This window comes from Hemitrygon akajei, chromosome 3 (genome assembly GCF_048418815.1).
Source record: "Hemitrygon akajei chromosome 3, sHemAka1.3, whole genome shotgun sequence".
Classification (NCBI taxonomy): domain Eukaryota; kingdom Metazoa; phylum Chordata; class Chondrichthyes; order Myliobatiformes; family Dasyatidae; genus Hemitrygon; species Hemitrygon akajei.
The window spans coordinates 141165535-141286142 of record NC_133126.1 but is presented as its reverse complement, the minus strand read 5'-3'; the positions used below and the strand labels follow the sequence as shown (position 1 = coordinate 141286142).

At 39.2% G+C, this 120608-nt stretch overlaps 2 protein-coding genes across 8 annotated transcripts; one reads left to right on the top strand and one right to left on the bottom strand.

Moving 5' to 3' along the window:
- The first annotated feature begins 13078 nt into the window (after positions 1-13078).
- Positions 13079-69143, top strand: farsb (phenylalanyl-tRNA synthetase subunit beta). Of its 2 annotated transcripts, XM_073040942.1 has the most exons (17): positions 13079-13196; positions 19572-19627; positions 20471-20625; positions 20782-20854; positions 24383-24498; positions 24936-25086; positions 27279-27387; positions 29183-29253; positions 29355-29416; positions 29673-29724; positions 30713-30774; positions 30862-31069; positions 35182-35262; positions 42854-42946; positions 46795-46912; positions 51542-51694; positions 67761-69143. In XM_073040942.1, the coding sequence occupies exons 1-17, from the start codon at positions 13139-13141 to the stop codon at positions 67910-67912; spliced, it is 1770 nt and encodes a 589-aa protein (XP_072897043.1). In that variant the 5' UTR covers positions 13079-13138; the 3' UTR covers positions 67913-69143. The 2 variants fall into 2 exon arrangements, with proteins under 2 accessions (XP_072897043.1, XP_072897044.1); XM_073040943.1 differs by lacking the exon at positions 19572-19627 and having other exon boundaries at positions 13088-13196.
- Positions 69144-78798: 9655 nt separating this feature from the next.
- On the bottom strand, positions 78799-120363 carry sgpp2 (sphingosine-1-phosphate phosphatase 2). Of its 6 annotated transcripts, none has more exons than XM_073040945.1 (5): positions 119849-120363; positions 104399-104482; positions 91507-91686; positions 85294-85383; positions 78799-80656 (listed from the first exon to the last, which is right to left on the bottom strand). In XM_073040945.1, the coding sequence occupies exons 1-5, from the start codon at positions 120128-120130 to the stop codon at positions 80111-80113; spliced, it is 1182 nt and encodes a 393-aa protein (XP_072897046.1). In that variant the 5' UTR covers positions 120131-120363; the 3' UTR covers positions 78799-80110. The 6 variants fall into 6 exon arrangements, with proteins under 6 accessions (XP_072897046.1, XP_072897045.1, XP_072897050.1 ...); XM_073040944.1 differs by having other exon boundaries at positions 104399-104554; positions 119849-120362; XM_073040949.1 differs by lacking the exon at positions 104399-104482 and adding an exon at positions 103160-103222 and having other exon boundaries at positions 119849-119870.
- Positions 120364-120608: the final 245 nt, after the last annotated feature.

Genomic DNA, 120608 nt, shown 5'->3' with positions numbered 1-120608 from the left:
AAACCCAACTCTGTACATACACAGAAAGTTGATCAAAACAGCTGCGACCGACACATTTTCAAAACAATGTGTTCGCGTTTTCTTTGAGGTAGTGTTGCAACCGCACCTGTGATGAACAGGCTCGTTTTAATTCTCTTTAAAATATATTTCTCCCACTATCACTTTTTTCATCCTTAACATTATAGACCATAAACGTTGTGAAGGGTTGTGATCAGAATGGGAGAATGTTACAGCTTACCGTAATTAGATAATCTTGAGAAGATATAATGAAGACTAACCAACCAACTCAACAACAGTAATGTTTAAGGAAAATGAAGACTTATTTCAAAGTTCAAAGTAAACTTTATTATCAAAGTACATATATGTCACCGTAAACAACCCCAAGGTTCATTTTCCTGTGAGCAATCTATAGAATGTAACTATAACAGGATTAATGGGAGATCAGCCAGAGTGCAGAAGACAACAGACTGTGCAAATGCAAATATAAATAAATAGTAAAAAATAACGAGAAATTGAGTTATTGGTTTTGAGAACATCTCAATGGATGGGCAAGTGAATGTAGCTGTTCCCTTTGTTCACGAGCCTGATAATTATGTATCTTTCCTTGGTAATTCTGGAGAAAGATGGTTACAAGTCAAATGGGGAAGATTCATACAGTGTTAATGCACTGTATGCTGCCATTTTAGATTAGTTAATTTCTACTTTTTCTTTATAATTAGATTCTATGAGTTTTTAATTTGATCTACTCCAAAATACAGAATTCCCATAAATATTGATGTAGCCAGCACACTTCCTGCTTTTGCAAAGCCTAAGACCATTCAACCATAAGACATAGAAGCTGAATTAGGCTATTTGACCCATTGAACCTGCTCCACCATCACAGCAAGGCTAATTTATTATCCTTCTCAAACTCATTCTCCTGCCTTCTCTCTGTAACTCTTGATGGCCTAACTAATCAAGGACCTATCAACCTCTGTTTTAAATATAACCAATGACTTTGCCTCCAGAGCCATCTGTAGCATTGAATTCCACAGATAGACATTGCTCTGACTAAAGAAATACCTCCTCATACCTCTTCTAAAGGGATGAATCTCTATTCTGAGGCTGTACTGTCTGGTCCAAGTGTTACAAGGATCAGCCCTCAAGTATTAATGATCAGTTAGACACTGAGAGGATCTCTATTCACTGACAAGTACCTTTATTGGCCCTGTTCATATGCATGTGAATTTACAAACTAAATGCCTGTACATTTAATTGCACCAGTTCAGAAATTGCACCATCTCGGATCGCAAGACTCTGCAGCGGATAGTGAGGTCAGCTGAGAAGATCATCGAGGTCTCTTTTCCTGCCATTACGACATTTACACTACACACTACATCCACAAAGCAAACAGCATTATGAAGGACCCACGCACCCCTCATACAAACTCTTCTCCCTCCGGCCGTCTGGGAAAAGGCACCGAAGCATTCGGGCTCTCACAACCAGACTATGTAACAGTTTCTTCCCCCAAGCTATCAGACTCCTCAATACCCAGAGCCTGGACTGACACCTTACTGCCCTATTGTCCTGTTTATTATTTATTGTAATGCCTGCACTGTTTTGTGCACTTTATGCAGTCCTGGGTAGGTCTGTAGTCTAGTATAGTTTTTTTTCTGTGTTTTTTTTTATGTAGTTCAGTCTAGTTTTTGTACTGTGTCATGTAACACCATGGTCCTGAAAAAACATTGTCTCATTTTTACTATGTACTGTACCAGCAGTTATGGTCGAAATGAGAATAAGAGTGACTTGACTTGACTGTGTGCACACCTAAAAGGTTTCCCTGATCCTCCATGAAGAGTCAAAGAAAAGGCAATACCTGGAAAAGGAGTCTACACTAGACATTCTTTTTGATCCTGATATAATTACCACATTTCCAATGTGAGGTCATTCACTTTTGCGATTGTTGGTCTCTACAGAGCTGTTGCTGCCAGTGCTCCCAAAATTCTCCATTCTTATTCTTTCCCTCATCAGATCAATCTATGATATTTCAATGTTGTTGGAAATGATCGCCTGAATGACCTGAATCAGTTTCTCATTGGATGAGGTGCAAGACTACAAGGAGTATTGTTTTATGGCTCTCCCTTCAGCTTTGCACATGAGGTAATTTGTTTTGTTTTGTCCAACTCAGACTGGTTCAAATCAGTCCAACCTGGTCAGTGAAACACTGGAGCCAGATAACCAGTTCATAGCTGTTCCTTTTGCAAACCTGCCATTTTATGTAATATACAGCTTCTTATCTGAGTATGTCTCAGATTTAGCAGATGACTAGGAGAAACTCATTGTGCGTACATTCCATTGCTCTAATTAAGTTATAGAAGCGCAAGAAGCATTTCCCAAAACCAGTTCACAAAATGGCGGCTGCAAGGGCAGTCTCACAAAATGGCCACCTCAATTCCTGTCACCACATGGCAAGAACAAATTATTCTGTCTGTTTCCACTGCCCTTGCCTCATTCCTATTTACTGATTTGTGATTGTAGTTCTTTCTAGGCAACACCTCCCTTCTCTTGCTCCAAAGATATTTATATTAGGATCATTATCCTCCTCTCATTCTGCTGACTGCCATGGACCCCCCCCCCCCCCCCAAACATTATGTAAAGGTAAAAATAACTTTTACTTACTGAATTCACACATTTTTATACCAGAATCATCTCTTTTATTTTATAAGAGTGCCATCCTCTAACTTTCACATAATTTCAGCCCTCCTCCTTTGAACTTAATGTACATTGAGCATTACAATTATCCATACATAAAATTAGTATTACAGTAACTTGCAAAACTATTCTCATCCATGATGTATTTGAACATTTGGTCCCCAATTCCAATACTTACTCAAAAATCTGAGTCATTCAATACTCTGTTTGCCTTTCTCAGCATGTGTTTTAATTACATTAGTATGTTTAGTCCTTTGATATATTGCCTTCTCCACAACTTGTGTCCAGTTTGCAGTCAAGTGAGGGAATCAGTGCAACTCAGTAACAATATAGTCCCTGATGCACCATCAATAACTCACTCTGAGACGTAAAAGCGAGGTATCGGCTTTTATTGACTGGAAGAAGGAACAAGTAGTGAGTGACCACTATATTACATCCTGGAGACAGAGAGGCCGGGCTCAGACCTCCATCACCTTTATACAGGCGTCTGTGGGAGGAGCCACAGGAGCAGTCATCAGGGGGTGTGTCCAGACAGGTATATGTAGTTCACCACAGTCCCCCAAATATCAATCTATATTGGTGCGTCAAATCATGAGGGTTTTGTACGTTATCATATCTACTGCTGGCTGAGGCAAATTTCATCCTCCAATAGCCAGACCTAAAGTCATGTTTCCAATGGTAAAATCATGACTATCCAAATGACACTGTTTCCATCCCTTGGTATAACTTTGCCGCTGTTGCTGCAGGATAAAATATAAAATATGTCTGTCACAACAGTGCATATTGAGAGAAAGTCTGATTATTCACAGGCAAAATAGACAATGAACAATTTTCACCAGTAATGAAACCACAAGTGTTCTCATGATACTTGCTCACATTGTTCAAAGATCAACATAAATTCATTATCGAGTAGACATATGTCACCATATATAACACCGAGATTCATTTACTTGTGGACATACTCAATAAAACTATAGAATAATAACATTAACACAATCAATCAAAGACACCCAACTTCAGCATTCAACCAGAGCACAGTAGACAACAAACTGTGCAAATACACAAAGAAAAAAGTAATGATAATAAATTAGCAGTAAATATCATGAACATGAGATGAGTCCTTGAAAATGAATCCAATGGTTGTGGGAAAATGTAATGATGGGGCAAGTGAAGTTGAGTGAAGTTATCCACTTTGGTTCAAGAACCAGATGGTTGAGGGTAGAAATTGTTCCTGAACCTGGTGGTGTGAGTCCTGAAGCTCCTGTACTTCCTTCTTGATGGGAGTAGTGAGAAGAGAGCATGACCTGAGTGGTGGAGGTACCTGATGATGGATGCTGCTTTCCTGCAACAGCATTTCATATAAATGTGCTCAATGGTGGAGAGGGCTTTACTTGTGATGGACTGGGCCATATCCACTACTTTTTGTAGGATTTTCCATTCAAGGGCATCGCTGTTTCTATACCAGCCTGTGATGTAGCCTGTCAATATACTCTCCACTACATATACTGTATATAGAAGTTTGTCAAAGTTTTAGATGTCATGCTGAATCTCCATAAACTCCAAAGGAAGTAGAGGCACTGTTGTGCATCCTTCATAATTGGACTTAAGTTCTGGGCCAAGGACAGGTCCTCAGAAATAGTTGCTGCCTCTCTCCACCTCTGATCCTTTAATGAAGTCTGGCTCATGGACCTCTGGTTTCCTTCTCCTGAAGTCAATTATCGGCTCGTTGGTCTTGCTAACATTGAGGAAGATGTTGTTGTTTCGCACCACTCAGCCTAATTTTCAATCTCCATCCAATATGCTGATTCATCACCACCTTTGATTCGACTTGTGGAGAACTTGTGGAGAAGATGTTGCTGCCAATCCGAACTGACTGGGGTCAAGTGAGGAAATTGAGGATCCAAATGCTCAAGGAGGTATTGAGGCCAAGGTCTTGGAGTTTATTGATTAGTTTTGCGGGATGATGACATTGAATTCTTAGCTGTAAAGAGCATCCTCATGCATGCATCTTTGTTGTCTAGATATTCCAGGATTGAGTGAGCAGCCAATGAGATGGCATCTCCTGTGGATCTGTTGCACCAGTAGGCAAGCTGGAGCAGATCTAAGTCACTTCTCAGGCAGGAGTTGATATGTTTCATCAGCAACCTCTCAAAACACTTCATCACTCTAGATGTAAGTGTTATTGGATGATAGTCACTGAGGCAGAACACCACACTCTTCTTGGGCATCAGTATAATTGAAGCAGGTGGGTATCTTAGACTGTTGATGTGAGAGGTTAAGAATCTCAGTGAACACTCCAGCTAGCTGATCAGAACAGATCTTTAGTACCTGGCTAGGTACCTCATCTGGTCTGGATGCTTTTCATGGGTTAGCCCTCCTGACAGATGCTTGCACGTTAGCCTAAGAGAATGAAATCACAGGATCATCGGAGGATGCGGGAATTCGTGATGGTTCCTCAATGTTTTGATGGTCAAAGCAAGCATAGAAGGCATTGATCTAATCTGGAAGTGAAGCTCTGTGATCCTTTTCACTACTTCCTCAATGTGCAATGGCTCCTTGTGTACAGTTAATAACCATCAAAGCAACCCTTGGAAAATGCTTGATTGTAACTACCCCAATAGATATATCTCTTGTGTGAATTACTGCCCCACTCAATATTCACACGAGTGTGATCCCACAGAACTATAATCTTACCAAGGCCATCATTACCTGCAGGCTGCTCAGTAAATGGACCTGACTAATTATTGATAATGTTACCTCTGGAATTTTATGTAAGAACTGTGCATTTGTACCCTTTGGGATACTTATAATTTTATCCATGCATCTAAAACCACCCACCCTGGCATAATAAAAATTTGAATCCTCTGTTCCTCCTTTATTAGCCCTGTATTACTCAAATCCATTGAGAAAAGTTATTCTAGGAAGTCAATCCTAAAATCAATGTCAAAAGTCACTAGCAATATATTTTATGTTCTGTAAATAACAAAGCGGTCTTGTTAATAAAAACAACTTTTAGGATTGCCTCTCAAATCTTCTAAACTTCCAAAATATTACTTCCAAATTCCCAATTGTCCAGCAATGATCAATTTCCCCAAATGCCTTTTTCTGTCTGAAAATCTCATATCTAGGCATCTCATATCTAGAAAAGAGATGCACAGATTTCCATCACCTTAACCTGGTACCTACTTTATAGTCAAATGCTTCTACATGCATCATAGGGACAAAATTAGATAGAAATGTGAATGGAGCAAAAGAAAAAGACGCTGCTACAGATAACCAAATGCTTGGTCTTAAGACATGAAAACAATTATCATTAAGATACATATTAGAAATAACTAAGATATGCTTAGTGTGAGATCCAGAACATTTAGGACATGGGCAGCATAAGATATGGTGTCAGTGATGAAACCCAGACACTCATATCCAAACCTGGAGATCTTAAAGGATTGTGGGGGGGGGGGGGGCGGGTTGCTGTGAGAGGTCACAGCAAAAAGGAGAGATGCAAATAAAGAAAACTGAACACAATATAAGGCTTTGTTAACATTTAAATTTCAATGTTCTAAAACTTAAGCCAGTGTGCCAGTGTTGGCCAGTGATGAGAGAGTAATGACTTGGTGAAGTTAAGAAAGAGCAACAGAGTTTCAAATGAACGTATCTTTATAAAGGGTGAAAATTGGAATGGAAGTTCATCAGAATATTAACGGAATATTTGATTCCAGGGGTTAGAAAAGAGCATAAGCTTTAGAAATCCAGTAGCAAATAGTCTCAGTGAAAGAAGGGCCAGAAGCTTACTTCAGATTTAATATGTACTGAGGTTGTGATCAGTCTATTTCTTGCTGGGATGGAAGGTCACAAGAAAGTTGAAAAGATGAAATATGAATGTAAACTAGCCAATAATATAAAAGAGGATACCAAAAGATTTTTCAGATATATAAGGAGTGAAAGAGAGATGAGAGTAGATATCAAACCGCTGGAAAATGATGCTGGAAAGATAGTAATGGGAGACAAGGAATTAGCAGATGAACGGAATAATAATTTTGCATCTGAATTCACTGTGGAAGACACGAGCAGTATTCTGGAAATTTGTGAGTGTCAGGGAGCAGAAGTGAGTGTAGTTGCTATTACTACAGAGAAGGTGCCTGGGAAGCTGAAAGATCTGAAGGTGGATAATTCACCTGGACCAGATGGACTACACATGTGAGTTCAGAAGGAAGTAGCTGAAGAGATTGTGGAGGTATTAGTAATAATCTTCCAAGAATCAATAGATTCTGGTGTAGTTCTGGAGGACTGGAAATTTGTAAATGTCCTTTCCTCAAGAAGGAAAGGAGGCAGAAGAAAGGTAGGCCTGATAGCCTGACCTCAGTGGTTGGGAAGAAATTGAATTTGATCGTTAAGGATGAGATTTCAGGGTACTTGAAGGCATATGATAAAATAGACCAAAGTCAGGATGGTTTCTTTAAGGGGAAATAAGACCATAAGACATAAGAGCACTATTAGATTGTTCAGCCCATTGAGTCTGTTTCACCATTCCATCATGGCTGATACTGGATCCCACTCGTGGCCTGTAACTCACCTTCTGACTCCACAAAGCCTGTCCACCATCTATAAGGCTCAGGAGTGTAATGGAATACTTACCACTTGCCTGGATGAGTGCAGCTCTATCAACACTCAAGGAGCTTGACACCATCCAATTTCTCTGACTTTAATTGTTCCTTTGAAACCTTTGAAAAGTAGCAGTCCCTACACTGGCCCCTGAGGAACAGCACTGGTCTCTGGCAATGAACCAGAGAAGGCCCCCTTTATTCCCACTCACTGCTTCCTGTCTGACAGCCATTCCATTATCCAAGTCAGTATCTTTCCCGTAATGCCGTAGGAGTTTATCTTGTTAAGCAGCCTCATGTGTGGCACCTTACCAGATACCGACTGAAAATCCAAGTTATTGACATCCACTGATACATTGCCTGACAAATCTGTTGGAACCCTTTGAGGAAATAACAAGCAGGACAGACAAAGGAGAATTGGTAGATATTGCATATTCGATTTTCAAAAGGCCTTTGACAAGATACTGCACATGACGCTGCCTAGCAAGAGCCCGTGGTATTACAGGAAAGATACTTGCATGGATAGAGCATTGGCTGATTGGCAGGAGGCAAAGAGTGGGAATAAAGGGAGCCTTTTCTAGTTGGCTGCTGGTGACTACTGGTACTCTGCAGGGGCCTTTTTTCTTTACTTTGTATGCCAATGATTTGGATGATGGAATTGATGGCTATGTTGGCCAGAATTGTGGATGATACAACAACTGGTGGTGGCAGGTTTTTTAGAAGATTATTTTCTAAACAGGGAGAAAATTCAAAATTCCGAGGTGTAAAGGGATTTGAGAGTCATAGTGCTAAAGTTTAGTTTTCAGGTTGAATCCATTCTGAGGAAGGCAAATGTAAAGTTAGCACTTATCTCAAGAGGACTAGAACGTGAAAAACAAGGATGAAATGTGAAGGCTTTATAAGGCACTGGTGAGGCCTCATTTGGAGTATTGTGAGCAGTTTTGGCATCTTATCTTAGAAAGGATGTGCTGACATTGATGAAGGCTCAAAGCAGGTTCACGAAAATGATTGCGAGATTGAAAGGCTTATTACATGAGGAGCATTTGAAGGCTCTGAGTCTGTACTCGCTGGAATTTAGAAGAATGAAGAGTAGCTCATTGAAACCTATCAAATGTTGAAAGCCTTATATAGAGTGAATTTGGAGAGGATATTTCCTGTACTGGGGGAGCTTAGGACCAGAGGGCAAAACCTCAGATGAGAGGGATGTCTATTTAGAATGGAGATGAGAGGGAATTTCATTAGCCAGAGGATGGTGAATGTGTGGAATTTGTGGAGGCCATGTCACTGAGTGGATTTAAGGCAGAGGTTGGTAGATTCTTGATAAGTGAGGGCATGAAAGGTTATGGGGAGAAGGCAGAAGTAAGGGGTTGAGAGGGAAATGGACCAGCCATGATCAAATGGTGAAGCAAGCTGAATGGCCTAATTCTGTTCCAATGTCTTATGGTCTGATGATCTAAATGGAACATGCTTTCTCAGTGAGGCCATTAATAATGACTTCATTATGTAAGTGAAAGAATTTCTTATGCGTTGAGGACAAGCATTTGGGCAGGTTAGAAAAAGTTGATAAGATAAATACAGCAGTTACATTTTTTAAATATATTTTAAATATATTTCAAATGGGTCCCTTAGGGTACATGAGATGCAGTTCAGTGTTTGAATAAAGTAATTTGTTTTACACCTCGACTTTTTTTAATATAAAGAACACACCTTTACTCAGGAAATGTGCTGACCATAAACGGAAAGAAACAGTATTCAATTACTGCAGTATATTTACAATTTGGCCAGATTTGAAAATAAAAACCTGTTGTTCTACTAATAGGGATACAGAATTAGAAGTAGCAACATATTTACCACCAACTATATTATACTGTAGCAAACAACCCAGCTGTGAACATATAAAATGTGACAACATGCCATTTGGTAATATATTGTAACTATTATCTCCAAACATGATGGGATGTATTATCTAAGGTCATGCATGTGCTCATAATTAACAAATTGGGGCTATTTATCTAAATATATTTTGCTTCCCTAATTGGATTACATGAAGGTGATCAAAATTAAACTGAAACAACTTGCATTTGTATACAGTGCAGACTTTTAGAACCCTGGAATATCTTGAATAGTTAGCAGATAATGATTTACATTTTAAATATTGTTACTGTTGTAATTTAGAAAATTAGATAACTAGACATAAGATCACTTGAGTTAGCACATAGCAAAAAGAAATTATAATTATAGATCAGATCTGGATCAGTTCCTGATATTTCAGTGTTATTCCATGTTGAGTGGAAGAGTTTTTTAAAGTGAAATTTGTGGTTATTATGTGGGTTATTAATTTAGGCAAATGATACACTTGCTAATTATTACTATCAGCATTATAAGTCTAGGCATAAAAACTATAGAAACTGGAATATGCATAGCCCCTGTGGCTCCTTAAACCTTCTTCACATTTAAAAAGATATTGGTGATTTGAACTTTAGCATCAATTCCACATTTCTCCTAGATCAAAATAAACCATAATCCTTCCTAACTTTTACTTTAGATTGAATATATTTTATGACAGAAGGTGTCACAAACAATTCGGTCTAAGGCGTACGATTTATTATCTGCACACATCATCCAATGTTGACTCTCAATAGACCTTACTACCTCCTTCATCTAAACAAGTACTATAGAGCTGAATTCCAGAGGTGAGTGGTGGTTACTTACACTTGACATCCAAGCTGCATTTGAAATGTATCATCAAACTGAAGACAATGGGCGTAAAAAATCCAGCAGCTATAATCATACATAGTATAATGAAAGATGATTATAGTTATTGGAGGTCCATCATTTCAATCCTGAGAACACCACTGCCAGAGTTTTTAAGGGCAACCTAATCATTTGCAGTTGCTTCATCAATAATCTTCCTCATATGGGATGTTTTTGTTTGATGAGCGTAATGAGTAATCCATTATCAATATTACAGCAAATACAAGAAGATCTATACAACATTCTCATATGACCTAACACGTGGCAAATAACACACATATCACAGATGTGCCAGGCAATGACCATCTCCAAAAGGAAAGTTTAATTATTTTTGTTTGCTATTCTGTGCGATTACAATAGTTAATCCAACACTTTGAAGACACTAGGAACCATCATTGAACAGAAACTTAAATAGACCAGTAGCATAAATAACTATTGTTATAAACGACAATTGTTGACAGAATTTCAGATGGTAATGAGGAAGCATACTGAAGCAAGATAGATGTCCTTGGTGTCAACATCTCTGAGGATCTATCCGGGGAAGGTTTATAAGATTATGAGAGTCATCGATAGAGTAGACAGCCAGTATAATTTTCTTAGGATTAAATTATCGAATACAGAGGGCATGCATTTAAGGTGAGAGGGGGTAAACTGAAAAAAGATAGGCAGAGTTTATTTTTACACAGGGAGTGGTGAGTGCCTGGAGTGCACTGCCTGAGGTAGTGGTGGAGGTAAATATGACAGAAGCATTCAAGAGGCTCTTAGATAGGATCATGAATGTAGATGAAAGGGAAGGATATGGAGAAGGGATTAATTTAGTTGGACACTTGATTGTTAACTTCTTTGGTCCTGCACATTAGGGCCTGTTTCTGTGCCGTACTGTTTACTTTCTAAGTTCTATAAAGTTAACCCCACTCCACCCAATCTTATTTGTAGAGTAATTCCTTCATTACCAAGAATCAAATGAAACTTCAGCACATCATCACTAAGCTTGTCGTTCCTTAATAAAAGGGGACCAAACCAGATGCAAGGTGTGGTTTCACCAAACTCTTGAAGAGTCATATTAAGACATTCTTACATTTATACTCGATATTCCATGTAATTAAGGAGAATATTTCATTTGCCTTCCAGTTTACTCTTGAATGTGCTTGTTAATTTTCAAATGCCTTGCAGTCTGTGAAGTTCATCCTCTTTTCCAAGTCATATTTTATTCATAAAATGTGGAACTATAGATTAGGGAACATTGATTGTCTGCATACCATTACACTGATATTTAACGTTGACATTCTATCCATGCCATAATTTTTTTTCCATCCCAAATAATTTGTCAGCAATAAGCCTGATATTTATTACACAGGCCCAGCTGCTCAGTGTCCAGTGGTGGGAGGACCCATTCTTCAAAGAGCCCTTGCAGCCAGCTGCAGCACATTAGCTTGATCCTCGAACGCTCCAGCCTGCAGCTGTCACTTGCCGTCAACTCACCAACACATTTCACAAGGACCAAGCACTGCCTTTCACTGATGTGATCTCCCAGCAGCAGTTGATGTTTGTCTCAGTTTGCGCTGTAGAGCTCTCTTATGCAAATACTTAAGTGGATCTTGAGGAGGACCAAATTTCTTTCTGGATTTTCTTGGCAACAGTGTTATAAGCAGGTGGATGACAGTCTCATTCACACAGCCGCCACCTTGAGGAGAGTACACAGAGGGACACAGACACTGGGTGTCTGTGAAGAAGCTGACAGATGGCTTATCTCACCACTGCCCATGGAAAGTCTTGAAGCTGCGTTGAAAGTTTGTGACACATATGCAAAATGACTAAGAGATTGCTTGGGAAACCACCTCACAGATTCCACCATCTCCTTCCTCCATGGGACTAGAAGGCTTTCTGCACAGACAGGCTGATTGACTTGTTTTCAAAAGGTGTTTATTTGCAGAAACTTATGAGACACAGGGGATATGGCAGAATCCAACCGAATAGGTTATATGGTTGGAAGACCAGGCCACCCCTTTGCAACGCTAGGAACATGTGGGACTTCAGTGTGTCGTGACGTGCGTAGTTTCCTATAGTGGCAGACTCTAGTAGCATAGGGCAGTCTCAGAATAGAGGCATATCCATTTATTAGAGAGATGAGGAGGAATTTCTTTAGCCAGACGGTAGTTCATTGCCACAGATAGCCCTGGAGGCCAAGTCATTAGGTATATTTAAAGCAGAGGTTGACAGGTTCTTGATTAGACAGGGGTCAAAGGTTATGGGGAAAGGCATCTGTTGAGAGGGAATAAATCAGCCATGATTGAATGATAGAACAGATTTGACGCAATGACTGGCCTCATTCTGCCTTATGGTATTTGAGTACCAGGATCGATGCAAAGATGGTTATCAGGATGAGGATTAAATTACACTTTCTATGGAACTTGCATATAAATATGTTCCCTGGAACTCATCCTGAATGACTGCTGCAACACAGAAATGGTGTATGGACCTAACCTGTGCCATATACCATAACACAGAGCACAATATGATCAGGTTCTTTGCTGGCATTAAGAGGGAGCTGGCTTCTTTCCCTCGAGTATTCAGAGCAGTCGGGTCTTGGTACGTGCTCCGGCTCGTCAGCACTCGCATGTGCGCATTAACAATGCATCGGAGCTCTTCCATGTACACTACAACTGACGTCTGCAACTCTGTCCAATACGAATATTTACGGACATGCCACAGTCGTATTTGTAGTTCGCACGCATGCAACTTTTCGCTTTTACAAACCACATACTGACAGCTCATAACTCAAACCCTCGCCTACTTTTTCTCTCGGGATCCGCCCAGAAATTACATCAGCGCCTCCGGGGTCCTGGTGCAGTACAAGTTCTTAATTTTACTCGAGTAGGTAACTACATTACCCGCCTGAAGGTTATTGCAAACGAATGCATATTTTAACTATTTCAATAAGATTTAATAAACAAACAAGGTATATTTCTAATAGATTATTTAAAAAAAATCAAAATAGCAGGAGACCGCAGGAACGGGAAAGACAACTAGTAGGAGGTAGAGGTCAACTTCGGTGCGCATGCGCTCTGTCTTAATTTCCTCCGGTTCTGACCATGCCGACCATCGGTGTGAAACGGGATTTGTTATTCCGGGCTTTAGGGCAAACGTACAGTGAGTTTATTGATTGATTCACTCATTCTTTGTAGCCGTGTCGGTGGCTTGAGGGTCTCGGTGAACGAGGATGGGGGAAAAGGAAAAGATCACACACGGGTCAGGGACAGACAGATTGAGGGAGGGGATGGTGAGGAAGCTGAAGGGTGGGCTATATAGTGTGAAATGTGCAGCATCAGACTGCCTCCGCTAGAACCACAGAACAATACAGCGTGGATACAGGCCCTTCGAGGGTTCTGCATTCATTCATTTGAATACCCTTCCGTCCCACGATTGCATCATGCAGCCGGCGTTTGCATTCCCGTGGTTGCAGCGTGCAATGGGCGTTCTCTTCCTTTCCGATAAGTATATTTTATTCATCAAACAGCGTCAAATAGTGCAGATGCGGGCCATTCGGCCTACTACACATATGCTGTCCCCTTTGTCCATTTACGAGGAATGGCGTACATTTCGGGTGGAGACCATCTCATTTGTCAGTGCATTCTTTGGAGGGGGGGGGGGAGCGGGGAGAGGGTGGAAAGTAAACTTTCGCCCTTTGAAATATCTTCTCATTTGTGTCTGTTACCCCCTTCGTTGGAAAATATTTTGACTGTCTACCCTTATCGCCCTTGAAGATTATGGAATTGAAAAACTTACTAATTTAATCAATGACATGAGACTGGAATAATACCAGAAGAGATGAAAAAAATCAGTATTTATCACTCTTCCTAAGAAACCTCCAGCAATAGAATGTGAATTACATAGGACCATAAGTTTAATGAGTCATATCACCAAGATACTTCTAAGAATTTTGAAGACAAGAGCTAAAAGTAAGATACAAGCTGATGAACAATGTGGGTTTCTGAAAGACAAAGGTACAACAAATGCGATATTGATATTAAGAATACTATCAGAATGAGCTATTCAAGTGCAAAACGGTTTGTTTGTTTTATCGACTACACAAAAGCATTTGATAAAGAGAAGCACAATAAGTTATTTGAAATATTACAGGAAACTAGGTCTAGATTTGAAAGACCTCCGCCTAATCAGAAATCTGTACTGGGAACAAACTGCCGCTGTAAGAATAGATGGAGAAGTGAGTCCGTTTACGAAAATCAAGAGAGGTGTTAAACAAGGGTGTGTTTTCTCCCCTGATTTGTTTAATATGTACAGTGAAACAATATTACAAAAAAGAAGAGACATCTTGGGAATCAAAATTAGCGGTGAAAACATCAATAATTTCAAATATGCGGATGACACTGTTAATTGCAAGTATGGAGGAAGAAGTACAAAACTTAATTGATATAGTTGTTGAAGAAAGTACAAAAATGGGTCTGACTATCAATTGCAAAAAGACAGAAAGTATGGTGATATCCAAAAAGGAGAATCCTATCTGCAGGCGGAGAATAAATGGGGAAGACAAAACAAGTACAGTACAGAACTTTTGCCTCTTAGGAAGCTGGGTGTCATCAGACGGCAGGTGTGACATGGACATCAAGAGGAGAATAGGGATGGCAAAAGACACCTTTACTGACCAGCACTAAACTAGGCATTAAAACCCACCTCAGAGTACTGAAATGTTACATTTATCCAGTTATGTTATATGGTTCAGAATGTTGGACAATATCTAGTAATATGAGGAAACTAATTGAAGCAGCAGAGATGTGGTTTTTAAGGAGGATGCAAAGAATATCATGGACGAAATGAATATTTAATGAGGATGTCTTGAACAGAGCAATCACAATAAGAGAAATAATTATGAGATCATGAAAAGGCAATGTGGCTTCATTGGACATGTGATTAGGAAAGAGGAGTTAGAATGCACGGTAATTATGGGAAAGATTGAAGGGAAGAAAGCAAGAGGAAGGCAAAGACAAATGATGATGGAGACAGTAGCCAGAGAACTGGAGATGAATACCAATGAATTGATCCACTTGACCCGAAACAGGAGTGTGTGGGCCATGGCAGTCAGAGCTCAAACTGGGCATGGCACCTGATGACGATGATGATGACCCTATCTGTGCTGCTTATTTTTACAGTTACAAGAAAATGTTTATGAACCCTTTGCAATTACCTGTTTTTTTGCATTAATTACTCATAAAATTTGGTCTGATCTTCATCTATGTCACAATAATAGACAAACACAATCTGCCTAAACTATTAACACACAAACAGTTGTATTTTTCATGCCTTTATTGAACAGTGTTTAATCACTATCAGTCAAGGCTGAAAAAGTATGTAAACCCTTGTATTTAATAACTGGTAGACCCTCCTTTAGCAGCAGTAACCTCCAAATGTTTCCTGATCAGACTCTCACAATGGCAATGAGGAATTTTAGACCATTCCTCCATATAAAACTGTTTCAGTTCATCAATATTTCTCAGATACCTTGTATGAACAGCCCTCTTCAAGTCATGCCACAGCATCTCAGATGGGTTAAGGTCTGGATTCTGAGTTGTCCATTCCAAAACACGAATTTCCTTCCTTTTAAACCATTTGTTGTTGATTTTCTCTTGTATTTTGGATCATTATCTTACTGCATCATCCAACTTCTATTAAGCTTCAGGTGACGGACTGCTATCCTGACATTCTCCTGTAACACTTCTTAATACAATTTTGAATTAATTGTTCCCTCAACAATTGCAAGCTGTCCAGGCCCTGAGGCAGCAAAGCAGCCCCAAACCTTGATGCTCTTTCCACTGTGCTTCACAGTTGGGATGAGGTTTTGGTGTTGATGTGAAGCGCCCTTTTTCCTCCAAATGTAGTGGTGCGCATCTCTACAAAAAGTTCAACATTTGTCTCATCTGTCCACAGAACATTGTCCCAGAAGCATTGTGGAACATCCAGGTGGTGTTTGCAAACTTTTATTCATGCAGTAGTGTTTGTTTTTGGAGGGCAGTGGCTTACTCCATGTTGTCCTTCCACGAACACCATTCTTGTTCAGTCTTTTTCTTATAGTGGACACATGAACAGAGAGTTTAGCAAGTTCTAGAGATTTCTGTAGGTCTTTTGCTGTTATCCTTAGGTTCTTTTTCACCTCCTCCAGGATTTCATGTTGTGCTCTTGGTGCAATCTTTGCAGGACGCTCACTCCTGGCAAGAGTGGCAACAGTACTGAATTTCCTCCATTTGTATTCAGTTTCTCTTGTGTGGACTGATGAACACTCAGGTCATTAGAAATGCGTTTGTAGCCTTTTCCAGCTTCATGCATCTCTACAATTCTTCTAAGATCCTCTGAAAGTTGTTTTGATCAGGGCATGGTGCACATAAACGGATCTTTCTTGAGAAGAACCGGCTCTGTCAGTAACCTGACTTTGTGTGTCCTTTTTATAGGGCAGGGCCCGTCCACAACCAGCACCTCTAATCTCATCTCATTGATTGGAACACCTGACTCCAAATAGTTTTTGTAGAAGGCATTATTTCAGAGGTTCACGTACTTTTTTGAACCTAGACTATGATTGTTTAAATGGTGTACTCAGTGTTGATGAGAAGGTGTACAATTGTTTATGTGTTATTAGTTTAGCCAGATTGTGCTTATCTATTATTGTTACTTAGGTGAAGATTAGACCACATTTTATGAGTAATTAATGCAGAAAACCAGGAAATTGCAAAGGGTTCACAAACTTTTTCTTGCAACTGTAGATACTTCAGTCAGGTATCCTCTCAGGTTCTTTCGCTCCTGGAAGATAAATCCAACCTATCTGATCTATCCTCACAACTAAAGTCATTCAATCCACCCAACATCTCAGTGAGGTGAATCTTCTCTCTGCAGCACAACTGTGTCCTCTTATAGTGTGGTGACCATAACTTAGACAGGGAGATTTAGACAACCATAACTCCAACTAATTTTCTCTGTGTTTACAAACTTAGCAATCATACAGTACTTGCAACATAACACATAAATCATTAATATACAGAGAATGGGTTGTCCTTGGGTTACGAACAGATTTTGTTGTTATAGATGTCCATTAGTTAGAAAGTGCACAGAATTACACATAACGATAAACATAACTTCCACAGTATTGAAATGAAAGGTGTTGATGAAGGCCAGTAAATGTGAACATTCATTTATTGTCTACCCCCTAACTAGTTAGAATGGTACAGAATCTGAATTATCTCGTGCCTGGTTTTGATGTGCTTGAAGTAGCAGTGCATGTTGGATTACAAATAAAGTGTCACTGCGCAAGTATCAATAGAAGTGATTCCAAAAACATGGTGAAACGGAAGGCTTATGTTATTCGGAGACAATGATTTGTGATTACTGTGGGAGGTTACATACAAACAAGGCCGTTTTTTATGTGAATTTAATAATATTTGTATGAACTTGTATGCATATGTGATCTGGATCACATACAAGGATCTGTGCACCGCACTTACCCCTGTGGTACACCACTACTTCTAATAAGAAAAATGTATTTCAACCATTGCCCTCTGCCTCTTATCATCAAGCCAAATTTAGATTCTGAATAGTTAAGTGTAGGTCTTTAGACTCCTCTACCTGCTCCCCGATTAGTAACAAGAAGAGGGTAAGTCTTAGATGGTGAGAGTCCTTAATGATGGCTGACACCTTTTTGAGACACTGCTGCATAAAGATGCTGTCGATAGTGGGGAGCTCATGATGGATGGGTTAAGTCTATGACCCTCCGCAATGGCGTTTGGTCCAATGCATTAGATTAATTTGTAGATCTGGGGAAATTTGCAAGAGTCTTTGGTAACATGCAAAATCATCTCAAACTCCTGAGGAAATAGAGCCACAGGTGTTCCTTCTTCATGATTGCATCAATACGTTGGGAGCCAAGGTAGATCCCTTGAGATGCTGACACTAAGAAACTTGAAGCTGCTCTGGCTTTCCGTTGCTGACACTTCAATGTTTACTGGTGTATGTTCATAGAGTCATAGAGCACTACAGCTCAGAAATAGGCTCTTTAGCCCATCTGGTGCTTCCCAAACTATTATTCTACCCAGTCCCGTCAACTTGCACCTGCAATATAGTGCTCCATGCACCTCCCATCCATGTACTTATCCAAATTTCTCTAAAATGTTGAAATTTAACCACATATCCACTGGCAGCTCAATCCTCACTCTCAACTGCCTCCAAGTGAAGAAGTTTCCCCTCATGTTTCCCTTTCACCTTTCATCTTTAACCCATGACTTCTAATCTCACCCAACCACAGTGGAAAAAGCCTGCTTACATTTGCTCTATCTATATTCCTCATATTTCTGTATACCATTCACTGCCCCTCATAATTTTGTGTTGTCCCAACTTCCCCTTCCTGAGGTCCACAATCAAATCCTTAGTCTTTCTGACATTAAGTGCAAAGTTGTTGAAGTGACACCATTTAACCAGTTGACCTATCTCACTGCTATACGTCTCTTCACCATATGAGTCATTCTCCAGTCAACTTCTAAACTTGTATAATTAAAGAGAAGGACATTCCCAACCTCTGTAATAAATGCTAAAAGGCCTGACATTTTGAACCTTGTCTTTCTGATATTAGGCTGTCTTGGGCACTAAAGTTTGCCTTTCTTTTGTGTGTGAGGGAGGGGTCAATGTCATCTTGCCATCTGGGTAATGTTACTCTTGCTGGAGAGCATTCTCATGTTCTCACCAGTAAGATCTCAACATTTGTCTTGTTGCAAATTTCTTTACAATTGGAAAGCCTGACAGTGTCTACTTTCTGGATTGAAGTCAAAAAGTTATCAGTTTAGGGGAAATGTACAGTTGCACCCTTGGAAGAACAGAGAATTATCTTAGGAGAGGAGAAAAAACAGAAGTAATTAAAGGATTTTCCTAAGGAAGAAAGTACTAGAGAAATCTCAGTTGACGAGGCAAGGGAAAAAAAACTTGGAGCTTTTTTGTTCTATTAACTGACAGGATGTTTAACTGAACATGGCTTGCATTATGTTTAGCTTTTGTTTGAGCTGTTATTAGATTCTTTCTATTATGAATTGACATAAATTAATCACAGAATTAGAGGATAGTAGAAAGTTAACAAAAACTTAGTTCCTTTATCTTATTCAGGTTAGATTTTTGAAGAATACAGAATTTTCTGTCCTTCAAATTGATTGAAACTAATTCCTTTAAGTGTTAGTCTATGACAGTGCTGTGAAATGCAATTTGTGATGAACCTAGCATTCCATCAGTATTAGAACTTGCATTCACTGAATAGAAATCTTTGAAGTGTATGGTGTGGTCAGTTGAAAATTGACTTTCAAACAGTAATTTGATGTTTTCCTAAGTTTTCAATGCAATGAGGATTAAAACAGGATACTTAAAGTAGACTTAATGTATCTTGCAAATAGTTTCTCTTAACTCTGTGACATTCTAGGATTATTTCAGGCATTTAGTTCAGTTTTTGGTTTCTGCAATGTCCAACTTGATTATTTTGTTTTACAGCTGATGAAGAATTTGATGAATTATGTTTTGAATTTGGCCTGGAATTGGATGAAGTGGTACAGTATCAAATTATTGTTTCTAAATGCCATATAAATAGCTTGTAAATATGACATCTAGATGTCAAGATCTGTCTTGCAAGGAAACAGATGTTCTAGTTGAAAGAAAAGTAGGGGAGGATTTGTCCTTCCAGGTGTTCTTTGCTGACTGTGTAGAGTTCTATAGGTGTATTTACTCCGCTTGGCTTTATCCCATGTTCATGATCATTCTTTGTAAATAATATAGGGTGCTGTATTTGAACTTGCCCTAATGTAAGAATGTATGTTGTAGCAGTTACTTAAAAACAAACCAAAATCACTGAGAGACAGAGGGAGGGATTGGCATTTGCAAATAACTGAATTCCAAGTTGAGAAAAGTACATTCGATCCTTTATTACAAAAGCAGCAAAGATGAGTGATCAAAATTAGCAACAGCGCAATTAGCAGAATAAGTGAAATAATGAAGCAGGTAAAGTTAATGATTGACAGAAAAAATTTGTCCCTGGCTCACCCTCTCTCAACTAACTAAACTTAACTAAACAGCACAAAGCGTGGATACATGACTATACTCAATTGCTTCCACCAGCCTGCAAACCATGTGGAGAATTAGACTTCATTTCACTTTAGTTAGTAGTGATGGAGAACTATTAACATCAGTCTGGGATCAAATCTTAGTCAGTGGTCCTTATCATTCTACTACATTCTGTTTAGCTTCTTTGCTTGATGGCATGGTCACATTATGGAATACTTCTAATCCAAATAGAATAATGCCCAACGGTTATAAAATTGGTATGTGTAAATATAAATATTTAATATATGGTATATATGTATGTAGTATATATATATATATTTCGTTATCTTCAGACATCTGAAAAGGATATTATAACCAGAGAACAAGGAGATGGAAAAGCCGATGGTGCATCAGAGATGGTGCTGTATAAAATTGACGTGCCTGCGAATCGCTATGACCTCTTATGCTTGGAAGGATTAACCCGTGGATTGCAGGTCTTCAAGAACAAGTAATATTTCTGAAAAAATTATGTTATTCCTTTACTCTGTTCAGAATTTGTTGCTTAGATTCTGTTTTGTTTGTTATGAAATCATTAATGTTCCAAATATCCATTACTTCAGCAGTGTAGTGATGGTTATAGTCTAATTTTCATGTTCCAAAACAGAATTGAAGGCCCTAGATACACGAGAGTGGGACCACTAAATGGAGACATGCAGAAGTTAGTGATCACCAAAGAGGTATGAAATAATTTGCCTTGTAAATGGATGTAAAAAATAGTGAACTGAAGTGTAAGATGCAGAATTGTGAACAGCACCCGTTACTATTTTGTCAAATCTGTGAACCATCTGAGTATTTATTTATAATTACATTTGCTGAAGATGAAGAGGGTCAGTCATGCATTATTTCTTTGTTTAATTGTGTTTGTATTCAATAAAACAGTTAAATGTGTGGGTGTTATTGTTGGTACTCCATCCAACAATATTTCTAACCAATAGTTTGATACACTAGTTCTGTTGGCTACAGAATTCCAAAGGTTGATGACCTCTAAGTAAACACAAAATCTTACATCCTATTGTAGTAAGATGATTCCAGGTGAACAGTATCCACTTAATCGACTCTATGAATCTTGTAATTCAATGAGATTAGGTCTTATTCTTGGAAACCCTTGAAACCATGTGCCAGGCTAATGAATTATAGGACAAACCTATCACTCATTTCAAAGAACCTTTCTACATTGCCTGAAAACTAGGAAAATGTGGAGAACAAAACTGTACATTATTCCGATGTGGTCTCTAAAGCTCTACATATTTGCAGCAAGACTTTATCTGATATGTCCTTGTATTAAAAGTCAGCAACTACTTGCCTTCACAGTAGCTTGTTTTACTGTGGTATTAAATTGTTTTGTGTATAACAAGCCATTGGATTACTGAAGGTTTTTGCCCCTCAGGTGAATGAGTGGTTTCTTTTAGGGTACAATTGTTATTCTACACTAATTTTGCATGCAGAAGTGCAATGCTGCTTTTTCCAATAGTTCATTAGTGTAAGTGTATGCATATCCAGAGGTGACAGCACCTCTAGTTGTAGTCTCACCTAACCTCAGTTCCTCAGTGGAAAAAGCCTGCTTGCTTTACAGACATCCCACCCTGCAAAAACTCATTTCAGGGAGGTAGCACCATCAATTTGCGGTAGTTCACCGGGTACTGGGAGTGCCCGTATTTCTCCAGATACTGGGAGTGCCAGTATTTCACCAGGGGCCAAGGGATCCTGAGCATGGTGGCACTGCTACACAGTTAATTCTAACACTATATCTTTAGGAGGGGTAGGAGGTGTTGCAAATGGGACTGACTTCAATGGTCTGCAATAGAGTAGCTCTTTGTCAGCTAGCCAGCTAGTTTAAATAATGTTAGCTATGCTAATGAACGAATGAAGCCTGTTAAACTCACCTCAACATGTCTTTTACGTTTTAACCCACCATGGGGTATAGAAAAGTCACTGTTGCAAACAGTGCAGTGAGCAACACTGTCATTATTTTTGACTCCTATTAGGCAGGGATACACTTTAGTGTAGTCTAGGGTGAAGTGCGTTTTATATTTTCTTTTTTTGGAACACTCTGCCATGGCACGTGCGCACGCTCTCTCTCCCTCCCTCTCTCTCCCTCTCCCTTTCCCTCTCTCTCCCTCTCCCTCTCTCTCTCTTCCCCCCCCCTCCCTCTCCCTCTCTCTCTCCCCCCCCCCCCCCCTTATCGATTACTGGGATATTGTATATAATTTGCGGGTGTCAGGGAGCCGCTACCAATATGCGGGAGACTCCCAGAACTTCCGGGAGAGGTGGGATGTCTGCTTTTACTCTATCTATGCCACTCCTCATTTTATGTACCTCTATAACAGATCTCCCCTCATTCTCCCACGTTCCAATGAAGTCCTAACCTATTCAACCTTTCCCTATAACACATATCCTTACGTCCTGCAACTTTATTTTAAATTCTCTATAGTCTTTCAATTTTATTAATACCTTTCCAGTAGGTAGCTAATCAGTACTGTGCATGATACTCCACACCAATATTGTATACAATTTCAACATCATAACTCAACTCCTGTACTTAGTATTTTGATTTATGAAGGCTAATGTGCCAGAGGTTCTCTCTACAATCCTATCTACCTGTGACATCAAGGAATTATGGATCTGTATTCCCAGATCCCTCTGTTCTACCACACTCCCCACATTATCGTCTAGATCATTGATATAGAGGGCAAAAAACAAGGGACCCAGTAGCGATTCTTCCCTATGTTGTGAAATTTGTCGTTTAATGGCAGCCGTACAGTCCAAAAAATATTTTTTGTACATAACAATTTGTGTAAGTTGGAATAATAATATATAAAACAAAAATAAATAGTGCAAAAAGAGAACAAAATAGTAAGGTAGCATTCAGAAATATGATGCTGGAGGGGTAGAAGCTGTTCCTAAAACATTGAATGTGCATCTTAAGGCTCCCATATCACTTACTTGATGGAAGTGTTGAGAAGAGGGCATGTGCTGGGTGGTGAGGCTCCATCATGGTGGATCCCATCTTCCTGAGGCATTGCCTTTTAAAGGTGTCCTTGATGCTTGGGATGCTGGTACCCATGATGGAACTAGCTGAGACTACAGCACTCTGAAGTTTTTCTAATCCTGTGCAGTGTCACCTCTATACCAGACAGTGATGCAACCTGTCAGAATGCTGTCCATGGTACCTCTGTAGAAATTTTTCAAAGCCTTTGGTGATGTACCAAAATTTTCTCCAACTCCTAAAGAAATATAGCAACAGGCATGCCTTCTATGTAATTGCATCAGTATGTTGGCCCCCCCCAGGGTAGATCTTCAGAGATCTCCAGAAACTTGAAGTTTCCAATGCTGACTCCTCAGTGAAGACTGGTGTGTGTTCTCATGACTGCCCCTTCCTGAAGTTCACAGTCAATTCCTTGTTCCTAATGATGATGAACCAACCTTTCTGTCTCGCTGCTGTATGTCTCCTCGTCACCATCTGAGATTCTGCCAACAACAAGTGTGTCATTGCCAAATTTATAGATGGTGTTTGAGCTGTGCCTAGAATGTAGAGACAGTAGAGTGGTAGTCTAGGCTTGCACCCTTGAAGTATTGATTGTCAGCGAGGAGGAGGTGTTATTTCTGATCTGCACTGACTGTGGTCTGCTGGTGAGGAAGCCAAGAATCCAGTTGCGGAAGGAGGTATAGAGGCCCAGGTTTCGTAACTTGTTGCTTATCTGTCATCTATTATTCTTTGATTTTCCCCTTTCCGTTATTGGCTGCCTCATGGTACCTCATAGATCCTTCTTGTAACTATGATGTCACCAAGCTTCCTGCTGGCTGCGGGGCTAAGAATATTGAAAAAACTTACAACGACAGGAAACAGAATGTGTAATGTTTAGCTATATTTTAACTCTAGGGTTTATCAAATGGCTCGTTTCCCTTGATTATAGTGTATAAGGATGCAGAGGAAAGCAGTGTGAAGAGGAGCACTGAATCACTGACAGCACTACTGGATTCCTATATTCAAGTGCGCACACGCGCGCACACACACACACACACACACACACACACACACACACACACACAAACTCTGAAGATGCTGGCAGTTTTAGTGAAATTTAGCAGTCTTTGATGTTATAGTTGCAAGGTCTGGGCCCTTCACAGCTGTGTAACAGTGTTATTCTGTATCCTTAATATTACTTTGCATAAGTGTCATTGTTGTGAAGATTTTCCTTTTGTAGACGTCACAGGTTCGACCACATGCTGTAGCAGCCGTTCTTCGCAATATAACTTTTACCAAGGATTGCTATGATAGTTTCATTGAGCTGCAGGAAAAACTACATCAGAACATCTGCAGGTGAGACCTCTCATTCTCTGACTTTCTGACCATCTAAGACTAAAATAAAATCTAAATTTTATAAGTGTAGTTTTGAAACGTGCCAGAAGTATAACTAATCTCTGAGTTCCTGGAAATATAAAAACAGAAATGCTCGAAAGGTTTGGCAGTTTAATGATGGAGAAGCAGTTAATATTTGACGTTGGTGGCCTTTCATCAACTTGACATTTGCTTGAAAGAGGAACAGGTTGACAATGTTTCTTTCTCCACTGATGCTGCTTGATATGCTGAGTAATCTTAGTGTTTTCTGCTCATATCATATGTGCAGTTAACTGCCTGCAGTCCTTTCAATTTTTGTATGTTTCACTTTATGTTTCTTGTGGTGTTTTTATTGCAATACTGAATGATTAGGGCAGAAATAAATTTTGAGATTAATGTGCATGTACATACTTCTCTAGGAAGCGAGCTCTTGTTGCTATTGGAACGCATGATCTGGATACAATATCAGGACCCTTCACTTATACAGCACAACCACCATCTGAAATTAAGTTCAAACCGTTAAACCAGTCAAAAGAATACACTGCACTGGAACTTATGGATCTTTATAGGGTAAGAGAAACTTGCAATTGTGGTATTTTATATACATATTATAAATGTCCATTTCTGACTCCTCCCTCCCCTTTCTCGACATCTGACATGTTTTATAAACGTACCAATTCACACGGTTATCATGACTATACCTCTTCCCACCTATCTCCTGTAAAAATTCTATTCCCTTTCTCAGTTCTTTCTCTGCCACATCTGTTTCCAGTTTACAGCTTTCCTTTCCAGGACATCAGTGGTGTCATTGTTCTTTACTCCCTCCACTATTAAAGCTGCCCTCACCTGCAACTCCATTTCTGGCATATCCAGGTTCGCCTATCTTCCCACCTCCTTAACAGTGCCACAGTTACTCCTGTCCTTACCTACCACCCCATGAATCTCTGCATCCTCCGTAACTCCCGCCATCTCCAAAGGGATCCTACCACTTAATGTATCTTTACCTCTCCCTCCACCACTCCCCTACCCACTTGCCACAAGGGTCGCACCCCCCACGATTCCCTGTCCATTCATCTCTCCCCATGTTTCCCTCCTGGCATTGATCCCTGCAGGGGGCCTAAGTGCTACATCTGCCCGTTCACCTCCTCCCTCACCTCCATGCAGAGCAGTCCTTTCATGTGAGGTAACACTTCACTCGCGAGCCTTCTGTGGTCGTCTGTTGGGTCCGGTGCTCCTGATATGGCATCCTCTACATTGGTGAGACCCCTAATAAATTTGGGACTGCTTCATTGAGCCCCTCCGCTCCATTGCCACAAGCAGGACTTCCTGCTGGCTAAACATTTTAATTCCGATTCCATTCCCATTCTGACATGTCCGTCCATGGCCTCCTCTTGTACCAGGATGAGGTCACCCTTAGGGTGCAGGCGCAACACTTTATATTCTGTCTGGGTAGCCCCCACCCTGATGGTATAAGTATTGATTTCTTTTTCTGGTTAAAAAAAAGGTCCCTACCCCTATCCTTTTCTTCTATTCCCCAGTTTGGCCTTTTACCTCTTCTCACTTACTTATCACTCCCCCCTGGGTTCCCCCACCCCCATTTCTCCTCTGGTCCACTCTCCTCTCCTATCAGATTCCTTCTTCTCCAGCTCTTTACCTTTACCCACCTGGCTTCACCTTTCACCTTTCACCTTCCAGCAAGTCTCCTCCCCCTCCCCCAAACCTTTTGCACTGGTTTCTTCCCCATTCCTTTTCAGTCTAGAAGGGTCTCAACCAGAGCATCGACATTTCTTTAGATGCCGCCTGTCCTGAGTTCCTTCAGTATTTTGTGTATTGCTTTAGCTTAATGTAGCTGATGGGCTCATGAAGCAGTGAAGAGTCAGCCAGAGTAATGTGGTTATGGAATCACACTAAGATCATACTAGACAAAACATGGCACATTTCCTTCACTGGATATTTTAAATCTGATTACTATTTTCATAGACAACATTAAACACAATCCATCTCATGGTAACTCGAATTTACCAAACGCCACAGTGAGAGGCTGTGGAAGAATGTGTTTTTTAATAGAGTCATTGTGTCATAGAGAAGTACAGCATAGAAGCAGGCTCTTTGGCCCATCTAATCTCTGCCAAAACTGTTTAAACTGCCTATTCCCATCGACCTGCACTGGAATAATAGCCTTCCGTATCCCTACCATACATATACTTATCCAAACTTCTCTTCAATGTTGAAATATAGCTCATACGCACCAGTTGTGCTAGCAGCTCATTCCACACTCTGACGATCCTCTGGATGAAGAAGTTTCCCCTCATGTTCTCGTTAAACTTTTCACTTTTCACCTTTAACGCATGGTTGTAGTCCCACCTAACCTCGGTGGAAAATGCCTGCTTGTATTAACCCTATCTATACCCCTCATAATTTTGTATACCTATGTCAAATCTTCTCTCAATCATCTGTGTTCTAAAGAATACAATCCTAACCTATTCAGTCTTTCCTTATAACTCAGGTCCTCCAGACCCGGCAAAATCCTTGTAAATTTTCTCTGTACTCTGTATGATGAATAGTGCCTGTAGTATATATACAAAGTTGAAACTTGGTGAGTTTGTGGACAGTGAATTATTGAGGACTTAATGCACTCTATTGTCAATTGTGCTTAATGTTGTGATAAATCAGAGAAAGAAGCAGGCATATAATGACATCTATCTGACAATAATTTGTTCTGATACTAGTTTTGAAAATGATTATTTTGGTTTGATTTCTAGACAGATAGTCACCTTCGCCATTATTTACACATTATTGAAGACAAACCAGTTTACCCTGTTATCTACGATAGCAACGGCATAGTTCTTTCTATGCCCCCTATCATAAATGGTGAGTACAGTAATATGGAAAGTGTGTTCTAATTTATGCTTTTGCTGGGGCAGCTTTCTATTTCAGCTCATGCCTGCTGATGATACCTCTTTAAATGTTTTCCATATTTTCCTTACAAAATGTTACTATATTTTAAAAATTTTAATTTTTTTGCTGATTCCACCATTCAGGATTGATTTTCACAACTGTTTGTGTGAGAAGACTGCTCTCACTTCTAACTGGTCTCTGTAGGTTGTCTCTCCTCCTTTTGGAATCAGCACCAGTGAAATGATTTCTGTTTCCACCCATTGATTCTCTATCATTTTAAACAATTTGATATTTCACTGTTCAGCTGATTCAGAACTCATGGGCTTTTACAGAACTTTGTCATGGCATTGGTTTGCTGTTCCAATAAGAATTAAACAGTTCTTTTGCTATTAGAAGGAATTGTGCAGTTGTCCACCATTGTGCTTGTGCATTGTATTTGCTAAAGACAAAATTGGAATAACTGCAATATGAAATAGCATTCCTAGATTTCTTCCATCATAGACTATGAATTACAGAGTCATATTATGATATATCATTTTGTATCATATTCATGTTAGTTTATTCATACATAGTTACATTGGTCTTACACCTTCTCCCCTCTTTCTCAGTTGTGAAGGAAGGTCTTGGCCTGAAACACTGACTGCTGATTCATTTCTATAAATGCTGCCCAATCAGCTGAGTTCCTCCAGCATTTTGTGTGTGTGTGTGTTGCTTTGAACTTCCAGCATCTGCAGACTGTCTTGTGTTTTACATTTGTCTCATATTTAGTGATTTTTAATAATAAATTTGAAGAATGTGTTGTATTTTTTGAGGAGGTATCAGCTTTCTGAAAAGTTAGCCACTGAGCCATGTTATTTTTCTGTATTTTAAACATTGTGCACACTTTCCAATCATTTATTTTGTTCCTTTTGAAAATCTGTTAAGTTCTGTCCCATTATTTTCTGTTTGGGTATTTGATGTCTGAATAACAATTTACATTTAAAGTAAGTCCTTTTAAATTTTACCTGTGTTCTTTTGCTAATGGTCTTAATTATTTGCCCTTCTTGCTACTCAATTACAGACTGAATGGAATATCTTCTGTTTATCTTATTAAAACTTTCAAATTAATTTGAACACTCATTGGGTTTCCTCTAAATCTTTTTATTATAGTTAAAGCCAAGCATTTCCAGTGCAATCCAGTGAATTCTTTTTTTCACAAACAAGAGAAAATCTGCAGATGCTGGAAATCTAAGCAACACATACAAAATGGTGGAGGAACTCTGCAGGCCAGGCAGCATCTATGGGAAAGAGTACAGTCAATGAGACCCTTCAGCAGGACTGGAAAAAGATGAGTTAGAATGAGAAGGTGGATGGAGGGAAGGAAAAACTACAAGGTGATAGGTGAAACTCGGGTGGTGGGGTGAAGTAAACAGCTGGGAAATCGATTGGCGAAAGAGACTTGGGTCTGGAAAAGGGGGATATCTGATGACTCCTCTAACCTGAGTGTGGCCTCATTACAGTAGAGGAGGTCATGGACTGACATGTTGGAGTGAGACATGCTTCTTTTTTCTTGGCATCCTTCCTTAAGCAGAATATTGAAATCTGGGAATGAGTATAGTATTCTGTCCACTAACAGACAATTGATAAAGGAAACAGTGAGGCGACAGTGCCAAAAGCAAACATAAACACAATGTAAATGTTTTTTTCCCAGAATTAATGCTGTGTTTTATCATAGGTTGTGCAAAAATAGTTACTGTAAACATGTTTTTTAATATTTTTTATTTGCCAGGAGACCACAGTAAAATAACACTCAACACACGGAATGTTTTTATTGAATGTACAGCAACTGATCGCACTAAAGTAAGTAGATCAGTGTAAGCTAGGGTTTTATACCATCTTAGATCAACATTTTCAGTGCTTGTAAATCTTGAATTAATTGCTTTATTATTTCATCATAACAGGCAAAAATTGTGCTTGATACAATTGTCACAATGTTTAGTGAATACTGTGAAAAACCATTTACGTAAGTACAGTATTCTGTTTCTTAGCAAATGGGTATATATTCTTGTTTGATACGCAGTTAAGTTTGAAAAAGGGAAGTAATGTTCACACATTAGAAATTGTATTGAAGGCTATTAAGATATGTGTGGAGTTCCAACAAAATAAATGATGTGTCTTCGACTCTTCTTGGAGTGGCGTACTTATAATATGATATACTTTTTAAGTGCAGTTTCTTACCGGAATTTAATTTTTATGTAAAATCTGTATTTATCTTATAGAGTTGAGGCAGCTCAAGTGATTTATCCTAATGAAGAAATGTACGTTTATCCAGTGAGTATAATCAGATATATTTTATCATTATGTAAATAGGAAATGTCAAATACGGCATAAGCTTAAGGCAAGAGGGGAAAGCTTAAAGAAGGTGTGTGAGCAATGTTTTTCTAACACAGAATGGCAGGTGCTGGAATGTGCTGCTAAGGAAAATGGTGTAGGCTGAGACGATGGCAGCATTTAAGAGCCATTTAGATAGGTGCATGAACAGGCAGATGAAGTTATTTAGACTGTCATGATGATCAGCACAGACATGTTGGACCTAAGGGCCTGTTGCTGTGCTGTACTGTTCTATGTCCTCTGTGCCCTTGATGGCTGAATATTATCAAGTCAAGAAGTAACCACCTGGAGAATATTTACAGTCTTATAAATGTCAAGTAAGTTATGAGTATCTTGTTACAGTTTTCTGTTGAATTTGTATCAGATTTAATCTCCATGTAATTTTAAAACTTGAAAAATAACCATTAAAAAATTTTGAGAAATGGTTGTACACAATGTTGAACGAGTAGTATGCCTCTATTTATGTGAATTATCCTCAGTGCATTTTTAATGAATATGTGATCTAGGATGTTTTCTTTTAAATATGAGAATCATACAAGTCATTGAAATAGAATGTTACAATTTTATATCCAAGACAGCTAATGAACAGATTTATTTGCTAATATTTGGATATGAAAGAGACTGTTTATTCTAGTTATGTTGCTGCATGAGATGTTAGACATAACATTACTTAATATATATTTTTTTTGTTGCAACGTTGTCTTGAACAATGTTGATGTACCTCTTATAAGTTGATAGTATTGGGTTAGACTCAACACTAGAGTTTTTAACACAATCATTACTGGTAAATGCCAGTCAAAACCTGTAAAACTATTTCCAAAAATCAATGATTTCAGGAGAAGTGACTCAAAAAAAAATTGAAGGGTGTTTATTTTTAAAGTTGGTTTAAAATATTTGTTATGTATCACAACATATGTTTCTTTTGCAGGAGATGCGGTACAGAAAAGAAATTCTGAGTACAGAATTTATTAATAAAAGAGTTGGAATCAAGTAAGTTATTAAAATTAATACATTGATGTAATTGTCTTGATTAAATTTGGGAGAAAAATAACTTTGTATTTTTACTTTATCTTTTAGTGAAACGCCAGATTCTCTTGCTAAGTTGCTGACTCGCATGTATTTAACGTCCAAGGTGATAGGGAATGGTGCACAATTAGAAATTGAAATCCCCCCTACTAGAGCAGACATCATCCATCCATGTGACATTGTAGAAGATGCAGCAATAGCCTATGGTTACAACAATATCAAGATGACAGTTCCCAAAGCCTATACTGTGGCTAATCAGGTGGGAATACAGTATCATATTTCTGAGGTTTGCATTATATTATTAGCAGATCGGTAATAATTGTTGAAATGATGCCCGTTTTGGTATGTAAAAGATAGCAACCAATTGATAGACGGTAAAGTCTCTGCAATAGCAATGAATAACAGAGCATTTAATCTTTTATAATTGTTGTTTGAGAAGTGCATGTTGGCCATTTTCTGTTTTTCAAATACTTCCTGGAGATCATTTATATCATCTGAGTAGGCTGGTGAGTCACGATTTTATTTTTAAAATGAAGAGGGCACTTCTGATAATGTTGCTTGTGTAAATTAAGTACTGATAGTTGGAGTAGGGTGTCTTTAATGCAATAAATTTAGATGAGCAAGGCTACTTTCGACTCAGGCCGAAGATACTTATGCAGTTTATTCGAATGGTATAGATAAGAGAAGGATTAATGTAATTGTCTGATCACTAATGTACAGTAAAACTTAGGTAACCTGTTGTTTAGTGTTTAGAAATGCTGATATGTTGAGCATTCCTGATTAGTGCGATCCCTTTAACACAGTGCGGCCTCTGTTTCTGTGTTCCTGCTAACACAGCAGACCCCTCTTCCTGTGCTCTCTCTGACACATGGGGTCATACTTCCTGTGATCTCACTAACACAGCAGTGCCCTGTTTACTGTTCTCCATCTAACACACAGGTGCCCCAGTCTCCACACTCCCTTTCAACTCACTGGGGTGCTGGTTCCCTTGCTTCTTTTTGCATACTATACTCCCTTTAAGCTCACAGGGCCCTGATGTGCACACTCCCTTTAAACTCAACATTGCCCTGGTTTCTTGTTTTCATGTGTACCATATATATATATATATTTTTTTTTAAAGTGAATTTAGTTTTTTTGGAGTATTAGTTGGAAAAACATTTAAGTAAAAAATCTGCCAATCCACCAAGTCCCATGTTATGTCAGAGTAACAGAATTTTACTGTATTTTCAAACATCAGCCATCATCCTTCATCACTCCTTCATTTCCTTTCAATGACTATATTTACTTTATTTGGACACTCTGAGGAATTCTTGGTAAAGAATGTTTCAAAATGCCTTCTGGTGAAGTACGTTTCAGATTTCCAATGCCCTAGTGTGATAACTAATTAAATGATATAGTACCATTTTTGTTGGACCTGATAACAGGATGGACTATTTTATAGATTCAGTAGTCTGTGGAAGTTGAGGAGCAGTGTGTTGAGAAATTGTTTGTCGTTGTGAGAAGAGTAGGGTAGTGATAGTGGGAGATTTCAGTTTTCCTGGTTTTGAATGCTCCACCCAGAGTGCAGAGCCTGGATGGGGTGGAATCTGCGCGCTATGTTCGACAGTTTCCTCATGTAATATATAGAGGAGTCTACTCTGGAACAAGTAATACTGGAACTCCTTTTAGGGAACAATGTGGGCCGTATAACTGAAGTGCTAGCTGGGGAGCACTTTGGGACCACTGACTGCAATTCTATTAGTTTTTAAATGGATAGGGAAAAAGAGAGTGGGTCCATAGCAACCTGAACTGGAGCAGGGCCAATTCTGAGGGCATTAGGCAGGGTCTAGCTGGAGTCGACTGGGTGAAGGTAAGGGAGCGGTTGGTAAGTGGGAGGCTGTTAAGGGGGCCATATCAAGATGTTGCTCCATTGTTCAAGAGGCAAGAACAGGCCATGAAACTACAAGCTGGTGAGCCTGACTTCAGTTGAAGGGAAGTTGCTCTAGGAAATACTGAGGGACCAGATCTACCATTACTATCATTCAAGGTCTGATCTGGAATAATCAGCATGGTTATAGGTGTGGAAGGTGATGCCTGACAAATCCTTTTGGAGTTTTTCTAAGAAGTAACTCGGGATAGATGAAAGTAGGGTAGTAGATGTTGTCTTATGTACCTTAGTAAGGCCTTTGACAAAGTCCCACATGATAGACTGATCTGGAAGGTTAGGATTCAGGAAGCTAGTGATGTAGATTCAGAATTGGCTCGATAGCAAGTAGAGGGTGATGGCTGAAGGTTGATTTTATTACTGGAGGCCTGCGACGATGGGGTGTCCCAGAAGTTAGTGTTGGGATCTTTGTTATTCATTACTTATGTAAATAATTTGGATATGAATGAATATAAATCAGACGATAAGACACAGGAGCAGACTTAGGCCATTTGGCCCATCGAGTGTGCTCAGCTGTTCATCATGGCTGATTTATTACCCCTCTCAACCCCATTCTCTTGCCTTCTCCCCACAGCCTTTTATATTTTTACTAATCAAGAATCTAACCAGCTCTGCTTTAAACACACCCAATAACTTGGCCTCCATGGCCATCGGTGGCAGTGAATTCCACAGATGCCCCACCCTCTGGCTAGAGAAATTCATCCTCGTCTCTTCTGAAGAGAAGTACTTCTGATCTGAGGCTCTGGTCCCAGACATCACCTCTCCATAGAAAACATTCCATGTCCACTCTGTCTAGGGCTTTCAATATTTGATGTTTCAATTGGATTCCCCCATGGTTCTTCTAAGCTCCAACAAGTGTAGACCCAGAGCCATTGAACTCTCCAAATACATTAAACCTTTCATTCATGTGAACGTCCTTTGGACCCTCTGCAATGCTGATGTATCCTTTCATAGATAAGGTGCCCAAAACTGCTCAGAGTATTCCAAGAGAGACCTTACCAGTCCCTTGTAAAGCCTCAATTTTGCTTTTGCATTCTAGTCCTCTCAAAATGAATGCTAGCATTGCAGTTCCTCCTCACCATCAACTCAGCCTATCAGATAACCTTTAGGGAATCTTGCACAAACACTTCCACGTCCCTTTGCAGGTCTGATTTCTTAATTTTCTTCCCATTTAGAAAATAGTTCATGCCTTTACTCCTACCAAGGTGTATGACTATACACTTCCCTGCACTATATCTTCTGCAGGCTCGTTGCTTCCTCAACTCAGTAACTCTGTCTGTTCCACAAAGCCATCAAGTTTGTTGATGATACTAAACTAGAGGTCTTTATTCCCTGGAACGTAGGAAAATAATGGGAAACCTTGCAAAAGTTTTTAAAATGTTGAGGGTTCTGGAAAAGTGGACAGTCCTAGGCTTCCCCGGGGTTTGGGAAGGTAGAGGACATGTATACAGGATAACGATAAAGAGATTAGCTTATAAAGCTTAGCGATAAAGAGATCACAGATACATCAAAGCATAGTGATGTAAGAGCAACGGAAACATTCTGAGGGTGTGCTGGAAGCAGCCCACAAGTGTTGCCATTCTTCTGGCGTCGGTATAGCATGCCCCCAACTGTACATTTTTGAAATGTGCAAGGAAACCACGGACTCCAGAGGAAACACATGCAGCCACAGGGAGAATAGACAACCTCCTTTCAGACAGCTGTGGGAATTGAACCCCAACCTGATCGCTGGCGGTGAAAAGCATTACGCTAACCACTATGCTTCCGTGCTGTCCTTCTGAATTTACAAGGTAGAATCTGCATTGTTGCATGATGGTCAATAGAATGGGTCAGTTAGTTCTCATCTCCTTATGACCTAGGAATTCATTTGGGTCATCAAGTCCACATTTCTCTTCGGACAATTCTAGCAATTCCATTTCCTCACTTCAGTGGGAGCAGCAAAAATTAAGACTTAAAAATATTTAGCCTGAAGAGAGCTTGGTCCTTTTGCATACAGAGAATTAAGATCATAACAATCAGAAAATCAGTAGGTTTATCTATTGGCTGCAAGAACCTGAAGTCACTTGGGTAGGGAATAAATGCCAGATTGCACTCCATATTATCTACTTGCCCTTTGTGAGGGAAAACAACAGCTTATTTGACAACATGATTAGATATTAGCATGAACAATATCCAGCTTAGTCACTCAACACACACAAAATGCTGGTGGAATGCAGCAGGCCAGGCAGCATCTATAGGAAGAAGCACTGTCGACGTTTCAGGCTGAGACCCTTAGTCCTGACGAAGGGTCGCGGCCCGAAACGTCAACAGTGCTTCTTCCTATAGATGCTGCCTGGCTTGCTGTGTTCCACTAGCATTTTGTGTGTGTTGTTTGAATTTCCAGTATCTGTGGATTTCCTCATGTTTGCAGCTTAGTCATTGCCATGTTTTTTTTTTGTCTTCATTAGTTTCCATTGAACAAATTATCTGAGTTGCTGAGGCAGGACATGGCAGCTGGGGGCTTCACAGAGGCCTTGACCTTTGCTCTGGTAAGTTTTTAATGTTACAATAAACTTAAGATCTACTCCATTCATTTTGTTTCAGAATGGTTTGCAAAGATAAACATGCTCATGATCTCCTTTTTGTTCATGATCATGTTCAAAGGAAGGGTCCTGGATCTGAAACACTCTTTGTTCCTCATTCCACAAATGCTGTCCAACTTGTTGAGTTTTCTAGCATTTTCTGTTTTTTGGATTTCCAGCATGTGTAGTTTATTTTTTTTGAATCTTGTATACAAGTTCTCTCAACAGGGAGGAGCACGCATTTTCTGTTAACTGGCTTAAATCGGGTGATTTGATTTTAATAAGGGAAATGCAATTTCTGGAATATTTTTCAGCAGGGTCATTCATCAAGGATTAGGAATTGGGTTCTAAGCATTATCTCCCCCTTCCCTTATCCAGTACCTCATCTCATTGGTACAGTGCTCAACTTTGCTGAGTCTAATGAATTGGCTTGATTTTTATTAAGCAGCTCTAATGAAGGGAATGAGTCTCTGTGCACCTTCCCTGTAGAGAAAAATGGAACTTTACAGAAAAGCTAGAGAGTAACAAGCATCCTTTGAAGCCAAGGAGGCAGGAAGGTGGACTGTCACAGACATGGGTAGAACCAGATCTCCCAGGAATAAAAAAAATTGTACGGGAATCTAGGTGACAAATTTCTGATGTGGTAGAATTTGTAAACTTTATGCAGTAAGTGTAACACTCCAAAAGAAAACACTCTGAATACCTTCACACTTCTTGTTTAAATTGGCTAACTTGATTGCTTTATACAATAGGTTATTAATTAAAGGTGCTGTTTTCATCTTATTACAAAGCTCTTGGGTCTAAAGCTTAGTGCAAGATTTTTTGGTCTTATGAATCAATTCTTAACTAAAACTATAAATTTATCTTAGGCTGTCAACTAATGTACAGGTTCCAAAGGACGTAAAAGACTTTAAATTTTGATGTTTTATTGTTAATGATGTTGCCAATTGCTAAACAATTACTTCACCCACTTTAAAAATTGCAGTTCCTTGCTCTGCAAAACTATCTAACTGTGCCTTAAATATGTCAAATGAGGTCATCTTCACTGCTTTCCTGGGTAGAAAATTCCACAGCTTCAATACTCTCTGGGAAAAGCAATTTCTCCCCATCACCATCGTGAATCTATTCCCCTGATCTTGAGGCAATGTCCCCTGGTTCTAGTCTCACTTCTCAGTGGAAACAACTTTCCTACCTCTATCTTATCTATCCCTTTCATATTTTTTTAATATTTCTATAAGATCCCCACTCATTCTTCTAAATTCCAGTGGATTCAATCTTTACTCATAGGCTAACCCACTCATCTGCAGAATCAACTTGGTAATCTTCCTCTGCGCTGCCTCCAAAGCCAGTATATCTTTCCTCAAGTAAGAGACCAGAACTCCACATGCAGTACACCACATATAATCTCACCAGTACCCTCTGCTGTTGCTGCATAACATCCTGCTCTTAAATTCATACCCTCTAGCAGTGAACGTTAACATTGCCTTTGCCTTCTTGATAACCTGTTGCACTTGCACGCAGTTCATGTGCAAGCACTCCCATGTTTCTTTGTCCAATAGCATGCTGCAATCTTTTACCATTTAAATAATAATCTGATCTTCTAATATTCCTTCCAAAATGGGTTCACCAACATTGTACTCCATCTACTGGACCCTTGCCAACTCACTTAACCTATCCATACCTCCCTGTAGACTCACTGCATCTGCACAATTTTGCTTTTCCACTAAATTTAGTATCATCAGCAAACTTAGAAAGATTATACTCAGTCCCCCTTCCAGATTATTAATGCATGTCATGAACAGTTGTGGGCCCGTCACCAACCCCTGTGGAATGCCACTCATCACTGAGTGTCAGTTGGAGAAACAGAACTCTCTATAGTCTGTTGGTTAAACAATCCTCTATCCTCTAGAACCAGGGCACATTGGGGGCTGATACATTACCCTCCAATTTCATGCAGCATCTTATTCAGTGCCATAAAACTACAGCACAGAAACAGGACATTTGGCCCACCTAGTACATACCAAACTATTAATCTGCATATTCCCAGACCATAACCCTCGTTACCCCTGCTGTTCATGTATCTATCTAAATTTCTCTTTGGTGCTGAAATCGAACCCACATCGCTCACTTCAGTTGGCAGCTCATTCCACACTCTCACCACCTTTTGAGTGAAGAATTTCCCCCTCATGTTCCCCTTAAATATTGAACATTTCACTCTTAACCCATGACCCTTAGATCTAGACTCACTCATCCTTAGTGGAAAAAAGCCTGCTTGTATTTACCCTAACCATACCCCTCTATGCGATCTCCCCCTTATTCTCCTATGCTGTAGGGAATGAAGTCCTAACCTATTCAATCTTTTCCAATAATTCAGGTCCTCAAGTCCTAGCAAAATCCTTGTAAATTTTCGCTGCACTCTTTCAATTTTATGGACAATAGACAATAGGTGCAGGAGCAGGCCTTTTGGCCCTTCGAGCCAGTACCGCCATTCAATGTGATCATGACTGATCATCCACAATCGGGGATTAATCCATTCCTGCCTTCTCCCCATATCCCTTGACTCTGCTATCTTTAAGAGCTCTACCTAACTTTCTCTTGAAAACATCCAGAGAATTGGCCACCACTGCCTTCTGAGGCAGAGCATTCCATAGATCCACAGCTCTCTGGGTGAAAAAGTTTTTCCTGAACTCCGTTCTAAATGGCCTACCCCGTATTCTTAAACTGTGGCCTCTGGTTCTGGACTCCCCCAACATCGGAAACATGTTTCCTGCCTCTAGCGTGTCCAATCCCTTACTAATCTTATATGTTTCAATCAGATCCCCTCTCATCCTTCTAAATTCCAGTGTATACAAGCCCAGTCGCTCCAATCTTTCAACATATGACAGTCCCACCATCCCGGAAATCAACCTCGTGAACCTACGCTGCACTCCCTCAATAGCAAGAATGTCCTTCCTCAAATTTGGAGACCAAAACTGAACACAATACTCCAGGTGTGGTCTCACTAGGGCCCTGTACAGCTGCAGAAGGACCTCTTTACTCCCATACGCAATTTCTCTTGTTATAAAAGCCAGCATGCCATTAGCTTTCTTCACTGCCTGCTGTACCTGCATGCTTGCTTTCATTGACTGATGTACAAGAACACCTAGATCTCATTGTACTTCCCCTTTTCCTAACTTGACTCCATTTAGATAGTAAACTGCCTTCTTGTTCTTGCCACCAAAGTGGATAACCTCACATTTATCCACATTAAACTGCATCTGCCTACTCACTCAACCTGTCCAAGTCACCCTGCATTCTCCTAACATCCTCCTCATATTTCACACTGTCACCCAGCTTTGTGTCATCTGCAAATTTGCTAATGTTACTTTTAATCCCTTCATCCAAATCATTAATGTATACTGTATTGTAAATAGCTGCGGTCCCAGCACCGAGCCTTACGGTACCCCACTAGTCACTGCCTGCCATTCTGAAAAGGACCTGTTAATCCCTACTCTTTGTTTCCTGTCTGCCAACCAATTTTCTATCCGTGTTAGTACCCTACCCCCAATACCATGTGCTCTAATTTTGCCCACTAATCTCCTATGTGGGACCTTATCAAAGGCTTTCTGAAAGTCTAGGTACACTACATCCATTGGCTCTCCCTTGTCCATTTTCATAGTTACATCCTCAAAAAATTCCGGAAGATTAGTCAAGCATGATTTCCCCTTCGTAAATCCATGCTGACTCGGACCAATCCTGTTACTGCTATCCAAATGTGCCTCTATTTCATCTTTTATAATTGACTCCCCACAACTGATGTCAGGCTAACTGGTCTATAATTCCCTGTTTTCTCTCTCCCTCCTTTCTTAAAAAGTGGGATAACATTAGCTACCCTCCAATCCTCAGGAACTGATCCTGAATCTATAGAACATTGGAAAATGATTACCAATGCATCCATGATTTCTAGAGCCACCTCCTTAAGTACCCTGGGATGCAGACCGTCAGGCCCTGGGGATTTATCAACCTTCAGTCCCATCAGTCTACCCAACACCATTTTCTGCCTAATGTGAATTTCCTTCAGTTCCTCCGTTACCCTAGGTCCTCTGGCCACTATTGCATCTGGGAGATTGTTTTTGTCTTCCCTAGTAAAGACAGATCCATAGTACCTGTTCAACTCGTCTGCCATTTCCTTGTTCCCAATAACAAGTTCACCCATTTCTGCCTTCAAGGACCTAACTTTGGTCTTAACTAATTTTTTTCCTCTTCACATACCTAAAGAAGCTTTTACTATCCTCCTTTATACTCTTGGCTAGCTTACCTTCGTACCTCATCTTTTCTCCCTGTATTGCCTTTTTACTTACCTTCTGTTGCTCTTTAAAAGTTTCCCAATCCTCTGGCTTCCTGCTCATCTTTGCTATGTTATACTTCTTCTCTTTTATTTTTATACTGTCCTTGACTTCACTTGTCAGCCACGACTCCCCTCAGAATTTTTCTTCCTCTTTGGAATGAACTGATCCTGCACCTTCTGTATTATTCCCAGAAATACCTACCATTGTTGTTCCACTGTCATCCCTGCTAGGGTATCCTTCCAGTCAACTTTGGCCATTTCCTCCCTCATGGCTTCATAGTCCCCTTTGTTCAACTGTAATACTGACACCTCTGATTTTCCCTTCTCCCTCTCAGATTGTGGATTAAAACTTACCATATTATGGTCGCTACCTCTTAATGGCTCCTTTACCTCGAGTTCCCTTATCAAATCTGGTTCATTACACAACACTAGATCCAGAATTGCCTTCTCCCTGGTAGGCTGCAGTACAAGCTGCTCTAAGAATCCATCTCGGAGGCACTCCACAAACTCCCTTTCTTGGGGTCCAGTACCAACCTGATTTTCCCAGTCTACCTGCATGTCGAAATCCCCCATTACAACTGTATCATTACCTTTGCGACTTGCTAATTTTAGCTCTTGATTCAACTTGGACCCTACATCCAGGCTACTATTTGGGGGCCTGTAGATAACACCCATTAGGGTCTTTTTGCCCTTACAATTTCTCAGTTCTATCCATACTGACTCTACATCTCCTGATTCTGTGTCACCCCTCACAAGGGACTGAATTTCATTCCTCACCATGAGAGCCACCCCACCCCCTCTGCCCACTGGTCTGTCCTTTCGATAGGATGTATACCCTTGAATATTCATTTCCCAGCCCTGGTCCTTTTGCAGCCATGTCTCTGCTATTCCTACAACATCATACTTACCAATTTCCAACTAAGTTTATTACTACCCTTCCTGTAGGAAGGTGACCAGAATTGCATGCAATACTTCAAATTTAGCCACCAGTATCTCATACTACTTCAATATCACATCCCAACTCCTGTACTCAATACTTTGACTTATGAAGTTCAATATGCTAAAAGCTCTCTTTTACAGCACTATCTTCCCGTGATGCCCCACTTTTAACGAATTATGGATCTGTGTTCCCAGATCCCAAGTCTACATCATCTATCTGTTCCTCTTTATCCACTGCAATCAAATATCCTCAAAGAATTTCAGTAAGTTTGTTTGTTCTTCATAAACCCATTCTGTGTCTGCCTGATAGAACTTTTTCTATCTTGATGTCTCAGTATTTCTTCTTCAAGCATTTTCTCATCTACTGGCATTAACCTAATTGGCCTATGTCTTTCAGTCCACTGAGGCACGCTCAGAGTCCAGTGAAGTATTGGTCAATTATCACAAACATGGCAACTATAATTTCCCCCATTTCTATCAGTACCCTGGTATGCAAGCCATCAGGGACCAGGAGACTAGTTTATACCGTTAAGCCACTTAGTTTGTTCATCACTACCTCTTCAGTGACAACGACTGTATCGAGGTCCTCAACTCTCATTGCATTCATAACATCTTTCTTTGAAGACTGACACAAAATAGTTGATCAAGGCCTCGGCTGTTTCCACATTAATTCTTCCTTCTTATCTTTCAATGGACCTACATTAACTTTAGGCACCCTTTTCTGCTTTATATAATTAAAAACTTAAACTAATAGTTTTTATATTTTGTGCTGTTTACTTTCATAATCTTCCTTCCCTTTTCTTTATTATGTGCTCAGTGTATTTTTTTGTTGCTTTTTAAAATCTTTCCAATTTTCTAGTTTCCCACTACTCTTGGCGACTTTGTATGCACAAAGATTTAATTTGATGCCTTCTTTTATTTCCTTAGTTATCCAAGGCTGGCTCACCCCACCTTTACAGTCCTTGCTTTTAACTTGTGCTCCATGAAAAATTCAGTTAAATGTCTTCCAATGTTTCTCAACTATAGCCTGTTCCACCTATAGTCTGTGTTCCCAGGCAGCTCCTCCCTTACCCCATTTTAGTTTCCCTTGTTTGGGCATGATACACTAGTTTTAGATTAAACAGTTGCTTCATCCATTTGCTGGAGAAATTCAGCCATACTCTTGATCGCTCTGTACAGGAGAATCCCTAACTACAAGGTTATTAATGTTATTTATCTCCTTGTACAGGGCTAGATCTAAGGCCACATTTTCACTTTGGGTTTGCTGACATGCTGTTCTTGAAAGCTGTCACAGATGCATTCAGTGAAGTCCTCCTAAAGACTACCAACTTGATTTGCCCAATCTATGTGCGAGTTAAAATCCACCATGACCACTGCCGTTCCATTCTTACATGCATCAGATTTTTTTAGCTTATTGCTCATGTACTGTATTGTTATGATTTCTGGCTTATAGACAACTCCCACCAGTGATATTTTATCCCTTTACTATTCCTTATCTCTATGCAGATGAACTCTACATTCTGCTCCTTAGATCTTCTTTCACTATCGCCCTGATTAATTTATCTCAAGATACCTCCATTGCCTGCTTAATCTTCTGTAAAATCATGTAAACAATCTTTTAAGGACAAAGTAATTTTAGAACTCTTGATTTACTAAAGAGTTATGTTCCTGAAGGCATAATTATTTAGTAAATTGTGAGTCAGGATATGTATTCTGAAGTGATAGGTATAGCACATATTCATATATTTGTAAATTGAGAAATATGTGTAATGATTGTGAGGTAATCTCTCTCAAAATGAGAGCATTAGAAGTGAAGAATTTTGTTTTTGCAATTAACAAATTGTCACTAGAGACTATTAAATATCACATTTATATTATGTATTTTTAATCTTCCTTTCTCTTAATAATTTCTCATTCTATATTGATTTGACATTAACTTCATCTACACATGTTCACCATCCTTTTTAGACTTATTTATGCTTTTTTATACATTAATGAAATCTTAGTAGTTTGGGAGATATATTGTTGGTCTGGTCATCTGGTTGGTCTGTTGTCATCACCATACTACACTCAGCCTGGACATCCAGCAATCTTGTGGGCAAACATACTTTAACCAATAAAAGACCTAACAGAGTTTCCTTTGAAGCACTGACAATTTGTTTGATCTGTTTGAACACCTTGCAAGGCATCATGGATTTAAGAAGGAACAGGAGAAAGATCAATTGAATTTGGTTGATGCTCTGATGACTTCCATTGCCTTCTTTTCTCAGTATTTTTTTCCAATTACCTCAGTGTTCTCAGGAAGATATTGCTGACAGGCTGGGCAAGGATCTGGCAAAGACGAGAGCAGTACATATCGCCAATCCCAAAACAGCTGAATTTCAGGTAAGAACCAAAGATAGACTTTTGTTCAGGTAATTAATAGAGTTGCATGTCTGTGTCAACCATATTTGAGGAAGATTTGTGTCTAAAGAAGCTTAGCTAGGTTTATATAATAGATTAAAGTACAGCTGTCCTGCAACTTCACTAATTTGGAATTTTCTGATAAGTTCCTTAGCAAGATTGCCATTAGATTTAGTATTTTTCTTTCAGATAAAGGATGTATCTGGAATGTTATTTATTATTTAGTGAATACATTGAACTAACTTGTAGTTTCATTAGATTTACATCTTAATTGTGATTACAAATCTGATTTCATGGATCTTTGAGTATCTAGAGTTCCATGGGCAGTACAGGGAAGGATTTTCATTGTACAGTATTAGCAGCAAGATCATGAATTAACCATTAAGAAAATTAATTATTTTGCAACAAAGAATGTACCCATCTTCCAAACCCCATCTTTTCCCACTTCATTATCTGACTAATCTGCCTGTCTCCATTTCTTGTGTTGATCCTGTCTTCCCTTTTCTGCTCCCCATTTTCATTCCTCATGTGTTTTGCATTTGACAGCTGCACACAAGAAAGTAAATGGGAAGGCTGCAGCAGAAACAACCTGGCTAATTATTTAATTTCCTTTGCACACTATTTAGTGTGCTTTGGATCACATTTTTTGGCTTCAACACAGCCCATAGCCAATTACAAATAAAATCTTGGAAAACCAAGTAACAGAAATCTAAGGCAAAGATCCAAACAATTCTTCTTCCTAAACACTCATAATTTTGTTGCTAGTTTAGAACCTTCTATAGTTTTGGAGCTGTTTTAATTCATATGATCCAATATGCATCCATTTGTGGCATTTTGGAGTTCAGAATACAAAAATGATTTGCTGAATTAGGAAAGAAAAACTGTTTTCTCTTGGCAGAATTAAGGATTGGGGATATATTTTTAAAATTAGGCCTAGAGCATGAGGAACCAAAATCTAGAAACTTCTTCATTGAATAGGATTAGAAATCAAGAATACTTTCCTACTCATCCTTCCAAAAAACCTAGGAATTTGAGTTTTTAGGATTGATAAATATTGGATCCAGGCATCAAGAGCATTGGCGAAAGGATGAGAAAAAGCAAGTTTAGATATGTCCGTCATCTTTTGAATACTGGATAACCTATTCTTGACTCTATGGTTCCTAAAATGCTTAGAATTATATTTAAGTCAAATGATTGGGTGAAGCTTTGGGAGTGGGGGAGGGGTGTGGTAAATAAACAGACTATGAGAAACTTCCTCTGCAGTTGAGCCTCCATGCTTGATCAGAGGGGTAATGAGGTGGAAATGCAGAAAGCTCAAGAGAGTGATTTCCTGAGCTCGGGTGCAGCTGCCCCATTGCACTGGGGTAATTGAATTGCTGTCTCGCAATTCCAGTGACTTGCGTTCAATCATCACCTTTCCTGCTGCCTTTGTGATGTTTGTACATTTTCCCTGCGACTGGCTTCTCGTCGAAGCTGTGATTTCCTTCGACGTCTTAAAGGCGTGCAGGTTGGGAGTGTAATTGGCAACCGTAAATGGGGTTCGTGTAAATAGGTATTTGTAAGGGGTTGGTGGACTGCGTGCCTCAAGGAGCGGACAAGCCTGTTTCTAAACTGTGTGGCTGACTCTGTGGAACAATTAGAGTTAACTTAAACTCAGATCAGAGGAATACAGAGATCCTGGAGATCTATAGGGTTGGAGGTTACCTCCTATAAAGCCGGATCAAACAAGTCGGGCTGTGTCGAAATGTAGAGTGCAGGATGGTTAGCAGGTATTTAGAGATTTCAAGCTGATAGTGCACTTTTGTTTCAAAGCTGACATTCCTGCGATATTTAAATTGACTTCATCAATTTATGCTTATTCTTATCACCAATGGATTGCAATATAAATTTTTAACAGAGATGACATTTCAGTTTAATATCAGTCATTGATGCGGTATTATAATTCAGAAGGCCACAAGGTGGCGATGTTATTCCAGTTTCTCTTAATTGTTTCTCTACTGGTGAGAATTCAGTTTCTAAACTGTTGCTTCATTTTTGATTCTTAAGCTGAATTTATATTTCCCTGAATTGCTATATAATATCTAATTTGTGAAGGTGTATTTATCTTTAAATAGAGTATTAACCAAATTCCTTTAATTTTTGCGGGGTTCTGTTTAATTACATTACTTAGGAAGTGGAGGCATTGGAAGGATGTTTCTCTTTCTAGAGGTCTTTGACCAGTGGTGTTCTGTAAGGATCAACCCTTGGCTGCTGGGTCCTCTGCTGTTTGTGATAGATATGATCTGGATGAAAATATTAGTAAGTTGGCAGATGAGGTGGTGGAATTGGGGGCAATGAGTAAAGTTGCTGAAAGATGTAGATCAGTTGGAAATTTGGACAGATAAATGGGAACTGGAGTTCAGCCCAGACAAACATGAGGTATTGCATTTTGAGGGTCAAATGCAAGACAGGACCCTTAGGAGTATTGATGTACAGTGGAATATGAGGGTGTGAGTATGTATCTCCTTGCCATGGTAAACAAGAGTATGACGTTCTGGGCTTCTTCGGTGGGGACATGGAGTATAAAAATTGGGAGCTGCTTGAAACTTTGGTTAGGCTACATTTGGAATATTGTAGGCAGTTCTGGTTGCCAGCAGGAAATGGAGGCTTTGGACAATGAAGGGGATGTTGTCTGGAATGGAGAGACTTAACTACAAGGCGAGGGTTGCTCAAGTTTGGCTTATTTTCTCTGGAGTCTTGGAGGCTGAGGGGTGAACTGGTAGAAATATAAAGAATTATTGGAGACATGGGGTAGATAATCAGAGTCCTTTTTCCAAGGTGGAAGTGTCAAGTTCTAGATCGCGTAAGTTTGAGGTAGGAGGGGAAACTTTAAAAAAGTTGTGCAGGCAAGTAGTTTTTTTAAACTTAATACAATGGGATTCTTGAATACACTGCCATGGAAGTAGATACAATACGGATGTTTAAAAGGCAGACAGATTCATCAACAGGCAGGGAATAGAGGGGTACAGACCATGCATAGGCAAATGGGATTAGCAAGATTGGCTTTGTGGTTGGTGCAGACCCCGGTGTATCGAAAGACCTGTTCCATTTACCCATTTTTCATTAACTGGATTTACAGTAATAATATCAAATTTAAAAGTTACTGAAATACTATTTAAAGAAAGGAAAGTCTTGCTCTTTAATGCAGTGCCTTCTTATCTCTTTTAAGACATTTCAAAGTGCATAACTGCTGAAGTATTTCTAAAATGTAGACATTGCCATAGTGTAAGAAAGTTGGAAACTAATTTGAGCTTGGCAAGTTCCAATAAACAGCAATATGACAATGTGATAATGATCCACATAAGCTCGTTATAGGAATGTTGACTGGAGTAAAGAAATGGTCTGAATACTAAGGATTGCTGCCATGCCCTTCTTCAAAATAATGGCAAGGGACTTTTGTAGCAGCTTGAGAGAACACTAGTTTCCTTGGTTTAACATCTTAGAAAGACATCGATCGAACTCCAGATCATTGTGCTCAAGTATTTTAAGTAACACTTGCCTTATAGAAGAATAAGTTTTCAGAGGTGCTGTTTTATGTTTTCTTTTGACAAATTTATTTTGTAAGTGAAATGTTTCTCAGTGGACTGAATGACCTAATTCTGTTCCTATGTCTATGTCTTATTTTGATGGAGTGGACTCTAACTAGATCTTTTGGAGCCACTTGATGCTATTAGCATTTTGAGCAATCATGGAAACTCCTGTCAATATGAGGATTTTTTTTCATATGTAATGAGCCACATTGTTATGTGAAAACAAGACACGTCTAGTATCTGCTTTTTATTTTGATTCAGGTAGCTCGCACGACTCTTCTCTCTGGTCTGCTGAAGACCGTTGCAGCCAACAGAAAAATGCCGCTACCTCTGAAATTGTTTGAAATTTCAGATGTTGTTCTGAAAGATCCATCAAAAGGTACTTGCACTTAGTTAAATATATTTATTTAGTCTTAAGTTGCTTTATACCTTTTTAGTTAATGCACAATAACTAAATGCAAAGATGACTTCAAAACAATATTCTACACTTTCATGAATACTGAGCGTTTCTGAACAATTATTTATAACATTAAAGCATAATTGATTAAATTATATTAAAAAGTTAGCATAATGGAACTAGACAATGAAGGCCAGGAATATTTTGTGTTCAGTAGTAGGTTTGTACCAGGTCTACAGACCGAAGCCATAGCAGTTGTAGAAGCTTTATGAGAATATCCAGCTGTATCACGCCTGGTTGGTATTTCCTTTGTCTTTTTTTTCTTTCTGGGACCTTTGGAGGGTAGTTTTATTGCCTTCACTTTTGTGCCAAATGATTCAGTACATATCGGGAATCAATCTTAGGAAGTTGTTGGTCAATGTGCTTCACCTACTTGTCAGAAAATCTTGCTGATCCATCAGGGAAGGCTTTTAAGAAAAGTTCAATGAAGTGTAATTGGTAGTTTTGTTTTTGGACGGTGCTTTCACATTATTCACTTGTAATGACAGGCCAGATCTTACTGACATAAATGACGGCTACTTGCACTTGCTGTCTGAAGTCCTGTCATAATGGCCCTGAGCTTCCCAGACTCCCAACAGTGAGGGGGAGAAACTTCAGACTGTGCATTGTCAGCAAAGCAAAAGGAGACAGTTGTTTGCAGAGCAGAAATATTTATCAGGGAAAATTATAGTTAATTTTTCACTGAAATTTTTAGCTTGTGCAATATGTATATTTTTAGGACTTTTTGCTCATTTTTGTGTTGGCAGTCTCCTGTGGCAAGATACTGTGTTGAGTCCCTGTTATCTAGATGTGTTCAATGCAGTGGCTGATGCAAAACAAACAAAACAGCCAAAATGTCTTAATCAGGGGTAAATTCAAAGCATGCCACATTACAGTCTCATATCCTGCATGTGCCAGACTTCAAAAACGGAACAGAGTTCTTGTGTGGTGGAAATTCAGTTAGTCATGCAGCCAGTGATCTCTCTAAAATCTTAAGTAAACATGATTTACTTATTATAGGTTGCAGTGAAATTCTTTCATGACATTGTCACAATATTTTTGTTTAATTACTTGAAACTACTAGGATATAACATAAGTATTTTATCTGATGTGTAGTATCCTTTTTATTGACATTAAGCAAGAATTTATTTTGTGCTCAGTAATTCCACTCTCTTATTAGCTGAAATGGCTTTATTCTCAATGAAAGCGGAACCAGATTATATTCTACATGGGAGGGCAAAATTTCTCAATTTGAGGGAAGCTGTTCTATACTGTGCAGAGGAAGAATATGCAGATAAAAAACAAACTGTGACTAATGATTGATACTGAACGATAGAAGAAATGTAAAAGTCTGAAATACAGTAAAGAATGTTCAGCATATCTAGTTCATTTTTGTAGAACTCATAATTTTCTCCTCCTCCCCACCCTAAACTTATGAAATTTGAATATTGAGTTGATTTGGTTCCTTTTTGAAGTTCAACTAAATTGATATTTTCTGCATTGAGGGACAGACTGTTGAGTCCCACCATAGGGAAATTATTTTCTAAATTTCGCCGATGCTTTGTTTTTGACATAAGCTGGTGGCTACTGTGTGCCCACACTTTGTATGTTAGATTATAAATTGAATATAGCTGTACTTTTGATCTATGCATTGGAGGAATCACGGCTGAATCTAATCCTGTCCACCCAAGTACATTTCCCAGTTTAGGCCACTAGATAATGATGAGCTGCAAGAACCCCAGTTATTAAGTTACCTAAGATAATTTCAGTCTTGTTAAATTACAAAAAAACTGTTTGAATACCTGTAGATTGGAATAGTCTTTTTTAAAAGAAGAGCACAACCTTTAAACAGCTGATAGCTTTAACTTAAGCATGGAGAATACTTATGCTTAAAAATGTGGAACATATTGTAGTAAAAGAGTGGGGGGGGCGGCGGTCATGAAATACCTCCCTTCAGTGGTTGGAGTCAAACTTAATGTAAAATGAAGTGAAAGTAGAAAGCACTATTGGAATGGAAAATGCTCTGCATTAGCTGCCTCGAACCTTTATCACTAGCCATTCACCTGTATATTTTTGCCCTCCTTTGCAATAATATTAGTGCATATTATTGCACGGTAATGTAGTGGTTAGCACAATGCTTTATAGGACCAGCGACCCGGGTTCAATTCCTGCCACTATCTGGAAGGAATTTGTACATTCTCCCCTTGACTGCGTGGGTTTCCTCTGGGTGCTCTGGTTTCCTCCCAGAGTCCAAAGATGCACTGGTTGGTAGGTTAATTGCACATTGTAAATTGTCCAGTGACTAGGCTAGGATTAAATCGGGAGATTGCTGGGTAGCACAGTTTAAAGAGACAGAAGGGCATATTCCATGCCGTATCTCCGTAAATAAATAAATATTTCTGGTTTGGGTTTGGTTTTGATCAGTTGTGATGGTCCCCTTATTATATCAACATCAAATTGGAAATTGGGTAGGGCTGGCAACGGAGGCAGTCTGAAACCTAACTAGGCCAGTTGTCATCAACAACATAATAACATGACTATCAAAGCAAGACCGAAGAGGGATACTCAGTGAAGAGTAACTCATCTCCTGTCTGCTCTAAGCCTTTTCACTTCTGGTATGTGATGGAATGATTTTGTAAATGAAATGACATATAAATGCTACTGTATAATAACTAAATGCAAGAACACAGGTCATTGAAGTTAATTTCAAGAATACTCTCATCTATAGGATTTTTAAAAATCGTTGGCTAGTTCATTGATCAGAGTGCAGGTGCCAGTTACATGGTGGAATGTGCAGATAAACTGCAGTAATGCACCAGGCTTAATTTGGTAGTGTTCCAGTCTTGAGACCTTTATCAAGCAGCAAGGTCAGAAGGCTATCTTCTCCCAATTTATTCTGTAAATACATTCCATCACAGCACAGATGTATGTCAAAAAGATACCCCTGTAGCAAACGAGTGAGAAGTAGATTTGCCCATGTATAGTTAATGGAGAAGGTTATCCACTTAATAATCCAAACTTACTCATTAAAACCTGACTTATGTTCTGTGATAGTCACAGACTAATAGATCATGGATACAAGCTGTTTTGGCCCTGCTGTTTTTAAGAGTTTGGCGGCCTCTAGAGGCACAGTTTATTTGGTATAAACACCACTTCCTGTATGCAAGCTGTATTTTATAAATACAACTTTCTGCATGTTTTTTTTATTTGAAATGCACAGTGGAAAGATATTCAACTCTAACTCTTTATTTGCCATTGAAGCAGCAATATCTGAGTTTTAAGCTTTTGGTATTATTAGTAAACATTTAGTTGACATATTTTGAAGAAAATATTGTGTTTTTTCTTTGTGCTAAGTGCCTACAGTGTATAGATAGAGCGTGTTGCCTGGGTGTACTTTTAAAACCACTTGATCATCTGTGTATACATTACCTTGGTTAGCATCCATTCTGAGAATAATTGATAGTCTAAGTATACAAAGGCATCTGATAATATGTATTTTACTTGCCTCTTTGCAGTTTCACAAGGTCATTCTCATTAAAAATCCAAAAAGAAAGCTGCTGTCTCAAGTTTATTTCGAGCAGTAGTTCAGTTTGGTGAACATCCGTGCTTACAGTAAGGGCAGTTAACAGGCACTTTGGCCCAAAAAGTCTATGCCGATAAGGGTGCCCACCCATCTTGTCTGAATTGCCTGCATTCCACTCACATCGCCTTTAGTCCTGCTCCCACATGTGCCTGTCCAAGTGCCTCTTAAATGATACCATTGTACGTGCCTCAACTACTTCTTCTGGTAGCTCGTTCCATATACTTGCCACGCTCTGTGTGAAAAAGTTGCCCCTCTATTCCCTTTTAAGTCTTTCCACTCTCACCCAAATATATGGCCCCTAATTTTAGACACCCCCTACCCTGGGGAAAATTCTGCTACCATCCATCTTATCTATGTTCCTCTTTTTTTTTACAATGGTCTATAATGTCAATCCTCACGCTCATTCCCCTACACTCCAAGACCTTGCTTGGCCAACCGCTCCCTGTGACTTACACCTCTAGTCCTGGTAACATCCTCATAAATGTTGATGCACTCTTTTCAGTTTAACCACATCTTTCCTGTAACAGCAGGACTAAGCCTGTGTGTAGTTGTCCAAGTGTAACCTCACCAATGACTTGCACAACTGAATCATAACATCCCAACTCCCAGATCCACTGCCCTTACTGATAGAGGCCTTGTCTGCTAAATGCCTTTTTCACCACCTATCTGAATTTGACATTTAACATAGATCTAAAAGACCGACTGGATACTGGAAGTAGAGTCACTTGTGTCTTTAATCAAAATCTGTTGGCCCACGTGTCTACAGGCAGCAGTACTCATGTAGTTCCACAGGCCCGTAATTTCATTTCCCAGCTATCTTCTATGGCTCTTTTTAATTGTTGCTATTAGTGGTTTCAAAGCTGTTAGAAACCACATTATCCTTTAGCTCTATTTCCCCTAATGGTCTTGCTGAAAGTTGAATTGTTTTCCTGTGGAAGTAAATAATTAGAAGATTCAATCACCAATTTAACTTTCTTTTTGCAATTCAGATGTTGGTGCAAAGAATGAAAGACACCTTTGTGCTTTGTACTACAACAAGAATCCTGGTTTTGAGGTGATCCATGGTTTGCTGGACCGCATAATGCAACTCCTTGACCTGAAGCCAGGACGTGCGAATGGGTACTACATACAGGCTGCAGACGGTGAGCAGCTATTTTAAAAGGCGTGAAATATAAAGTACTACATGAATTAGGTGCCTTAATGTGGCACAGAAATGCATGTAAAATAGTGACATAAAGAAGCAGTTAGTCTATTTCATAGACTTTTTAAGGGATGTATGACGAGCTAGTTTTAGAGTTGGGTCCAAAAATCCAGAGCCCTAATTTTTTTACAATCTGCAGTGTGAATACTAGCAATCGTTCAGTACACACATGTGTACCGATTTTCAATAGGAATTTTCATGGAAGCTTTATTGATTAAAATGCTACTCTAGTACCATTTTCTCTAGAACAGATATATCCCAAGTGAACAGGGAAAGCAGAAGTATCACTCCTTCATCAATCAGACTGACAGTTATTAGTGAGCATCACGGAGTCTAAAACAGGCAACGTTTCAGTCACAATAGTTGATTTACTGTCAATTTATTTGCAGAAATCAAGGAAAACAGGAGGTAAGGTGGGAACATAAAATAAAATATATTTGCCTGTTCTTGACCTTGAGACATCACATTTGTAGAAATTAATTTTCACTGGTAAGACAGGTGTTTGACATTATTAAAACTTATAATGCCGTTGAAAATATTCTGGCAATAGAGTGAACTTTTCTGGCATGTTTACTGAGTATCCAGGTATGTGCTACAGCAACTTTGTAAGTTCCGTGTGTTTCTTAAGTTTTCTCGGTGAATCTTTGTTATTGAAAAACAGCTTTCTTTACAGTTCTGTGAATTCCATGTGTGACTCTGCAATTGGTGGAAGTTGCTAAATGATTTACTGATGTGAATCCGCTAATTTCTTCACTGCAACATCCAGTCCTCTGTTAACTGGAATGCAACAACTCTGATAATGTATTTCCACGGCTGTAACTGCAGTGTCAGCCAGGATCAGGTACTCAAGTCCTAAAATTGCATTTACTTGATTAAGAGCAAGGCATTCCCAACCATTCTTATGCCATGGACCCCAGGTTGGGAACCCTGATCTAGTGCTCATATTTCCTGAGTTGAATCGGGATTCACTTCAGTTCACTTCTCATATTTTCTGCCAGTTATCTGTTCACTAATAGATAGCCTGATTTGGAACTTTTTGTGGATAATGTTCAGTGATATTTAATTCACAATTTACTATTTATATTTGTTCTGCATATTTTTACTTTCCTCAAACTAACTCATGAATCTCAGATACAGAATATGTCATTTTCCTGTATCACATCCAAAAGCTATTTATTCTGTGAAAATACTTAATTATGAATGAAAATAAATCTTTTCAGTGGTAACTTTTTACTATGTTAGGAGACTGAAAGTGGTGGTTCATGGGCAGATTACAAATCCAACAGCTAATCTGCATAGGCTAATAGGTGGCAAGTAAGTTGTAAACTCACCCAGCTCCATCACAGGCACTAGCCTCCCCAGCATCCAGGACATCTTCAAGGAGCGATGCCTCAAAAAGGTGGCATCTATCATTGAGGACCTCCATCACCCTCTTCTCATTTCTACCATCAGGGAGGAGGTACAGGAGCCTAAAGACACACTCTCAACAATTCAGGAATAGTTTCTTGCCTTCTGTCATCAGATTTCTGAATAGACATTGAACCCATAAACACTACCTCACTCCTTTTTTCCCCCTCTCTTTTTGCACTACTTATTTAATTTAAAATTTAACTTAAAATATATATACTTCCCATAATTTAGTTTTATTATTATGTATTGCAATGTACTGTTGCTGCAAAACAAACAAATTTCATGACATATGCCAGTGATGTTAAACCTGATTCTGATTTTAAAGTAACGTTAACCCCACATTGGCGTAAGGATTTAGACAATGTGGAGCAATGATGCATCTGCTTTTCAGAATGGTATATGATGTGGAGGAGAAGCTGCAAAAATATTGTTCTTGTCCACTTCAAGTATCCGTCTGTCTTGGTGATAGAGTAGTCTGATGAATTAGCTATGGTGCCTGATGTAGAAAGTGCATGCAGCAGACAATGCACAGTGATACATCTCCAATTCAGCATGGTTGTCTAACTTGGAGGAGAACCTGCAGGTGATGGTATTCCCATCTCCAGCATGAGAATCTAATCACTTACCTCTAACATTTAATGGCATCAACCTCGCTATTACGCCCACCAACTGGTGGTTACCATTGACCAAAGGTACGGCGGGTCCAGCCACATAAATACATGGCCGCAACTGAATAAGGTTCATGGTATCTTATTTTGAGTGACTAACATCACAAAGCCTTTCCATTATCTACCAGACACCAAACAGAAGAACGTCGAATACACTCCACTCCTTGGATGAGTGCAGTTGGAATAACGTTCACAAAGTTTGATTGCATCCGGGCAAAGCAATTCAGTTCATTCATATCTCATCCATTACCCAAACACTCATTCCCTCCACCACAGATGCACAGTGGCTGCTGGTGTACATCTACAAAGGACACTGGAGCTAATTATCAAGCACCTCTAACACCAACAAGGACAAGACTTCATGTGCATAAGAACATTAAGACCTGTAGCTTCTCCCCCAAGTCGCACACCATTTCAAATTCTTCCTTTGGGAATATCCTCCTCAGAAGGGCTGAAGCAGTAATGAGTAGTGATTCATCAGCACCTTTTCAGGGGAAGTTAGGACTAGACAGTAAATGTTGGCCTTGTCAGTAATGGTCAGATCCCCAAAAATGTGTTTTAAAAAAAAGGCAAACATTAGTGTAATTGTAATCCTGCAGTTACTTCAGAATGTGACCCACCGACTGCTTTTAGAGTAAGTTGCTGTTGGCAAGCTTGATAGTGTGATGGTACATTAATCCGTGCAATGCTTGCAGCGACATTTTCGATCCAAAGGAAGTAACCAAAAATTAAATGCAACCCTCCGGGAGAATGTACTGTACTTCACTGATTAAAATATAGTTAGTGTTACGTTTACGGAAACATTCTAATATCTGGAATGTTTCCAGCTTCTAACATATGATTTCATCTGTGTATGATGTGGGGTGTCTGGCTGTTTCTTATGCACCCAATTTCAAGTGAAATCGTTTTTATTTTCTTTAGTTACTATAAATATTACTCCTGACATGCATTCTATCTACAGTTTGCCAGTCGAAATAGTATAACTAAGTCAGTGAAGTTTTTTCTCTTGCTCCAGTAAAGAAAAATAAAATTGGATGAATAGTAGAAACAGGAAATGCCGTGGAACAGCAAACTTGCGACCAGAGAGCCTCTTTATACAGAGGGCACTCTTTGAAATGTGCTCTGTTACATGCCTCACTTTTATAACAGGAAAACATAAATTGCATAAAGTAAACCAAAAGGACTTTCATATTTTCACTGAGCAGCCACATAGCTAATGGAATAAAGCTAATAAACTGTCTTTTGGTCATCAGATGATGAGAACTTGCACAAGAATGAGTTGGAGCTTAGGGATTATAGGGTTTATATTGTGTTTATATGCCTTTATAGCAGTTTCTGACTCTTCATAGTTACTTATATTATGCAAAGCACTTTGAAGGGTTGTAATAAAGTGGTTGAATAAATGCAGGTTCATTAGTTTGTTTCTTTCAGCTAATATAGATTGTTGAAAAATGTCTCTAAGTAAGCTATATTTTCAAAAACTATTTAGTAGGCTTCATATATCACCTGGAGTGAAGTGGTGAGTTTTAAGAAAGTAAGGTTAAGTTTAAAAAGAACTAGCTGTGCTGTGCCCTGTTGTATTGATTTTTCATGGTGAAGCATTTTGGCCTTGATCAATAAAAGGAATTAGATTGCACCTCAGGAAAATCTTCCATCTTGTGCTTAAATTGATTGACTTAGTTTTCCAAAACATACAAAACAACTAGCTAGTCCTTATGTTAACCATTTTTCATCGGGGTAAGCAAAGGAGAAAATTGTGTCGTTACTTAACGAAATGTTAGCTAATTGCAATGCAATCGTTAGTGTGTTCAGAATTTGCACCTGCACAATGCAACAAGGGAGCACTGAAAATGCTGGCGGTCAAGTAGAGGTACATCTGTCCTGCATTTCCATCCTTGGACTCACCACTGAGTCAGTGGACTTTCTGCAATATACTTTGAATCTGTCTTCTCAGTTTATACTTCCCATACTTTAGGGCAGCCAATTCATTTAAATAGGATCACCCTACCTCATTATAAAGTTAAGTTACTTTGAATTTATCTGAAAACGTTAATATTAATTAAAATAATACAAATTAAATGTATTAAGTGCTTTAATTTTGATTAACATTTTAAAGTTTATTTTCAGTGTCTCTAAATTGCTGGGATCAACAGATATCTTTAGCAAGAATGTTGCTCTAATACTCTCAGAAAGCAATCAGGATGATCTGTAGTTGGGTGTCACAACTGTTTGAAGCCTTCATGTTCCCTAGGGTCACACTTCCTTTTGGAATAGTTATGGCATTGAACCCCCAGTCATTCCAAATTATGCAGCCACAAGACAAACGTGATGTTCAGGCTCTCAGCTCATTGTCTAAGCAGCAGATAAGAGACACGAGATTCTGCAGGTTAGGAATCACACAAAATGCTGGAGGTACTCAGCAATAACCCATTGTATAGCATATTTCTGAAGACTTTTGACAACCCATGAATTATTTTTTTTAAGCATGGGGAATTTCAAAGTGTGACTACACAAAACAGCAAATATGTGTACAGTGAGTTCCACAAATAGCTTTTTAACGAATATAGTAGTTTTCTTGACCATATTGTTGGAGCATTGCTAACCAGGGCAGTCAGTTAATACCCTCCATATCCATGTTTTCATTCTTTGTAGAATTAAACTGAATGAGCCTTTTTAAAACTTGTGAGTATGATCAGTTCAGAGATCTTGTGATCCCTATTAACTTTAGCAGAGATCTGGAGAAAATTTATGTGGGTACAGACACTAAAATGCATCACATTTTTGTTTTGACTGGAAAAGTGCTGAATGCTTAATATATATCTTGCAGCTGGTGGTGAAATGCTTTGGTTAATTTTGGAAGGGATCAGCATCAGATAAAAGAAAATTATTGAGCCCATTAGGAGCCTTTATTCACTTTGAGTACTCATGACTAATTTTAGCTAGATTAGCTAGTTTATGGGAAAGGGCATCACAGATCTTTCCTGAAAAATCAGAATATTTGCTTAATTATAAAAATGTGTGCAATATTCACTTTTTGTATGTATTGTGTTATTTAATCGGGTAAGGGAATAGAAATTTCCGATTATTATGTGTGCCTTCAGATCAAACCTTTTCTTTGAAGTAGAAAGTGTTTTCTGTTGAATGCTGCTCTCCATGTACGTTCCAAAATCTTGGATGTCCTCCATTACTTTACTCAAATCCAAACCTTCAGTTACCTCTGAGCAGTCCAGGGCAGCTTTGCACAAGCTCACCACGGGCACTTTCCAATACCATCCACTGTGGCGCTTCCTAACAAGATTGTTGTTAGGAATGAATGGCCTTCAAAGTCAATTTTTGTTTTCTTTCCATTTATGGTACTGGAGTCTTCAGGCCGGTTCTGCTGAGAGTGACTAATTTCGTACAGCATCCAGAAATTAAACATGGAACCTCTATTCAAGATCCAAGATTGTTTAATGCCATTTCCAGTACACACTTGTAAATGAGAGCAGAGTAATTGTTGCTCCTGATAGAATGTGGCACAAAATACACAATAAGATAAAGAACGCAATAATAAAAAGCACAATAAATATAAACTCATAAGATAGCTTATTTGTATACATAGATTGATTGTATCTAATGGTGAGTGACTAACATCACAAAGTCTATAAATTGACGCTAGGCACAGGAGTGTCTGTACATAAGGTGACTGACAGGAAGTGATAAAGTAGTAGTGGTTGGGGTGTGGAATTCTGGGTTAATGGATGGAGATGTTGATCAGCCTTACTGTTTGGGGAAAATATTTGTTTTGAGTCTGGTGATTTTACGTAGCCTCCTCCCTGTTGGGAGAGGGACAAACAGTCTATGAGCAGGGCTGGTGGGATCCTTCATGACGCTACAGGCCCTTTCCTGGCACCTTTCTGTGTATATAGGCCCCTAATGACAGGTGAGCTAGTGCCGGTGATGCATTGGCAGTTTTTACTGCCCATTGTAGCGCCTTCCTGTCCACCGTAGAGCAGTTCCGTACCGTGCAATGAGGCAACATGTTAGGATGTTCTCCACTGCGTAGCTATAGAATGTCATGAGAATAGCTGTGCATAATCCAGCTGTCTACAACTTTCTCATTGTAAGTGTGAATCAGCTTCACAGTGATAATGCATTGAATACCTAAACTGTATTGGGTTAGCTTGTTCAGTAATTCATTGTCTCTGCATTCTTTTACACTTGCATAGAGCTTCATCAAAAGGAGAAATTATTGATTGGAAACCAATCAACCTTGAGGCACTTCGAGCTAATTATTTTGGTGCTTTTTAAAAAAACATTTAGAATAATTACATTTGCAGCTGATCTTTTTCCTGACATTCTCACAACCATTGTAACAGGGCTGTATAATTCGTAATTAACAATTAGGGTGAAATAAAATGTGTTCTGGCACTGAATGCAGAACTGACAAGTTTAAACAGAGACCAAAGTGAGGATTGAAAGACAAACAAGTTAGCTACTAATGGAGGGTTAGGATTAGTTTCTGGGAAGAAAGACCATTTGGCCACATTGCGGATCATAGATTAATAAGATAATGGACAATTAAACAAGGTTTAAGAACAGTGAATCAGCAGAGGCACAAACTGAGTCACCTCTGAGTCAGGTTTAATATCACTAGCATATGTCGGGAAGTTTGTTTTGTGGCAGCAGTACGTTGAAATGCATAACAATAAAAACTATAAATTACAGTAAGAAGTACGGTGGATTCCATTTAAATAAGCTGTCAGATAATTGGGGTAGCCGCGTTTTTGGGGCGACTCTTAAAGAACTAACCGAGAAGAATGCTAGGATTCCCTTTCTTTATTTGGGACACCATGCTGCTTAGTTGGGCCAGGACACTGTTGCCGAACAAGTTCAAACTAGCGTCAGTCACACACATTTGCATGGCTGTTAGATGCTACACCGTGCTTAGAGCGAGCAGTTTTTAAATAATGTCATTTGCATCTATTTATGTAGTGATTTTTGTCACTGATAGTTGTCGAGAAATAAGCGGTAAGACAATTCAGAACTGCTTTGCTTACTGGGGTTTCAAGCATTCAGGCTTGGAGATGCCTGAAATGGCCAGGAGTGAAAATTAAACAATTGTACTACTTCAACATGTTGGGTACTATGAAGAATTTGAAGGTATCAGCAATCATCTTGAATATTACAATGAAAATGAAGATTTGGAGAATGCAATCGTCGATAGCATTGTGTGAAGGCAGTTCACTATTTGCACTTTGTCTGCACCGATTTTATTCATGGTATGCTCTGGATGAATTCCTCTGATAACTATTAGGAACTAAAACACAATTTTCTATCGCTGTTGTACTAATGGTAGTGTTCTAATTTGTTCTGTATTTCATTGAAATACATAATTTGTTACTCTTATTTTATATGCCTTTTAAAATATATAAGTTGTACAAAAAGAGCAGGAAATAATATCACTGAGGTGGTGTAAGTGGTTCTTGGTTCATTCAGAAATCTGATGGCGGAGGGAAAGAAGCCGTTCCTGAAATGTCTTTAGGCTTCTGTACCTCCTTGATGGTAGCAATGAGAAGAGGGCATGTCCTGGGTGATGGGGTTCCTTAATGATGGGTGTCTCCTTTTAAAACTTCCTTTGCTGTAGGTTTCTCTGACTAGTTTCTACAAATAGTACCCGAGTAGATTATATGGATGTGTTTCCATTGCATGGATGTACTGAAGCTGCTTTATAAATGTACAAAATTAGTTGAATTCTCTTTGCCAGGAAAAAAATGTGCACTTGCATTTAGATGCAAATCATTTTAGCTTGAATAAAATTATACAATTGAAGGCTGCCTTAAAGTTGCAATATCCTTCAATTAACTATCTTATACTTTTTTGACTTATTATCTCATGTTGAGCAAGTTTTGAACCCTTCATGGTTGTAAATTGCATTTTTTTCATATTGCATCTGCACTCTGACCTTCTGTCGCCTTCTTAGAAACACCTGTTCATAGATATAGATGACGGGAAATAGGGATGAAATTGTTGAGTGCCATTTGCCTTTTTGGAGATTGTGTGAAAAATGATCCTGGCTCTGTCTACTGAAAATGGAGCAGAGATACTGTAGGTGGCCGTTCAGGGTAATGTGTATCATCAGGAGATTTAGTGATCCTGTTAAAGCTTGGATACGGAACAGCAGCATTAGCAAACAGGCGTAGCAAAGCAGACTTGCACGAGTCAGAAGTCTGGTTCAGTTACATCTCCTGGGACTGGTGGTGAATCTAAGTCCATTATATGTAGAACGAAGAGGTGTAATGGTATTATAATAGGCATTCATGACACAAAATCATGGAGCTATTCCTTTAGAATATAGAATTCGAACTTATAATCTAAATAATTAGTGCCATGGGGTGTTATTAAATGATTACAAGTGGTTAATTGGATTATTTTGGTCAGAATGATGTTGTAAAGAAAATTAATTTTTCATATTTTGTGAATTGCTTCTGGAAACCATTGTCTTTTAACAAAATCATACAGTTTGGACAAGGCTGTGTTGCAGAGCATCAAGCTACTTCAAGAATGCAAAATGTCTTTAAACTTCTTTTGCAACAATGTGAGCTTTCTCCCTGCGAATATTGTACCTGTTCTTTGTAAAAGATGTACTTTGTGTGTTTTGTCGAAGTTAATTTTCATTTAACTTGATTTTGTTGGGAACATTAACAATATTGGCTTCTACTAGGGAAATTTAAACTCCATTTTTAGACTTGCTTGATGATCTTACTCTCGAAAATTAGCAAACCAATTACAATGGTTTGACTTTAGTGGGTAACGTGCCAGCATTTAACTTTTCATAGTAGAGACTGCAAAATTCTTGGGATACTTTGGTTCAGAAGATAATTTTTTGTTAGAAATTTATGTTAAGTAATATTAGAGCATTGGTGTTGAGTGATCTGTGATTTATGGACTCATGATTTGGGTGTTATTGGTATGACCAGTATTGAATATCTTTCAGTGAGTTTCTTTCTTGAATCGTTGCAATATCTGTATTATTGGGTAGAGTTTCAGGAGTTTGATGAACTGATGGGGGGGGGAAAGGGGAGAATATTTTTCCAAATTAGGTTGGGATTCAACACAGCGAAACCTATAGTGATGGTTTTCCCTTTACCCTGCTGTCCTTGTCTGATTTAAAAGTGATGATCTTAGAGTTTTGCTAGAACTGGTCATATCCAGGCAAATGGAGAACTTTTCACTATGCACATGCATTGTAAATGGTGCGAAGACTTAATAATGCAGGAGGTGAGATATTTGATGGCGGGAAATCCAGCCTTTAACTTGCTCTAGTAGCCAAAGGTGTAATAAGCTTGTCCAATTCTCCTTGTGGTTCACAGTATGCTCCAGGATGTTGACACTGGGGCACTGAGTGAGTGCCAAATGGAAATCAGTCGACTCTTGCTAATTGTAGATATCATTAGTGTTATCTGCTACTATCTGTCCCTATGTGAGTAATGTCATGGCCTTGCCCATAACTTCACCTGAAGAATTACTGTTGAAACTGAACACTACAATCATCTACAAGAGAATATCTGCAGATGCTGGGAAATCCAAGCAACACACACAAAATGCTGGAGGAAATCTAGCATTTTGTCTGTGTTACAACTATAATCTCTGAAAATTGCTATTTTTGGAAAAGCAAAAAATGCAGATACTGGAATTCTAAAATAAAACCACAAGCACTCAGCAGGTAGGGAAAATCTCAAGGACAAAAAAACAGGAGTTAATATGTCAGGTTGATGTAGTGGTCACCTGTATAGTTGAATATTGTTCATGTATTCGTTTGTGGTATTTCTATTTCCACCTTAATCTTGCCGATTTCCCCTTTGTTGTTCAATATTTTGATAATTTTATGTAAATTCTGATAAGGCACAGCACTAAACAAATGCTTTTCTCAAGATCCAGAAATAAGATAGAGTATGCCAATCCACTTTTCAGTCATTTCGTGTAGAGAAACAATATATTCAAGACATATGCCTCATTATTCTAAAGTAATAACTTACAGATATCTTTGTCCTCTTTAAGTAGATTGCTCTTGAGATAATTAGAGGCTTTAAGATGTTTATAGTGATGCACTATGTTTTTCTGTGGTCAGTATCTAGCAGATTGCAGGCTGTGTGCATGCTGCTTAAACGCAAACAGGATGTGAGTTTAGGATACTTTGGATATTCATTCTCTTGTAGGAAAAAAATCACCAGTAATTGAAGAGTGATATGAACCCCCTATTAAAAGTATAATGGAATTTGTATCAGTAATCTGATGGATTCATTAAAAACAAATTCAATGAAAAGCTGAGTGAAAAGGAAGTCTGCCAGAATCTGTGTTGATTCTCAGATGGATCTCTGAGGTTATCATTGGGAAATGTAATGGTGGATTACAAAATCTTAGTTTGGGCATTATGCTGAGCATTATAAGTATAAAAAGGAACCAATTTAAAAAATTACGAGCCTGATTGAATTTTTTGAGGATGTGACGAAACACATCGAAGAAGGTACAGCAGCAGAAGTAGTGTATATGGATTTCAGCAAGGCATTTGATAAGGTACACCATGCAAGGCTTTTTGAAAAAGTAAAGAGGCATGGGATCCAAGAAGACATTGTTTTGTGGATTCAGAATTGGCTTGCCCACAGAAGGCAAAGAGTGGTTGTAGACGGGTCATGTTCCACATGGAGGTTGGTGACCAGTGGTGTGCCTCAGGGATCTGTTCTGGGACCCCTACTTCTTGTGATTTTTATAAATGACCTGGATAAGGAAGTGGAGGGATGGCACAAAGGTTGGGGTTGTAGTGGATAGCGTGGACGGCTGTCAGAGGTTATAGCGGGACATTAATAGGATGCAAAACTGGGCGGAGAAGTGGTAGATGGAGTTCAACCCTGATAAGTGAAGTGGTTCATTTTGGTAGGTCAAATGTGATGGCAGAATATAGTATTAATAGTAAGACTCTTGGCAGTGTGGAGGATCAGAGGGATCTTGGGGTCCGAGTCCATAGGACAATCAAAGCTGCTGCGCAGGTTGACTCTGTGGTTAAGAAAGCATACAGTGTATTGGCCTTCATCAATCATGGCCTTGAGTTTAGAAGCCAAGAGGTGATGTTGCAGCTATATAGCACCCTAGTCAGACCCCACTTGGAGTGCTGTGCTCATTTCAGGTCACTTCATTATAGGAAGGATGTGGAAACCATAGAAAGGGTGCAGAGGAGATTTACAAGGATGTTGCCTAGATTGGGAAGCATGCCTTATAAGAATAGTTGAGTGAACTCAACCTTTTCTCCTTGGAGTGATGGAGGATGAGAGGTGTACAAGATGATGAGAGGCATTGATCGTGTAGATAGTCGGAGGCTTTTCCCCAGGGCTGAAATGGCTAGCATAGAGGGCACAGTTTTAAGGTGCTTGGAAATAGCTACATAGGAGATGTCAGGGGTAAGTTTTTTTATGCAGAGAGTGGTGAGTGTATGAATGGGCTGCCAGTGATGGTGGTGGAGCCGGATACAACAGGGTCTTTTAAGAGACTCCTAGACAAGTACATGGAGCTCAGAAAAAGAGGGCTATGGGTAATCCTATTTAATTTCTAAGGTAAGGACATGTTCGGCGCAGCTTTGTGGGCCGAAGGGCCTGTATTGTGCTGTAGGTTTTCTATGTTTCTAAAATTATAGACACCTTGCTGTACACTTACCATGAATTTAAATTACAGGCTTTTATTCTTCTACATTTTGCATTGTGTTAGATCAGAAATCTGTGTGTTCAGTATATAAATTGATTGTCAGGTTGGATTCTTGATTGGTAAGAGAAGATGAGTTAAACCTGATGGCATTTTGTTGTATTATGACTGTGATGTAATTCTATGATGTGTGCAAATAGAGAGAAGAGGGACGGAATATTTAATGATGGTAAAATAATATAATGATTCATAACCACAAAGCTACAGATAACGAACACTTTCTTCCCAGATCCAGCAGTGCAAAGACTGAGGAAATAGTGAAGTTGTGTGCTGGTTTTTAGCCACTGGATTCTGTCTCTGAATCTTGACAGTGGCATCTTTTGTTGATGTGTTCTTTGATGTGTGGAAAGGGTGCTTAACCTAAAGGGATTAGACATACTACCTGAGAGGCTTTACACCTGTTCAATTCAGACACTAAGACCGGATCTGGTTGCCTTACTGGGAAATGCTTTTAATAAGTACTTAAGTCAAATGAAGACGCAGTGACTATTAATTTTAAACTTCCTGAGGAGGCAGTTAGTCCATTTCTATAGTTTGTATTAAACAAGATATGCTTTTGAAGAACTTATCACTATGGTTTTTATTTAGCACAATGTTGTGTTCCAGTTTTTTTACATGTGGATTTAAAGTTGAACCAGTCTTTTAAATTTCATTTTGCTACTTTAAAAATCAGAAATGACACACAGTGTGACTAAATGCTATTTTATCAGACTAAAATGTTCTGATATGTAACTAGAACTTGTACATAAAAACTAGTAGGAGGTGTAACCCATCCATTGCGGACTCTTAATTCAAATTGTTGGAAAAATATTTTTGTTGTTTAAAAAAGGAATTACATATACTGAATTGGGATGCAGAATAATGCCACCACTTATTAATTAATGGGTGTCTTTGGGTTTCATCAATACAATGAGCTGTCAGACAGTGTGGTTGTTATTTGCCAAATGAGAAACACAGCTAGAAGCTGATTATCAGTTTCTCCATGTGGTAAGGAATCCATCTGCTGAATAACTCCAAGAAGACATGGAGTGATTGCTGAACCTTTATTGTACCTGCTTTTCCATCAGACAAACGAGGAGAAATTGGAGCAAAAATCTGATGAAGTCTCAAGTAGACAGGTGATCACTTCTGCCAGTGTAGCAAAAAAATGTTAATGAAAAGTACTTGCTGGATGAAAATTTTTAGAGCAAGAAAGAACCTGGGTGACTTGGGGTGAAAAAGAGAAGTCCTCACCGTGGTGTTGAAACACAGTCTAGTTTATATTTTTGATTCTTCTCCTAGTTCCAAGAAAATTACAATACTCTAGGTCTGTAGTAGTTGAATCAGTCTCAAATTTGATTACGTTTATTTTCAAGCAGGCTATTAAAGCAATTCTTCACCAAGCATTATTTATCTTAAACTGTGTAAAACTGATGCAACAAATCTTAAACCTGAGCCTAACTAAGCATAACGAATAAACTCTTCTTGGGCTTCCAGCCAGGTACTGGCTGATTATTACTGATGTTTCAATGATAAGCTCTGCCATCTTCAGGGATGATGCCTGGGCATGTCTAGTCCGATGGTATTTATACCCCTGTAGTCTCTCTTTTCTGATTGGTTACTCCTCATCCAGTCAGGTTTCTGCTTTCCCTGGTTTACAGTCGAATTCCAAATCTTAGAGCAAAATGTTAAAATTATTTTCCTCTAGTTCTATTTTAATGACTTCCTTTCCCAGGCAAGCCCAAAAGCCATTGGTGCGGCACAGTAGCTTTGTGCTGGTGAAGTCAATCCTATGGCCACAGAGAATGTAGAGTTCTGCTACTGCCAATTTCTCTGGGTAACTCAAACAGATTCACCTCCTGTGCTTCTTGGTGTGGGTTTCTACTGTGTGTTGCATCTAGCCAATACATGCTGAATTTTCATAACTAAACATAATTAAAATGGCTGCACTATAAACCCTTAATTTTCTTGTGCAAGGGATATCAGAAAATAATGAAATGCCATTTTGAGGAATTAAAAGGGGAGAAAAGAAAACAAACTCTTCAGGAGTAATTTCACAATCTTCAATATGAATAGTGATGTTTTAAGTTACAAGGACAATCAATAATTAATTCTTCACTTGATTTCCAGCTTTGGAAAAATCAAGTTATTTTCAAATAAATTTCTTGAATTCTCCAAAAAGACAGTACTCCAAAATAAAATGACTTAACATTGGAATCAAGCATTCACAGGAGCTTGAAGGACTAATGTATGACTACGCTGTTTTGGAAGTTTTTGATTTGTAGATCTTCAAAAATAAGAATGGAGACTACTTTCACTTTCATCCCATTAAAAATAATTAAAATATGCAAATTGGAGATGTGCAAAAAATACTAAAGTACATCTCTGCTGATCTAGAAATATTTACTTGTGTAATTAACTTCTTCCCTGTTTTTCTTGAAAGAAATGGTGTATGTAGGGAAAAATGGGAGTTTGCCTCAATATGTGGAAAAATAATTGGACAAAATTGGTCAAAGTAAAACTTTATTGCCCTTGCAGATATTTATGTATAACTTCAAAGAGGCCAGTTGTGCAGTTGGACAAAGACTTAAAGGCTTTATATGCATCTATTATGCTGCAACGTGAAATCATCTCTCAATCTGATCTGATCTCAATCATCTCTCAATCTCTCAATTGAGTGGTGTAATATTATTAATTACTAATAATCTTGTCCACCTCTGAAAATTAATAATTATCAGTGTGCACTTTCCTTTAGATTTCAGTTGTTACTGGGGATCCTTTTCTTAAAAGAAAATCTTCCCTAATTGAAACATTCTTTCCACCTATTTACTTTCCATTCAGTATCTGGTTCGACATTAGACACTACTAATAACAGATATTTCCTCTTTTGGGTTTTGTACCATTCAATTCAAAATCCTCCAAAATGATTGGTTAAGGTTGCTTGACAGTTCACTCAGATGCCATCATCCCATATTCACCTTGCAGTAAGCAGTTTGCAGGGCCAAGTACCACTGACATTCATTGGTAAGGGCAAGTTTTGATGTACAGCAGGTGATGGCTCTTTATCTGGTATAGCAATTTTTGAGCTTTAGTTTTAGAATCTAAATTTTGTAGACCAATTGAATTTTTCAAAGTCATATATGAGAAAATATGTAAAACTAGTACACTTGATTTTTCTGGAAGACTAGAGATTAACTATCATTGGTAAACTAAATTTTCACTTAATTATTGTTTGTTCATAATTCTGAGTTGCAACAAAACATTTTTTTACTAAATTACTTCATAATATATTTTGCAAAGGAATTTTGAGATCTTGCTCAAATTACAAGAAAATGAGTTGGAAGAGTAATTCAACATTAATTTGAAATAAACAATTATTTAACATGCGTAATTTCTGTGCTTATTACACTATAAATAGTCAGTACATGCTGCCAGAGAAAATAAATCACTAATGATTTTTTAACATTCTTCAATTTTGAGGATAGTCTTAATTAATAAAAGTCATTGTGATCTTTTTATGCATTTAATAGCTGTATTTTTAGCGCAGATTGAAAACTAACCTTTGTTACTTTTTAATACTAATTTGTACTTTTGCTTTATATCGAAAAGGGACATTTGATTGCAGAATATGAAAAAGGTATTTTCTGTAAATCATTTCTGATCCTCAGTTTAGGGAAAGCAGAAAGAAGAAATGTGCAGAATGTGAGAATTTCAGCAGAGAAAAATTACCTATGACTGACTAGTTCAGACTTCTAAAAACAATCATTTGCAGAAAGGTTGTTTGCTGATATAGAAGTGGGACAAAACAGAAGGAAGCAATAACACTATTTAGTAAGAATTGTTACAGAAAACCACTGTTGCATCCTTTTAAAAAAAATTGTGAAATTAGCTCCACGTTTTTAATTATTTTACTGCTTGGTTCTTTGGTGAAGAGCATTTTGCGCCTTTGATGGTTAATTATCTTGAAAATGTGATAAATACTAGTTACTCATTTGGATTCTGGAAAAAAAACAGGGTGTTGACCACCATCATCAAAGCGTAGCTTACTCCTGACCTGCGGAAAACAATTATAAATTTTCATTTAAAGCTGTTCAAGATTTAATTAAAGCTGTTATCAGTTACCAGCTGCAGGGCAGAGTGATGGAAGTGAATTGCATCTGCTGGTTATTGAAGATAGAGAAATACTGATGGTTTTTGTTCTGTTTCTTCCTTTTATAGATTCCACTTTCTTCCCGGGTCGATGTGCAGAGATCTTTGCTAAAGGTCACAGCATAGGCAAGCTGGGAGTTCTTCACCCTGATGTTATCACCAAATTTGAACTGACCATGCCCTGCTCTGCGCTTGAGATTGATATTGAGCCATTTCTTTGAAGGATGATGCTGCTGCTTAGTTCGTTTCACACATTTATGTCATTCTGCCATTCTTTACAAAGAGCAGCTAGTGACACTACTCAGATGTAAAGATAAATATTTAATAAGGCAAAGGATCCTGTGTCTGCTTTGTGGTTATATATGTTTTCCATCTTGTAATTTTATCTGTTTGCCTGAAACATTATAGTTTATTATTTAGCATAAATTACCAAAACTGTAAATGTATGAGAAAAACAATCTAATGAAATATAACTGTAACTTGAGAATTAATAAAACAATTAAAATTGAGATGATGGATAGAACTGCACTACAAAAGACATTCAACTTCAGCAATTCCATTTAGATTTTCTCCAGCAGCAGACACAGTTATGAAATATAAACTAATAGAATAATTTTTATCAGTGGTATAAAGACACACTCTGGGTTTCCCAGGATCATTGTGCTGGGTAAACAAGGTGTTGGCTGTCATTGGTACCTTTATCCATGTTATGCTCCAAATGGAAGGAAGGCCTATGTTGTGTAACGTTTAAGTAATATTCTTAAGTCTACAAAGTCTGGTCCCCCAAAATCTAACTGGATTTAGTCACTGAACTGCTGTTGATGGAATTTAGCAATATGATTTGAGCAATGGTTATATTCAGAAAGTGTTAAATCAAAGCACGAGCTCTAGAATCAGAAGTACTTCTTAGAGGAGGAGTCCTTAGATCTCTTTGTTAACAGTAAGGGTCCATAGCATAAAAAAGTTGAGAACCCCTGCTTTTGAGGGACCTTTAGTTAGTCTTGACTCTGCAATATGTGGAAAGTCATGTGAAACCAAAGCTTTTCTCCGAGTAAAACTCCCAGCTCTCACAGAATTTTGCTGCGTTGTTTTAATTATGGCTTGTTTGATAGACCAGGAAATGTGCTGAACAACAGATGGAGATTGACCTGTTGTGCATGTCTATTATTACTGTTTTAAAATTTCCAATTATAAATATATAGAATTTTAATCTTAGACTGTTACAGTTTTTAAGGCTATTTTTATTGGAACTTTATATTGATTAGGTGTGTGATAAATCTTCTCACATATTATTCTAAAAAATCTTCTTTTGTCCCAGCTTCCTTCATGAAATTTGTAGTTAATGTTTCATCAATTGCATGAAGCAGCCATATTATTTTGTCCAGCAGTTGTACGGGCATCCATGATGGCCTGGTTTAGAACTAATAAAATGCCTGTGGGCATCTTTAAGCATCTGAAGTCAAAGAGGTTCAATTCTTGGTGCTTGGAAATACTGGCTGTCACAAACCTTTTCAGATGGAATTGTGCAGGTGGTAAATTAGAGACATTGAAATGTTTTGCATAATTGTTACACAACAAGAAACAAAATGTATGGGATTGATCATTATGCTAAGTAAAGCTGTAGTGCATTCCTTCAGATTGAGAATGCCTGCACCTTCACTTTCTGCATTACATAATACAGAAGAAACTGCCTGTTTTCAAGGTACCATTAGCTTTTACATTATATTTCACCAATACTGGTATCCCAGAGGAAACAGCAAATGACCATTGAAATATATGATCATGGAGGGTCACAGATCAGCATTAATTAACTGGTACTTTTGGGATAGTGTTACTTTGCAATTGGTTTCATTTCATGAATTATTATTTGATCAGTTAAAATATTGCAATATGTGTGAAATGTAAATGTATCTTACTGACACAAGAGACTGCAGATGCTGGAGCAAAAAATCTCAGCAAGTCAAGCACCATCAGGGGTGGGAAGGTAGTGTCGGGGAGGAATTGTCGTTACCTATCTCCTGTTTCCACTTTCACCCAGATCCACTGTCTACCATCTTTTTAACATTCTCTTAAAAATAATTCACCTGCCTTTAAGGATGATATATGAAAAGTTTAGTATTTACCAAAGGTGACTTATTTGAATACAGGTACTAAGTTCTGGTTCTTAATAGGAAGTTTCTCTCTTCCTCCTCTGCTTCCATCTAATCTATTATCAGATGCTTATTTAAAAACATAACTTGTTTTAATGTCACCTTAATGCAACTTTGCTTGAAAAAGTGGAATGCTGTTGTCTTGTTTCATAAGTATCTTTTGCTTCCAGTATAATGCAGTTAGAATTGCGGAAATAGATCACGGAATTACAATGAGTTCTGCAGACTCCCCAATACTCTCCCCATAACCCTGGCAATTTCAGATGATTACCCAACTTCCTTTTGAATATCCCTCTGCAGCTGCTACTGCTAATACATTTCAGACTGTAACTGCTCACTCCATAAAACAAAATATGATTTTTTTGGCAAAACGGAAGAGATGCAATCATATTCATTCTATTCTCCCGGGTTGTTGACCTTTCCACTAATGGAGCCAGTTTCTCTGTGCTTAACCTTCATGATTTTAAATACCACTGACATATCCCTTTGCAAAATCCTCTTCTCTGTGGAGAGCCCCAGTTTATCCTAATAATTACAGTGCCTGAGAAAAACATTCAGCCTCCACAACTAATTTCACATTTTACTCTGTCAGTTTCTAAATTTAAAATATATTGAAGTAGGAATTTTTGAGATAATCTACAAAACATTGTGCATCATGTCAAATCAAAAGGAATATTCCAAAACCTGTCAACAACTTATTAAAAGTTAAAAACCAAAATTGTGAGGCAGAAAAGTATTCGTCTGTTTTGTAATTACTATGCTAACTTTCCTCAGATGTAATATGCTATATTACCTTACCAACTCAATCAATTTGTTGATGTAGAAAATTGCAGGATTACCTGAATAAATGCCCTCTTTCTCTGTAAGGTCCAATAGTATGGTAGATTTTCAACATGCCAAACCAAAATGAAGACAAAAATGCATTCAAGGCAAGTCAGGGAAATCATAATAGAGAAACAGAAATCTGGGGAATGGTACAAAACCATCTCAAAAGCACTGAGCATACTTCAGAGCTCAGTGTAGTCCATCATGAAAAAGTGGGTAAAATATGAAACTGCAGCCACACTGCCTATGGCAGGCTACTATAATGTCAACAGTCAGTTTGAGCTGCAGAAGTGAGTGGCTGCAACAGGAGATGAAGTTCATGACTCCACAATCTCCAAGGCTTTGCATAAAAATGCCCCTCTTATGGAAAAAAAAATTGTAATTTGCAAAGTGTCACTTAGAAGATACTGTAAAGATGTGGAAGACGGTCTTGTGTTTGGATGAGACCAAAGAACAACTTTGTAGAGTATACTGTGCATTGGCCAAGTAACACCATCCCTGCTGTAAAGTATGGTGGAGGTAACATCATGCTATGGTGATGTTTTACAGTGGCAGGGCCTGGAGATCTGACCAGGATTGATGGGAAGATGAATTCTGCTAAATACAGAGAGCTCCTGGATAAAAAAACCTGCTAGTCTCTGCCAGAAACTTTAAACTGGGGAGGAAGTTAGTCTTTCTGCAGGACAATGAGCCAAAGCACACTGCCAGAACAACCATGGAGTGGCTTCAAATGAAAATTGATGTCCTTGAGTAGCACAGTCAGTGTCCTTAGCATAACCTGATCAAACATATCTGGCTGCCAATTTTAAAAGCTTGAATACCACATGCTTTTTAAATACATTTTCAACCTTATTTGCCATTCTCAATCTGTCTGCAATGGAACCAGACACAAACAAGATCATTGCATTATGTTTTTTTCCTGCTGACCTAAGTAGTACACTGATAAAAACTATTTTTAATTGATAGTAATCCTTGGCAAACCTTCGCCCTTCATGGTTGATATGCAATGACATTCTGAGATTGCATCTTCAAATACTGGTAATTTTACACTGAATTTGAAAATAAGGTTAACAAGCAACACGCACAAAATGCTGATGGAATGCAGCAGGCCAGGCAGCTTCTATAGGAAGAAGTACAGTCAACGTTTCAGGCTGAGACCCTTCATCAGTTAATCCTGACGAAGGGTCTCGGCCTGAAACGTCAACTGTACTTCTTCCTATAGATGCTGCGTTCCACCAGCATTTTGTGTGTGTTGCTTGAATTTCCAGCATCTGCAGATTTCCTTGTGATAAGGTTAACAAGGTTACCTCTGTTTTTTACAATGATTTTGTGGCATAATTAATAGTATTCAGTAAAAGAACATAACAATAGAAATAAAAGTAAGTGCTTGATAACCTGCAATTCCTTCACCATTCATTAATATTTCAGAACCATTTTCATGACATCTTCCATGACTTTACGCTAAGTCCACGGAGACAGGCATACAACATTTGCCCTGTTCTGCCATTCCATGGGATCAAAGTTAAGTGGAATCTCAATTTGATGTAGCTGCTTTGGTTTCCACTTATAATTTTGTTGCCATAAGGTCTTGCCCTTCATAGATCTCAAATTAATAATTGAGCTAAGGTTACTGTTTTGTTTTGTAGAAGAATGTGGCACATTTGGCATTCATTATGCAAAGAGCGGTTTCCTGATTCTCATCTGAATAACCAGCTAATTTAAGGTTATGGCCTGGTCCTGGTTTATCTACAATGCATTATTTGCAAATATTGCATCCTTGCTAAGGTGTGTCCCATATTGTAACTAGTTTTACATATATACTTTATTTATAGCGAGCTACATAGGTAGAAAGTTGAAAAGCAGGACCTCAAGGGTAGTAACCTGGATTGCTGCCTGTGAAAGTTAAGGGTAAGAATAGGATGATTTGTCAGATTAATGTGTGCAGGGAACATGGCTTCAAATTTCTAGATCACTGGGATCCCTTCAGGGAAGGTAGGATAAAGTTTAAGTCTGTCCCGAGCCTTATAGACTCATCAGGCCGGTACTTATGCCGGTTTCCGTGGCGTGAAGCAACTGAGAGTACGAGACACCCCTCTTCCCTCCAGGTAGGACACCAGTCTATCGCAAAGTTAACCCCCAGTATTTTGCTGGTACCCATTTTCAGCTCGGTGGACTGGAGCAGTCCGTGGTTAAGTGCCTTGCTCGAGGACACAGTACGCTGCCTCGGCTGGGGCTCAAACTCACGACCTTCAGATTGCTAGTCCTACGCGTTAACCACTTGGCCACGCGCTGCACAGGGAAGGTAGGACCTGTACAAAAAAGCACAGGTTACACGTGAACACAAGGGGTGACCAAAGATTGTTGTGTGCCTGTCTTTGCAGAAACATGGCTGCAGGACAACATCAAATGCACCATCAATTTACAGGTCATGACATTCAAGGACTTGTGCTATAATATTTCATGACTATGCGTTTTACGCTATTGTAACTGTAGGTGCCTTTTGCTTCGTATGACTGTTCATACTATGCTTTGCACCTTGGCACCTGAGGAACACTTTTTCATTTTGCTGTATTCTTGTGTATGGTTGAACGGCCACTGAACTTGATAGACAGCTGACAGGACAAAATTGCAGTCGGTGGGATGGGTTGAAGTGTATCTATTAAATAGTTGGTTCAATTGATTGGAAAAGTGAGGATAAAGTAAAAGGGAAGGAGAGTTCAGAAGAGGAAATGAAAGTCTTCAGAATAAATAAAAAGAAAATGTAAGGATAATTTAACTTCTGGAAACAGCAAAATTGAAAAGGCTGACTGAAGGTATTATATTTGAATGCATGCAGTATACAGTATAAGGTAGATGATCTTGTAGTACAGTTAGGAATGAGCAAGTATGAAGTTATGTGTATCACTGAGTCATGGCTAAAAGAAGATCATAGTTGGCAGCTCAACATCCAAAGACACACATTGTATTGAAAGGACAAATAAGTAGGCAGAGAGAATGCAGTGGCTGCGCTGGTATAAAGAAATAAAATCCAATCCTTAGAAAGAAGTGATATAGGATTGGAAGATGCAGAAGCATTCTGGGTAGAGTTAAGAAACTGCAAGGATAAAAAGAAGCTGATGGGAGTTATATACAGGATTCTGTACAGTAGCCAGGACTTGGGTTACAAGTTACAACAGGACATAGACAAGGCATGTAAAAAGGGGAATGTTATAATAGTAATGAGGGATTTCAATATGTAGGTAGATTGGAAAGATCAGGTTGGAGCTGGATCCCAGGAGAAGGAATTTGTAGAATGCCTACAAGATGGCTTTGTAGAGTGTTTGTGCATTGAACCACTTGGGAAAAGGGAAATTCTAGATTGGGTGTTGTGTAATAAACCAGATTTGAGTAGGGAGCTTAAGGTAAAGGAACCCCTAGGAGTCAGTGATCACATGACAGAATTCACCTTGCAGTTTAAAAGGGAGAAACCAATATATTCGTATTATCATAGAATAAAGGAAACTACAAAGGATGAGAGAGGGGCTGGCTGTAGTTGATTGGAAGAGGACATGGCAGGGATAACAGCAGAACAACAATAGCAGGAGTTTGTGGGAACAATTTGGAAGGCCCAGGATGGATCTTTCACAAGTAAGTATTCTTAAGGGAGGATAAAGCAATAGTGGCTGACACAGGAAACCAAAGACAGCATAAAAGCAAAATGATGATGTACAATATAACAACCATTAGTAGGGAGCTTTTAATAATCAACAGAAGGCAACTGAAAAAAGCAATAAGGAGAGAAAAGGTGAACTATTAAGGTAAGCTTGCCAATAATATAGAAGTGGACACCAAAAGATTTTTTCAGATATAGAGTAAAAGAGGCAAGAGCAGATATCAGATTTATGGAAGATGGGGCTGGTGAGGTAGTATTGAAGGACAAAGAAATATCAGACAAACCATAAGTATTTTGCATCAGTCTTCACTGCAGGAGATAACAGCTGCATGGCAGAAAATCGTGAATATCAGGGAACTGAAGTAAGATTTGTTGCTGTTACTAGGAAGAAGGTGCTTGGGTAGCTGAAAGGTCAGAAGGTAGATGTCACCTGCACCAGATGTACACCCCAGGGTTCTGAAAGATGTAGCTGAAGTGATTGTGGAGGCGTTAGTAGTGATCTTTCAAGAGTCACTGGATTCTAGCATGGTTCCAGAGGCCTGGGAAATTGCAAACATCACTCTACTGTTTATGAAAGGGAGGAGGCAAAAGACAAGAAATTATAGGCCGATTAGCCTGACTTCAGTGGTTGTAGTCAATTACTAAGGACAAAATTTTGGGATATTGGGAGGCACATGATAAAATAGGCCAAAGTCAGCATGGTTTCCTGAATGGGAAATCTTGCCTGATGTATCTCTGGGAAACCTTTGAGGAAATAACAGGAAGGATAAACAGGAGTGTTAGTGAATGTTTACTCGCTGCCACACATGAGGCTGTCCAACATGATATGTGTGCATGGTATTACAGAAAAGATAATGGCACAGATATGTTGGCTTACTGACAGGAGGCAAAGTGTAGGAATAAAGGGGGCCTTTTCTAATTGGCTGCTGGTGGCTAGTGATGTTCTGCAGGGGTCACTGTTGGGACCACTTCTTTTCATGCTATGTATCAATAATGATGGAATCAATGGATGATGGAACTTATGGTGTTGTGACCAAATTTGCATATGATACAAAGATAGGTGAGTGGCAAGTAGAGCTGAAGAAGCAGGGAGTCTGCAGAAAGACTTAGACAGATTAGGGGAATGGACAAAGAAGTAGCAGATGGAATACAGTATAGGAAAGGTATGGTCATGTACTTTGGTAGAAGGAATAAGGGTGTAAAGTATTTTCTAAATGAGAAAATTCGGTAATCAGAGGTGCAAAGGATTTGGGAGTCCTCATGCAGTGTTCCCTAAAGGTTAAAGGTCAAGTCAGTGATGAAAGCAAATGCAATGTTAGTATTCATTTCAAGAAGACTAGAATATAAAAGCTAAGACTTTGTAAGGCTTTGGTCAGCCCGCAGCTGAAATATTGTGTGCAGTTTTGGGCCCTTTATCTAAGCACAAAGTGCTGACATTGCAGGGGGTCCAGAGGAGGTTTACAAGAATGATCACAGGAATGAAAGGGTTAACAACTGAGGAGCATTTGATGGCTTTGGCAATGTACTCGCTGGAGTTTAGAACAATGAGGGGGATCTCATTGAAACCTATCGAATATTGAAAGGACTAGATTGAGTAGACATGGCGATGATGTTTCCTATATGGGGTAGTCTAGGACTAGAGGGCACTTCCTCAGAATTCTAAGTCACTGGGTATATTTAAAGTGTAGGTTGATAAGTTCTTGATTAGACAGGGTGTCAAAGGTTACAGGGAGAAAAAGGAGAATAGGGTTGAGGGTTAATAAGTCAGCCTTGGTGGAATGACGGAGAAGTCTCAATGGCACAAATGGCCTAATTCTACTCCTATGTCTATTGGTTTTATTTTCCCCTTTGTCACAACTTTTAGCATTGCCAGCCAGAAGTGGCGTGGTAGTATAATGCTACTACAGGACCATTGATCCGGGTTCAATTCTGCTGCTACGTGCAAGGAGTTTGTACGTTCTCTCCGTGACCACATGAGTGTCCTCCAGGTTCTTTTGTCTCCTCCCACATTCCAAAGATGTATGGGTTAGTAGGTTAATTGGTCACATGAATGTAACTGGCCGGCGTAGGATCAGGGGCCAGTTTGGGCCTGTTACCATGCTGTATCTCTAAAAATAAATTAAAATCAAATGAAAAATTTAAAAAAGGTTAATATTTGTTATTCTGTTTAATTCCACTGAGAAGGTAGCAGTTAGTGGCCATTGAACACTTGCAGTTCCCCTAACCTTTTCAATTTACCTTTATATTTAATCTTTACATTTTGGTTATCTGTCTGCCTGAACTCCCAAGTCAATCAGTATCACTACTTTTTCTAAATTTCCAGCAATCCCAGTTTTATTAGCAAACTTGTATAAATGGCCACTTACTTGTCTGTCATTGATAAATATTATGAATAGTTGTAGGTCCAACCTGGATCAGTGTGGAACATTAGTGATTAGTACTGACTGTAGAAAGTTAGTTTTAGAAACAGCCATATTGTTGCTGGTCATACATTAGCCAGTCTCAGTAAGGATGATATCCTTTTCTTAAAGAATATTTGTAAGCTAGATAGACTGTTACATTGGACAAGAATAATGATCTTATATTAGCTGCTATTGTACATGCATTAACTTTGCTTTCTGTGTCACTGGCTGCACTCTCTCAGTGGCAGCTGGGGCATTTAATGGACAATGAACTTTACAGCCAGAAGCAGACAGGAGTGGCAGGGTGCTGGTCAATAAAAGGCAGCAGAGTTGCATATCTACTCCTGATGGCCCGGTCCACATCCTTCGGTGAAAAGGAAATGGTACACATGCTGCTCATCTCTTTAGCTGATTGTGGGATATTCAATTAAATTAAATCTCTGGAATGTGGTCTCCCTTGGCCTGCCCTCCTTTGGTAGCAGTTGCCCACCAGTCTCTTGCTATCCATATTTTTCTCCAGTCCCAACACCATATCTCAGCAGACTACAAAGAAACACATAAGCAGCTGCTAAAGGTGAAAAAACAGAAGGCGTAAAAAATCCAAAAAAAACCCATTAAAGCCAACCTGATTGTAGTGTGCCCAAGTTTAACCTTGGTTTTATTTGACCCGTTGGCACTAATTACTTGACAAGGAGTACATCCACTTGGCAGTTTATGGTTTAATTTGCTGATCTATAAAGTTGGGTAGAGGTGATCAGATTAAAGGATTTTTGTTTTGGCCCAACTTTTCCATCCCAACCAAGATACTTATTTATGACAAACCATTTGGCAGTATCCAGCCTACATCGCTCTATAACTTTCCTATCAATGTGCCTATCCAAACATTTATATCTTGTAAATATACCCACCGCCTCCACCTCCTTTGGCGGTTTGTTCCATACATCCACCACCAATCGCGAGGGAAGAAATTTCAAGTTACTAGGAGTGAACAAGACCAAGAGCATGGAAAGATCACCAGCCTCTCTACTTCCTCAGGATGCTAAAGGAACTTGGCATGTCCCCTTTGATCCTCTCTATATTTTGACAATGCACTACAGAAAGCATCTGGATGAATCATGGCTTGGTATGACAACTGCTCTACCCAAGACTACAAAAAAATGCAGATTGTGGATAAAGCCCCCCACTCCATTGGCTCTCTCTCTACACTTCTCATTGTGATGGAGCTAGCATAATCAAAGATCTCAGCTATCCCAGATATCCTTTGCTCTCCCCCATCCCCCACCACAGAAGATAGAAAAGCTTGAAAACATGTATAACCAGGTTCAAGTACAGCTACAATCCAACTATTATAAGATAATTAAATGTTTCCCTAGTACGATAAGATGGACTCTTAACCTCTCAATCTAACTTGTTGAGGCCTTGCACTGCCCTTTCTCTGGAGCTGTTACATTTTATTTGGCACTCCATTATTGTTTTACCTAGTAGATGCTACCTTGATGCACCATTGTAATCAACTGATCTGCATGGACTGTATGAATGGTAAGTTTTTCCACTGTACCTCAGTACACACGACAAAAATAAACTAACTAACCATCTATGTGGAAAAACCTGCCCCTCAGGTCCCCTTTAGATCTTCACCTCTCATCTTAAATCGGTGCCCTCAAGTTTTAAACTGAGGCGAAAAAGACTATCTACTCTTTTTTTTGGGTGTTCATAATTTTACAAACATTTATAAAGTTACCCCTCAGCCTCCTTCACTTCAGGAGAAAGAGTTCCAGCCTCTTGCAGTTGCTCTTTAATGGCATGCTTAATTATTTTTCTCCAAAAAAAATTCCAATCATGTTAACTGTATGCCTACAAACAGGCAGAATTGTGACTTTCGTCTTCACACACCTTATTTTCTTAATTTATTCAATTGTTCTGGAAACATCAACCACTTGCAATGGATCAATGTAATGAGGACATAACAATATAACACAATGTCAATGCAATTAATTTATGAAAAGATACAATCAGATTCAGTATTGCAGTGAACTGCATGGGAGTTCTATGCAATGTAAATTATAAACAAGAAACACTTTTTAATGTGCAATATTTTTCTATATATTCATCTTCAACATATTCCATTAACATATTGGAAGGTACAAATTTTATCATTATCTAAATACAATTCAAAAATTGTACATAAGTAAAATCTCACCCCGCCCCCAGTATAGTTCAAAAATGCTTTTGAAAATAATCAAGGTGGTATTACATTAAACCTCATGCCTTCAGTACAACCCATTTTAAGATTCTTTGAGGCCAACACTGGTAAATTATTTTACAACATTTCCATCATAAATGGAGACATCTATTTGAGAAACTTATTTTGAGTCTTTACTAAAGTAAAATATTAATAATTTAGTTACTACAACTTTGCATAGCTACACCTGATTACACATAAAATCTTGACTAAATGCCTGTCTCTCCATCCTCTTTTCAATAATGTCTTTTTAAAAAATCTGTGATAACAATAAAACAGCATAGGATATTTTTCAGTTGACGGTGCTATATAAATGTAAGCAGTTGTTTTGTAGCAATTATCTGGTCAAGATACAGTATTCAATCTTAAAGTGAATCATTTGTGGAATGTAATTCAGTAGGATTTCATTATTGGAAAAGACTGCCTTAATCCAACTGCACCCATGTTATGGAAAAGTTTGTATTCCGAAAGAACTTCACTGGCAATGCTGCATTATCAGATAAACAAACATTGTATATTCTAATGGAAACGAACTTGTCAAATTTGGATCAATGACATGATTGAAAGAACCTACATACTTATATAAGAAAATTTAACAACTTTTTAAAAACATGCATTTAGTTGGCCTCAAAAGAACCATTTGCATCTTTCAAAACATAAGTACTTCCCTAGGCATTTTTACACCCAATGAAGTATTTGGAATGCAGCCACTGCTGTAAATTGCATTGGTTTCCAATTGCAAATTGACATGAAGTGCTTTCAAAGTTTTTTTTTAAAATCTCCAATGAAAAGCTATATTTGAGGCACGTTGCGGCGGCAGTACACGACAGTGAGGAATGATAGGGTGTGGATTCATATTTACAGGCCCTCATCTCAAACACATCTGTCGAGAGGAAAAGAAAATCAAGAGGTGGTGGAATCGCTGGCAGCTTATGGACTAGTTCATCATCTTACACACATGTTCTGGACTAGGCTGTCTGGAAACTTATTTCAACTAAATTAAAAAGAAATTATTTGTATCCTCAAAAATATTTAAAAGGTTGAATCCTTATAGCATCTACAGATTTCTTTACTGTAGGTCTTCATCAACACATGGAATGTGTCTCATACTCAAAATTTGTAGAGAGATCGTTCAATGCCATTTATCATCATAATAGTTTGAGTAATTGGTACAGCAATGGTACAATTACTGTTGCAATGAAACCAATGGATGAATATGTAGCAAATTTATAGGGCACTTCAATCTCTAATCTCTTCCTGGCTTCCAGATTATATTCCGGAACATTAAACCAAGCATACAGTACTTTGAGGGAAAGAGTTTTGACAATTAAGCGAGTGGCAACAAGAACAACAATTCCAATGAGAAAGCGTGCGCTGGACATCAAGGCAACCTGTAGAGTTATAGAAGGTATTTCAAACGGGAGAGATCCCACAGGCTCATATGTTTGACCATATTGGTAGTTCATCCAAAAGCCAATGGTGCACCCTGATGCCACAGCTAGGATTATGGTGGTGTCTCCCCTGGTTGGGCTGTAATGATCTAATTCTGGGTAGTTGTAACTCATGAGAAAAGGCATCACTACTGCAATGACTGGAGTTAGGGGACTGGTTAACTGTAAATTATCCAGAACGTCCCAGAAAGGGTATGTCAGGCCCATAAGTACTGCAGTAAGAAGGATTCCACAGATCACATCCTGAAAATGATATAAACAAATTAGAATGCTTTGACCAAATACAATATTTAATTAAGCTACTACAATAGTACATTTTTGAAAAATTCCAAGATATTTTTTTCTCAGTAATGTTCAAGTTATTAGGCCAGATCTCATGCATTATTTATCAACAAATAGTATTTTCCACTGATTAAGAAGTGTGTCTACTTGACTTCCAACAGCTTTCTCATCAAGTTAGCCATTCTTAATATGTGTGCACTAAAAACAAGAAATCAGACCAGAAGAGGCTAAACAGCTCCTTGAATTTATTTTTCCACCTAGTAAGATCTTCCACAAACCCCCACTCCTTTCCCATACAAAGCCCATATTACATTGATGCCCAAAAATCTGTCAAACTGAATCTTGAATATATTCAATGATTGCATGTCCAGAGCCCCCAACTCACTTAATAACAGTAATTCCTCTCTAAGTGATCTGATTTCTCATTTCTCTTACATAGTTGAATTCTTATCCTGAAACTATTCTGTCAAACCCTCTACAGAGTTAGCAAAATCTGGTCCTTCACACAGAGCCTCTATGTTTATTCCTCTCAGTTTCCTCTTGTGGATTGATCTCATTACCCCTCTATATTATTTGAACTAAATTTATATTCATACACCATTGCAATAAAGGTTAATGTACTAACAGCCTTCCTGGCCTTAGATTACCTTTGTAATTATTTGTTAACTTTTTTTAATTGTTTTTTCCGCTCTTACTATCCAAATAGTAAATGCTATTTTTCTAAAAAAATATCTGGTCACTATATACCTATGTATCATCAGGGCTCATTTTTTCTACCAGCTTTGTAATAGTATTACATCTGATCCTGTCACCTACATTATATAGATTGTATACAGCCAAGCACAGGTACTGACACCCTCTCAATCAAAATTCGCATATTTCTATTTTTGTCCATGTCTGATCCTCAGTCTATGCTAATGAGTTCTACTCTTCGAGAACAGGCTTGTGTAGACCCTCATTGAATGCTTGCATTAAGTCCTAATACACTACATTTGTTGGACTTCCCTTCACATTGCTAGTTAGACCTGCAGATAAAATTATTTGCTCTATCTTCAACTCAAAAGCATAACAATCAAGGTAAATGACCCAATGTCTTGTTCTGTAATAATTCATTCCAGCATTTAATTTATTTTCTCTATCTACTTTTAGAGCAAACTGTTTTCAAATGATGCCTTATAAACCACAAGAATTCAAGAATTTGGAAATTATGGAAAATCATATGATTATTAGAAGACATAGCATAGAAACATCCAGCTCCACCAATCCATACCATCATTTAGCTCCCAATCAAGCCTCATCCTATCTTTCTGTATCTAAATCCATCCATGTGATCCAACATTCCTTTATTTCCCTCCACAGATGCTTACCCAGCCTCCCCTTAAATCATTTACACAATTTGTTACAACTACTCCCTATGGTAGTGAATTCCACATCATCGTCATCCTTTGTTTCTTCCAAATTATAAACTTTAGTTTACGGTGATTCTCTTCTGATCAAACTCTTGCATTCTTTCAAAACTGTTCTACATTTTTACAGACATCTATTAGGTCAGCCCTCTGCTTTCAGTTCTCAAGAAAAAAAAAATCGATTCTATTTTTCTTTTTTCAATATTCCTGATCAGCATTTTTAATATTCTTTTAAAATTCTCTCTGCATCATCTCCATTCTGTTTTATATACATTTTGTGGTATGCCAAGCAGAACAATGTGCAGGACTGGAAGTGAGGTGTAACTAATTTTTGATACAAGTTTATCTTAACTTTATTTCCCAATTCTATCACTCTACAAAGCCAAGAGCTTGGTGTACTCTGACCCTGCTAGCCTGTGGCACAACTTCAGTAATTCGGTCCATTTGAACTCTAGCATTCCTTTCCTCTTCTACCCCATTTTGTAAGCAATTTCCCCATTCTTCCTGCTTTTATCTGTGTTGGATCTTTAATTACTTGTCTGCCATTAAAACCCACCAGTGATTTGTTGCAAGCCTCCTCAGTATTGACTGTTCACTACCCAGCCCTGCTGAAGTATCAAACTAGGAAATAATGATTTTAATTCCAGAATTTAAATCATTAATGTGTGTTGTGAATAGCAGGAGTTACAGCAATACACCATTAATTAACTACATTCTTCCCTTATGAATTTCTACACTTTGCCTCCACTTTCCTCTTTCTATTACATCCACTTTCTCTGCAGCTACTCTTATCTTCTAGGCTATACAGCCATACAGTCCAAACAACTTTTATTGTCGTGCCACTGGCTTCACAATTGAACTCAAAGCATTTCTTGTTTTACATCTGCAGATTTGAACGTACTGTCCATTTTAAATTAGTAAACACAGAGCAAGGCCTTCAGTTAAGATGATCCACCACCCAAATTGAAGACACTGAAGTCAATTGGTACCTTGATGGAGATAATAAATCAGCACTGATTTTGAGTCATTCTTGTAACCTATAGAGCTATACCAGAAGGGGTATTTTGGAGCCAATTTTTCTGAGCAATAGAGACAGATGACCTTGAACAGGGAATACATCAAACCTGCATTAGGAAACATTAGTACAGGTTTTGCTCAGACCTGAAATAATAATTGTTCAAACAGGAAGCTAGAGGATTGCCATGCAACTAAAAATGCAATGCAGAGAGAAAAGGCAAAATATACGAAATATACAGCAAAATATAAGCTGTGCAGTAATACGAAAAAGAATACCAAAATATTTTTCAGAATATTGAAGAGTAAAAGAGAAGCAAAAATGGAAATTGCATCGCTGGAAAATGACACTGGGGTGGTAGTAATGGGGACAAGAAGATAGTGAACAAACTTCAACAAGTCTTCACTATGCAACTCACCAGCAGCATGAGAGAAATTCAAGCGAGCCTGGGGGGTAGAAGTGAGTGTATTTGCTATTACTGAGGAGAAGGTGCTTGAGACACAAAGGTCTGAAGGTAAATAAGTCACTTGGACCAGACGGACGACTCCCCGGTGTCGTAAAAGGGGTAGCTGAAGAGATTCTGGATACATTAGTACTGAATTTTGAAGAAATACTAGTTTCTGTAATGGTTCTGAAGGACTGGAAATTTTGAAAATGCCTCTCTTCTCTTTAAGAAGAGAAGGAGGCAAAAGACAGGAAATTATAGGTGAGTTAGTTTGACTTCAGTGGTTGGGGAGATGTTAGAGTCCATTACTATGGTTAAGATTTTGGGGTACTTGGAGGTAAATGATAAATAGGCCAAAGTTAGCATTGTTTCCTTAAGCCTGACAGATCTGCTGGAATTATTTGAGGAAATAACAAACAGAATAGAAAAAGGAGGGTCACTGGATGTTGTTTATTTGGATTTTCAGAAGGCCTTGACAAAGTGCCGCACAAGAGACTACTGAACACGATAAGAGCCTGTGACATTACAGGAGAGATGCTAGAATGGACAGATGATTGGTTGACTGGCATGAGACAAAGAGTGGCAATAAAGGGGACCTTTTCTGGTTGGCTGCCGGAGACTAGTGTTGTTCTGCAGGGGTTGGCGTTAGGATCACTTCCTTTCATGTTAAATGTCAATGATTTAGATGATGGAATTGATAACCTTGTGGCCAAGTTTGGAGATGATTCAAAGATAGGTGAAGTGGCAGCTAATTTTGAGGAATCATGGAGTCTGCAGAAAGACTTAGATAGATTAGGGGGAAAGGCAAAGAAGTGGCAGATGGATTACAGTGTAGGGAAATGTATGGTCATGCACTTTGGTAGCAGGACTAAAGGCATAGACTATTTTCTAAACAGTGATCAAATTCAGAAATCAGAGGTGCAAAGGGACCTGGGAGTCCTTGTGCAGGATTCCCTAAGGATTAATTTGTGTGTTGAGTCAGGAATAAGGAAAGCAAATCCAATATTAGCATTAATTTCAAGAAGACTAGAACATAAAAGCGAGGATGTAATGCTGAGGATTTATAAGGCATTGGTTGTACTGCTTTGGAGTATTGTGAGCAGGTTTGGGCCCCTTATCGAAAAAAGGATGTGCTGGCTTTGGAGAAGTTCCAGACGATGTTCATGAGAATGATCCTGGAATGAAATGGTTAATATACAAGGAGCATTTGATGGTTCTCAGCCTCTATTTGCTGAAGTTTAGAAGAATGAGGGGGAATTACATTGAAACCCATCGAATATTGATAGAATGGACATGGAGAGGTTATTTCCTCTAGTGGGGAAGTGTAAGAGCAGGGGCACGTACCAGAATACAAATACATCCCTTTAAAACAGAGATGAGTAGGAATTTCTTTAGCCAGAGAGTGGTGAATCTATGGTATTCATTGCCACAAATGGCTCTGGAACTAAAGTCATTGGGTGTATTTAAAGCAGAGGTTGTTAGGTTCTTGATTAGTAATGCCACTGGGGAGAAGGCAAGGAAAAAAGGGGCTGAGAGGGATAATAAATCATCTAATATTGAATGGTGCAGCAGACTTGATGAGCTGAATTGCCTAATCCTGCTCCTGTGTTTTATGTCTTATTGTTGATTTGCTATCAACAAATGTTTATTCATTTGCTTTGTTCACTTTTGTTTTAGATACTTTTCTTCAGGTGACAGATAAAATACTAAGAAGCCAACTTTTATCTCTTACCAGCACAGTGTGCATTCCTGTGTAGAGCCTGCTCAGTGAGACCAGAGTAGAGAGCGCTGTAGAAGCCATCAGTCCTAATACAAATGAATACTGCAAATCAAGTAAACATCAGGTCAAACCACTTAGTAAAATAGATTAATTATTCAGAACAGTCAAGTTTCAAGTGGTGATTAAGATTTAGAGTTGCTCTAAGCACTCTGGGAGTAGTGTTTTAAAAAGTCTTACAATTTAAGCATCAAAACATTGCTATAAAACAAGGAAATAACTTGAAACAGGGAAGAGCAGGGATAACTATATTAGAAAATATACATTTTCAACTGTCTCTAAACAGGAGAGCATAATCTTTGCAATTATATTGAATAAATTTATTGATTCAAGAAAAACTAAACATTCAATATTTCATGAATGACTACAGCTAGGTAAGTTACCCTTACAGGACTTCAAATTTTCCACAGACAAATATATGGAAATGTCATCTGCGGGAATATGAATGGAAGAAATAGACACATTGTGCAATCTTTGTGATACGAGTGGTGTGTGGGAATATCTTTTTTAAAAATATTTGATGCTGCTTGACATTTGATTTCATTGATCAGAGGTAATACCTACTGTTTTGTTTGACCTCAAGAACGCTTGAAAAGATAATTAGTCCTGGCGATGAATAATTGAAATAGTATTTGATATGGTTATAATGGTAATCAAACCAAAGTTGTGCAAGCTTGCTTGGTGCTCTGCTGCTGGTCAGATTGAAAAGCCAGCCAACAATCTGGCACTGGCATTTAGCCAAATTGTAAATTGTATAACATCTGCACTAAAATTTAACACTGGGCTGGCTGGGAGGTCCTTGCTTCTTCCTGGAACAAATGTCTCGCTAATCTCATTTTGAAGTCCTTCACCAGATTGAACTTGTTCTCACATTTAACATCCTCTCCTTTAAGACCACTCATTTCTGAAAACTAGTGAGGCATCCAGACTATGCCTGAGATACATTGGGCAGTCCTTGTTCAAACCGACTCAATTCAGCATTCTGAATGAACTATTTCCGCAATGACTCTACGTCCATCTTTACCAAAATACTCTAATGGAACTGTGAAGGTATCACCAGATGCCCTTACAGCTCTTCCTTTCCTATCAATTAGGGACCAAAGCTAATATTTCAGGCGAAGCAAAATCGTATTTGAAAATTAGTGCTACCACAATGTGGCCTACTTTATTTTAGAGAAAGCATTCACAGATTGGGTAATGGCCTTGTAAAACACATCTACCCAGTCCACAGTGGTGATCCTGATGTTACAGTTGCCTGTCATTTTAATTTTCCATCCTACTCCCACTGACACATCTTCAAACTCCAACCTTATTCCAAAGAGGCCAAATTCAAGGTCAAGGAACATCAGCCCTTTTTCTTGTTGGGCACATTACTGATCACAGAACACAGAAAAATTCATTTACCGGTAACTTACTTCTTCAGTTTGTATCTTTCCAGTAATGCTCCAGACAGATTAGTCAGGATTAACAAGTCCTCTGCATTCTCTCACAGCCATTGGAACCATGACTCTATCTTGGTCTCTATCCTATCAGAGACACTCTCTCCACGCTCTTCCCTGCAGCTTAAAACTTACTTACATGATACCCTAATTCATTGACTTGAAACATTAACTCCATTGCTCTCTCTGCAGTTGCTGCCTGACTTGAATGGTTCCAGCCATTCCTCTTCTTGTTATATAAAACATGTGTTTCTTAAGAAAAGAGCAAAAGAATTGCTTCTGATTCAAATATATTGACTTGTGAATACGTGTAATATTGAATCCACCATGCACAAAACGCTGGAGGGACTCAGCAGGTCAGGTATGCAGCACTTGCTGAATTTCTTGTGTTTGTAATATTAAATAGATCCTTAATAAATAGTTTTAAAATATGATCCTTTAATGATTTTATGTAAAAGATATTATTTCTTCCATAATGTAAGTATGGTCAAAGAGAAGATCAGACTTAATGTTTTTTTAATTATTGTAATAGAATTAGAAGGAAACTTGGGGAAGTAACAGCTTATTTCTGTACTAAACATTTTTCTGGAAGCAGTATTTCAAATGTTAATTTGGAATAAATATTCTTTAATCTTTTTATTTCAATTACTCTTTCCAAGTTATAGCTTAACATTTTGACCTTTCACTGCTACAAAAATCAGTCCCACTGCAAAGTCTGATGCAGATAAGATAAAAAAAATGCATGAATGCGGATCTGCAAGTCATTGTTTAAAAACAGTTGCCAAATCCCATGAACTTTCTTTGCCTCTAACAGTTTCTTAAAAGGCATATGTAATTTTAGAAATTTATTATACATTAAAAATATTATCAACTGGGGGTGGTTGTCAATTACAAACAAAGATCTGAGTGCTGGATTTTGTGAAGTGTATTTCAGTGCAGATCTGAAATGCAACTAAGAATCACTATTTAGATGGTATTAATTTGATCAGCAGACAATTCTTTTGTTAATTATTTAATAAATGTTACCTTGCTACAAAATTCCTTTGTAATGATTCCTATAGTCCCTAAGGTCCACTTGTATATTGTTTAATGTGAAATAATCTAATTAATTCTACAGTACCTCAACCACTTACTACTGCCATCAGATAATAGAAACAGAAACAGAAAACCTACAGCACAATACAGGCCCTTTGGCCCACAAAGCTGTGCAGAACACGTCCTTACCTTAGAACTACCTTGGGTTACACATAGCCCTCTATTTTTCTAAGCTCCATGTATCCATCCAGGAGTCTCTTAAAAGACCCTATCGTTTTCGCCTCCACCTCCGCCGCTGGCAGCCCATTCCATGCACTCACCACTCTCTGTATAAAAAACTTACCCCTGACATCTCCTCTGTGCCTACTTCCAAGCACCTTAAAACTATGCCCTCTCATGCTGGCCATTTCAGCACTGGGGAAAAGCCTCTGACTATCCACATGCTCAAAGCCTCTCATGATCTTATACACCTCTATCAGGTCACCTCTCACTCTCTGTCGCTCCAAAGAGAAAAGGCTGAGTTCACTCCAGGCAACATCCTTGTAAATCTCCACTGCACCCTTTCAATGGTTTCCGCATCCTTCCTATAGAGAAGCGACCAGAACTGAGCACAGTACTCCAAGTGGGGTCTGACCAGGGTCCTATATAGCTGCAATATTACCTCTTGGCTCTTAAACTCAATCCCACGATTGATGAAGGCCAATGCACCGTATGCCTTCTTAATGACAGAGTCAAACTGTGTAGCAGCTTTGAGTGCCCTATGGACTTGGACCCCAAGAACCCTCTGATCCTCCACACTGCCAGGAGTCTCGTAATTAATGCTATATTCTGCCATAATAGCTAACCTACCAAAATGAACCAACTCACACTTACCTGGGTTGAATTCCATCTGCCACTTCTCAGCCTAGTTTTGCATCCTATCAATGTCCCACTGTAACCTCTGACAGCCCTCCACACTATCCACAACACCCCCGACCTTTGTGTCATCAGCAAATTTACTAACCCATCTGTCCACTTCCTCATCCAGGTCATTTATAAAAATCACAAAGAGCAGGGGTCCCAGACAGATCCCTGAGGCACACCACTGGTCACCAATCTCCATGACCCGTCTACAACCACCCTTTGCCTTCTGTGGGCAAGCCAGTTCTGGATCCACAAAGCAATGTCCCCCTGGATCCCATGCCTCCTTACGTTCTCAATAAGCCTAGCATGGAGTACCTTGTCAAATGCCTTGCTAAAATCCATATACACTACATCTACGGCTCTACCTTCATCAATGTGTTTAGTCACATCCTCAAAAAATTCATTCAGGCTCATAAGTCACAACTGGCCTTTGACAAAGCCATGCTGACTATTCTTAATCATATTATGCCTCTCAAAATGTTCATAACTCCTGCCTCTCAGGATCTTCTCCATCAATTTACCAACCACTGAAGTAAGACTCAGTGGTCTATAATTTCCTGGGCTATCCCTTTCTTGAATAAGGGAACAACATCCGCAATCCTCCAGTCGTCCAGAACCTCTCCTGTCCTCAGTGATGATGCAAAGATCATTACCAGAAGCTCAGCAATCTCCTCGCAGGCTTCTCACAGTAGCCTGGGGTACATCCCCATCCGGTCCTGGTCACTTATCCAAAATTGTTGCTTTCCAAAAGCTCCAGCACACCCTCATCCTTAATATCTACATGCTCAAGCTTTTCAGTCTGCTGCAAATCATCCCTACAATCGCCAAGATCCTTTTCTGTAGTGAATACTGAAGCAAAGTATTCATTAAGTACCTTTGCCATCTCTTCCGCTTCCATACACACATTTCCACTGTCACACTTGATTGATCCTATTCTCTCCCATCTTATCCTCTCGCTCTTCACATACTGGTAGAATGCCTTGGGGTTTTCCTTAATCCTGTCCGCCAAGGGCTTCTCATGACCCCTTCTATCTCTCCTAATTTCATTCTTAAGCTCCTTCCTGCTAACCTTATAATCTTCTAGATCTCTATCATTACCTAGTTTTTTGAACCTTTCGTATGCTGTTCTTTTCTTCTTGACTAGATTTACACCAACCTTTGTACACCACGGTTCCTGTACCCTACCATCCTTTTCCTGTCTCATTGGAACGTACCTATGCAGAACCCCACGCAAATATCCCCTGAACGTTTGCCACATTTCTTCCGTACGTTTCTCTGAGAACATCTGTTTCCAATTTATGCTTCCAAGTTCCTGCCTCATAGCCCCATATTACCCCTTACTCCAGTTAAACATTTCCCTAACTTGTCTGTTCCTATCCCTTTCCAATGCTCTGGTAAAGGAGTTAGAATTATGATCACCATCTCCAAAATACTCTCCCACTGTGAGACCTGACACCTGACCAGGTTCATTTCCCAATACCAGATCAGGTACAGCCTCTCCTCTTGTAGGCTCATCTACATATCGTGTCAAGAAACTGTCCTGAACACACCTAACAAACTCCACCCCATCTAAACCCCTCACTCTGGGGAGATGCCAATCAATATTTGGGAAATTAAAATCTCCCACCACAACAATCCTGTTATTATTATTCCTTTCCAGAATCTGTCTCCCTATCTGCTCCTTGATAATAATGCACCTTCATTGAAAAAACTTTTCCTAAAATTAAACATAATGAAATTAGATTGTAACTAAAAATATTAATTTGTTTCTCCTTTAATATGGAAGGGTCAAAATAAAATTCACATGCTCTGATGAATCTTTAGAAGGATTCCCATTCTCTTAAGCCTCTGAGTGGGCAGCTCAGAGATCTGGGATTACATCTGTAGATCTATTGCTTGCATCATCATTTGAGTTGTTTATCATTGAGACCTGCAATTTCCCACTCATTAAAGTGACAAGTTGTAAAAAGCAACTACCAATTATTCCCTAGTAACACAGGAAAATATGTAAAGCAAATGAGGGAAACAATCAAATGTGTTGCTCAAATATATAAAGCACATGGAATGAGAAATGAATAATATTTGGGCAGAACTAGATTATATGAAATCACACATTTAAATCTAATACAAGCACAAAATGTGGATTAATTCACCCCCTCCCCCAAAGTGGATGAGTGAAGCTAGCATTAGCAAAAATAATTTAATGAAATCCCATGGAGGAAAACAGTAAAACATTTGTTGGTAACAGATTAATAAACTCTTATCTACATTTGTAGTTTATCATTGGTGGGTAGCACTAAACATAGGCATGAAATTGATAGTCCATTGTCTCAGTTTTCAAAATTAGTTTCTATTAAACTTTGGAATTGCAGTCCTAAAGACACTTCCTACTTACAGTGGGATTGGTGCTATTGTAGACGAATTTCTAGACTTGGAATGAAAATTCTTTGGAACAGGCCAATTTGAGTTTATTCAGATTCAAATATACTTTTGTTTCAGCTCTGCAGATTGGTCTTTCTTTTGCAACACACCAAATGATCATAAATGGATTCTGTTAGGTGAACTCACCATGTCAAAACAATGGTAGTTATCAGCAAATGCCTCCTGGAAATTCAGCTTGAATCCGTGTAAACCATCTTTAGTGAGAAATGATTAATCTTATGGGATAGCTTGTAAAATTAAGCCAGGAATCCCTTTTAATAAAAGGTGAATTCTTCAACTGACCTTAAAACTCAATGCTTCTAGTTTTCTTATTTATAGTTTTGAGTCATTCTTGGAATACATTTCTTACCTTGTATCGGTACATGGTAGCAAGTAGGAATGTAAAGGAAATAGCAGTGGCTGCCATAGCATGGGTTGATGGCATACCATATTCTGCGTCAACTCTGGTTTCCAACTTTACCACGGGTGGGGATGATGGACGTGGCCACTTGATGATATCTTTGGAGGCCTGTCCCAAATACATAACGACCTGTCAAAACAGATACAGAAAAAGCTGCAGGTGCTCATGAAGGTATAATGTATTTTGTTGTTATTTTTATTTCCATTCTGATAGATTCTTTGTACTGGTTAACTTAGCATTTATAAATCTATCATTTCAGAAAAACAATGGGAACAGGGCTTGAATTTATTTAGCCACCTCAGGACGTCCCAGAGCATACTAGAACTGCTGTTAAAATGTACTGACTTGCAAAGGAGAAAGGTTCCAAGTTATGGCCAACTTTATATATATATAAATAAATGTTATCCTGATGACTAACTTCTAGAAGACTGCCCAGCTGAATAGAAAGATGAAAAAAAATCTCCAAGATTATGTTTTATGCTACAATTAGATAGAGATGCCAAAATTAGTCTAAATGCTAACAAATCATGTGGATAGTTAATATCCAGAAACAGCAGCTGCAAAGCTTTCCAAAGATGAATAGTCTGTTAAATTCAAAAGATATGAAAAATTGCCTGTAGAATTCTGTATTATTTCCACAGGCATCGTGGAAGTCTACATCTTAAGCATTGTGCCCTTTAAATTGTGCGGGTACACGGCCGCGCGGTAATTGAAATGCTCCTGCACACATAGCCTTTGTCGTGCAGCTGGAAAATGTTCACGAAATGTGAAAGATTCCCTCTGTTGTATTGTGTTGCACTCTACCCTTCAATTAATAAATAAAATCAAAGTATGTGATTTTTCAAATTTGATTCCAAATATTCATCTTACAAAAAGAACATTTAAAGTGCTGTGCGTGTTTCAGGCCATGCAAAAACTTCCTGCTCAAAGCAATTGTTTAAAAAAAAACAAATTTCAGTAAGGCAGCGGCACTTGACATCAGCTATATAAATAAGTGCACCGTGAACGCGAGTTTGGAACTGCTGTCGCCCCTGCGTGGTTGGTCCACACAGCTGTAAGAATAATTAGAGGGAAGTTTGAAAGGTGATAAAATGAGAAAACATTTCCACACCTAAAAATGTCACTGAAAACAGACTGCACATGCATATAAAAAAAATAATGTTGAAATCTTTAACTGAAATGAATCATTTAAGCAAACCTGAAAATTCATATAATGGATTTGTCACTTGAAACAGATAAGAATGAGAAAAGCATCTGCAATGAAAAAAACTTTTTCCATCCACACTTCATTGTCTTTTCTTACTAATTTCTAGCACCCATTTCACTTGGATTCCACAAACAATTACACTTCATGCTGTTATCTCTTTATTCAGAGTTCTCTATTCTGAATATTTGTTTCTGCATTACTAAAGCAGTTCTTACGACCATAATACTATAGTAAGTACCAGCTCATTCCTTTTAAAATATTCTCCAAGAGGACCACAGTCCTTGTCATAGGGTTTGGAAGCTTGTGTGTCTTAGTGACCCAGGGAGCTATGTTGGCTGGAGTCAGGACCTTGAGATTTGACTCTTGGTAGGGTCACCCATGTCAAACAGGTTCAAGAGTAGAGGCCAGACTAAGAGTGGTCCACTAGTTCTCTGGGTTTGGGGGTTCAGCTCAGGACTAACAATCCTGACTGGTCAAAAAAACTTATCACAGAAAGAGCAATGAAGAATCCTGTTTCTTAGAAGGACCTTCATTGCTGCTCTAAGCACCAATGACACACAGGCAGCGGCTACTACGTTTATTATATGAGAGAACACCAAAAATAAACATTTTCATTATTTAATTACTACCCAATATAGTTTAAGTAAGTTTGAGATTTCGTAGCAGATAATTTTACGAAGATTCAGTGATTACCAAAATCTTTTTGACATCCAATTTCCCATTACTCAATGTATTAAGAAATCTAGGAAAGACACAGTATAAATTTAATCCTTAAATGAATGTTTCCTGGGAAAATATTAAGACCTTTGCAACACTGCATTAGAGTGAAAACTTTAATTAGTGATAAGTTTGAAATTCTATGTACACAAATATATTATGTACCTATATTTGTAGATAGAAACGTCTGATGATTTTATAAATATTACAATTCCTGATTTTTGAAACTTGGATAGTGACAGATGCAAAAAAAAGTTAAAAAGATAGGGTACCTTTCAATTTATTAAAGAATAGCAATGTACACTGGAAAATCTATCAAGCTTTCTACTATAGTTTCAAAATATATTTTTAATGACTTAAATATTAGGTTTAAGGCACCATATACTAAAATAATGTATTTTCCAAAATGATGTTGAATCATGAACAATCCTTGGTTATCAGTTTGTAATATTTGAATGGGCTTGAATTATGAAATTTCTGTGATATTACTCAAGGGTTAAGTCTCCTCTGCTTGTGTGACTTTGAGAGCACTTATGCAGCTCAGGAGCTGGCTAGCAGAACCAGATGGAACCAGAAAGTGTGCAGCCAAGGGAGTATTGACTTTAGTCTTGTAACTAAATACCATGTGATCAGCCTTAGCAACAACCTTGCTGTTTTCATTAATAAGAGTAAATAGTGCCCAGTCTTCTGTAAATTGGCAGGCTTTATTTAAGGGTTTCATTAATATTTCTTGTTGGAAAGGTAAAGAGCAAATATACTTATGCACATGATTTACTGCATTTTTATATATTTACATAAATAAAATATTTCCAGAATTAGACCCTCTTTCCTCTTCCCTTTATTTGAATGACTTCATTTTGAATAACAAATTTCAACTAGAACTTTTTGTTCAAAATCTGCTTCTACTTGTTTGCTTTAAGTTTATTGTATTAAGTGTTCATCAAATGATTATGTATAAAAGATCAGTATAGGTTATAACATCAGATTGCTTTCCTAATATTGTTTTATTTAATGCCAACATATAGATCCATGTTAATGAAATATTTAACCTGTAAAAGAATCCCATAAGTTACAATACTATATGAATTCATAACAAGAAATTAACATTCTAATCCCTGTCTCAGAAAAGCAATTCATTTGAAAGCTGATTACATCCTCTATCTTACACAATGGATTAAGCACAAAGATGTCTAAATATATAAAACTGAAGAATGCATGATAATGATACCGAAACAGACCTTCACTAGCTTGTCTAGTTAGTGGACCTTGCAAGCCTGCCAAGCTAGAGTGCACTATAACCTAGCCATATAAAAATATGGAGGGTGAAGGATTATGTTTGGTTGACTGAAATACATTTTGAAGACCTTGCTATTTATCTTCCCTTTAACATGAATTCACTTACCAAACTATGATCTTAATCCAATTAATAATTTGCTTAAATGAAGCAAGTGAAAAAAAATAAACATTGCACAGCCCCTGTATCTACAGAAAACAGCAAAATCAATGCACTTCCTCTCTAGATACAACAGAGGCCAACCTCACTAAGTTGAGTCAAAATGGTTAATAACATCAAACTTTTGAACTGTTGACTGACTAAAGATGCTCATGTGCTTATCACAGAAACATAACTGTGAATTATTTGTATTTTGACTGATTTTCCTCACATGATCAACAACCTTTCATGGAAGTCTGCAATTCCTTTATTAACATCAGTTGTTCATTCAATTTTGGATGATGACAACATAATATATAATTCAGACCTTAGGGAATGCACTCTGCTTGCATCAGCAACACTCCTTGGATAATCTACAGCAGTCAATTTCTGTGATAATGCATTTGCTTTGCAAATACTCTGTGATTTTGTGCTTTTTAAAAGCTCCTTTCTTGCTATTTCTGTCCATAGTGATAAAAAAATCTGTAGACTAAAGTACATTTTATCATCAATCCATCATTTAAATTAACCGTCACATATTGAAAAACAAAACATCTGATATATTAACTTTAAACTTGATTTAAATGATCTCCCAGTAGCAACTCAAAACTCCTGACATTTTATCTTAAACTTTAGATTTGCTTTTACAAGCCTGTGACATTAAAGCTCCTTGAACAGAATTTGAGCAGAGACAGATTTGTGTCAGCGGGATAATATTTATGTATAATTTAGAGAATATTGAATGTATTACCTAACTTAAGTGTTTTGTGAATTCTTGCACAGAACATTTATTTAATTTTTAAATAGATGCCATTTTGAAACTGCCTTACAAGCATGAAGGGGAAGACAGAAATTCACCCAGTGCAGCAATTTCCCACAGGCAAGGGAGCCAGTCAGTAACTTCAGTTTGCACAGGGAGTTCCAGAATGTTGACTTCATACAAGAGGAGCAATTTTATTAAAGTGTTACTGACAATTAGTAGCCTCAAGGAAATTGTTTGGCCACTGCTGTTGACTGATTTCATGGTATGCAGTAATGCAGTAAAGAGCCAGTGAGGGTGAGGGGTTGGATCAACAAAAGATATTGCAATGGTGTTGCATGGGAGCTGATGGAGGGAGGGAAGGAGGTAAAGATGTGGAAGGGATTGAAACACAAGAATGAAAAATTTAACACGGAGTTGCCTGAACATCAGAAATTAATGCAAAACAACAATAGAAGAAAAATATCTGAGTACAGGAGAGAAGGCAAGGATCAGGGTATTTAAAACAACAGTCAGAAACAGAATCAGGTTTAATATCTCTGGCAAATGATGTGAAATTTATTGTTTTTTATAGTGCAATACATAATAAAAAATGTAAATTACATTACATTTTTCTTATATACAAATTAAAATAGGTAATGCAAAAAGAGACCAAAAATAAATATTAAGGTAATTTGCATGGTTTGATTTTCCCTTCAGAAATCTGATGGTGGAGGGGAAGAATCTGTTTCTAAAATATGTGTCTTTAGGTTCTTGTCCCTCTTCCTTGATGGTAGCTTGAGAAGAGGACGTGTCCTGAGTGATGGGGGTCCTTAACGATTGATGCAGTCTTTTTGAGGCATCGCCTTTTAAAGATGTCCTTGATGTTGAGGAGGCTAGTGCCCATGATGGAGAGGGCTGTGTTTTCAACTTTCTGCAGCTTTTACTGATCCTGTGCAATGGACACTCCACACCAGACAGTAATCCAACCAGTCATAGTGCTCTCCATGGTATATCTGTAGAAACTTGGTGACATAGCAAGCCTCCTCAAACTGCTATTGAAATATAGCTGCTGTTGTGCCTTCTTTGTAATTGCATCAGTATGTTGTGCCCAAGATAGGTCTTCAGATATGTTGACACCGAAGAACTTGAAATTTTTCCCCTTTCCACTGCTGATTCCTTAATGAGGACTGGTGTGTGTTCCCATGACTTCTCCTTCCTGAAGACAACAATCAATTTTCTTGTCATACCGAACTTGAGTTCAAGGTTATTCTTGCAACACTACTCGACCAGTTGATCTATCTCACTCCTATACATTCTTTGTTCCATTTGAAATACTGCCAATAGTTGTGTCTGACAAATTTATGGATGGTATTTAAGCTGTGCCCAGCCACACAGTCGCAGGTGTAGAGACAGTAGAGCATCCTTGAGGTGCGCCTGTGTTGATTATCAGCAAGGAGGAGGTGTTATTTCTTATCTGCACTGACTGTGGTTTCCCGATGAGAAAGTCAAGGATCCGGTTGCAGGAGGAGGTACGGAGGCCCAGGTTTTGGAGCTTGTTGATTAGCTCTGAGGGTATAATGGTGTTGAATGCCAAGTTGCAATCAATAAATAGCAACTTGGCGTAGGTATTGCTGTTGAATAGAGAGGCAAAGGGTCCAGAAGGTTTTAACCCTGTGTCAAGATTGTTCAAGCTAGTAGTTTGACCTGACACCATGAAAGGAGGGACAATGTTTTGGTAAGCACCAACCTTCGTCCACGCTGGTCTGCCAACCTGACATCCGACTACAAACGTCCCACTTCCACTTCGCTGGATTTTGAATGTGGAGCAGAGCTTTAGACTCTGGACTGACCTCCATATCCTTAACTCTGTCCCCAAACCTTCTGCCTGGGGCTAGACAACACTCTGGCCCGGAGACAAGAGCTTTGTTTTTGGCTGAGGGGAATCACAACCGATAATTGCTCATCCAATTCAGAATGAGGGGCAAAAAGTTCAGAGCCTTGGAAATAGTTAAGAGGTAACGAGAGATGGAAGGTGGATAAAGCTGGGATTTTGTCAGCATGCATGCTCAAGCTCACTTACAGAAGGAAGACAATCCTTGTTTGTCTGTGTAATATTTTGTAACTCCAGAACAAACACTAATTGAAGCCAGGAATAATGTTCTTAGTTCTACTTTAAGTGAGGTGTGCACTTATCACGTGGTTTAGTCGTGATGAATGCAATTCACATATTTTTACATATACAGTAATCCATATGAATTACTTAAGTGAACATGAATGCTTAATCAAACCATACATTTACAACATTACTCAAATATTAAATACACAACAGCCTGTAGCCCATTTCTTACCATATAACCATCTTCTGTAATTGACTTGCATCAAAGGGTAGTTGACTACAGCCATTTAACCTAACAATATGTCAACTGGATGTGGGAGAAAACAAGAGCACTTAATGGAAAACCACATGTTTGAGGGGATTACATGGAAGCTTTACACGGACGGCACCCAAAGTTAAGATCAACCCTGGATCACAAACTGTGAGGCAGTTGTGCTAACTGCTGCATCACTCTGTCCCCCACCCCCACACTGACCTCATGTTATTAAAGAAAGACTTTGCTCAGTGCAGCACAGAGAGGTTAAGTGAAAAATAAATCCTGTGTAATGGTATAGAGCCTGGAGCAGTTGAGGCTAATATCAAAAGAGGGTAGTCACAGTAATATTCAACTTACTTTCATGCCTCCACACAAAATATAGATTTTCCTCCCCTGATGCTAATTATTTTCTTTTTCCAGACTTTTGTCTCTGTCTATCCCCAGCCAGAAGAACGGGGACAGAGAGGGGAGTTAGGGATAAGGATATGGGGGGAAATATAGGTCAGGCCAGAGTCTAAACCACAGCCCTGCATTCAAAGGCCAGCGACATGGATGTGGGACATCTATAGTCAGATGTCGGGTTGGCAGACCAGATTGGATGAGGGCTGATGACCCCATGCCCCTGGATCAGCAAGTTGTCAGAGGATTCCAGAGTTGGAGTTCCATACACAGGCTGGAGGAACGAGGTCCAATGGCCCCCTGGGCTCATGAGATGGTGGAACGTTATGAGTTTGAAGCCTAGTGTTTAGCATCCCAACATCAGCAAGTCTGGAATTTGAGGTCTAGTGTTCGGTGATCAGCAAGTCCTGAGGTCGATGCCAAAGGTCAAGGTCAGAGAGTTGGATCAAAAGTCTGGAGGCTGAGGCCCATTAGCTGGAGTCTGAGTCAGAAAATCTCTGCGAGTTCACTGAGGAAGTCGAAAGCCCAATGACTGAGAGTCCAAATCAGAGTCTGCTGGAAGCTGGAGGCTGAAGATGGCCTGCCTTTGGTGAGGGACTGTGTATGTGCTTGGGCGGGGGGGGGGGGGTTTGCTGTTGCTGTTTTGTTGCTTGTTGTATTCTGCCAAGCACTGGGGAAATGCTATGTTGGCACTGGAATATGGGGGCTACATCTAGCACACTCTCGGATGTATTCATAGTTAATGCAAACAACTCATTTCACTGTATGTTTGACGTAGACGTGATAAATAAATTTGAATCTCGAGCGACTTCCTCAAACCTACTAAAATAGCATAACATCAAAAGTTGTTCTCGTGGGTTCGCTCTCTCAAGTTTTGCATAATCTTTTCACATGAAGATGCCTCAGCATCTCACATTTACAGACTGATGTTAAATGAACTTCTCAGCTACACACTGTGACACAGAAACAGCCAACAACAGATATTTTGTTAAAATTAAGATACCTTTAAACAACATTTCTTTATTTCCTAAATGTCGCTTTAGGTTTTAGTCAGGTTTGAACCCAAGTCATTAGATTATGAGAGGCAGCAGATCTACTAGATGCACTATTGTGGCATCCCATGATCCACCTCATCTTCAATTCTTTCCACCTCACCCTCAATCCTATCCACCTTCAAACCTCCTTTTCAGACTATAGTCCACTGCACCACCTCCATCCCGCTCCTAAATTCCCCAGTTCTTCTGCCATCTGTAGCCCCTCTAATCTCTCTCATACAAATTATGACTCAATCCTCTCTTGCTTCCTTGTTCTATGTAGCCTTACTCCTCTATTCTCAGGCATTCTCAAGTCATTCCATTAAAAGTACAACCTCTGTGGCAAATCATTTAGGTTTCTTGCCCGTGACTGCTCAAAATAGAGAAGCATCCATCAACATTGACTTTCTTCTTTGGGAGTCTAGCAGGAATGGTGTAGGAAGCACAACACCTCCCATCCCATCAAATACCTTCTGCCCCAGTAAGGCAGATTCAATAGCCTCAGATCCACTGGAGTGAATGGAAGCAAGCCATTCCCAATACTTACAACTGGTGGTATATTGAATAAATTTAAGAAGATAGCAGACTGTGGATAGAGACAATAAAAGACAAAAATTATAGAGTATGTTCATCTTCCAACATGAAATTATATTGTTCTGAGAACAAGTGTGGCTATAGGATTTAATGCTGTAAAATATAGCACCACATCGGGACTTAAAAGTTCAATGATAAAGGAAATTCATCGAAGGCTATATTTCAAGTGCAAAAAGCAAAGGCACAATCTGGTTTAATGGAGACAGGAAACTGGCAGAGTACTGGAATACACTTAATAAATATTCAGGAAAATCATGCAATAAATAAAAAAAAGTTGTGGATGACTTTTATCCTCAAATTTCTGATATTGATGGAGTGAAGTCCAGATTAATAACCAATTATGGGAATGTGTAGTTTTATGGAATTAAGGGCAAACTGATGAATTGAAGATCAAGTTCATTAGAGTATTAAATAAAAACAGAATATTAGAAATACTTGGCAGGTCAGGCAGCAACAGTGTGGAGTGAACCCATTATAAAATTTGTGGTTAACAATCTGTTATCAGAACAGAGAAAAGTTAGAAATCAAATGTTTTAAGTTGCAGAGCAGGGGAGTGAACAAAGAATGTCTCTGATATGGCAGAAGCCAAGACAAATTCAATGGTGGAGATATTAGTGGTAGCACTAGTTTATAAGCCTTCACTGCTCTCTTATTCACAAGTAATGTGTGCAGGGATGTGGCCAGGAGAGAAAATAACTACTGTAGGAGGGGAAAAAGTTGCTGAAACTGGGAGGTAGAAAACACTGGATAATCTACAACTGCTGAGATCAAATTAGACCTGCTGGAAACAGTCAGGAGGTCAAGCAACATTTGAGGAAAAGCAAAGTTTCATATTGATGGTCTTTAATCAAAATAGGGCAGTTCTGAAAGAAATGGAAAAAGGCAGTTTATCTGAAATTGTTAAAAGTAATGTAAACCTGAGGGAAATAAGATGTGGTTCCTTGAGTTTATCTGGAAATTTGTCACAGCAGTATAACATGTCAAAGACAAGGAGGTCAGAGTGGACAACTTGCAGACTGAATGGAGGGTGACTTGCAAAATACCAGCCTATTTGCTTTCTCCAATATGGAGCAAATGGTGCAGTAGATTAAATTGGAGGAGTCACCTTACTTGCGGCTTCACTTGGGAATAATGTTTAGATCTGTGGATGGTGGAAAGAGGGACAAGGCAGCTGTTGAATTTCTTAGTTATATTGGCAAGGACCCCCATGGAGAAAAGGAGTCAAAGAAATTAAAGAAATCCTGTTGAGCATTTACAGTATTCTCCATTTTAATTTTCAGTTGTTTTTCTTGGCTTCAAAATACTGGACTGCCTGCAGTTCTGTAGCACCAAATTTACTGAACATTATTAAGAGTGATTATCAAAAACCTGATTATAAAAAACAATCTTATTTCAGAAAGATTCTTATATATTTAAATACCACTAGGAAACAGCATTGTTTTCTGCAATAGGCTTTTATTAAACAAAAATACCTGCATGTTAATTTTTTGTTTAATAAAAAACTATTACTTGTGGAAATTAAAAGGTTAAGTCAGTACCTCTATCCAATGGAAGTTGAACAATGCAATTTAAAGAGTTGATTAAGCTCAAGGCAGTATGCTAATATTCCAATGAATGCTACTAAGTAACTCGGGCAGATTTATCAAGTCATGCTGACTCAAAGTCATAATCTCTCATTTTGATTTAGAAGGGTCACACATTTTGGTGAACATACAATTTAAAAATTTAAAGGAAACATACCCATTAAAAACAGGATTGAGGCCCGTCTCACTTGCTTTTAACTTTTATATTCAGTTTTTCAAAAATTGACAGCTCTATATTTGGATCTGTGACTCCCTGCAGATTAAATTCCTCATATTGACTGTGCTATCATTAGGCAATCAATAACATGCAGTAAGTGCACAAGGTGAGGTACTTCCCTGTTGGAAAGTAATTGCTTAAAATGGAGAGCTACATATCTGCTTTTTTACATTTAGAAAAAAAAACCCTTTCTGCCAGTTGGCTCACATTCAGTGACAAGACACTGTGCAAAATGACTGAAGTCTGGAGGTGATTTTCAACGAACAACTTCAATTTAGGAATGCTGCGTTGAGTAGCTGTGGCAGGGGGTGGGGAGATGGGGTTAAAACTGAAGGCAATCAGAAGACAATACATTCTAAAAAAAAGTAATTATTTTACTGTATTGTCTTCAGATAGAACTGTTTTTTTTAAGCTTTCGAGCTGGCCTCGGTATATTTAACTTAATGTTGAAAATAAGTTGTGTTACCAGACCGAATTATTTTTAGTGAACATATATAATTAAGATTAATATAAGTGAGCACAGAGCTTGGATGTGCACTCCAACCAAAATATTGTCATTATTCTGACAATTCCAGATACAATTTACCGATAACAGAATGGAAGGTTTGTTACAAGGTAATTTTCTAGTTTGCCTGCCCCTTGATAGCTTTTGTACTTTGAGGTTTCAGTATGCTTCAGTCTTCTGCTGCGTTTTTTTTAAAATAAGATTCATTCATAGGATTTGGATGTCACTGATGAGTCAAACAATTGCTGTCCATCCTTAACTTTCTCTGGCTTGGTGACCCATTTCAGAAGGCAGTTAAGAGTCACAAGATTGTGGGTTTAGAGTTACGTACTCTCAAATGTAAGGATGGGAAATTTCCTTCCCTGCAGGATATCACTGAACAAGTTGGGTTAGTACAACAATCAATAGATTTAATAGCTACCTTTACTAAAACTAGCTATGTTATTTCAAATGCATTTAATTACTGGAATTGAATTTCTCAGCTGGTGTGGCAGGCTTCAAATCAATATATTCAGATCCTCCTGAAATGAGTCCAGTAAGCTAATTATAAAGCTACCATAGTCATACATATTTCTATAGACTAGCTCTGTATTGTGACAATGAATATCTTGCATAAAAGAGACCAGATTGCAACACCTGCCTCTAAGATTCAAGAATCATTGTTATCTCTTCTCTCTTTGTTTATACCCAATTGAAATCCATGGTGTTCAGGTTTTACTGACCATCAGTGGCACAACCAGGGTCACCAATGTCCTGAATTTTATTTATAGTTATGTACTTTTTAGCTTGATAAAACTTACCTCAAAAAATATTTCAGCTATTTTGTCTGAAGTTCTTCACAAGTCAACTTCTTCCTAATGGAACTAGACAAAAGGGAGAGAACAGGTACATGGGCAAATTGATGGATCTTCCTTGAGTTAAGGCCCATTTTTATAAGCTTTTTTATCTTTTGAATAGGGAGCATTTCATTTCATTAATGCATGTACTCCAGTGGACATTTTTCTTGGCTCAAATGTATCCAGGCATTTGCTCGGTGATCTGGCTCATCTCCTGCATTTATGGCTAATACATCTGTAATAAGGCATTCAGTCAAAGTGCAATTTAACTTCTTCCTTCTGATGGCTTTTTACGATGGGTTTCCTAAAGTATTTACCCTAAAACTTAGTTAAATAAAGTTAGTCTTCACATTTTTTGGAGGAATAACACTTGAAATCTCTTCCATTCCAAATAATCATTACCTCACTCAAAAATACTGATAACCATCTAAATAAGTCCATACCAATGATTGCGCAAGCAAGTTCTCTAACCTCTCCAAACCTTCCTTTCTTCTCTTCAAATCTCAGCAGTTCACATCCTCTTTCACTCTATTTTTTTTTTAACTCTGTAATTTCTTCTCTCCATGTTTCCTCCTTCTCCTCAAGTTATCCTTCTTGTAACTGCCAATGATCTCTAACTAGCACTTCCCACTGACTCTTACTTCTGCTCTTTGGAACAGTCTTTATAGTTTCCATCTATTTTAATACATTCTACTTTTCCCTCTGTTCCACCAGAAATCACTCCACCTTTTCCTCCTGGTGTTTTCCTATACATTCTGCCTTGCATGTTAATCACCCTCAATTTGCCTAAGTTCTACTCAACCGAGATGCAATTGTTTTTCACCTACAAATCCCCCTTGCAGTTGAAGACCACACTTCAATTTGAAAGCTTGTGGAGCAGGAGATTGGCTAGTAACATGGAAATTTAGTAATTTGAGGGGTTTCCTTTCATTCTGATTGGACTGTTCTGCATAGAGTTCCTTGGGGGGGGGGGGAAATGAGGTAAACTTGGAGGCAAGCCTCATTTTGAGATGCCATCGCTTTATATTTTGATCCATCGTGTGGTATGCATTTTATGTAAAACAGAAATAAGTTTAGTACACATACAGTCATAACATAATCAGCAATGTTAAGGATTCAAATTAAAATTCCAATGTCTTGTAGTATTCTACTACTTATAGCCAAAAGTAAAAGCCAATAGTATAAAAATTCAGAGGTACTTACCGCCCACATACCAACCAGTCTCCTGGTAACATATGGGTCAAAATTCCAGTAGGTGAATGGGAGGAATGTGATGTAAAAGATCTCCTGGCCCAATGCAGCAGCAAATCGGAACAAATAGTAAAAGATAAAGTTCTTCACTACATATCCTGGCTTTTCCTGTGAAAATGTAAAACTACATGAACCTTTGACCTTCATTTTCTTTTTGTGTCAGCAGAATTTTACATTGTCCCAGATTCTACAGATGTTTCCTATATCTTGTTGCTCATGTGAATATAAAAATCATTAACTTTCTTTTCCTCAGAAGGAGCTTCAGAATCAAGAATACAAGTTAATTGACATTGGAATAGAAAGTACAGATCAAATGCATGGTTACAGACCTGGTTTCCCTTTTGACTGCATATATTGTAATATAATGTAGCTTTCTGAATATTTGAAAGCAGAGTTTAGTGAGATGCAAATTTTTTCCAGTATCCCTAAAAGTGTTTTCATTACTTTACATTCCAAAGCAATAACGCTTTTTTATTTCATTACTTTAAGTGAAATGAAAACAAATTAAAAGGTGCTGAAGAGGAAGTGAGGTGCAGACTGCAACCATTGAACAGTCCAAGGACTCCTTGCAGCTGTGCCCATTTCACTAGCACTAATTCTGTAAAAGTGTGTCAGAAACAATTTGTACAATATAAATGAGGTTTCCATTGCACTTCTGCTAAATCAATGGTGAAGTAAGAGCATCGGAGGATATCTTAATACTCAGAACCTGTATTGCTAAGATTTAATTAATGTTACTTTATGTCCTCTTTATGTACCTGCCACCGCCTGTTACAGTTCAAGGTCGTACCCAGGGCCCATATGTCTGAAAATAAATTATCTCGCATTTACCCAGATGTTAATCCCTGCTGCGACAAATACAAAAGGGGTGAGGCTTCCCTTATCCATATGTACTGGACATGTCCCAGTTTGGAAAAATACTGGAAAGATGTCTTTCAAACTCTATCCCAAATAGTTAATCACAATTTGGACCATTGCTCTTTTCGGCACCTCCGGAGAGGGGGACATGTACCCAAGTCCGACTAAACGTCGCACACTGTCTTTTGCCTCTCTGTTGGCCAGGCGTGCAGTTTTGCTCAAGTGGAGGGATGCTGCCCCGCCCACCCATGCTCAGTGGCTCAAGGACATCATGTCCAGTCTACACCTTGAGAAGATAGAACATAGAACAATACAGCACAGTACAGGCCCTTCGGCCCACAATGTTGTGCTGATCCTTAAACCCTGCCTCCCATATAACCCTCCACTTTAAATTCTTCCATATACCTGTCTAGTAGTCTCTTAAATTTCACTAGTGTATCTGCCTCCACCACTGACTCAGGTAGTGCATTCCACGCACCAACCACTCTGAGTAAAAAACCTTCCTCTAATATCCCCCTTGAACTTTCCACCCCTTAACTTAAAGCCATGTCCTCTTGTATTGAGAAGTGGTGCCCTGGGGAAGAGGCGCTGGCTGTCCACTCTGTCTATTCCTCTTAATATCTTGTATACCTCTCATCCTCCTTCTCTCCAAAGAGTAAAGCCCTAGCTCCCTTAATCTCTGATCATAATCCATACTCTCTAAACCAGGCAGCATCCTGGTAAATCTCCTCTGTACCCTTTCCAGTGCTTCCACATCCTTCCTATAGTGAGGCAACCAGAACTGGACACAGTACTCCAAGTGTGGCCTAACCAGAGTTTTATAGAGCTGCATCATTACCCCGCGAATCTTAAACTCCATCCCTCGACTTATGAAAGCTAACACCCCATAAGCTTTCTTAACTACCCTATCTACTTGTGAGGCAGGGATCAGGGATCTGTGGACATGTACCCCCAGATCCCTCTGCTCCTCCACACTCTCAAGTATCCTGCCATTTACTTTGTACTCTGCCTTGGAGTTTGTCCTCCAAAGTGTGCCACCTCACATTTCTCTTGGTTGAACTCCATCTGCCACTTCTCAGCCTACTTCTGCATCCTATCAATGTCTCTGCAATCTTCGACAATCCTGAACACTATCTACAACACCACCAACCTTTGTGTTTCCTGCAAACTTGCCAACCGACCTTTCTACCTGACATCCAGGTCATTAATAAAAATCACGAGAAGTAGAGGTCACAGAACCGATCATTGTGGAACACCACTAGTCACAACTCTCCAATCCGAAAGTACTCCCTCCACCACGACCCTCTGCTTTCTGCAGGCAAGCTGATTCTGAATCCACCTGGCCAAACTTCCCTGGATCCCATGCCTTCTGACTTTCTGAATAAGCCTACTGTGTGGTACCTTGTCAAATGCCTTACTGAAATCTATGTAGATCACATCCACTACACTACCCTCATTTATATGCCTGGTCACCTCCTCAAAGAACTCTCTCAGGCTTGTTAGACACGATCTGCCCCTCACAAAGCCATGCTGACTGTCCCTGATCAGACCATGATTCTCTAAATGCCCATAGATTCTATCTCTGAGAATCTTTTCCAACAGCTTTCCCACCACAGACGTAAGGCTCACTGGTCTGTAATTACCTGGAATATCCCTACTACCTTTTTTGAACAAGGGGACAACATTCACCTCCCTCCAATCCTCTGGTACCATTCCCGTGGACAACGAGGACATAAAGATGCTAGCCAGAGGCTCAGCAATCTCTTCCCTCGCCTCGTGGAGCAGCCTGGGGAATATTCCGTCAGGCCCCGGGGACTTATCTGTCCTAATGTATTTCAACAACTCCAACACCGGTTCTCCCTTAATATCAACGTGCTCCAGAACATCAACCTCACTCATATTGTCCTCACCGTCATCAAGTTTCCTCTCATTGGTGAATACAAAAGAGAAGTATTCATTGAGGACCTCGCTCTCTTCCATAGCCTCCAGGCACATCTTCCCACTTTTATCTCTAATCGGTCCGACCTTCACTCCGGTCAACCTTTTGTTCTTCACATAATTGAAGAATGCCTTGGGGTTTTCCTTTACCCTACTCACCAAGGCTTTCTCATGCCCCCTTCTTGCTCTCCTCAGCCCGTTCTTAAGCTCTTTTCTTGCTACCCTATATTCCTCAATAGACTCATCTGATCCTTGCTTCCTAAACCTCACATCTGCTGCCTTCTTCCATCTGACTAGATTCTCCACCTCACTTGTCACCCATGGTTCCTTCACCCTGCCATTCTTTATCTTCCTCACCGGGACAAATTTATCCCTAAAATCCTGCATGAGATCCTTAAACATCAACCACAGGTCCATAGTACATTTCCCTGCAAAAACATCATCCCAATTCACACCCGCAAGTTCTAGCCTTATCGCCTCATAATTTGCCCTTCCCCAACTAAAAATTCTCCTGTCCTCTCTGATTCTATCCTTTTCCATGATAATGTTAAAGGCCAGGGAGTGGTGGTCACTGTCCCCCAGATGCTCCCCCACTGAGAGATCTGTGACCTGACCCGGTTCATTACCGAATACTAGATCTAGTATGGCATTCCCCCTAGTCAGCCTGTCAACATACTGTGAGAGGAATCTGTCCTGGACACACTTAACAAACTCTGCCCCATCTAAACCCTTGGAACTAATCAGCTGCCAATCAATATTAGGGAAGTTAAAGCCACCCATGATAACAACCCTGTTATTTTTGCACCTTTCCAAAATCTGCCTCCCAATCTGCTCCTTGGTATCTCTGCTGCTACCAGGGGGCCTATAGAATACCCCCAGTAGAGTAACTGCTCCCTTCCTGTTCCTGGCTTCTACCCATACTGACTCAAAAGAGGATCCTGCTACATTACCCACCCTTTCTGCAGCTGTAATAGTATCCCTGACCAGTAATGCCACCCCCCCTCCCCTCCCCCCCCCCCCATCCCTTTTAAAGCACTGAAATCCAGGAATATTGAGAATCCATTCCTGCCCTGGTGCCAGCCAAGTCTCCGTAATGGCCACTACATCGTAATTCCATGTATGTATCCAAACTCTCAGTTCATCACCTCTGTTCCTGATGCTTCTTGCATTGAAGTACATGCACTTTAGCCCTTCTACATTACTACCCTTACACCCTTTATTCTGTTTCTCTTTCCTCAAAGCCTCTTTATATGTTAGATCTGGCTTTACTCCATGTACTATACTTGCAGTTTTCGCATGACCTTTATCCTCCTCCAGCTCACTATCTGCTCTAACACTCTGGTTTCCCTCCCCCTGCAAATCCACTATTCAATCCTCAATTTGGACATGAAGTTCCAAAAGGTGTGGGGACCCTTTCTTGAGCTAGACTAAAGGTCCATTCTATCTCAGTTTCCTCAGTACATAAATCCTTGACCTCCAGCATTTTCCAGTAAAACTCTTCAGACTCAAGTTTGTTATCATACAACAGCCTACGTATTAGAAAAATACACCTTCTCTATACCAATGCAGACCTGTGGGGACAAGGGTTCTGTTTAACCCTTGGAAACGAGCAGTCAACGTTTCGGGCTGAGACCCTTCGTCAGGACTGAAGAGGGAGGGGGCAGGAGCCTTATAAAGAAGGTGGGGGGAGGGTGGAAGGAGAAGGCTGGTAGGTGCCAGGTGAAAAACCAGTAAGGGGAAAGATCAAGGGGTGGGGGAGGGGAAGCAGAGAGGATAGGCAGGAAAGGTGAAGGAGGAATGCAAGGGAAGGCAGAAGCATGAGGGAAGTGATAGGCAGTTGGAGGAGGAAGCAGAGTGAAACTGGGATGGGGGAAATGAGGGGAAGGGAATTACTGGAAGTTGGAGAATTCAATGCTCATGCCAAGGGGCTGGAGACTACCCAGACAGTATATGAGGTGTTGCTCCTCCAACCCGAGTTTAACCTCATCATGGCAGTAGAGGAGGCCATGTATGGACATATCCGAATGGGAATGTGAAGCAGAGTTGAAGTAGGTTGCAATCTGCGTCGGGTCTCGCCGATGTAGAGGAGGCTGCACCGGATGCAATAGATGACCCCAACAGACTCACAAGTGAAGTGTTGCCCCACCTGGAAGGACTGTTTGGGGCCCTGAATGGTGGTAAGAGAAGAGGTGTAGGAACAGGTGTAGCACATGCTTGCAGGGATAAGTACCAGGTGGGAGATCTGTGGGGAGGGATGTGTGGACCAGGGAGTCACGGAGGGAACGATCCCTGCGGAAAGTGGAGAGGGGTAGAGAGGGAAAGATGTGCTCAGTGGTGGGGTCCTGTTGAAGGTGGCGGAAGTTGTGGAGGATAACGTGTTGGATCTGGAGGATGTTGGGGTGGTAGGTGAGGACAAGGGGAACTGGAACTCGGTCCCTGTTGTGGTGACGGGAGGATGGGGTGAGGGCCAAAGTGCGGGAAATGGAGGAGATGCGGGTGAGGGCATCATTGATGACGGCAGAAGGGAAACCACAATCCTTTGGGATGTCCTGGAACAGAAAGCCTCATCCTTGGAGCAGATGCGGTAGAGACAGAGGAACTGGGAATAGGGAATAGCATTTTTGCATGTGGCAGGGAGAGAAGAGGTATAATCAAGGTAGTTATCAGAGTCAGTGGGTTTATAGAAGATGTCAGTGGACAGTCTGTCTCCAGAGATGGAGACCAAGAGATCAAGAAAGGGGAGAGAAGTGTCCAAGATGGACCAAGTGAATTTGAGGGCTGGGTGAAAGTTAGAGGCAAAGTCAATGAAATTGACAAGCTCAGCATGGGTGCAGGAAGCAGCACCAATGTAGTCGTCAATGTAGCGGAGGAAAAGTTGGGGAGCAGTACCAGTATAGATTTGGAGCATAGATTGTTCCACATAACCCACAAAGAGGCAGGCATAGCTGGAGCCCATGCGAGTGTCCATAGCTACACCCTTGGTCTGAAGAAAGTGGGAAGAGCCAAAAGAGAAGTTATTAAGTGTGAGTACCAGTTCTGGCAATTGGAGGAGGGTGGTGGTGGTGGGGAACCGGTGAGGTCAATCATCAAGAAAGTAGCGGAGGGCTTTGAGGCCTTCTTGATGGGGAATTGAAGTGTATAAGGATTGGACATCCATAGTGAAAATGAAGCAGTCGGGACTGGGGAACTGGAAGTTATTGAAGAGGTGGAGAGCATGGGATGTATCCCAGATGTAGGAAGGGAGGGACTGAACTATGGGTGACAAAATGGTGTCCAGGTATGCAGATACAAGTTCGGTGGGGCAGGAGCAGGCCAAAACTATGGGTCTACCGGGACAGTCAACCAGTGCTCCTGGTGCGGCCTCTTCTACATCAGTGAGACCTAATGCAGATTGGGGGACCGCTTCGTCGAGCACCTCCGCTCCGTCCACCACAACAGACAGGATTTCCCGGTTGCCACCCACTTCAACTCTACTTCATATTCCCATTTGGATATGTCCATACATGGCCTCCTCTACTGCCATGATGAGGCCAAACTCAGGTTGGAGGAGCAACACCTCATATACCGTCTGGGTCATCTCCAGCCCCTTGGCATGAACATTGAATTCTCCAACTTCCGGTAATTCCCTCCCCCTCTCTTCCCCCATCTCAGTTTCACTCTGTCTCCTCCTCCAGCTGCCTATCACCTCCCTCATGGTTCTGCCTTCCCCTTACATTCCTTCTTCACCTTTCCTGCCTATCCTCTCCCTGCTTCCCCTCCCCCACCCCTTGATCTTTCCCCTTACTGGTTTTTCACCTGGCACCTACCAGCCTTCTCCTTCCCACCCTCCCCCCACCTTCTTTATAGGGCCCCTGCCCCCTCCCTCTTCAGTCCTGATGAAGGGTCTCAGCCCGAAACGTTGACTGTTTGTTTCCAAGGATGCTGTCCAACTTGCTGAGTTCATCCAGCGTGTTGTGCATGTTGCCTTGACCCCAGTATCTGCAGAGTATTTTGTGTTTCTGTTTAACCCTTTTTTCCATTGCATTGATGGCTTGGAGTTGGGGGCTGGGAGGGGTGGACCGATAATCAAAGCATGACTGTACTGTGGGTGCATCTTGTCCATAAATGTGAATTGCACATTTGATACATTTATTATCCCACAATTCCCCTTTATACTATGTTCTCTTTATTTTAAAAAAACAATAAAAATATTGTCGAAAAATAAGTTACTTCATGTCACTACAAACATTATTAATATTGTGTGATTGCATTTTAACCAGATTTATTATAACATTACTAGTAGATAAACATTTCACATTAACAAGAACTGGCAGGTTCATGCTAGTGCCTGTACCCAAAAGAGCTCCTCCTACCCGCCTTCCCCAATACACTCATCAGTTTCCCCTGCAAAGTAGAAAACCTGAACAGCGCCATGATAGAGTCCTCGCCCTTTGTGATTATCTAATTTCCCCTTAGGATATGTCAACGATACTAGCTCTAATGACAGTGTTTACAATCTGGCGAATGAAGTTTCTCCAGAATCTAATTTTGAAATTATCAATTTTATAATTTTACAAGTTTTCTAATGTGGTATTAATTATAATTATATGTTTCCTTCTCTAGTGACCCCAATGCTGACAATATAGTCAACTAACATTCTTGTCGACTTTAATACAAGCTCTCACTTTATCAGCAATATTTCTCAAAAAATTAACCCCAGTTTTATAATAGGCTTGCTAAACTACAATCCTACTTTGTTTAGCTAAAATCACTAGATCTATTTGTTCTCATCCCATTAAAACACCAGTTTTTCAACTTTTGTATGACCTACATAGTTTTCTTACCCTAGTATACATCTTATTCTTAGTGATGTTGAAGGTAACTTATTAGCCAAATGCATTACCTGAAATATTTAACCTCTAGCTCCTGCTTCAAACAGGCTTCAATTATATCGGGACCCAAGCAGAGCATGCTGAACTGCCTCAATTACTATTGCCCAGTAGCACTTGCATCCATAGTGGTGAAGTTTTGAGAGGTTCATGATGAAACACATCAACTCTTCCCTAAGAAATGACTTAGCTCTGCTCCAATTTTCCAGCTGGAACAAAAAGGTCCACAACAGCCATCTTACTGACTCTTCACTCAACCCTGGAACATCTGGACAGCAAAGATGCATACATCAGAATGCTCTTTATTGACTACAGCTCAGCATTCAAAACTACCATCCCCTCAAAACTAACCAATAAGCTTCAAGACCTTGGCCTCAATACCTCCTTGTGCAATTGGATCCTCGATTTCCTCACTCGCAGACACCAGTCATTTCAGACTGGCAACAAAATCTCCTCCACAATCTAGGTACACCAGAAGGGCGTGAGCTTCGCCCCCTGCTCTACTCACTTTACAGTGATGATTGTGTGGATAAGCACTGCTGCAATGTCCTATTCAAATTTGCTGATCACACCCTTGTCATAGGCTGAATCAAAGGTGGTGACATATCAGCATATAGGAGCGAGATTGAAAATCTGGCTTGAGTGGTATCATAACAACAGCCTCTTACTGAGTGTTATCGATACAACAGCCTACCAACACAACCAATCGAGAGATGGTGCAATAGCCACCGCTCTACATACCGTCCTTACACATCTGGAGAAGGAGGATGCTTATGTGAGAATGCTGTTCTGAGACTACAGTTCAGCATCCAACATCATAGTTCCATCCAGGCTCGACAAGAAGGTCAGAGACCTCGGCCTTGACCCTGGCTTGTGTAGCTGGATCCTGGACTTCCTGTCAGATTGCCAGCAGGTTGTAAAAGTGGGCTCCCTCACCTTCAACCCTCTGACTCTCAATACAGGAGCCCCTCACGGCTGCGTACTGAGTCCCCTCCTTTACTCCCTGTATACCCATGACTGTATCGGCACCCACAGCTCTAATCTGCTAATTAAATTTGCCGGCAACACTACATTGCTTGGCCTAATCTCAAACAATAACCAGGTGGCCTACATGGAAGAAGTCATCTCTCTGACACAGTGGTGTCAAGAAAACAACCTCTTCCTCAATGTCTCAAAAATAAAGGAGTTCATTGTGGATTACAGGAGGAATGGAGACAGGCTAACCCCTATTGATGTCAATGGATCTGGGGTTGAGAGGGTGAACAGCTTTAAGTTCCTCAGCATCCACATCACCGAGGACCTCACGTGGTCTGTACACACCAGCTGTGTGGTGAAAAAGGCACAACAGCACCTCTTTCACCTCAGACGGTTGAGGAAGTTTGGTATGAGCCCCCAAATCCTAAGAACTTTCTACAGGGGCACAATTGAGAGCATCCTGACTGGCTGCATCACTGCCTGGTATCGGAACTGTACCTCCCTTAATCACAGGACTCCACAGAGAGTGGTGCGGACAGCCCAGCGCATCTGTAGTTGTGAACTTACCACGATTCAGGACACTTACAAGGACAGGTGTGTAAAAAGGGCCCAAAGGATCATTGGGGACCTGAGCCACCCCAACCACAATCTATTCCAGTTGCTACCATCCTGGAAGTGGTACCACAGCATAAAAGCCAGGACCAACACGCTCAGGGACAGCTTCTTCCACCAGGCCATCAGACTGATGAACTCACACTGATTTGAGTGTACTCTAAATTACATTGACTGTTCTATTTATTATAAAATATTATAAATTACTATGATTGCACATTGCACATTTAGATGGAGACGTAATGTAAAGATTTTTACTCCTCATGTATGTGAAGGATGTAAGAAATAAAGTCAATTCAATTACTCAATGTCAATAAGACCAAGAAACTGAGTGTAGACTTCAAGAGAGGGAAATCAGAGGTCCATGAGCCAGTTATCACAGAGGATCAGAGGTGCAGAGGGTCAGTATCTTTTCAATCCTGGGTGTTACTATCTCAGAGGGACAGTCTGGGACCCATCATATAAACGTTATTGTGAAGAAAGCAGGTCAGTGCCTCTACTTCCTCAGGAGTCTGTGGAGGTTCATCATGACATCAAAAACTTTGGCAAACTTCTATTAATGTGTGTTAGAAATGTGCTGACTGGCTGCATTATGGTCTGGTATGGGAACACCAATGCGTTTGAGCACAAAATCATACAAAAGGTAGTGGATTCAGCCCTCAACCATCAGGCTCTTGCACAAAAGGGGATGGCTATCCTCAGTTAAGAATTCTTACATTGTTATTTTATGCTTGTTACTTATTGCTATTTATTTATATCTGCACTTGCACTGTTTACTGTTCCTGATGTTTACAGTTACTGTGCTATAGGTTTGCTAAGTTTGCCCGCAGAAAAAGAATCTCAGGATTGCATGTGGTGACATGTATGTACTCTGATAATACATTCTACTTTGAACTTTGACCAAGGAGCTGATTGTGTACTTCAGGAGAAGGAAGCCAGAGGTCTATAAGCCAGTCCTAATTGGAGGATCAGAGGTGGAAAGGGTTAGCGACTAATTCCTAGGTTTTGTTATTTTGGAGTACCTGTCCTGGGCCCATCATGTAAATACAATTACAAAGAAAGCATGGCAGTGTCTCTACTTCCTTTGGAGTTTGTAGGGATTTGGCATGACATCTAAAACTTTGAAAAATTTCTGTAGATGTTTAGTGGAGAGTATACAGAACGACTGTGTCACAGCCAGGTATGGAAACACCAATACCCTTGAATGAGATATCCTACAAAAAGTAATGTATATGGCCCATTCCATCATGGGTAAAGCTTTCCCAACCATTGAGGACATCTACATCTACATGTTGCAGGAAAGTGGAATCCATCAGCAGGGACCCCCACCACCCAGCTGCACCATCAGGAAGGTACAAGCGCCTCAGGATTCACACCACCAGATTCAGCAAAAGTTACTACCCTTCAACCATCAGGCTCTTGAACCAAAGGGGATAACTTCTCTCAACTTCACTTGCTCCATCATTGAAGTGTTCCCACAACCAATGGACTCACTTTCAAGGATTCTTCATCTCATGTTCTCAAGATGTATTGCTTGCTTGCTTTCTAATTAATTAATTAATTAATTCTATCTTTTATTTGTATTTGCACTGTTCGTTGCCTTCTGCGCTTTGGTTGAACACCCTAGTTGGGCAGCCTTTCATTGATTCTATTATGGTCATCATTCCATAGACTTATTGAGTATGCCCACAAGAAAATGAATCTCAGGGTTGTAATGGGGACATATTTAATAAGCTTGATAAGACATTTACTTTGAGCTGCATCTTATATTTTTGTTCTACATTCAAGTTACAATAATGTGTCTCTACAAATTTTGAAATATCAGTTGAGTGTGGCTGAAGCAATGATGTTTGCGAAACATTATTTCTTATACTTTCCTTGCACATTTATACAGTTGAATTTTTATATATTTAAGTTTATGATTTTATATAAATTCTCTTAGTTCCAATGCCTTACGCATAAAATTTGACCTCACCTAATATTGATAAAAATGTAGTAAGTTTCTTTTCTATGCTGGTAAATCTAAAGTTATCTGGAGAAAGTGGACAACACCCAACAATCATTTGGCTTGTTACTCCAATTGCTGGCTAACTCCTCTGTACTTTCTGCTTATTATGTTTGCATTTCACAGTGCAACGTTCAGAGTGTGCATGAGGTGAGTCTATATGCACTTTGTGACTAAGCTTTAAGGGTGTTGTCATTTATTCAATAAGCACTCAAATTAGAAAATTAGTCTAATTAATAAAGGACCTTGATCTCAAATTCAAGTTACCCACTGAAGTCAATGAATAACTTCTTAGCCTGTAACACTTGCCTTTGAGCAATTAAATCAAATGAAGTCACTGCATTTACTAGTTTATTTAATCACTTGCACTTTGAACTATACAGCTTCTCTTTCACCTCACCATAATTTTCTTGCATTAAAATCTAAGTATCCAAAATCTATCAATCTTTGTCTTGAATATATTCAGCAACTCATCCTCCACAGTCCTCCTGGACACAGAATTCCAAATAGTCATTACCCTTTGATGCAGAATTTTCTCATCTGCCAATTTCAGAATCAGTATTAGGTTTATTATCATTGACATATGTTGCAAAATTTGTTCTTTTCCAGTAGCAGCTCAGTGCAGTACATTAAAATATTACAATAAGAAATGAAAATAAAACACTTAGAACATTAGAGGCAGAGGCTGTAGATGATTTTTTAAAAAAGCTTAATTGTGTTTTCTTTCTTATTGCAGAGTTAGAGCAGTGGAGATACCAGCAGGATAGTGGAATGTTCCTCTTGCAGAATGTGGGAAGGCAAGGAGACCTCCAGTGTGGAAGTTAGGGCATGGATCAGGACATGGAATTATGATATTATAGCCATTAGTGAAATTTGGCAGCTCAGTATTCTGGGGTTCTGTTGTTTTAGATGTGATAAAGCAGGAGGGATAAAGGGGGAGTGGTGGCATTAGTAAGGGAACATGTCACAGCAGTGCTTTGACAGGACAGACTAGGGAGCTTGCCTGCTGAAGCTTTAAGGGGGGAACTGAAGAATAACAAGGTGATGACCATGTTAATGGGATTGTTATTGACCACACAGAAGTCCATGGGATTTAGAGGAGCAAATCTGTAGACTGTTACAAGAAACACAAGGTTGTGATAGAAATGATTTTAAACTTTCCACTTATTGATTGGGACTCCCATGTCCCAGTACTGTAAAGGGGCTGAATGGGACAGAGTTTGTCAAATAATTATGGAGAAGGATAGGTATGGTCCTCAAATTGAGATTTTAGGAAATTAAATTTGAGGAAGACCAATTTGCAAGGTTGTTTACTGGCAGATGTGGATTTGGTAAGTGGGAGGCCTTCAAAAGTGAAACTTGAGTATGGAATTGCATCATCCTGTCAGAATAAAAGGCAATGATAATATGTTTAGGGAACTTTGGATTTTAAACACATATTGAGGTCCTGGTTAAGAAAAGGGTGATGCATAGCAGGTATAGGCAGGAATTTAAAAAATGAGGTACTTGAGTGTAAGAAATGCAAGAGAAACTCAAGAAGGAAATCAAATGGGCTAAGAGAAGGTATGAGGTTGCTCACTTGACAGGTAAACAAGAATCCTCAGGGGTTCTACAGATAGATTAAGAACAAAAGGATAAGGTATAAAATTGGTCCTCTGGAAGATCAGAGTGATCATCTATGCATGAAGCCAAAACAGATGGGGGTAGTGGGGGGGGGAGAGATCTTAATTGGATTTTTTTGCATCAGTAAAATGGATGCGATGTTTATAGGTGTGAGGCAAAACAGCAATAAAGTAATGGACCATATGCAGATTACAGAGGAGGAGGCGCTTGCCGTCTTGAGGAAAATTATGGTGGATAAATCCCCAGGGCCTGACAAGGAGTTCTCTTGGACCCTGTGGGAGGTTAATGTAGAAACTGCAGGGGCCCTAGCAGAGATATTTAAAATGTCCTTAGCCGTGGGTGATGTGCTGAAGGATTAGCAGATAGCTAATGCTGTTCCTTCGTTTAAGAAAGTTTTAAGAATACACCAGGAAATTATAGGCTGGTGAGCCTGACATCAGTAGTGGGTAAGTTATCAGAAGGCACTCTAAGGGACTGGATAGAGAAGCTTTTGGATAGACGGGGACTGATCATGGACAGTCAACATGGCTTTTTGTGTGGTAGGTCATGTCTAACCAATCTTAAGAGTTTTTCCTCAGAAGTTAGCAGGAAAGTGGATGAAGGCAAATCTGTGGATGATGTCTACATGGACTTCAGTGAGGCATTTAACAAGGACCCGCATGGGAGGCCATCAGTCGCTTGGCATTCGAGAGGGGGTAGAAGTTAGATTAGATACTGCTTTTGCAGGAGATGCCAGAGTGGTAGTAGATGGTTGTCTCTCTGATTGGAGTCCTGTGACTGGTGGTGTGCCACAGGGGCTGGTGCTGGGTCTGTTGTTAATTGTCTCCTATATCAATGATATGGAGCAAGCCAATTTTGCAAGATGTGGGGAATTCCAGGTTTGAATCCTATTTGTTCTCCATGTTTTCAACCAAATCATAACAATCTTACAAATAGTAAACTCTTTGTAAACAGTTGTTAATTTAGCTGGGATTTTGAAAGGTGTTTAGGAGAGATCTCCTTAAAAGGGAAAAAAGGAAACCAAGATGAATCTCCAAGTGGCCAGTAACACATCAATATGAAACGTGTTCCTGGGCCTATTAGGTGCCAGGCAGTTGTTGGGAACACAATAGAAGGCAAGAGGAATCTAAAAATAGTAAGAAAGTAATTAAATATTTTGCAAACACAAGTAGTAAAAATGACAATCAGATCCACTTCTTACACAGTTGAATACATTTTTCCCTGTCTTTTGTACTTACACATGCTGGACAAGTCATCATTCTATTCTATTTAGAAATCTGTTTCTGGACACACGCCCAGCACACAGGAGCAAACTGCAAGGCACTGTCAAATCCACAAACTGGCAAAACAGTTTGGTCTAGTTGTGTGTAAGCACAATTCTGTCTACAAAGAAAACTCCCAGGAAATACCAGATAGATTTGTTCTAAAAATCCTGGAAGATTTTGGTGCTACAAATGTTTACTGTGTGGTAGGATGGGAAGTAATAAGGCTTTGTTCCACCTTCTGTCCAGCTAGAGATAATGGACAACTACACTTAGTGTCCGTCAGTCCCTCAAGAGTGGGAAGCTTAGGAAATCATGCTGTAATTCAGAGATATTTCAGTTTCCACCCATCCTGCATCTCCTCACCCCAGTAAATGCTCCCCATCAGTTTAGTGTTCTATTAAATTGCCTGCAGCTGTAATGATAATTCTTCACTTCTTTTATACTGAAAAATAAAGTGGAATTATTGTTACTGTAGTTTGCATCTCCAGTTCTAGTTTATTCTGTGAGCTTCATGTAAGCAAGTTATCTCATTGCACTTGGTGTATATGACAATAAACCAATCTGAAAGTGCTAATTTGTTGGAAAAAGTACCGTACTTAGAAAACGATAACTGATAATAATATTTTCAAATGTACACCAATCCCAATGAATCATTTGGGGGAGGAAATCAGTTTAATTTGGCAAGGATGAATCCAGAATCTTCTGATTTGTCTAACTGACTCTCATGGAGAGATAATCCAGCCCAATATTGTACCACGTCAATCAAGAAAGCAACGTCCCAATACAAGCGTCCTCGATAGAAAACTTCTTGCAGGATATTTCCTTAAACTGGGTTTTATCATTGGACTCATTTCTATGTTGTTCTGGTTTCATGCAAATAATTCTTTTTCCTTCCAGCACTTACAGCGCTTAGGTATGAATAATCACCTTGGCACGGTAGGAAGAATCCTCTACGTGTTTTTGCTCTCTCTCTCTCTCCCTCCCGCCATTAGTTAATTCGACTCCTCCCTTGGCATTGTTACTTCCTCAGTTGATTAGACCTGATAGACTAGAATGACCTGTTCTGTAGGCTAAAAAATGCACATTAGTGCACAGGGAACGCCTGCAGGTGAAATACTATGGAGCGAAGTCCAAAGGAAATATTTTAAAACAGTCGGCGAATGGGAAGAGAAGTGAAATTTTTGTTATAAATAATTGGTATTTATAGAGATATTATTTATAAGAAACCGAAACATTAAAGAGAAACCGCATCTCTCACCTTCAGTACGGATCCATTTAGTTCAGGACCTTCCTTGCCCTCGCGTCCCTGGAGGTGCTGTAGTGACTCTCCAGCCGTGTTCCTCCCGTATCCATTAGTGCATGCACTTGTCCGGATGACTCTTTCATTCTCCACGAACCCCCGGCTCACAGCCTGGTTGCCGCAGGCGTTGCTAGAGCTAACTGAGGCTCCGTCTCCAGCCTGAAGAAATAAACCACAGCGCCTCTGGAAACTGGCCACGAGACGAGGATCTTGCAGGGATTGGAGGAATGGACCTAGCATCTCTTTTCTCTATTCAAAAAAAAGGGTCTTTTCGAGCTCGGCTGCGGGAGAAATCAGTTGAAACGTTTGCACTTGTAGAGCTGCTTTCAAGTAACGCGGATAATCTCCGCCGAGACTCGTGTTACGCAATAGGTTTCTTAAAAACAGAGGAAGCAACAGGGAACTTTCACTTGGCTCCACGTCAGAGCTATTGTCCACAGATACAGGCGACTCTGTCTAAATATTACAACCTGCTTTGACTTCCCACGGTTCGAGGCGGAACATTAATTCAAGATTTAGCATCGAACGCTCTCACCTGAGTGTAATTCGCTGTCGTGGGAAATAGTTCAGGAATATAACACTTGACTCCATTAAGGGAAAGGTAGATGTGTACACAAGGTTAAAAAAAAGTCATTCTGACGGGGCAGATGAAGACTGGGAGAAATTGGTTGGAGACTATTATAGGCGATGTCAGTTCTGACGAATGGAATCTGAAAAA

Coding starts and splice junctions, on each gene's coding strand:
- farsb (XM_073040942.1), top strand. CDS start 13,139: ATGCCGACCATCGGTGTGAAACGGGATTTGTTATTCCGGGCTTTAGGG. Junction 29,417..29,672: donor TACTGTGAAAAACCATTTAC/GTAAGTACAGTA, acceptor TTTATCTTATAG/AGTTGAGGCAGCTCAAGTGA. Junction 30,775..30,861: donor AATAAAAGAGTTGGAATCAA/GTAAGTTATTAA, acceptor TTTATCTTTTAG/TGAAACGCCAGATTCTCTTG.
- sgpp2 (XM_073040944.1), bottom strand. CDS start 120,130: ATGCTAGGTCCATTCCTCCAATCCCTGCAAGATCCTCGTCTCGTGGCC. Junction 85,384..91,506: donor CTACCATGTACCGATACAAG/GTAAGAAATGTA, acceptor CTTGATTTGCAG/TATTCATTTGTATTAGGACT. Junction 80,657..85,293: donor CAGGAATGCACACTGTGCTG/GTAAGAGATAAA, acceptor TATCATTTTCAG/GATGTGATCTGTGGAATCCT.